The 133201-nt window shown below is 40.7% G+C and overlaps 6 protein-coding genes across 10 annotated transcripts; 3 read left to right on the plus strand and 3 right to left on the minus strand.

The window, feature by feature from the left end:
* Nucleotides 1–11291: 11291 nt before the first annotated feature.
* On the plus strand, nucleotides 11292–53295 carry tmem131 (transmembrane protein 131). 2 transcript variants are annotated; one of them, XM_079245107.1, is made up of 41 exons: nucleotides 11292–11604; nucleotides 14381–14442; nucleotides 14556–14596; nucleotides 16658–16726; nucleotides 19073–19193; nucleotides 24904–25020; nucleotides 25104–25226; nucleotides 25302–25382; nucleotides 25489–25639; nucleotides 25724–25780; nucleotides 25875–25936; nucleotides 26027–26135; nucleotides 28596–28704; nucleotides 28786–28939; nucleotides 29024–29194; nucleotides 31201–31311; nucleotides 31644–31778; nucleotides 33168–33272; nucleotides 33355–33441; nucleotides 33544–33696; nucleotides 33783–33858; nucleotides 34592–34706; nucleotides 34817–34955; nucleotides 35033–35142; nucleotides 35217–35289; nucleotides 35403–35554; nucleotides 35657–35799; nucleotides 37569–37755; nucleotides 41781–41966; nucleotides 42056–42211; nucleotides 44559–44986; nucleotides 45066–45250; nucleotides 46463–46593; nucleotides 46672–46790; nucleotides 46920–47072; nucleotides 47168–47315; nucleotides 49678–49793; nucleotides 49877–49958; nucleotides 50053–50153; nucleotides 52319–52455; nucleotides 52544–53295. In XM_079245107.1, exons 1-41 carry the CDS (start codon nucleotides 11433–11435, stop codon nucleotides 52808–52810), a joined length of 5394 nt encoding a protein of 1797 aa, XP_079101233.1. In that variant the 5' UTR covers nucleotides 11292–11432; the 3' UTR covers nucleotides 52811–53295. The 2 variants fall into 2 exon arrangements, with proteins under 2 accessions (XP_079101233.1, XP_079101234.1); XM_079245108.1 differs by having other exon boundaries at nucleotides 46923–47072.
* Nucleotides 53296–58476: 5181 nt separating this feature from the next.
* On the minus strand, nucleotides 58477–64071 carry LOC306759454 (inosine-uridine preferring nucleoside hydrolase). The gene is made up of 7 exons (XM_079245119.1): nucleotides 64041–64071; nucleotides 62190–62379; nucleotides 61912–62094; nucleotides 61734–61845; nucleotides 61530–61666; nucleotides 58988–59345; nucleotides 58477–58911 (listed from the first exon to the last, which is right to left on the minus strand). The coding sequence occupies exons 2-7, from the start codon at nucleotides 62370–62372 to the stop codon at nucleotides 58883–58885; spliced, it is 1002 nt and encodes a 333-aa protein (XP_079101245.1). The 5' UTR covers nucleotides 62373–62379; nucleotides 64041–64071; the 3' UTR covers nucleotides 58477–58882.
* Nucleotides 64072–65206: 1135 nt separating this feature from the next.
* Nucleotides 65207–72993, plus strand: LOC306759450 (basic immunoglobulin-like variable motif-containing protein; the record flags this gene model as incomplete). The annotated part of the gene is made up of 9 exons (XM_079245112.1): nucleotides 65207–65681; nucleotides 65972–66101; nucleotides 67832–67927; nucleotides 69575–69679; nucleotides 69754–69848; nucleotides 69921–70053; nucleotides 71836–71919; nucleotides 71989–72085; nucleotides 72164–72993. 9 exons carry the CDS (start codon nucleotides 65207–65209, stop codon nucleotides 72461–72463), a joined length of 1515 nt encoding a protein of 504 aa, XP_079101238.1. The 3' UTR covers nucleotides 72464–72993.
* On the minus strand, nucleotides 68312–82089 carry LOC306759453. 2 transcript variants are annotated; one of them, XM_079245118.1, is made up of 8 exons: nucleotides 81892–82089; nucleotides 81410–81477; nucleotides 80107–80264; nucleotides 79926–80029; nucleotides 79656–79817; nucleotides 79340–79545; nucleotides 77313–77392; nucleotides 76624–77230 (listed from the first exon to the last, which is right to left on the minus strand). In XM_079245118.1, the coding sequence occupies exons 1-8, from the start codon at nucleotides 81994–81996 to the stop codon at nucleotides 77148–77150; spliced, it is 966 nt and encodes a 321-aa protein (XP_079101244.1). In that variant the 5' UTR covers nucleotides 81997–82089; the 3' UTR covers nucleotides 76624–77147. The 2 variants fall into 2 exon arrangements, with proteins under 2 accessions (XP_079101243.1, XP_079101244.1); XM_079245117.1 differs by lacking the exons at nucleotides 76624–77230; nucleotides 77313–77392 and adding an exon at nucleotides 68312–68684.
* Nucleotides 82090–82463: 374 nt separating this feature from the next.
* nme7 (NME/NM23 family member 7) lies at nucleotides 82464–105626 on the plus strand. 3 transcript variants are annotated; one of them, XM_079245115.1, is made up of 12 exons: nucleotides 82464–82768; nucleotides 84706–84807; nucleotides 84990–85156; nucleotides 86905–87015; nucleotides 89921–89971; nucleotides 90146–90353; nucleotides 90484–90589; nucleotides 93055–93119; nucleotides 97068–97136; nucleotides 97283–97384; nucleotides 104890–104997; nucleotides 105516–105626. In XM_079245115.1, the coding sequence occupies exons 1-12, from the start codon at nucleotides 82766–82768 to the stop codon at nucleotides 105546–105548; spliced, it is 1125 nt and encodes a 374-aa protein (XP_079101241.1). In that variant the 5' UTR covers nucleotides 82464–82765; the 3' UTR covers nucleotides 105549–105626. The 3 variants fall into 3 exon arrangements, with proteins under 3 accessions (XP_079101241.1, XP_079101240.1, XP_079101239.1); XM_079245114.1 differs by lacking the exon at nucleotides 105516–105626 and having other exon boundaries at nucleotides 82464–82606; nucleotides 82684–82768; nucleotides 104890–105445; XM_079245113.1 differs by lacking the exon at nucleotides 105516–105626 and having other exon boundaries at nucleotides 104890–105445.
* On the minus strand, nucleotides 105626–114401 carry atp1b1a (ATPase Na+/K+ transporting subunit beta 1a). Its single transcript, XM_079245120.1, has 6 exons — nucleotides 114155–114401; nucleotides 110617–110745; nucleotides 109282–109437; nucleotides 108876–109060; nucleotides 107071–107154; nucleotides 105626–106960 (listed from the first exon to the last, which is right to left on the minus strand). The coding sequence occupies exons 1-6, from the start codon at nucleotides 114246–114248 to the stop codon at nucleotides 106703–106705; spliced, it is 906 nt and encodes a 301-aa protein (XP_079101246.1). The 5' UTR covers nucleotides 114249–114401; the 3' UTR covers nucleotides 105626–106702.
* Between the last annotated feature and the right edge of the window lie 18800 nt (nucleotides 114402–133201).

The following is a 133201-nucleotide window of genomic DNA, read 5'->3' on the forward strand; positions in this document are numbered from 1 at the left end:
TTTATTCAACATCATTTTAAATTTTAACTTTTAAGTGAATTTAAGTTGATTGTCAACTGACCATTCATACTAATCCATACATCATCATGTTTACCTTCCTTATCCTTAATTCCAACGAGTTATTTTTATTTTTATACGTTTCCCTTAACTACTGCCAGATTTAAGCTTTAAGTTTATAATAACAATACATTCAAGAAAATACCACAGCTGTTGCAATTCTTTCCTAAATGCAACTGTACAGATACATTATACTTGCTCTACATACTCTTTGGCAACTAAAAGCTGGAAACTGATGTTGTACAAAGATCTGATCAATCAGATATTAATGAATATGAACAGAATAATTTCTTTTCCTCATTGAGAATGCCTCGTGTGTTGACAAACATCCAGAAATCAGGGTTCAATTTGCCCGTTGATCTGCAGCAGCTGCATAGCGCCAACAAGGCAAAGCTTCCCTGAGGGATGAGGCCAAAACATGGCTTTAATTAAGAGCAGGTGAACAAAGCCAGTGGACAGCAGGAGAGGCTCTCACGCTGAACAAGCACAACAAAATTAACCTCACAATCAACTTCAAGTGCCAGTTTGCTTGTTTGGTTTTTCTTAATAACCTTGTTTGAATTACTATTTAATTTACTATCACTGATAAATAGCTAAATAAAAAAATCTGAGATCTCTACAAGGAAACAAGATTGTATGAATACAATAAATTAAAAAAAAAAGCTTTATACTCTTGATTTTATGTTTTTGATTTCATCTTATTATCGACTACAAATCACTTAAAAAATTCTAAGAATAAGCGCTCAGCTTCTTTTCATGAAAAGGTTATGAAATCCAATTTTCATGGCATCTGAACCTGCGATTGCTGATTCTTTGCCATTTGAGATCACCAGAATCACTGTTGTGCAAACACATCACTGACTGGGAGTTGTCAGTGCAGACCAAAATGACTGCAGGTGAGTCAGAGTAACAGATGAGATTGTCTAACAACATGCCAACATGCCTGTAATGTAAATTAGATCAGGAGTGGACCCTCAGATGTGTCCTAGCAGCTCGTATCAGCTCGAGTGTCTGTGACATTGCTGTGAGTCCTCTTATGCTGATGAGTTGGACGGTGTTGGTCAGATGCAGGGATAATCACATGTACCTTAGCTATTGCTCTAATTGAAACAGAATAGATGATTCATCCTCTGCCAAACATCCAAAGACAGTTGCTATGACAACCACCAGAACAAATCTGTGGGCTTCTACAAAAAGAAAAAACAATGTCAATGATAACCATTTAATTTGTGCCCTTTATCATCATAATTTTTGTTTTTGTTTGTTTCATTGTTCTCTAATAATGAAGCAGTTTTTACCGTTCTCACATGTTTACTGACCCATAAATACACACAGGCTGCTGGAATTTAACAAATGTTTTGCTCATGTGTGGCACATCTCTGATTAAAACAAACTTCAAGGGTGAGAGACAGATGGGATGAGAATCTCCCGTTCCACCTCATCATGAGGAGAATCTCCCGTTCCACCTCATCATGATGAGAATCTCGCGTTCCACCTCATCATGATGAGAATCTCCCGTTCCACCTCATCATGATGAGAATCTCCCGTTCCACCTCATCACGATGAGAATCTCCCGTTCCACCTCATCATGAGGAGAATCTCCCGTTCCACCTCATCATGATGAGAATCTCGCGTTCCACCTCATCATGATGAGAATCTCCCGTTCCACCTCATCATGATGAGAATCTCCCGTTCCACCTCATCACGATGAGAATCTCCCGTTCCACCTCATCACGATGAGAATCTCCCGTTCCACCTCATCACGATGAGAATCTCCCGTTCCACCTCATCACGATGAGAATCTCCCGTTCCACCTCATCACGATGAGAATCTCCCGTTCCACCTCATCATGATGAGAATCTCCCGTTCCACCACATCATGATGAGAATCTCCCGTTCCACCACATCATGATGAGAATCTCCCGTTCCACCACATCATGATGAGAATCTCCCGTTCCACCACATCATGATGAGAATCTCCCGTTCCACCACATCATGATGAGAATCTCCCGTTCCACCACATCATGATGAGAATCTCCCGTTCCACCACATCATGATGAGAATCTCCCGTTCCACCACATCACGATGAGAATCTCCCGTTCCACCTCATCACGATGAGAATCTCCCGTTCCACCACATCACCATGAGAATCTCCCGTTCCACCTCATCATGATGAGAATCTCCTGTTCCACCTCATCATGATGAGAATCTCCCGTTCCACCACATCACCATGAGAATCTCCCGTTCCACCTCATCCCAAAGCTGCTCTGCTGGATGTAGATCTGGTGACTGTGGAGCCGTTGGAGGACAGTGAACTCATCGTCATGGTGGAGATGATGTGAGCTTTGTGACATGGTGCATCATCCTGCTGGAAGTTTCCATCAGAAGATGCTACACTGTGCTCAGAAAGGGATGGACATGGTCAGCAGCAGGACTCAGGTAGGCTGTGCTGGTTAAACCAGGTCATGTTGGTACTAAGGGGACCAAAGTGGGACCAGAAAACCTCCCCCCACCATTCCACCAGCAGCAGCCTGAAGCGTTGATCCTGACGGCAGGATGGATCCATGTTGTCATGATGTTTCCAGCAGATTCTGATCCTACCATGTGAATGTGGAGCTGAACTGGAGACTCATCAGACCAGCAAAGTTTCTCCATCTTCTATTGTCCAGTTCTGGTGAGTCTGTGTGAATTGTAGCCTCAGTTTCCTGTTCTTACTGACAGGAGGAACCCGCTGTGGTCTTCTGCTGCTGGAGACCATCTGCTTCCAGGCTGGACGTGTTGTGTGTTCAGAGATGATGTTCTGCAGATCTTGGTTGGAACCAGTTCTTACTGGACTTCCTGTTGTCTTTCCATCATCTCCAACCAGTCTGTCCATTCTCCTCTGACCTCTGACACCAAGCAGACATTCTGGTCCAGACAACTGCTGCTCGCTGGATATTTTCTCTTCTTCAGACCTTCTCTGGAAACACTAGAGATGGTTGTGTGTGAAAATCCCAGTAAACACTCAGACCAACAACCATGCTGCGTTCAAAGTCACTTAATTATCTCTTCTTCCTCATCCTGATGCTCAGTTTGAACTTCAACAAGTCGTCTTCATCATGTCTACATGACTAGATGTGTTGAGTTGCTGCCGTGTGATTGGCTGGTTAGATATCAGTGTTGACGAGAAGTTGAATCGTAGAGCTTGTAAAGTAAAGTAAGTTACTGAACTTATTGACTGACTGGTGATCTGTCCAGGGTGAATCATGTCTCTTGCTCAGTGATTGCTGGGATAGGCTCCAGCTTCCCCATGACCCTTACTTGGACCCTTAAAAAGCCCAAGTACAATAAGTTTGCCACTTGTTTTTCTTTTGTAGGAAGAAAAAACATTAATAAGTTTGTCAAATGACAGAAATGTGCCAAAGATCATTGATATAATGTTCGATTTTCTTATCTTTAGTTTTGTATTTTTCACAAAGGATAGATGTGTTAAAATATCATAAAGCAGATTTTTATGACTCCTGTTTATTCACTTTGGTGTCTGGTTTAAACTATTTTGGGTTTTCAGGATCCCATAACGTCATTTCCGTGACAACAAAACGTCCAGATGATTTGAAACAAACTCGAACAGACACACTTCACCTCGTCTCTGTGGACATGGCTCTGAGTGACCACAGCCCTGGGGACCATCTTTGAGGAGGTAGGGAGGGAGGAGGCCCCAGGGACAGGCGTTTGAGGTGAGGTGGACCCCAGGTTTTGACTGCTGTAGCTTGCTATCAGCTTTCAGAAGCTTTTAGAAGATGCAGCTTTTACATGTCTGCCCTCTGCAGGAAGCTTTTGAAATTACAGCTGTGAATCAAATCAGGTTTTCCCAAAAGTTATTAAAGTATACTCATGTTTTTTGGTATTTATGGCAAGAAAAAACATTAAACAGCATCCTAATCACAATGTGTGTTTGAGCTTCTTTACAAACACAAGTGTCTTATAAAAAGCATATGGTGCCATGTGTGTAATGCAATGCTTAACATTAGAAATACTGTTGTGGCAATGGAACTTAAGTTTAATTATAATATGTACAAAAACATACTAAATAAACATAACTTTTGAATGTTTGCACGTTTGAATGTTTCTATAACGATTTACCCTGAGATGTATTTCATTTCCAGCTTTAGGAAACATTGCAAATGTGGATTTTATGCAGAGAAAGCACACGTTTATCTTAACTGAGAACAATATGATGGGATTTAAACACTCCAGAAGCCGTGGCTAAATCTGCATAAATGCATTCTTAAGATAACTGCTGTGAGTTTGCTGCTTTGCATTTGCACAAAAATACCTTTAGTGTGTGCTGCGTGTAGCGTGCCTGTTAAAGATTAAAAGTACAACAACTGCATATTCTGTTTATGAGAGCAGAACATTTTATTCCTGAACTGACAGAGTGATAAATCAGCGCTGAAAGGAGCACATGTTGCCTCTGGATTTGCTTCGCTGAAACCTGAAAGGGAACATTCCTGAACAGTTTCTCTCTGGGTTTTGACCTCTGGCGAAGAGCTCCTGCCCTCCATAGCCCCCTATGCTTCCCTGTGAAGGCCACAAATCTCCTTCCTGCTGCACATGGATCATGTTGTCAGAAAAACAGGCTGCTGAGTGCTTTAGACTGAATGATTACTCCTGTAATGTTTCATATGACGCACTTGTTTTGTTAATAAGTCTCAAAATTTAATGTGAATACTTTCTAATCTCATAAATCTTTCCCACCCGCTTGTAATTTTTGATAACTTGAGGGGATGCATGTGTTCAGTCTACCATGCTGACATTCTTAAAGCTTAGCTGCAAAAGGTGGAGAAATAACTTATCATACATTGTTTTTACAGCACTGAAAGGTCTTTCAGAAACTCTCAAGGAAGAATATTGTCCCATTCTGGTTTGATGCAGGATTCTGGCTGCTCTACAGTCCTGGACCTTGTTACTGATTGTGCTTTTATGATGCTCCAGATGTTTTGTACTGGGAAAGGTCTGGTCTGCAGGAAGACCAGCACAGCAGTCGGACTTTTCCCTCCTGTGACGCCGGTGGTGAAAAAATTGTAACTAACTATAAAATAATATATACAAATAAATATAATGCATAAAAATACTAACTAAAATAACTGTAAAGTAGAACTTGCATGGTTAGAAATTTTCCGCAACACCCCATACCGCTTTGTTTGCACGGGAAAATAAAAAAGTCTTACGTCAAGGACATTTAGTGACACAGGAACTCTTATTTTTAGCTTGCTGTTTGCTCACACTTAACCAACTAGTAATTATGTCCTCAGAGAGAGGGAATGACCTAGAACCATACTGTTCCTCTAACAGAAATGCTGAGTTAGAAAGATTATCTGGTCTGATGAGTCAAGCATTTGACTATTTAGGAAGAATTTCATGGCAGATGCTGCTCATCGTAAATAGTGTTCCTAACAAAGCATGGTGACCAAAGTATTATGCTTGGAAGTATTTCTGACCAGAATAACTGCAGGAAAATACAGAGAAACCCTTATGAGTACAGGCACCGGAGACTTTAGTCATTATGGCTGACTCTGCACCAAAAAGCCTCACTAAAGAAATGTAAAGATGTTATTTGTGGCTATAGAGGCTGCTTCATTGAGTCTGCAAAGTATTTAGCAGGAAAATGCTGAAGTCCAGTAAACATGGATGAGCATTGCATCATTTGTGCCATAAAACTCACCCAGCATCGTAAAAAGTCCATTTTCTGTGGGTAGCCCGCCGCTACATCAGCTGCAGCTACTATAACCTCATTACAAATGTCAGTTTACGCTGACTAAATGCTACGCGTATCTTATCAAGTGACTCATACAGTATTCCTGCTATGCAGTTTAGCCAAGAACAAACAGAAAGTTTTCTCATCATTTGTTCATTTAAATTCATTTAACCCACAAATGCAACTCTGTAGGATTGTGGTGATGAAAGTTCAGGTTATGATGTTGTCAGGATGGCTGACTCGGGTTTAAACGAAGCCATTTTTTTGTGTGAGGCAGACCATTACCATTCTCTGTCCACCTCTTTCTCATCTCACAGAGTAAACACTGCACCATGTTTCCACATTTTTACTCTACGTTTACATCTGTGACCTTGACTTATGCAGGGAAAACAGCAGAAAGTCTCAAGCAGAGTCTGCTGATCTTCTGGGTAGAAATATTTAGTGTTGCACTGATAATGAGAAGAGTCGAAGCAGGCAGCAAAGAAAATAGCTGACCTTTGTCACCGTTATCAAATAAGCAACATGTTTATTAGTGCTATCTCAGTGAGTGCTCTGTGGTGTTTTGTCCTGGTTTAAAATCAGCCAAACTGCTGGTTCGCTTTTACTGAGCACACAAAAATGAAACTCACACCTCTCTGAAATGTACCATTTTTAGACTAAAGGGTGAACCACAACCGACACAGCAGCCGCACAAAGCTGCTGGTTTTATCATCTTATACATTTTCTATTAATTTCAGTTTGGTTTTGTCTGGATGGTTAAACATTAACAATCCTTCTACTCATGTTTTGTGTTGATTTATTTAGAAGTTCATCAAACGATAAAGGAATCTAAGCCATTGGCCAATTAGAAAACAGAGCAATATAACCGCACTGACTTTCATAAGATCACCTGTTAAACTGCTTGTCAACTAAAATATCTAACCAGCCAATCACACGGCTGCAACTCAACACATCCAGCCATGTAGACATGATGAAGACGACTTGTTTAAGGTCAAACTGAGCATCAGAATGAGGAAGAAAAGAGATTTAAGTGTCTTTGAACGCAGCATGGTTGTTGGTCTGAGTGTTTACTGGGATTTTCACACACAACCATCTCTAGTGTTTCCAGAGAAGGTCTGAAGAAGAGAAAATATCCAGCGAGCAGCAGTTTGTCTGGACCAGAATGTCTTGTTGATGTCAGAGGTCAGAGGAGAATGGATGGAAAGACAACAGGAGGTCAAATCAGTAATTTGCTAATCTAAGCTGTGCTGCCATGTTGTTTATTTTAAAAAGAGGCTTTCTCTTGCAAGCCAAGCCACATTTATTCATTTATTCATTTCATAATCAAGTTAAAGGTAGCAGGGAAACTGGAGTCTATCGCTGCAATCATCAGGTGAGAGGTGGGGTTCACCCCAGACAAGTCGCCAGTCCATCACAGCACATTTTTCTGATTTTATTCTCATGAACGTTAACATTTAACATGCTAACAGAAGCCAGAACATCTGAGATGTACCCCTTTAGTCTGACTTTTTTTTTTTTACAGTTCCTTTCAACAATACCTGCCTTAGATTGAACTTTCCTGGTTAAGTTTCCATCCATTCCTGGGAAGATTGTCTTTATCTTTTCATTTATGAACAATCTTTCTCGCTGTAGAGCAGTACATAGTTTGAAGGAGACCTAATTGATTGATTGATTGCTGATGTCTTTCCTCCTTGGCATTGTGTTAACACAGCTGAATACTGCAGAGCTGCAAACTGTAAAAAAACATGCACTGATCGGTTTAAACTGCAAGTTTGATTAGCAGCACCTGGCTGCTGTTTAGGGGTCAGACTACTTCAGTCTTTAAACTCAGTTATTGTTAGATTATTTATAATATGATGTAATATTTCATGCCTCATTAGACCTGATGACATTTAATTTTATCTGGATAAGTAAATCCTCAGAACTTGAGTGCGTAATAAAATGACACTAAGTAAAGAAATGTTATGTATATAGCACCTTTTAAAATAAAAATTCACAAAGTGCTTCACAATAAAACCCAAAAAACAGATAACATAAAAGCCTGTGTTGAGGTCTTGTATCTGTGGACCTGAGGAAATCTGGGGATCTAAGTTTTAGGGGGTTGGGGTGGAAATGTTGGGATTGTTTTTCTATTATATGTATATGATACACTATTAGGTCTTGGGTCCTATTTATAAGCTAGGGAGTCCAAATTTTTACAAGCATACAATGTATCTATTAGTGTGTCACTGTATTTTAATTTGATTTGTAAAAATGAAATGAAATGAAATGAAATGAGAATAAAACTATGCAAAAGCAAGTTTAAAGGAGATGACAGAGTCTGCAGGGAATATAAGGCTGAAAAAGGTCTGGAGCTTGGTCATGTAGGGCACAACATGACAATACCAGAGTTTTAGAGAGCACTCTGAAATAAATAGGAAACCAATGCAGCTGGGTTAGTATTGGATTAGTTCAGTGGTGTTGTCCAGGGTAGACGTGGGTATACGGAGTATACGCACTTCTTTTTCAGTCAGCATTGACTATACTTCTAAAGCATCTGTGATGCTGCTTTTACAATTACAAACATTCCCATTAATGTACGTCTAGTTCGCCAGCAGCTGCATTAATTTGAACATAGACATAATAAAGATGTTTATTCGTCTAACAGCCAGACGCCCGCTGCCTCTCTTTTTTTAAGGGCAAAAAAATTAGAGTATACCCACTTCTTGATTACACCACTGGATTAGCTTTGCAGCGGCGTTCTGGACACCTGGATATGAACAAGAAATTGTTTACGTAAGTCCTAATAAAGACTGTCCTAATTATCATCATTTGCATATTACGTTTAGGAAGCATTTTCTACTTCTCCTGTATCTTAGCCAGAGAACAATGTCCTGGCAGGTGCACCAAACAAGGCTCAGTGGATATGATGTTTTGCTGATATAAGGCTCTTCTGAGGCTTGAAATTGGTTCTTAATTTTTTTCCATCTGCTGACTACTGAATTACAAATAAAAGGTGGACCTGCCAAGAGGAATAAATATCGGACAGAAATGAAAAGTAAAAAAGTAAAGTGAAAAAAATACAAAACAAAACAAAAGTAATGGTACAAATAAAACCTGTACAAAACACATTCAACCTGCTGATGTATCTGTAAAGAAACTTAGCAGGAAACAGCCTATGGCCTTAAAAGTAAACAAAGTAGACAATCATCAGGAGCACCAGTAAGAAAACAAGCTGAAAAACATTAACATTAGAGACAAGTGTGAATGTATAAGTCTACACATACAATTTCATTGAAATAATTTGCTTATTTTATTCTATTTCAAGTGTTTGGATTATTTACACTCACTAGACAGTTCATTTAATTAATTTAAGTTAATTAACTCTGAGCAACCCAGATGTTTCCTAACAACAAATTGGATACAAAACAAGAATGACAGACTAGAAAACTTTCAGATTTTTTTGCATAGATTTTAGTAGACTGATGTCCAACTTTAGACATACCTTCAGAATAACTGGATTAAACATTACCATCTAACAAAATGGTCAGATTTACCCTGAAAACACCTTTAAAATTCCAATAGAAATCATTATACAATGATCTCAGAGAAAAAATTAATCTTGTTAATTACTCTAAATTTGGTTCCTTGAAGCCGATGCTTTAGGTCATTTAGGTTGCATGTTGGTCCCTTGTGATTAAACAAAATGTGGCAATATGTTTCAGTAGGACAGAAGCATATTGCCAGTTAAATGCAACTAAAACAAATGTGACAGAGCACAAAAGGAAAAAAAATGTAAAAACCACTGTATAGCACAACAGCTTACTAAAAATAGGTTTTAAAAAATCTGCTAAAAATTGAGTATTGTACTTTATTTTTTCTACTTGACTATTGCTTTATAACATTAAAATACCAGATGTGACAGGAGGGACACAACACTGAGAACAGCAACAACCATACAATCAAAACCAAAAGAGAAAAACGACGAGCAGCATCGTAAAATCTCTGTAAGAAAACCAAGTAGATAATCACTGGGAGCACCTGTAAGAAAACAAACCCACAAAAGCACCAACAACAGCAGCAAGAACATCATAATTGTAGTTTTAACTTTAGTCTCTGCATATTTTTTAACTGAAATGTGTGCATAGCTGTGATGGACTGGCGACCTGTCCAGGTACTGCATTTATTACTGACTCTTGTAATTAATTCACAACGTGTGAAAAGTCTACATGTTCACTGAAAACACACTAGATGTTAACACATTGGAAAACATTAAGAATAACTGTATAGCTTTTACTAGACTGACATTTGATTTGACGTACTACAGACATGGCCGGATTATCCAATGGGCATCAAGGGCACAGGTCCAGGGGCCCACACCCACTTGGGGCCCATGTGGGGCCCACATAGGGTTAACACCAGCAGTTTCGACATGAAACAAAATGTATATAAATGTAATAGTTACACAGTGTCTAGTGTGTCGCTATTAATATCATTGGCTGAGAGATGTTAGAAATATTGTTTCACAGTGTATCATTCACAATTTTCACAATGTTGCGCTGGGGTAGGGGTCCACCAGGACACTCTGGGCCCAGGGCCTGTGCACTTTTAGTCCGGCCCTGGCTACAAACACAGCCCTTTAACTAAAGCAAATGCTCTGGAACACACACACACACAGGCGCCATATGGGGGGGAGCTAGGAAGATTCTAAGGGCCCCATGACTTGATAGGGGCCCAAAAAGATGTACAAACTATATAAGGAAATCATTAAACCTTCACTTCACCTTTACAGGGCACTCAATAAAATTCCTTCAAATTAGACATTTTAACCTAAAAATGTCCTTCTGGTATGAACCAAGATCTCCATTCTGTTGTTGGATTAACAAAAAAAAAAAAAAAAAAAAATTTTTTTTTAACGCTTTCACTTGCCCCATAAAGAGTTAAACACAGCCCTAGATCTTTATTATTCACGTGAAAAGCTTTTCTTTTGATCAGCTTAAAGCAAAAACAAAAATCTAAGATTTGTGATCAAGTGGTGGGGTCTATGCCATTCTTTCATAGGGCCCAAAATTCCTGGTGGCGCCCCTGCACACACACACACACACACACACACACACAGAGGACAGAGAGAGAGAGCGAGAGAGAGAGAGAGAGAGAGAGAGAGAGAGAGGACAGAACATGGTGTCCAGAACAACAGCAATATAAAAAAAAAAACAAAGAAAAAAACAAAGTTAAAAATACACAAATTCAATATTAAACACATTTTTTTAATAGCAAAACATAAAATCATGGTTTATTTCCAGAATTGTACGTGTTTGTGTTGTTATTCAGAAGCGGCATTACAGCCGGTAAAGCGCCGCCGCGTGCGGCAACCGGTGACGCGGCATCGAGCGGAAGAGCCACCGCATGCGGCAACCGGTGACGCGGCGTCGAGAGGAAGAGCTGCCGCGTGCGGCAACCGGTGACGCGGCGTCGAACGGAAGAGGAAGAAGACGCAGAAGAAAAAGCAGAGAAGAAGAAGCAGAGAGGCCAACGTCCTGTTCAGCGGTTTAGCTGCTGCTCGGTTTGGACTTTTTCCACTTCGCAGCTATGATTGAGTTGACTTGGACTTTTCCACTCTGCGGCTATGATTGACAGAGCCAGCAGAGGTCTACACGGGCATGTCCACACACTCGCTGGGTTGTTTTCCTAACAGACAGATCTGCAGCATGGCGAGTGGAGAAAACCCCCAGAGCTGCTGCCAGCCAAACACCAGAGCCAGAACACCGTGTTTCGGCTTCTTCAGGATCTTATTTATTGCTTTTATTCACACCACGCGGGCAAATAAACAAGGTTAGTAACTTAGCATTAGCTCGAGCTAACTTCCGCAGGCTTTTCAGTGAAATGCAGCTAGCCTGTTCACCCCACAAACACTCCTTAAACTGCTTTTTTCCCTTTTTACTGTTAAAAAATATTCAATTGCAAACAGTAATGCAGCGACTCCTGTATGTGTTTAAATAGTTGAGAATGAAAGAACTGCTGTTACGGTAAGCTATATGTGTTTATGGCCCTTTAACACACAGATAACCATGTTAGCTTTGTTTATTGCTTGTTTTGTTGTCATTCCTTCCACATCTTACCTAGAAATGCTCCAACTACATGGAAGAACTTGTTAGTATTAGGCTGTATTAATTTTTGCTTAAGAAGTTGCTGTTTTGACTGAGTCAGCTGGAATGAAGATATGTCAGATTGGCAGCATTGCTGGCAACATGTCTTCCTCGACATGCCTTCACTTCCTCATAAGAGGATCATAAACGAAACTTTTTCAGATGAATCAGGCAGATAAGAGTTATTTGTAAACGTGGCTCAGCGTATAGATGTTGAATCTTGGCTGTCTTTAAATTGGCACAGCTCAGTCCACAGGCCAAATGAGAGCTGGTTGTCAGATTTCCTCATCATATCAGCTCAGAGACCAGCACACAGCTGTCATCCAGGTCCAGGATCAGCTGGGGTTGACGTTGAGACCCCTCCTCAAGATGTTTACAATGCCTTCACAAACTTTGGAAAAACATTCCCAAGATAAGGGCTGGGCGATATGACCTTTTAGTAATATCCAAATATTTTTATGGCATGTCACGATTTACAATATATATCTCAATACCTACCTCAGCCTTGAATTAATGCTTTGGTGCTTACAATCACATCAGTAAGATGGTTTTGTGTCTACGTTAAAACATAATTGTTCATACTGCATTAAGATATGCTGATTTTAAACATCCATGCCAAAAGGATGAAATTGTAACTAAGCAAATTGATCAAAACCGTATTTATTGAACAGTTAAAGCAGTGGCAGAAACGTAAATTTAAAACAAAATAAAGTGCTTTTGCATGATGTACTAAATGCAACGTATGAAAATAATAGTGCACATTTTGTGCAGTGCTTAACAGCAGGATAAAATAAAATGATAAATAAACTAAAGTTCTTTCTTGGATAATTGAGCTTCTGTAATAACACTAAAAAAATGCAGAGATTTTCAAAAAACAGTTAAATGAAAATTAGCTGCCTGATAAAGTGAAAATGAAAAGTTCACAACATTTTTGAGCAGGTTAATTTTTGTGGCATAAATCAAAACTTGAAAAAAATAGCCTAATAATTTTGTGCATGGTGTGTTGTACCTTTGTGCCAACCACCAGCGCATACGACAATTGTTTGATCAACATCCTCTCTCCGGCATCCAAACCACCGCCAGAAGATGGATCCTGTACGATTTTCTTCAGAACAAATTCTTCCTCCTTCATTTTTTGCAACTCACGCTGCTACTGCTACTGGAGTTCTCTCCGAAAAGCTGCTACACGCTGCCTCTCACAATGTAGCACGTAGCTCACGTTTGTAACTAGGTGTGCTTGCTTTAACTCTCAGTGCAAAGCGGTGCAGAGAGTCGGGAGAAAACCACACTCACAGCTAAAAACAACTGCGTGACAACAGGCTACTCGAATATAGACATTTTCTGTGTCCCACAGGGGACTAGTCCCGATATCTCGAGTATATTTGGTATCTCTGGAGTATATTGTGTTGTTTTATGGATTTGCCAGTATATTATGGAAAAGAAAAGAGAATAAAAAATGTTGAAATGAAATGAAATATCACTTAACCAGGTATTGATTAACTTGCGTATCAGCTATACAAGTCATTGGAGTGTATTTATATATATTTTATTTGATCATCTTTTTATAGCTTCTACCAAAAAGCTGAATCACATCTTAAATAAATCATTGCTGGAAAACCCTTCAGCTTTATCTGCATTTGCTGTCAAATCCAGTCTAATTATCACTATTTGTCCTTTTTAATCCTGCAACGTCCATGTTCAGTAAAACATATCATTTCTCTCCTCAATAAGCACACCTTAACTCTTAAAAAAGAGAATTTGCAACATGTAATACATATGTTATAGGCTCTATAAACTCCATTTAATTCTACAGGTATTTGTTGGTATCCATGCAGAAAGTCTGCTTTGAACACGATCAGCAAAAAGTTGATCTTGAAGCACAAGCTGCTGGATTTTCATGGTGTCGGGTGGAAAGCTGTTCGGGGCAGGCGAAGCGTCCTAAACACAGGGTCGGGTTTCAGGCTGTTCACACTTGTGAGGCAGTCGGTGCAAAGGATGTCCGCCTCTCAAAATCCTGTTGATAACTGTGTGATTGCAGAGGATTTACTACCGTTTTCACACCCTGACACCTTATAACCTCCTGAAATAGATGCAGACTTTATGCGCTTCACACACACACTGGTCGTAGAAATGGCTTTCCCCAAAGATCTCTGAGTGCAGCAGATGAAACTTCAAGCTTTGCTTATGATGATACTTTGTGCCTCACTGAATTTCTTTTTAATCACAGCTGAGTCGGTTGCCGTTGCCCAACTCGGATCAGATAGCATCACATTTAAAGTCACTTTTCTGGTGTCTTAAACAGTCTTTTGCCTCGTAAATCACTTGCGATGCATCAGCTCTGTTTGCTCAATCAGGGCACAGGAACGCCGCCGTGTTTAGTGGGATTTTTATTAGTTTCTGCTGTATCATCTCAGCTTTTATAAGTGGTAGATCCTCACATTGTCTTTCTGGTGTTTTTACAGCATTCATTCAGTCAGACACGATTCTGGAGGTTCTGCATTTTGGTGAGGGAAGCCTTTTACAGGTAAGGTCTTTTTCATTTCATCTGTGTTGCTTTCATGGAAAATAAAAAGTGTCATCGTTGGAAACTAACACATTCCTCATGAATAAATGCTTTCTGTTGTGATCTTTTTGCAGGCAGAGTCTGACATCGATTTTAGTTTATATCATCAACAAAGGTAAGAAGTCTGCTTTCTTTTGCACTCAAGTGTGTTTGTATGTCTTTTTACGACGAGGTCCCACATTTTATCTGCATTGCCTGCTGTTGCAATCTATTACAAAGTAAACATAAAGGTAGAGGAGGGAGGGGGGTATTTTTATGCAGGAAACTTTAGTATCTTCCCAGCTCTAACAGTAGAAATTGTGTGGTCGCGATTTCGTCATCTGCAACTGTATTCAAGCGAACAATCACAGAGGAAGGTTATTTGTTAATGTTAACAGACTCTAGTTGAAATTTTATCACATCATTCGGCTACAAAGTGTCCCTGGGAGGCAAAAATTAAAAGTCTGAGCATCTTAGTAGAAGCTAACAGTCTAAAAGAAGAAAAGGGCGCATTTAAAGTTCTACTGATGCAGTTTTGTTTGATATCATGAGGACCCCACCCAGATTCCCCTTCACTGTGAACCACGTGCTGTTAGCTGTCCTGAGCTGGAATAAAGCAGGCCACATGGCAGTTTTATGTCCTGGACCCGGGCTCAGGATATCCAGGCTTGAGTTTGCACACAAACATGTCTGAATCCTTAAGGAAGTGTGCTTTCTAGTGTCCATTACAGACAAGCATCACACACTGTGAATTTTGGTGTTTCAGTGGCTTTTCTGTGCCGTGTATCTTCAGTGTGTGTGTGTGTGTGTGTGTGTGTGTGTGTGTGTGTGTGTGTGTGTGTGTGTGTGTGTGTGTGTGTGTGTGTGTGTGTGTGTGTGATGGGCTGAATGTGAAAACGTCGCGTCGTGGGCTGTTGTCATAACAGCTACTCTGTATTTTTCCGCGTGTGTTTAGTCTGGGTGTAGCTTCCCTGTTTGTACGCTGTGTTCAGATCTATTAAAGGTTATCTTTCAGGGTCATGACATGACGGCTGCTCTGTGGCAGAATCCTAACGGAGGCCATTGAACTGAGTCGTTTCAGGTTTTCACGATGAAACTTCCTCTTTTCCTTCACCGCGTGTGTGTTCTGCCCAGAGTTGTCATTTCCTGGGGAATTAAGACACTTTTTACCGAAGCATTTGTCATGTTAATATCTTCCTGACATGGATCTGAGACCAAGCGACACAGTCTTCTCCGTGATCCATCTGCGCTCCTGCAGTTACCCACCGACATTCAACACATTAGCTCTGCAGCGACGAGCCAAAGTTGGCACAGAGTTCGCAGCCAGGAACCTTTTGAATTTTGTCAGTAGTTGTTATATTAATGGGAGACGCGATGGCGGGCTGTGGATGACGGATTATCCAGAAGGAACAGAGCGTTGTGGGTCGCTGTCGGTGTCCAGGGATGGAAATCCATCCCATCTCTCACTCGCCTGGCTGTTGGAGCGATACGCTGTGGCTATTGTCTGCTCCTGTACGCACAGGATGAGCAGTAAATGGGTGAAACTGATCTCCTGCAAATTGTGACTCCAGGGTGTAGTTAGAGTAATGAGGCATCTACTATGCAATGGTGGGTTTTTATTTTATACATATATAAGGATATAATCAGAATAAAACAGTTAAGTGTGTTTCCCTGCCTGGGGAACTCTCTGCACACGCGGTTATGTATACACATCAGATAAACCGGGCATGTTGAGTTAATATTAAACAAGTCAAAGCTCTGCAGAGTGCCACGTTGGCATCTCTGATCAACTTGTCTTTGCATGAGATTTACATAAAGGCTCATATTACATGTCTGAAGCATCGCCTCAGAGGGCGGCCTTGTCTATTGTTAAGATCCACCTGTTGTTCAACAGGTTTGGTGAGGTATTAGACCAGGCAGGTGGTAACCAAGCCATAAAACTATAAGAGAAGCGCCGCAGTCTGAGAACGACGTGAAGTCGTGTTCTTTTCTCTAAGTGTGTATTTTCATATGGAAATAGCATGCAGCGGACGGGAGGGGTCCTACTGCCGGCTTAAAGCTCTGATAAAAATGTCAGGAGTCGGGAGTGTGGCATCAGAGAAGAGCTCTTTGCCTCTGTGTTTGAAATGCTCATAAAAATGGACTGTGTTTTTCCCAGCCTGCTGTTTCTGCTGTCACACCTCCGTGTCTTTCACAGCACGTCCCCACACCGTGGGAACTGCAGACCTATACGATTTGAACCTCCAATGTTGGACTTTCATGAACAGTAAGTGTCCAGTTTGTCTTCCAGTCTTCCCTTACATCACGTTGTGTTTAGGTTTGTCCTGATTTAACCATAAATTACAGCGTGATTAGCTTTCAGAAACACGCAGTAATGACTTGTGAAGGAAAAAGGTGCTCCGAGGCAACAGCCTGTCAACAATAAATGTATGAGTGAAGCTTTTAAGCCATCTGTGGAGCGCACTTAACAAAAACCACAAGCTGCTTTGCTGCGGTGCCCACACCTAGCTTTACCTCTCTCACACTTCATAGATGGCATTCCACCCTGAACGTGGGCGCATTCCCACTTAGTGTGACCTAGTTTAAGCTCCATTTCCAGGGGTCATACTCAGCTGTCTCGGCCTGTCCTCCTCCTGTCCCACTTCTTCTATGTGCCAGCTCTGAATGTTTTAAAGAGTCTGACGACGAAGCTTTGCAAAGGAAAGATGTAACCCTGCGTCCAGCGTGCAGGAAACAACGGCAGGATTTAAATGAACATATCAGCGTATAAAAGATCAGAATTACTTGGCGAGGTTTATGCCGCAGGAAGGTTGTAAAAACTCACCGGCTTTCATATCTCGGTGACGTGATTTTGACACCAGAGTATTTTCATAACAACTGGGAGGTAGGAAATCAAAGAGTTTGTGGTGTGGTTTGAATGTTGGATTAACAAAGTGAGGATAAGAACTTTTACTATTGTCAGATCTAGTCTCCAGGAGAACAATACGTCCCTTATTTTATATTAAAGAGATTCCTGTGGAGGCCTTTTTTCCTCCTTTTCTTACAGTTAAGCCTTAAAACTGTCAGGCTGGATTGCTGGCATGCCTGAACACCGTTGCTCATGTTATCAACATTTTCTCAGAAGCAGTAATGTGTAACTCTGTGGAGTAAATTGTGATTGACAGCTTACTCCTTACAATGTTTGCTCCAGGTTCACAGCCTTGTGGGGGTCGATGGCACTAACCCAACACCCATCCCTCCATCAGGCTATCTGGATAGATAAAAGGAACAAAGCACACGAATAATAATTAGTCTGTTTTGACTCTTTATTTTCTAATTTGTAACTTCCATACAGGCTTAATAAACAGGGTGTAAATCTCAACAAGCTTAAAATCAGCTGCGCTAAATCATGTATTCATCAAATCTGTCACTGTGACAGCCAGCCTACTCATTACAGTGTAAATATGACATGTGGAAAGATAATGTAAACATCGTGTGACAGTCAGCTGGAAAGTCTCGTTGCATTTCCAAACTTCATCACACACCGATAGAATAAAGTTTTAATAAAACCTTTTAAATGTCCTGATAAAGTCCATTTCACTCGCTTAAGTTGCTCTAAATGTCGTTGTTCAAACCTCAGACCACTTTTCGATGCTAATAAAGATTATTTGGTCCAGTGAAAGTTGTAATCCAGCTGTAAAAGTCCTACAGTGACTGCTGCTGGTTCAGCCGTGTGCAGGAGAAGCTGCTCCTTGCAGCACCAGGACAGATTCTGTCTGCACCTCCCTGATAAAAAAAAAAAAAAGCTGATATTTTTCTCTAATTTTCAGCTGCTTGACATGTTTTCCAACGTGCACTCTGTCTGGTGACAGAAATGTGCTCACCTGTGTATGTGTGCACATATCTATGTGTGTGTTTGCATGTTTATCCCACCCAGGAGGTTTACGATCCAGCCGTAAATCCAGTGTTTATTCAGACTCTTTACGGTAAATCCACATTGAGTGATCCATTACGACGTCATTATTTGTCACGTTTTCATCATAAAAAGATACGGCTGTCGCCGCTGTGTTGCTAAGAGACCTCGGTGAAACTTTCCACCAATCAGAGAGCTTAAGATGCTGTAACATCCAATCAGGAGCAGCTAAAGAGCAGAAAGTTTTTTGTCTGTATAGAAGAAAAGCGATGGTCCTCTATGGCTGGAATAAAGCTGAGATGGCGTTTTTGAGTCAAAATATTTGTTGTATTTTTTGTTTTAATGCCAATATTTTTCCTCCTGAAAGCCATGACACGAGACAGCGACGTGCAGATGAGAAACGACTTTTACATGCCTGATCTGTGTGTTATTTCTACAACGTTCTGTTAGTAATAAAGCCTGCTGTGTCGGCCATTATGATGCTCTATTTGTCTGTTAAGTTTATGTAATTTTATATAATGTCTGCCTGCTGACTGGGATTAAAATGATTCAGCTAATTCATGCAGTTTTACATTAAAAAAAAAAACAAACAGACCAAATAAATAATTCGCCATCCGTTGAATGTCATGTCTGTTCAAAGCTTCTGTTCTTTTCACTGTTAAATGTCCAGTTTTTGTGGCATTATGTGCTTTTTTAAAGCGTTTCTTTCTTCCTTCGCAGGCCTGTTGGAATGCCAAAAATGGAGAAAGTTTATTTACATAATCCTAGCTCAGAAGAAATTAGTTTGATATCAATATCAGCAACAACAGCACATTTTCACGCCTCCTTTTTCCAGAATAGGGTAAGTAGTCCTCACCGCCGTTTTTATTTATGTTTGATGAAGAAGATGTGTGGAAATCAGATGAATCTGTTGTTGCACTCGATGGGAAGTCACGTGGCCCTATTTTTGTCATTCTGTTAATAAACATCTACAATCTAAATGGGATCATTTAGAGCCTGATAGAGATGTTGATGCGAGTCACACACGTAGTGTGATGACACGACCAGGTCTGTGAGGACGTTAGCTGCTTAGAGGCAGCGTGAAGAAGAAGCGACACCATCTGTAAAGGGATGAAAAGATGTAAAGCGAGTCATGTGACTTGTTTTATCTCACCACAGTTTCAGGAAATGGTTTGGTTTCAGGTTTTCATCCAGAAAATGCTAGAATAGATTAGGAGGATATGTTGTGCCAAGAGGGTGGGTTCAAACTCTGTCACAGCAGCAAGATGAATTCCTCACACAGCTCCAGTCAGGCGTTGTCTCATACACACACACACACATCCCACGGTTTATTTACACTCCTGTTTCTTAATATTTGTGTTCAGAAAGCCACTAAAGGGATTTAAGGTTTGACATGATGAGTGGAAATGTGAAGGTTTGGTGCTTGCAGAGCCTGCAGGTGTGTTTTTAGTTGCTTTGTTGTCGGACAAACACGCAGAAAGTGCAAACCCTTTGTCAGGGGAGTCAAACTCCAGTCCTCCAGCGGGTTTTAGCTGTTTCTCTCCACCAACACAGCTGATTGTAATGAAATTGATCCAGCAGCTTCTTGTCAGCCTGTTTATGGAGTTCAGTCAGGCGTGTTGGAGCATGGAGACGACATAAACCTGCAGGATGCTGGAGTTTGACTACTGTGCCGTATGTGATGAAGTGTCTCTGCAGGATGTTGAGTTGCTTCGAACGTCCCTGTTGGTGCTGATTTCGGCTCCGTTTCGCCTGCTTCTGAGCTGGTGTTGAAGCGGCTTCTTGTCTGAGATGATGAGTTATTTCTGGGGTTTTTAACTGGACTGGACTCGTTCACTGCAGCCGAAGCAACGTCCTCAGCATGAGGGCTTCATGAGAACCTGTGTTTATCTGACTTTTCTTTCTTTTTATTGCAAGAAGTCCATAAACTCTCGGATTGTCTGACCCTCAAGTTTCTTGTCTGGGTTTTGTCTTGCATGGTTGCTGTTTTCCAGCACAGCCAGAATGACCAGAAGTATTCTCTGTCACACGTTTGCTGCAGGTTTAGTGTGTTAAGATGTGATACAGACTTTTATCGTCTCCTTTGCATTCATTGACTTGTTGTTTCCAGGTCTTTATATCTTGTTTGTAGAAGTGCTGCGAGGACTTGTTTTGGAAGAAACCCTGTTCTGTTGCCTCCCTGTAGAGACAGCGGTTGGAACAAGTTGCGCTCCAGGTGTTGAAGATGAAGATGGATTTTTTTCCTGCCTTTATTTGTATATTTTCCCAGAACAATACAAATATCCCATTCGTAACTATTTAAAGGGTGTGTAGATAAAGGTTATGAGGCGATACTGAAGTACAGGAATCCCTCTCAGCAGTGGAAGTGTGTGGTTTGTGTTTCCACAGAGCTTTGTGGGTTATTTGCTCATGTTTTTGTCATTTTGCTGGAGATTTATTGGGTAACACACCTGTGAAGGTCTGTTAAATCTCCACATTTCTCCATAGAATTGCTTCTATGCCTTCTCCATTGTCTAATGACTTGTGAACCTGAGTCTTTTTTTGTTTTTGTTTTTTTAAAATACTTTTAATTTAGCCTTTTTGTTGTAAACATGTTTGCTATTTTTTCTTTTCCAGCACAATTTTTCTCATTTTTAACCCACTTTAATAACATATTGGACCCAGAGATGCATGAAAATCATCTAATTTTAAGAATAAAAAAAAGTGTTTTATCAATAAAATCGGTAACACAAACTTTTTTTGTGTTTTAAAATGTCAAAAAATGACTGGTAAACCAAAACTAGTGCAATTCCTGCCCATCGAATCACAACCCCAACTCAAAAAAATTTATTTTTCCACAATTTCTATACAGTTTCTCTGATTGGCAAACCTAATTCCATTTTTACATGCGAGAGTCTCTACCTCTCTGAAATGCTCCTTTATACTCAGTCGTGTCATTGACCTGTTTCCAGTCAACATTAATGATTATCCAGTGCTCCCACAGTTGCTTTGATTTGAGGTAATTAACTTTTACAGGCTTTTTTCCAACTCTACAGTTGTCTTTCTGTCATCAGTTCAAAATAAGCTCAAGTTTTCTGCCCAATAGTGAACTGTCCCACTAGTTTCAGCCTCTGCTGTGGCATTTACTGGGAATACAGTATGACTTTATGAGATTCACAAATCATTGGATTCTGTTTTTTTATATACGTTTTATTCCGTTTCCCCAACGTTTTTAGGAGCTGGGCTGTAAAACAATCACATCTCTGGGTTTTATATAGTTTGGCGACGTTGAACAAAACTCCGAGACGTTTTCAGATCTGCACTTTGAGTGAAGTTGATCACAGAGCCGTGAAGGTTTAACAGAAAACTGGACCGTACAGAACTCTCCCAGGGAGTGTAAGCGTGTGTTTGTCTTAGGTTTTCATTTCTATCATTTTAACCCTTTCATGCATAGATGTCATATAGTGGACACCTATTTACAAGCTTTTTTATTGCATATATTTATGAATGAGGATGAGATTTTAGTAAATAAACCACTTCAGTGGATGTTAGTGAGTCATCCAATACATTTTCACTCACTGGACAATAAATAAATATGTGATATAATTAAACATTATGTAATTACAGAAGTTGCCATTGTGATAAATTGGAAAAGAAAATGATACAGCTGTATTTGATAGATTTACATGATATAATCGTGATTATATATTACAAGAATTTTAAAGAATACATTCAAATAAATCATGATAAATCTTAAGTATCACTAATAAACAAAAAAAGTATCATTATCTATGTCTGCATAGGTAAAATATGTATTTAAATTTTTTTTTTATATATTCATGTATGAAAGGGTTAATGTAGGCTAATCAGCTCATCAAAACTTACTTTTTTTGTTAATTTTTTTCTTCCGGAGACTTTTCATGGACGTTCATATAATGTCTAAAGCGTTTAACGTTAATGAACTTTAAAGTGGTGAATATCTTCAGGCCATGGCATCGCAGTTGGAGCGTTGTAAATGCACATCTCCAGGCAGGAATTTTAATCTGCTTTAGATTAAAAACTAGATTAAATAACTGAACAATCGCCTCCTCATTTTCTTTTTTTTTTTTCCCTCCATTGTTCTTTTTTTTTTTTTTTGATGAGAAGTTTAGTTTACATTCTGCCCAAAAAACTGCTGAATCTAAATTCCTTCCTTGCTGAATGACATGAAATCTTTGAGGTGCAGTAGCATCTAATGTTTACTGACTCAGATGCACAGTGTTAATGTGTTCGTGCTGCTGATTACTGTGGGAAATGTTATTTTATTAGACATTGGGCTCTGCGTGGTCTGTTTTGAGACAACGCTAAGAGAGCTCTGCTGTGGTCACATGATCGACCGCCTCGTTACTGTCTGCCAACAGATTGCTGGTCTTTAAATTTAATTTTTTATTGCATATTTTGTAAATAAGTTTTTTACCCTGCAGATTTTTATTAATTTTATTTTAATATTTCATTTGTCCAAAGGATTTCCTAGTTGTAGCAAGTCGGAAGGCATGGATGCGCTTTTTAAAATCCCATCTTTTAATCTCCTTACTTTTAGTGTAAAGTAGATTTTCTAGCTAAAATTAAAAGTTAAATTTCCTCTAATAAGCCTCATGAATATGGCTTTTCTGTTTGTGATTAACATTAAAAGCATTCAGCTGCATAGTGGATCAACGGGAAATAAATAAATTTGAGCTTTTTTGTATCTAAATGTGAGGATTTGAAGTTTTCTTTAGTCTGATAACTGTAAAAGTAAATATCTTTGGACTGTTGGTAAACAAATGAATTACATGATCCCATTTCTGCTCTTTTTTTCCCATCTTCAAGCAAAATGCATAACTCCTGTGTGGTTGGGCTCATTTTCTTCCCCTTTTAAACACAATTAGCAGTAGAAGTTTCTACTGCTAATTGAACTCCAAGCTTTCTGTAGCTAAGAGCTAACTGAGCTAACCCTGAGATAACAGGAGATAACCAACTAACCGCGGTTGTTCTACGTTCTTCTTATTTGAAGCGGGAGACCTGTCAATCAAAAGGACATGCCCCTAAATATGCCAAATTTCTAGATGAAATTACTTTTAAATGGGCGAGTTAGAAAAAACTTCACTCCCCCCACAGTTGTCATGAAGGTAAACCTGACCTATTAAACCTAAAATGGATTTTTGAACCAGGCTGTAAACATGTTTATTTCTGCTGTGAAGTTTGTCTTTTTAACATGGGAGTCTATGGGGATTTTTTCTGTTTTGGAGCCCCTAGTAGATGAAGAGGTAGCTGCAGTTTTACGCGCTTACACAGGCTTCACTTTTAACCGCCGGAGGTTGCCGCTTGGTCCGAACATTTGGATTGGTCAGAGTTTTTACAGGTTTACAGTAAACTAAGGGGTCTAACTATATTTCTTATTGTTCATGATTACAAAATGTAGAGACTACTATCAGGACGAGGAACCACTTCACCTAGAGTTAAAAATTATGTCTCTGAGGAGGATTACCTCCCCCAGCTTTAACCCAGCAGGATGTTATATTGTGGCCAAACTTTGGTTCCTCCTGGCAGGACCCAAATCCTCTCAATTTACCTGACAAGCTGCTTCAACTGTGTTGCAGCAGAGAAGTGGCTAAACCTGCAGGACGGTGGCCCTCGAGGACCAGAGTTGTTGTTTTTGAGTATAAAGTCTTCTTCCAAAGACTCTCGGTAGGGTTAAGATCTGCTCTCTGATTGTTTTGAGCTCCCTGAACTGCTCTGTTGCAGGGTGAGCCGAGCGAGTCCTGGGGTTGTGTTCATCTCGTCAAGGAAAAAACATAAACAGATTAATAAAAAAAAAACTTTATCGTCTTAATTTAGACAGAGGGACTTTTTAACCGCCTCTCACCTCAGTCTATAAACAGACAAGATTTTCCTGCATTTCCTTTAATACTGACTTTGTAAGGACCTCATGCTTATTGTGACGGCCCCACCGTTATATTCACTTTGTTTAATTGTTTCATTCCCGGACGAGCCCCCACTTGTTACGGCCCGGCTCAAAAGGATGCAACCAAGAAGGGAGGCAGGCACAGAAGTGGGTGTTTACAAAGAAAAACTTTAATAAAGAAACATAATCAAAATAGGAACTTAACAACACAACCTAAACAACATAAACCAAAGTAAAACAGTGCCATGCCTGCACAAACCCACTGAGTTCAGGCTGGATGGAGCTTTTAACATGTGGCAGAGCACATCGGGCCCAGGTGTGGCTCATGTCACAGATCAGGACGGCACCTGCAAATGCTCAACAGAGGAACGAGCAATTAAACAAAGTGAATACAATGGTGGGGCCGTCACACTATGAATGCATCAAGCCACATTTCAGGGGAATCTGAAGCAAAATTCCCTGAACGGTCACACACCGTCACCACCAGAACGTAGAAGTCAACATGTAGCTGCAGTGTCCAAAGGTTAGAGCTGTGAAGGAGTTTACCGGCCCTTTTTGATGAAACAAAACTCCTTTCAAAAGCAGCTTGTTGAGTTGTTGTTCATCATGTGTCTCTCATCCTTTATTTATTATTATTTCCTTTTAACAGATAATTCCACCAGGAGGGAACACGTCATTTGATGTGGTGTTTCTTGCTCGTGTAGTTGGGAATGTAGAAAACACTTTATTTATTAATACATCGCATCATGGAGTGTTTACATACCAGGTACAAACAGCCGCCTCCTCACAAGTTCTGCTTTTGGCGTCAGGAAAGTTTTACGAAAACCATTTTTTTTCTTTGCCTTTAAGGTTTTTGGGGTCGGCATCCCAAACCCCTACAGGTTGCGGCCGTTCATTGGAGCCCGAGTCCCAGTAAACAGCAGTTTCTCCCCACTAATAAACATCCACAACCCGTTCAGCGAACCACTGCAGGTAACTGACAGACAAGGACTTTCTCATCTAAGTTGGCATGTCAGTTTATCTCACGAAGGCGTGTCTCGACTGCAGGTTGTTGAGATGTACTCCAGTGGTGGGGATCTGCATCTGGAGCTCCCTACAGGCCAGCAAGGAGGAACGGGAAAATTATGGGTGAGCTCCTCTTCCTTTTTTTTTTTTCTTTCCTTTTACTCCGGTGTTTGTATGAAGTGTGAAGGTTGAACTCCTAAAGAAACACATCCACTTCCTCCTCCTCCAGGAGATTCCCCCGTTTGAGACGAAGGGGGTGATGAGAGCCAGCTTCTCCTCCAGAGACGTGGACAACCACACGGCTTTCATCAGGATCAAAACCAACGCTCCAAATGAGGACCAGTTCATCATCCTCCCTGTGGAGGTGGAGGTCACATCAGGTGTGCTGGTAAACCTTTGTCACGTTCATTTAGTTTACCTTCACCGACAGTCACCAACTCCTGCGTTTCACACCCTGTTTGCAGCTCCTGGTATCTACTCCTCCACAGAGATGCTTGACTTTGGTACGCTTCGATCACAAGGTACGAAGCCACAGAGCCGTAGAGATCCGCCTTGCTTCATCAGTGAATATTACTAACCTGTCTCGTTTCTCTCCCAACCCACAATGTGGAGCAGATCGCCCAAAGCTGCTCAATTTACATCTTTTAAACTCAGGAACAAAAGATGTTCCGATTACAGTGCGTATTCACTGAACTCTTCTTCAGGTCTTTCCTCGATTTAAGTCTCCTTTCACGCTGTAAGGCATCCATTGTTTTGTTGTTTTCCAGAGTGTGCGTACAACGCCGTCAAACGAAGCCGTCACAGTAGACTTCAAAGCCGTTACGCTGAAAGCTGGCGAGAGCAGATATACCAAAGTTGCAAGTATTAGTTTTGATGGTGAGTGACGTTTCATTTTTTCTATTTTTGACGTTGAATTATGAGGATGAGCATCTTTCCAAGAGTTGTTTGTGTCGTCGTGCATCAGCTCCATGCAGCGGGCTGTAAAGAAGGAAAGCGAGCGTGTTGTCAGTGTCCTCAGCACTGGTGGACAGAAATGTCTTCTGAAGAGGTCTGAGGGACGTGCTGCATCTTTGCTAGAAATGTCTTTTTTGTTTAAACCTCTTCCTGACGAAGCATGAGGTGTGTGCCGGATGGAAGACCTTTGTTCATGCTAGGAAACTGCAGACTGTACGAAGCCTTGGGATCCAGAAAACATGAGAACAACCAGAACTTCTGGTCATTTCTCATCTTCATGCAAGGTGTCATATGAAAGCAGAGACTCTGCTGACGACAAAGACGTCCGGCTCGTCACTGTTTCTGCAGCCAGAAACAGAAATCATGTCTTACTTTAGCTTTTTTTTTTTTTAATCAGAAAGTTAAATTCTGGCTATAAAAAAGTCATAAATGGATCCAGAAAGTTCTGATAGTTTGCAGTCGGGCTGTGACGATATGCTTTTGTATCGATTCGATTCCGATTCTGATTTTTTGGGTGCCAATTCTATTTAAATTGCGATTCTCACAATTCTTTGATATTGATGATTTTTGTAGATTAAAAACAAAATAAATGTACAAAACTTTTTTTTTTTTTTTTTTTTTTGCCCGTTCTTCTTGATTTCAAAGAGGAAAAAACAACACAGCAGTCAGATCATTCTCCTGCTATAACACCCAAGAAGAAAGTAAAAAGATCAATAAAAACAATAAAAATGACAAAAATTTTATAATGGATTATTTTTATTTGTTTGAAAGAAGAATTCATTTTTTTAACAAAAAAATCTATTTTAAAATTGTAAAGCAAAAAAATCCCGATTTTCGATTTTTTGATTCGATTTTCACTCCTAGTTTGCACAGAGAGGAAGGAGGTTTCATAGTGAAGCTATGCTACTATGTTTTCATCTTTCTGGATCCTCGTGGTGTTTCTAAGGTGGATTTAGGGTCTTTATCTCTAGATTCTCTTTGACTTTGAGTATCAGTATCTGCTGATGGCTTCCTGAGAGATTTAGCTCAGTTAAAACACCCGGAAAACGGCTCAGATTTGCTCTTTTCAGCTTCTACTTTTGCAAAGATCCCCGTTAGACATGACTCATTCCCAGCTGTGTTGGGCTTCTGTCTTCTGGTCTTCACTGACAGAAATATGGTATTCTTTTAGGAGAAAATAGCTTTTGTGTTTTCTACTGTGTTCCTGGAGAATTTACTTTTATTTATTTGTTTATTTGGCAGTGACAGTAAAAGAATACATTGCCACCTAGGTGGCCGATGCCATGTGCATAAGGCTTATAGCCGTAGGCTAATCTACGGTCCCCGTCCCCGGGTTAGGCTTTACAAGGTGTTAGCGCAGAAAAAAAAACACAAGGTTAATGTAAAAATACATCACAAAATCGTATACATACACTCTGGCACAGCGACACATATCCTGATGCTGACTCTTCTTTAGTAATCTCACATGTCTTAGTTTTCTTTTGAGGTTGATAAACGTAGCAGATCAGGCTCAAGACTCTTGTTAAGATGAAGCTCTGGGGGGGAAAAAGGTGTCTCCATCGGTTCCAAGAAGCATTGGGAGCTGGTTCGCACAGCAGGTCTGGAGTCATGAGAAGCCCATTTTAATTAAGGAGAAGCAAAGACCTCAGGCGGAGGTTTGAAGACGACAGGAACAGGATGGAAGAGGGCAGGAAGTTCACCTTCCCAGTCCAGTTTCCAGCTTTGTCCATCAGCTTGTGGTTTTCTGATTAGATGGCCAAAGAGCCACTGTGTCTACCTCTAACTGGTACATACAGAGGAGATCCGTGATGCTCCAGGGGGGCTTCAGCAAGTCTGGAACTAGGCAGGTGTGCCTTGTGAAGGATGCAGTAATAAAGCCACATACAAGATCATCCTAGAAAATCATTCACTTCCTTATGCAAATACTGCGTCCCCCCCCAACTCAGAGGACGACAGCAGGACAATCCTTCAGACCAGCAAGGTCTGGATGGAGGATCTCCACATCAGGAGCCTGGCATGGAGGACTCAGTCTCCAGATCTGAACCTGTTTTAAAGCCACTGAAATGAAAAGCAAGCTGGATGGTCACAGACCAGACAAAGCTTTACAGAGTGAGGGGTAAAAAGTTACAGAAATCTGAGCAGTTTAAGGAGCGGTCACTTCCGTATGCTTCCTTTATTTAGGTGTTATTTCAGACATTTAGGCCTCATCAGGAGAGCTTAATGCATCCTTTTGATGTGTCAGCGTCTCTTCAGTCTCGTCCTTTTTCTAGGTTTTTTTTTTTTTACTTAACTTTTTGTGATTGACTGTTGCACAACTTCCTTTTGTAAAGTTTTATGCAGAAAATTTATCTGCTTTTTCAATCTTCTGTTTTTTTTTTCCAGCCTCAAAAGCAAGAAGATCATATCAGTTCTCTGGTAAAATAACTGTGAAGGCAAAAGAGAAGAGCTACTCAAAGCTTGAAATCCCATACCAGGCCGAGGTTTTAGAAGGGTGAGTTACTTCCCTTCTGTTCATGAAGAGAAAGAGGAAAGCTGTGTGAGGTTTCACGGTTTGGGCTTTTCCCCCTGGCAGTTACCTGGGCTTCGACCACACAGCTACGTTGTTCCACATCAGGGACAGCCCTGTAGACCCCGTTGACAGATCCATCTTCCTCACAAACGCCTTCAGCTTCGCCATCCGGATACACAATGTGTCGCTGCCCGAAGAGGCCAAAATTATGTTTAACGTAAGCGCCGTCTGAGCCGCTACCGGCCGTGCAGAGAGCAGCGGGACCTGATGTTTTTTTTTTTTTCCTCTCTTTGCGTCGCAGGTGCAGAACTTCAGCACACCCATCTTCATCCCTCCACACGAGTCCCGGTACATCTTCTCCCTCCTCTTCAGAGCAGTCCGGCCATCCATTCACATAGACAGCAACATCCTGCTCATCACAAACGCCTCCAAGTTTCACCTGCCTGTTCGGGCTTACACCGGCTTCCTGGAGGTACATGAAAGACTGAAGCTGCAAAAAGACGAAACTTCTTCAACTTTTTTTTTTTTAATCTTGTACTGACTTCCTAGTTTACAGCTTGGGTAGATAATGTTGGGGAGCTAACATGGTGTGAAAGTGGCGCCCTGTCTTGGCTCCTCCCCCTTTTGGTCTTGCTCCTTGTGTGATCCAAGACTTTTTTCTTACCTCCGCCAAGGAGGTTGTGTTTTTACCGGAGTTTATCTGTTTGTGGTCAAGATAACTCAGAAAGTTCTGGACAGAGTTTAATTAAGTTTTCAGGAGTTGTTGGAAACGTGAAAAGGAAGAAATTATTTAATTTTTTAAAGGCAGTGGTGGAGGTTTAGTTTAGTTTAGTTTAGTTTAGTTTAGCTTAGCTTAGCTTAGCTTAGCTTAGCTTAGCTTAGCTTAGCTTAGCTTAGTTTAGTTTAGCTTAGTTTATCTTAGCTTAGCTTAGCTTAGTGTAGTTTATTTAGTTTAGCTTAGATTAGTTTAGCTTAGTTTATTTAGTTTAGCTTAGCTTAGCTTAGTTTAGTTTATTTAGTTTAGCTTAGTTTAGTTTAGCTTAGTTTATTTAGTTTGGCTTAGTTTATTTAGTTTAGTTTAGTTTATTTAGTTTAGCTTAGCTTAGTTTAGCTTTGTTCAGTTTAGCTTAGCTGAGCTTAGCTCAGCTTAGTTTAGCTTAGTTTATTTAGTTTAGCTTAGCTTAGTTTAGTTTAGCTAATCATAGCTTAGCTTAGCTTATCATAGCTTAGCTTAGCTTAGCTTAGTTTATTTATGATCCCGATTAGCTGTAGCAAGCTACAGCTATTCTTCCTGTCCGGCACAGTTATAACATCAAAAAACAAAAACTCATAAAAGTTACACAGCATATCAACACTTCTGTTCAATCCTAGAAATACAAGCTATTTACATACTCAAATCCATCTATTTACATCCATTTTTACATACTAAATGCATGCATGTCATGTCCATTCATGTTATATCCAGTATAATACATCATATCATATAAACAGTTTACTGTAATACACACCCTATTCATTCACAAAAATATGCTTACTCATAATTGAAATCAACCTATATATTATCTATAATACAAATCTTCTAGAATACCTCTATCCACATTATCAAATGTGTAATACATTATCAATGTATTACACATTTGTATTTATTTTACTTTTATCACGAAACCCTTATAATTATGATTAGATAAATAGATACCTTACTTTTAAGAAATAGACTTTTAATAATATTTTAAAGTTTTTTAGATCAGAGGTTTATGTTCTACAAGTAAACTGAGGGGTCTAACTATATTTCTTATTTTTCATGATTACTAAATATATAGACTACTATCAGGACGAGGAACCACTTCACCCAAAGAAAAATAAAAAAATGTCTCTGAGGAAGATTACCTACCCCAGCTTTAATAAAGGTAAAAATAAAAAAAAAACTGAGGACTTTATTGAAAAGGTTTAGGCTCATAAAAGTGACATATATTACATTTCTAAAGCTTTACATGAAGAAATGTTCTCACAGCTGTGATTTAAAGAGAATTACTCCACCATTAAAACATCATGTCAGTGTTGTCTGCTCTGAAACCGCCGGCCGTAATTCAGTCAAGAGCAAAGTTGTGTGACTCAAAAGGTTTAGTTTCCTTATGAGGCCGTAGCTGCAAAAAAGGAAGAGGTGTGTCTCGCACAGAGTTTTGGTCTGGCCCTCGGCAGGCCTCCGCAACATTATCAGAAGCAAAGCAAATACTCTGGTTTTTATAGCAGCTGATGTGACAAGCTGCATTATAGGATTCACTGAACTGTTCTCTTTTCCCTGGAAAACAAGACAATATGTCCTGTTTTATTTGCATCTATGGAAACACTCTGTTTATGTTCGGCAATGCTGTGAATCACTCTGCCAATGGCTACTCCTGTTTTCTTTTAATCATGTTGGTTCATCATGTCTGTTTGGCCTCTAAAATCTGCCATTTTCCTGTGTCCTGGTGCGAACAGCCGCTTGTCCTGCCCCCGAGTCTGAAAGAAAACCTCCTGGACTTCGGCGTCCGCAGTGCAACAGACACCAGCAGCATCATCTTTGTCGTGGTCAACAGCAACCCCATAGAGGTGAGCTGGTGACGTGATGATCGCATTGTGCAGGCGTTTCTCACAGAGTGGACGATAGGAGGACTCTGATAGTCACAGACGCAGATTTGGTGTTTGCATTTGTTGCCCAATCTGTTGAGAGCTCTAAGGTGCACTTACACAATCTTGTTGGCGTAAGACGCAGCTTAGAAATGTGGCAACATGGGCACTTCCTCAAACTCCTTAGTTCCACAGCGGTTTCTGATAAACTGTGAGCAATGCAGCATACAGTCAGTCACACACGGTTTAACCGAAAGACAAATGGACCTCTTGTCTAGAAAGAATGACACGCTTCTGTCATTTCTGTCCTCCAGCTGGAGATTAAGTCCTGGCTGGTGACGGGAGACAGCCTGTCCATGGAGCTGCTGAGGACGGAGAAAGGAAACACAACGGTGGCTCTGAGTCGCCTCCACGAGCTGCAGAATTCTTCAGCTTCACATCACAAAACAGTAAGAGCTCCATGATCCCAAAACAGAAAGAGCTTCAACATCACAAAACAGTAAGAGCTTCACATCGCAGGACTCCTGCTGGCCAGTCGGCTCTGCCGGCCTCGCTGACACGTTCTGTCAATGTCAGAATATGGAGTTTAGTTTGTGTGTTTTTATACGACGTCATATAAAGAAACTTTCTGTTTCATGAGTTTATTGATCCCACTCAGGAGAGATTAAAGGCAGGGTAGGAGACTCCTCCCCCACCCCCCAAAGCCACGCCTCCACAGCGCAAGAACGCTTCTTCCAAACCGGTGTTTCGTATTCTGATGTAGCATGTTAGCTGACATAGATAGGCAGGCTCTGGCTCGCTGCCTTTACAAGTGCTCTGAGCCTCTGACAGAGTGATTCGTGCTCGAAGAGGGGCACATGCAGAGGGGTTGGGGGGGGGGGGGGGGGGGGGGGGGGGGCGGGACAAATGGCAGTTGAGTTTGATTGACATGTCACCGTTCAGTCTTTCAGAGGAGGCGGTTAAAACGATTGGATGGCGTTTTTTTCAGAGCCGTCGTTCCACAGGGGACGAAATGTTTTTCGGTTTGTTGGAGCATTTGTTTACTTGGCTGCTATGGAGGTGTGATGGGGTCTGAGCAATGAGTTAAAGGTACTGCTGCAACCTGTTAAAGTTAGGAGATGTTTTCCAGGAGCATTTATAGTAGGCTGTGCTGGTTAAACCATGTCATGTTGGTACTAAGGGGACCAAAGTGGGACAAGAAAATCTCCCAAAATCTTGATCCTGACGGCAGGATGGATCCATGTTGTCATGATGTTTCCAGCAGATTCTGATCCTACCATGTGAATGTGGAGCTGAACTGGAAACTCATCAGACCTTCTCTGGAAACTCTACAGATGGTTGTGTGTGAAAATCCCGGTAAACACTCAGACCAACAACCATGCTGTGTTCAAAGTCACCTAAATTAAACTTTTTTCCTCAATCTGATTGATAAATCTGAGTTTTATAGAAGTGCGATGCATCGTCTGATCAACAGATTAGTCCTCATAAATAAAAAGCACCGTGTCGCGTTAATGAGGATGTCGGCAAAGTCAACCTTGTGGTGCAGAGATTTTTTTTCCCCAGCAAACCTTCAGCTGAAAACCAGCAGCCTGTGTTTTGGTGGATCCATCGTACAGCTTCAGAGAAAAGCAACGACTGGTTTGAGTTTCGCTCCTGAGTCTTTATGTCTTCATCCTTGTGCTACTTATGCAAATCTAGACCGTGAATTTTATTATGAAGCTTAAAAGAAGCTAATTTTGTCCTTTGTGTCATGCAAATAAAGAGCTGAGACAGGAAAACTCCTGCTTTCAGTTAAAGTCAAGAAAACTTCCCGTCTCCTTGTGTTTTTGTCTCCTCAGGTGATATTAGCATCCGGTTACTATGCAGCGTTCAGGGTGACACTCGTGGCCCAGGCGCTGGAAGGCTCGTATGATGGAGCTATACACATTACAACAGATTATGAAGTAAAATGAGATTTCTGGTTAACAGGAAGAAAAGTCCAACTTGCTTTGAAAATGCCTCACCGTGTCGTCTCTTTCCTCTCAGATATTAACCATCCCAGTAAAAGCTCTCATCGCAGTGGGAACTTTAAACAGCTCCCCTAAACACATCCTTCTGCCGCCTTCCTTCCCAGTAAGTACAGATCTCCCGCCTGGGGGAGTTTACAGGACGTGTTGGGGGGTAAAACCTACCTGCCTCAGGTGCTGAATGTTGGCTCGTATGTTGCTCTTTTAGGGGAAGGTTGTTCACCAGAGCTTCAGCATACAGAGCTCTTTCACACAGAAAGTGAGGCTGCAGCAGATCCGCTCGCTGACGGAGGACATCCGCTTCTACTACAAGCGGCTCCGCAACAACAAAGACGAGCTGGAGCCCAGGCGGAAATCAAAGGTAAAGGATCTTGTTAAAGCTGAATGGAGTGGGGGGGGGGGGTACTGATAGACATAAACTTATTTTCATTTCTTCGTGTTTTCCAGGTGGCAAATATTTATTTTGATGCCGGCTTGCAGTGTGGTGATCACTGTTATGTGGGCCTGCCATTTGTGCTTAAATGTAAGTTTTTTCTTTCTTTCTTTAGTTGCATTTATTTAGATTTATTTATTTTAATATGCGTGTCAGACAGAAATCTCTGACGCTGAAGCTGCTTCACTCTGAGCAGGAAAGCAGGGTTTTTTAACATCATCTACGCTTGGAGTTTTCTGTCTAAAGATAAACATGAGTTGTTTCCACTCCAACCACGTTTACCGCTGTTAGTGTGACCTGTGTGTGTTATAAATACCACCTGCAGCTACGTCTTATATCGATGTATAGACACACTGTCAGTGTGAAAACGCTGGAAATTTTGACAGTTTTAATGATAGTAGTAGAATTTAATACGACTTGGTTGTAATGAAACCTTCTCCTGTCTCTACTCTTTGATTTTGTTTTTAGTTTTTTTGTTACAACTTTTTATCTGTTCAGTCTGAACCTTGAAAGAATCCTGGAAACTTGTTTAATAATAATAACTGCATCACTTCGTCTGGTTTCATGAAGGTTAATAAAACATCTGGTTGCGGGAAGACGGCGCTTTGTTGACATTTAAAAGGTTTTTTTTTCCCCAAACTGTTTGCAGTTTCAGCTGAAAACCTACAGCTGAGCATCTCTGGAGCTGTTTGGTGCTAATTCTTCATTTTCTGTCATTTATTTTCTTTTGTATCTCATTTTTCCACTGTTTTCTCTTTTACCGTCTAAACTGAACATCTAATATGTAATTTGTTTTGTCGTTTTGTTGTTTTTCCCTCCGCAGCGGAGTCCAAGCCCCACGGGCCGGCACTGCAGGAGGATATTTGGGACGCTGACGTCGACCTCCACCAGAAGCTCCTCAGACGATGGAAGGAGCTGAAAGAACGCTCAGGAAACAAGTACGCGTCTGAATGCTTCAGCGGTGCTCGACAAACCGTTAAACTGGTTATCTGTCTGTGGTTTGCTGCTCAGAGAACGTCTTTAACATTTTATTTTTCCTTCACCAAAGGATCGAAGCTGTCTTCGAAGTCAACACGGACCTTCAGAAGAACATCCAGGCGAAAATAACGGCACACCTGACCTGGCCTTCGCTGGTCAACTCCTCACAACAGATCACATTCCCCCTCACCAACACAAACAGCTCCTCTGTGAGTACACACGCAGGGATGTTTAAAATGTTTCAGCGCTGAGACTTGAGGTGGGATGTGCTTCTGTTTCTCTGCAGGATGAGGAGGTAATCCTGCAGAACCCCGCAGACGTTCCAGTCTACGTCCAGGTTCTCCCGTTGGCGCTGCTGCCTAACCCATCTGTGTTTTCGGGGAAGCTGGCAGACAGGTCAGAAATGCTCCAGAAAAACATCCTTTACATCTCCATCGAACTCTGACGCTCACTTTGGTTTCATTTCCCAGACTGCCGTTTGGAAATTTGTCCAACATCAACATAGATACAAACACGTTGGAGTTCCAGGTTCACAGAAATCAAGTGAGTGCATCATTAATCTGCGACTTGTCTGTCGTTAATCGCCGCCGTCTTCGTCCACGGCGGAGCGTGCATGTGAAAGCTGTTAGCCTCTAAAAAAGCTCTCTGTTTGGCAGACATCCCTAATGAGGAGCAGTACAGGGTTTGTTGAAGGCTCAAGCAAACCCTTTGTGTTCAACCTCCTCCTGCTGCCCGGCGAAGTCAAGTCGTTCAGCGTGAGGTTCACTCCCGTCAGAAACCACAGCGTCTCCTCCCTCCTCGTCGTCAGGTAACCTCCTTATGTAACGCCACCAAGAGAGCAGCGTCTGTAATCGATGTGACGCACATCCATGTGCTGAAAGTCACGCGTGTGTTTTGGGAATCTGTTCAGGAACAACCTGACCGTCATCGACACTATCGTACTTCACGGACGGGGAACGACTGAGAGCCTGAGAGTTGCCGGGAAGCCTCCCGGTCAGGGCAGCTCGCTGAGGTTTAAGATGACCGAGGCGCTGCTGAAAGACTGCACAGAAAGTGAGTGTTGAGGGTGTAAAATCACTCAGACATGACCCACTAACTAGCCACACTGCAGCTGCAGGTCCTCGCCTGGCATCACAGCACATAAGATATGATGAGAGTTAAAGATTAGTTAGTTAAGTTAACAGTAGTTTAAATTTATTTTAAATAAAAATAGAAAAAAATTGGTTTTTATTTTTAAACGGCAATAAAGGGAGGAAAGTGTGCTAAAGTGAACCGTTGGCTGTAACAGCCAGAGTGCAATAGTGATATAAGATATAGTGTAGCTTTTAGCCAGGACTGACTTCATCATCATTTTGCACACAGTTTGTTTACTTAAACAGGAAAAAAAAAAAGTCCAAAATCACTGACTTTGAATTTGTCCCAAGTCCAAGGTCATGCTGCACGGTTTTCTCTGCACTGTGGTTTTAGTGAGCTTGGCAGAAAATACATTTGCTTTTGTGCACGTTTGTGTGTTTGCGGCGCGTGCCTCCTTTTTCCCATGCTGGTTGCTGGTTCCCATGCTGCTCCACCTGTTGCAAATCATCTGAAGTTGTGCTGCGCATGCATACGATGAGCTCTGGAGAGGCAGATAAAACCAAATATCCTGTTTTCTGTCCCCCTTTTCCCCCTCAGGAACCTTTCAATTCAGCTTTATTTGTACAGCGCCACTTCACAACAATGTTGTCACAGGGAACTTTACATACACTCATTTCAAGCCAATTCATACATATCCTATAATAGAAACCAACTGATTGCATCGAGTCATGACTTTGATCCAATCCCCCATCCTGAGCTGCACACGGCGACAGTGGGAAGGAAAAAACTCCCCTTTAACAGGAAGAAAACCTCCGGCAGAACCCGGCTCAGGGAGGGCAGCCATCTGCCTCCACTGGTTGGGGTGGAGAGGACAGGACAGACAGAACAACATGTACAACTGCACTTATTCAGGAAGACCTGCGGAGAAAAGGAGAAATAAGTTAGAGACGGCAATATTGGCATATATTTATACATTAATATATTAGAGAAATGGAGCGAGGTACTTCTCAGTGCATCAGGTAACATCCCCATTGCTACATAAGTAATGGTTGGCTAGACTACCCATAACTATAAGAGCAATGAGCATAACCTGGACAGGTGGGTCCCGTACATGCAGACTCCAACTCAGGAGATGCTCATATCCTAACTATAAGAATCATGGAAAAGGAAGGTTTTCAGCTCGATCTTAAAGGTGTGGAGGGAGTCTGCCTCCTGAACCCACGGTGGGAGCTGGTTCCATCAGAGAGGAGCCTGATAGCTAAAGGCTCTTCCTCCCATAGTACTCTGAGACTCTGTCATCAACTTCGTGCCAGCTTCTTTACCGTCTCCATGTTTATAGTTCACATCCTGCACTGGGTTTGTTTCCTCAGGAAAATCAAACTGATATGTAAGAAGTGTGAAAGAGAAGTACATATGCCTTTTAATCCAGTTTTTAGACAGTCTGATATGTAAACAAACACCAACAACAACAGATGCTGTTTCCTTTGTTTGTGTGAAGTTAAAGCAGGTGTAATGTGTTTCTGGCTTTTATTATTTAACTGTAGCTGGACAGCTTGTTAGTAGTCCAGGCTTTCATCTGTTACACAACAATATCACCATTAAACACGTGTTTAACACCTGCATGTGGCTCATTTAGCATGTCTCAGATAAAAGATTAGCATCTCACCGTAGCATGTTTGACCTGACTGAGTCTGAGAGACACAAGATGAAAATCATTTGCCTGTTTTTATGGTTTTTTTTTCCCCCAGAAACAAAAGTCAAAGAGCCAAACTTCACCCTGAAAAGGACCTTCCGAGTGGAGAACACAGGGTTGCTGCCGATCACCATCAGATCAGCAGAAATCAACGGTCAATCCTGTGAAGGATATGGGTTCAAAGTCCTCAACTGTCAAGAATTTACACTGAAACCGAACGCCTCGAAAGACCTCATCATACTGTAAGTGGTGAAAGCAAGTCTTTGTCCAGGTGCTGTTTCAGGATGAGTCTTCAGTGAAAGCTGGCGGCACGGTGGCGTAGTGGTTAGCACTGTGGCCTTCCAGCAGGACGGTCGCTGGTTTTGATCCTCAGCTGGGAACAGATAAAAGTGACTGACTGTAGAATAAAATGGATTAAGTTGAAGTTGCTTCGTTTCAGAGGCTTAAAATAAAACGCTGACCTTCAAACTACAATCATTTCCTCAAGTTAGTATTTTTCTGTTTTCCAAGTCGGCACATTTTATTCCAGGTAGAATAAAGGATTAATGTTATTCCAGGTAGAATAAAGGATTTATGTTATTCCAGGTAGAATAAAGGATTAATGTTATTCCAGGTAGAATAAAGGATTTATGTTATTCCAGGTAGAATAAAAGATTAATGCTATTCCAGGTAAAATAAAGGATTTATGTTATTTCAGGTAGAATAAAAGATTAATGCTATTCCAGGTAAAATAAAGGATTTATGTTATTTCAGGTAGAAAAAAGCGTTTAGGTTATACCAGGTAGAATAAAGGATTGTTATTTCAGGTAGAATAAAATATTGTTATTTCAGGTAGAATAAAAGATTTGTGTTATTTCAGGTAGAATAAAGGATTGTTATTTCAGGTAGAATAAAGGATTTATGTTATTCCAGGTAGAATAAAAGATTAATGCTATTCCAGGTCAAATAAAGGATTTATGTTATTTCAGGTAGAAAAAAGCGTTTAGGTTATACCAGGTAGAATAAAGGATTGTTATTTCAGGTAGAATAAAATGTTATTTCAGGTAGAATAAAATGTTATTTCAGGTAGAATAAAGGATTGTTATTTCAGGTAGAATAAAGGATTTATGTTATTTCAGGTAGAATAAAGGATTTATGTTATTTCAGGTAGAATAAAGGATTTATGTTATTTCAGGTAGAATAAAGGATTTATGTTATTTCAGGTAGAATAAATTATGTTATTTCAGGTAGAATAAATTATGTTATTTCAGGTAGAATAAAGGGTTTAGGTTATTTCAGGTAGAATAAAGGGTTTATGGTATTCCAGGTAGAATAAATGTTATGTCAGGTAGAATAAAGGATTTAGGTTATTCCAGGTAGAATAAATTATTTATGTGCTGCAGGAGGTTGAGAAGAAACCGTTACTGAAGCTGTCGGCGTTGGCATAATTTCACTTCCTGTTTATCTTTATGTGAAATGAAGCGAAACATATTGACTTCCTGTTGCAGATTGACTCATCTTTCTCACTTTACTGATCAAATCAACAGACGAGCACCAAGTCTGTTTGATGAGGGGGGTTGCTGTCTTATCTGAGCACACAGGGAGCAGCTGTATGACGGACCTGCTTCTGTTTTAACAGCTGCTGTAGCTGTGCTTCCTGTTCTGTGTCCACGTTGTTTGTGATTTTACTGGCTGCAGATTCTGCATCGAGATCAGACATAACTGGGACTAAAAACTGTTTAGATGTTATCATGGGCAAAGAACAGGTGCTGCTGTCGTTATTTAAAATATTTATACCTGATCCACTAATAGATAGTGGTTAACAATGTTTTCTTGTCCTGCACACCGTACTCTGGACGCTCTCTGACTCTGGACGCTCTCTGACTCTGGACGCTCTCTGACTCTGGACACTCTCTGACTCTGGATACGCTCTCTGACTCTGGATACGCTCTCTGACTCTGGACGCTCTCTGACTCTGGATACGCTCTGTGACTCTGGACGCTCTCTGACTCTGGACACTCTCTGACTCTGGATACGCTCTCTGACTCTGGATACGCTCTCTGACTCTGGACGCTCTCTGACTCTGGATACGCTCTGTGACTCTGGACGCTCTCTGACTCTGGACACTCTCTGACTCTGGATACGCTCTCTGACTCTGGATACGCTCTCTGACTCTGGACGCTCTCTGACTCTGGACACACTCTGTGACTCTGGATACGCTCTCTGACTCTGGACGCTCTCTGACTCTGGATACGCTCTGTGACTCTGGACACTCTCTGACTCTGGATACGCTCTGTGACTCTGGACACTCTCTGACTCTGGATACGCTCTCTGACTCTGGACGCTCTCTGACTCTGGACACACTCTGTGACTCTGGATACGCTCTCTGACTCTGGACGCTCTCTGACTCTGGACGCTCTCTGACTCTGGATACGCTCTCTGACTCTGGATACGCTCTCTGACTCTGGACGCTCTCTGACTCTGGATACGCTCTCTGACTCTGGATACGCTCTCTGACTCTGGATACGCTCTGTGACTCTGGACACTCTCTGACTCTGGATACGCTCTCTGACTCTGGACGCTCTCTGACTCTGGATACGCTCTCTGACTCTGGATACGCTCTCTGACTCTGGACGCTCTCTGACTCTGGACGCTCTCTGTGACTCTGGACACACTCTGTGACTCTGGACACACTCTGTGACTCTGGACACACTCTCTGACTCTGGACACGCTCTCTGACTCTGGACGCTCTCTGACTCTGGACGCTCTCTGTGACTCTGGACGCTCTCTGTGACTCTGGACACACTCTGTGACTCTGGACACACTCTCTGACTCTGGACACACTCTCTGACTCTGGACGCTCTCTGACTCTGGACACGCTCTCTGACTCTGGACACACTCTCTGACTCTGGACGCTCTCTGACTCTGGACACACTCTCTGACTCTGGACGCTCTCTGACTCTGGACCCTCTCTGACTCTGGACGCTCTCTGTGACTCTGGACACACTCTGTGACTCTGGACACACTCTCTGACTCTGGACGCTCTCTGACTCTGGACACACTCTCTGACTCTGGACGCTCTCTGACTCTGGACCCTCTCTGACTCTGGACGCTCTCTGTGACTCTGGACACACTCTCTGACTCTGGACGCTCTCTGTGACTCTGGACGCTCTCTGTGACTCTGGACGCTCTCTGTGACTCTGGACGCTCTCTGTGACTCTGGACGCTCTCTGTGACTCTGGACACTCTCTGTGACTCTGGACACTCTCTGTGACTCTGGACACACTCTCTGACTCTGGACGCTCTCTGACTCTGGACGCTCTCTGTGACTCTGGACGCTCTCTGTGACTCTGGACGCTCTCTGTGACTCTGGACTTGAAGCTTTTAGTATTGATTAGATTCTAAGACACAACAAGTGAAGGTTCAGCAGTTAAATGAGTGAAACTTCCTGAGAAAGGTTTCACTTTTAGGTACGACCAGAAAGTTTGTGTAATCTGCCACGACTATTGAATTCAGATTTCTGTGTTGGGATAATAAGATGTGAGGAATATCCAGTCGTTGCCTCATTTTCTCGGATATTGTCCCACAAGTTTCCTTTTTCCAGTTTTCTTATGTCATCAGTTGAGTTTTTCCTGGATAAATCCTTCATATAGTTAATAAATTATTCCTTTTTATATTTCTCAGGTTCAAGAGATCCATAAATATCTATTATTTTACAGAGTTGGGTTTTATCATCAGTCTTTATTTACTCGCGTAGCCGAAGTGTTTTTGTCGTGAGATTTCCACCTGCAATGATTCTGCGGAACCGAAGTGATCCCCGCCACAATTTAAAGTCTGCATCTGTGATCTAATGATTTTAACTAGTACTTTATTTTGTTTTTTAATTAAATATGTTTTAGTTTAACATCTTGGATTTTATCTTTTACTTTCATCTGCCTCATCTGTACTTCGTGTCTCGTTTCCTCCCAACCACAGCTCATCAACCTGACAGAGACACATTTAGGCTTTTTTTCTGATATTTCTGTGTAACTTTGTGTTACAAACTTGAAAGGTGCAGCATAAAAATGTCTGGATGTGAAGCTGGAGGGGAACTACTTCGACCTGGCACTGATTGCTTCGTTACATCCATCAAGGAAAACTCGCTGTACTTTTATTTGGCGACACAGGTTGACTCACACCATCATAGAAGACGCGTTAATCATGTTTGAGGAGTTGTAGCTTGTTGGACACGGTAGATTCATCGCAGGTGCAGATCAGTGACGACGTGTTCTGTCTGCTTTCTCTTCAGGTTTACACCCGACTTCACTTGTTCCCGAGTGATCCGGGAGCTCAAGTTGGTGACAAACGGGGGCTCAGAGTTCGTGTTCATCCTGAACGCCTCGCTGCCGTATCACATGCTGGCTTCGTGTGCAGAAACTCTGCCCAGACCCAGCTGGGAGCTGGAGCTCTACATCATAGTGGCCGTCATAATGAGGTGACCGTGGCTCAGCACGAAGAAAAAAGAATGGATTTTTAACCCAACAAACGCATCACATTTGCTTGGTTTGTGTCTGTCTCGGGCAGTTCCATGTTTCTGTTGGTGATCGCCACCGCCTACCTGGAGGCTCAGAGCATATGGGAGCCGTTCAAAAGACGAGTCTCCGTTGAGTCCAACTCCAGCTTGGAGACTGGGAAACCCTTCAACCTCAGGGAAATTGTGCAAATTCACAGCGATTCAAAGTAAGCATGTAGTTGGAAAAGAAACTCATCGAGTCTTATTTCTGGTTTTATGTTTTCCTGCAGAAAACACTTTTCCACCCGCTGAAGTTTCTCTCTGCTGCCTGCAAAGAGGTTTTACACATTTACAGCTCTCAAGTCAGACGACTTTCGTCTTTCATTCAGATTTCAGCTTGATTTTCAGAATATAATAAGCTTTAATGCTGTTACACAACCATGTGCAACAAACTAGCTTAACCAATCTAGGTCTCAGGAGACAGAAATAAGAAGCATAGAAAAACACATTAAAAAGACAAAACACTATAAAAAGGAAGTTCCTGTGAGCTGAATGTGGTGTAGGATGTTGTTAGTTATTTTGTCACAGAGAATAGAAGCTGTTTGTGAATCTGGTGGTGAATAACTTCATGGATCTGCAGCGCTGACTTGACAGCATCAGGATGTGAGAGGTCGGTAGTGATGGTTTCGATCCTCTTAGGCAGCAGGATCTGGGAAATTCCTAAAGAGAGGGCAGCGGGCATCCAGCGATGACTCTCCGCAGTGTTTTCTGGTCCTCTACCGGGCAGCTAGCGGACCACACACACTCTCCATCGAGCCAGGTTGCCCAGTGTTCGGAGGAAATGCATATTTTGCGTTTGTTTCCCACTAGACGTCAGCCGAGGTGTGATTGGCCAGGAAGGTTTAACTTCGTTACATCCTCCACGAGAAACTTTGTTCCGTTCTGGAGGTTGAGAGGAGAAAATGACGTCATTTTGGTCTCACGGACGCGATTGAAGACATTTCTTGACACATCAGGCTGGCGGAAGTTTTTTCTTGTGTGACTTTGAGGAGTGTCATGTGATTGGTTGGGCAGTTTAGGTGGGCGTGGTTGGCACGGAAAGTTGCTGCTTCTGCGTTTTTGCTGTTGCAGGTAAAACGGATTGTTTTGATAAAACAGCTGATCCAGGTGGTGAGAAAGTAGGAACACGTTTACAACCTATGGCATTAAAACACACGTGCACAGCTGCGTGCACAACCCACCCTGCCGCACGAAGTTTCTAATTAAATATGAAACAACCGGGTTTATTGCACGTAACGCCGACATCGCCGCCTGCAGTGACCCCTCCCCGCTGCAGGTGAAGCTTCTCATGGAGGATGGATGGACCAGATGAAAAAGTTTTATTTTTCCTTGTTCTTGCGGTTTCGAGAGCAGGAACACAGTCGTTGCTTCTCGTGGAGGACGTAACAAGCTTTAGGCCGCAGATTCAGAGAGGGGTGTGGCCCCTCCAGTCCTGCTGCCATGGTGACTTCTTTTGTTTTTTTTAGCCTCAAGTTTCAGGTTGTTTGCAGGAAGCTGAAAAGAGAGACTGATGTTCACTGAAAGCTGATTTATTCCCAGCAGAGATGAGACCAACTCCGGCGGTGTTGGTTTTACTGGAATGGGAGAAGCCGTGGGTCTGTGGTGCATACTGGGTCCAGCACGCAGCCCTGTGACGAGTGTGACAGAAGACAAGAAGTGACGGCCAGCTTGGACACGCTGCGGACGGTTTACCCAGCTGTTAGTGGGAGGGAGAATCAGGAGATCAGACAGTTTGGAAAGGAGACCGGAGGACAATGACCTCCTGATGGATTTAAAGGTCATTCTGACTCTGACGTCTGACATTTCTGTCTGTTTTTGGCTCTAAGCTGGAAGTTTGAGCTGAGGCTATTGCACGTCTCCAGCACTGATCTAAAACTGCTCGTGCGGTTAAAAAAAAAAAAAAAAAAAATCCGGGTTCATTAACTAATGGAAAAAAAAATGTAAATACAAAAAGTTTTCTAGAATTTGAAGAATTGCTTTTTTTTTTTTTGGCACGTTAAAGTGAAGGTTGCAGGTTGTTTTTCAGGCTGATCTGCTGAAATCGGCTTCGTTCAGTGATGCGAAATGTCCACATGATGGCTATATGTTCATTCAGAGGGCTTCCGGTGTGTTCAGAGACATACTACACATAGAGGAGACTGCAGATGGCTCTGGGTTTATACCTCTGCATCAGTGCCAATGCACTGACCATATCTGGCGGTGTAGCCACTCGTTCGCTGGTATCAGCAGCCATTCAGGTCATTTGCATACTTAGACTGTTGAAGAGAGAGCTGAAAGAAAAGCTTTATTGGGATAATTTGATTATTTTATCAAACAGGTCCCAGTCTGATAGTGATATGAATAAAAATCTTGTTTAATTTGATAAACCACTGTTTCATGTTGAGCAGTTCTGCCAGCCGGTCTACAGTCAAACATACTGGGATGAATGGGATTCAAGTCCTCACAGTTGCACCCAGACAGTTTCATAGTGTCACCTGCTCGGTGTAACTGAATGACCCGTCTGTCGCCACCCAGGTTGAACGACTACGACTCAGCCCAGAACTCCAGAGGCTTGTACACGTCCAGCAACGGCACCACGCGCGTCGGAGGTCGACAGGGCGGCAGCCGCAGTTTACCAGACTCAGACAGCCAAGACAAGAAGTCCAGGATCACAAACAGCCGCCCATCTATGCAAGCCGCTTCATCCCAGTTTGTTAAAGGAAATTCATCCCAAGACGGCGCTCCAGCTGCCTGCCAGCTAACCAACCGGAAAGCTCGCACCACCAAACAGCTGGAACCCCAGAGTCAAACTTTAGCGGGGTCTTCATTACCTCACAGAGACCTCTGCACTGACGATGCAGATTTCGCCAGCCTGATAGGAGCCATGGACAACGACCTCGACCGTCCAGATTCGCTGAGTGGCGAAGCGCTACCGGAGCAGAGCCAGCCCACACAAAACAAAGGTACCCGAGTCCGTTTACATCTCTGCACAGATCCAACGACATTCCCAGGTTCTGACGCCTTGTGTTGGTTTGTTCACAGTTTTGGATTCCAAAGGGAAGCTGAGGATGAAAACAAAAGCCCAGAGGAAGAAGGAGGAAAAAGAAAGAAAGTCAACGGTAAAGACTCAGGGAGATGAGCTCAAGGACAATCTGGCCGACAACGACGACAGCTCCTCCACGACCACAGAGACCTCCAATCCAGACGTAGAGGCGAATATGAAAGAGGTAGAGAGAAATGTTCGTACAGTTTCAGCTGGTATGCTCCGTTCCAGTGGTTCCCAGCCTGACCCGCTTCACGCAGCGACCAGTAAGCCATGGTGAAACCATCGTTAGCTTCATGCTAAAACCCGCTTCTCACCACGGATGTGTCTGAATGTCCACACTATCCCCCTACGTAGGGCTACACTATTAGCACACCACATAGTCGACTCATTCTGCTGGCGATTCGGATGTGAAGCTGGCTATTTTCCCCTAGTCGCAGATCACATGGCTACCGACTGTCACCACGGCAACCACCATGCGTCTTTCCAAATCCAATTTAAACTCGTAAAAAAATATTTGTTTTCATACATTCTATTTTATTCTTTCTTTGTTGCATATTTATTCAACTAAAAATATATCTAAAATGGATGATATATAAGTTTTTCAAAACCTGCTTTGATGTTTTCACGCCACTTCGAGCTCCTGCTTGCAATGCATTGTGGTCCAAATAGACCCGTCTAGTGACCACCGATGCTCACTACTTTTCAAGATGCATTGTGGGTAATTTTGAGAGCTCTGAACATTCGGACAGTACTAGAAAAGGGCGTGTGCACTAGATAGGGCACTATGTGGGGAATAGAGTGGACATTTGAACACAGCCGTTGCGTTCTGCTTCCATAAAACCTTAACGGTAACTATCAGCTTTGTTGTGTTTTTCATTTGTTTCATTCATCAAACTGTGTGGTAAATAAAGGTTGCTAGGATACAGGACCGCTACAATCAGCAAAGTCCAAGTAGATCTTTTAACCTCCTGATCCAGGTATCAGACCTGCAGAGTTTTACACATCCACTCCTTCAGTCATAATTCCTTCAGTCTTATCTGAGCAGCAGTTTAATCATCATGGGACACAAGGTGTCCAGGTCTTAGTAGCCTACTAAGTAGCTTTTATTTGTGACTTAAAATATTGTTGTATAGTAGATTTTTTTTACCTCTAGTTAAATATTTTGGGAGCTGATTTTAAAAGTTTGTGTTTTCCGGCTCACAAAGTGCTGCATCCATGTGAAGGAAGCCTTCAAATGATTGAAAAAAGTGAAGCAGATGCCCCTATTAGTGTCTCCGCGTTGACGTGGGATTTATTTTATCAATCAGCCGGGCTGTGTAGCCCTGCAGGAGCCCGGGTTGGGAACCACTGCTCTGTTTCCACCGCGTACCTAAACATGCGTCGCTTCTTCCAGGAGCCAGTAAAAAAGAAAGGCAGGACTTTGATTCCTGGGAAGGCAAAAGAAGAAGATTCAAATTTCCCTAGCAAACCCAAAATAAAGAAACAAGGAGCAACAAAGAAAGAGAATCAAGTCGAAAAATCCAGGTTTGTTTGATGTTTTTGGTTAAAAGTGGCAGCTGCTGTTTTCTCGTCTTTGTGACGTATTTTTTTCCGTCTCGTCAGTTCACTGGAGCTGCCGTACGTAACGCCGCTGGAGACCAAGCAGCGCAAGAGCTTCACACCCAAAGCTCTCCACCCGCTCACCACCATCCCAAAGATGAGACCCCTGCCCAAACAGAGATGTGAGTTTCTACATGTAACCATCATCGCCTCGCTGTCCGCTGCAGCACCAGTTCCATATGTGTGTGTGTGTGTGTGTGTGTGTGTGTGTGTGTGTGTGTGTGTGTGTGTGACGTGTTTGTATTCGGCAGTAGATGGGAAGCCGGAGGACGGGCACCCCTCTTTTCTGGCAAAGCTCTTGCCCAGCTCCTCTGTGCCGGAGCTGGGCCACAGCAGCAGCTCAGAGGGCGAGAAGGAGTTTGCTTCTCCAGAGTGGGACGTCCCTCTTTCCAAAAACAGCATCCGTAAGTCTGGACCTGAAACGGCCCCAGTACTCCCAGTTCAAATCACGCACTGGCGAAGTAACCGGAAGTTCTTTTCTCCTGCGCTCTGCTTGCAGAAGCAGATCTCCAGCAGTACTCCTTGCAGACGATGAACGCAGATCCTTTCCTGAAGAGATCCGCCACAGCGGGGACCTGCTCCCCCCCACCCACCTCCCCCAGCTTACTGTCTCGAGGCACCTACAGCAGCGTGCTCAACAGTATCAGGTACTCAGACCAGGACGCCGTCCTTTCCAAAGCTTTCCAGACCTCGCCTTCAATGTGAAGGAGGCAACCAGGAAGGAAAAGGGCTTTAATTTAATATGAGAGCCTTAATTAGATCGACATGAAGTAACAAGTCAGTTAAACAGCCACGCTGACGCCATAATTACCAAGCAAACAAGCAGGGAAATTAGTTTAACGCTTCAATAACCCATCATTAATAACCAAAAATTATCCTGCATATCAATAAGCCTTTTCATTTTTTTTTTAATTACATTTCTTTCTATTTTATTTTTTATTATTGTTTTTATTTATTTTTTTTTTTCTTCTTCTTTTTTTTTTTTTTAAAAAAAAAGAGCCTTTTCATGCTGGTTGTTATGCATCCTGGACGGCTTTAAATACACATGTTAACATGTGGCTTTACTGGAGAGCGTGCACTGCAGCGCGTGCACTGCAGCGCGTGCACTGCAGCGCGTGCACTGCAGCGCGTGCACTGCAGCGCGTGCACTGCAGCGCGTGCACTGCAGTGCGTGCACTGCAGTGCGTGCACGGTCCTCTTCTGTTCCACTGTAGAAGCAACTTGGGAGCTCGTGGGACTGAAAGGACACATCAGCAGGTTTGGAGCTCGTTTAGTTTACTGTTGCTCCAGACATGAAACCTGCAGAAGGTTTGTTCCTCCGGATCTGATGTAGTTTTCCAGAAACTGAGAGGAAAGACGTGTCGGATCAGAAGGTTTTAGTTCAGTTTGTCTCAGGACACATTTCCATCAAACTACTAAACATGTAAAACAAAGAAACAGGACCGTCACATCTGGAATTACCAGCGCTTTCTTCTCCACGTCATTAAACACTGGGGGTGGGAAAATCGAATCGAAAATCGGGATTTTTATTGCTTCACAATTTTAATTTTTTTTTTTTCTTTCAGACAAAAAAAAAAGATCCATTATAAAATTTTTGCCATTTTTATTGATCTTTTTATTTGTCTTCTTGGGCGTTATAGCAGCAGAATGATGGTCTGGCTACTGGGTTGTTTTTTCCCTGATTGAAATCAAGAAAAATAACTTGTAAAAAAATAAGTTTTATGCATTTATTTTGCTTTTAATTTACAAAAATCATCAATATAGAAGAATTATGAGAATCGCAATTTAAATTGAATCGGCACCCAAAAAATCGGAATCAAATCGGGACAAAAGCGTATCGTCACAGCCCTATTAAACACGCCGACTCAGAGGCATCAACCTCACGCCACGTTGGTTATATTAGAACAGGGAAACTTTAAAAGACGTTTTCTGGTTTTTCTTGTTAGTTTAACGTTCGGTGATGCTGCTGAAGTCGTCACGCTGCTGTAAACCCAACGTATACGTACAGGATACGTAACATTTCATTTCAGTGTTAAGCTGCATAAACATCATTTAACAAAATATTTAGCTTTAGCATAAAATCTGCAGGTTGTCCTGCAGGCGATGTAACATACCGGATGTATTTCCTTCTTCGTATTGTTACAACCCCAACTCCTCCAGGCGAGAGCAGCAGCAACATTCAAACCAAATCAAACTTTATTTGCAAATTGCTTTACATATTAAAACAATAAGGACAACAAATAGACACATATTCATCCACACACACACACACACACACACCCTGAACACACCCCCAATCCCATGTTGCATGGCAAGCAAAACTACCTTCTGTCTCTTTAAAGGGTCATCACCTGGAAATTGCACTTTTAAAGTTAAAACCTGAGTATTGGTGTTGGATGGAGGTGTTAACATCCCCGAAGCTTTTCTATTGAAGACGGTGGAGTTTTTCCATCTAAAACTGTTCGCAGCTAAACTTTCCACAAGGCTGAAGCCTCGCAAACACGTTTTGTTTTTATGTCGTCTTCCCGGGGAGCTAATTGCATGAACACACCCCTCTTCTTAATTGTGCCATCACTAGTTCCCTCCCAACCCAGTTGTGATCAGATCCTCCTGCACGTATGTCTGCATCAGGCCTGAACTGGACCGGATCATCCATCGTCGTCCGTCTGATTTAGTCACTTTAAAGCCTCTGGTTTTCTTTTCTTTGTCTTTAAACCCTCCTCTTTTTAAGCTTCTTTGTACTTTCTCAGTTTAAGTGGCTCAAGCTGAAGAGAGGGAATCATGTTGAGGATTCTTAGGAAAGGTGTCTGTAGCGTTTCGTTTTTGTTGCTGGTAGTTTGTGGCGTTCCCCAAGGTTTTACCCTCGCTGCTGTTTTCTTACTTAAACTGAACATTGATCTTTATTTTTGGCTTCTTGCTGATTCTGTTTGCATGTTTCTAAACCATTAAAGCCCCTGGTAGTCTGACTGAACGAGTTGGGTAAACTGGTAAACTGTTTTGTTCTCACAGTGACGTAAACCAGAAAAAAGCCCCAGGAAATAAAGCGTCTGCAGGCACTCCGCTCCCGGGGAAAAACGGAAACCCCACCTTTGCTGCTGTGGCTGCAGGTTATGATAAAAGCCCAGGTGAGTGTGTGACACGGAGGTTCTTCTTGTCTGACATGGTCTGTGCAGCGGCGTGTTTACAGCAGGCTGTCTGCTGTCCTCAGGCGGTTCCGGTCCCGGTAAAACCGACAGCCAAGGCAAGACTCTGGCTCACATGACATCGGTGGAAAGCGATAGTTCTGACAGGTGACATGATGAAATAAAGTTTATATGGAGACAAGTCTGCAGGAAACCAATCCTGACATAATCATGATGTTTTCTTTCCTTTTGTTTCTTAAAGCTCCGGATTGTGGAGTCCGATCGACCCAGCCATCGGTCCAAACTATTCTGCCAACTCCTTCTCAGCTTTTGGGTCCAATAACCCCTTCAACCTGACGGGAGGTAACTCCTTTTTAACCAGTTATTCACCATGTTAAGCAGAACCCAAAGCAGACCTAGACCACCGCAGCTCCACCAGTTAAGTTTTACTGGTGCTTCATCATTTTCTTCGCTGTAGATATAAAACATTTATTTGCATGATTTACAGTTGTCTTACATCAGACTGGTGTCACTACGGTAAAATATTAACCTCAGAGGAAGAACGAGTCAGAAAAGCTGTTACATATGCAGTGGGATGTACTATATGTGTGTGTTTTTAAGAAAAATATCAGCAGACAACTTGGGCTGAACAAGTTAACCAGTTTCTGTGTGAAGCAAGTTAAACAATCACTTAAAACTGCAGCCAGCTCGTTCTGATGTTAGTGAAGAAAAAAATATTCAAATACACTATTCACAAAAAGTTAGGGATATTCAGCTTTTGGGTGAAATTTCACAACAAGCCTAAAATGCATTCAAACCTGTACAGGTGAACTTAATGTGATCTTCTCTAAGCTTTTAAATGCACATGTCCAACTGTTAAATGTTTCAATAAATTTTGCACAAGTTGCTGTTCTCTAACAAGGAGCTTAATGGCAAAAATCACGGCAGGTGTGTGATCCTTGAATTGACCAATAAATGTCCTGGTTCAATTAGAGCTGGTGTTTAAACAGTTGTCCTCATCATGCTGTTCACATTTTGACATCATGAGACCAAGACGACACCTAACGATGGAACAACAGTCCCTTGCCATTGTGATGCTTCAAACAGGACGTTCTCAGACAGAAGTGGCCACTGAGCTTGGAGTGTCACAGAGTGTCATCAGCAGGTTGCAACAGAGATATGGAGAGACTGGAAGAGTCACAGAAAGGCCTAGAAGTGGACGTCCTTTGGCCACATCCCGTGCTGATGACCGCTACATTGTGAACACTGCCCTGAGAAACCGGATGATGAATGCCACTCAACTCCAGGCACGTTTAAGAGAGGTGAGAGGCACCCAAGTGTCACGTCAGACCATTCCAAACCGTTTCCATCAGCGTGGTCTGCGTGCTAGACGACCTGCACGGGTACCTGACCACACCACCAGGCACAGGCATCATCGTCTTGCATGGACCAGGGAGCTGGACGAGGAACCAGTGGGCCTCAGTGCTGTTCTCTGATGAAAGTCGATTCACACTGAGCAGAAATGACGGCCGGCAACGATGTTGGAGACGTCAGGGAGAGCGCTATGCATCAGCCACTGTTGTCACCAGGCAAGCTTTTGGTGGTGGCGGTGTTACAGTGTGGGCAGGGGTGTCCACTTGGTACAGAACCGCCCTACACTTTGTGAATGGTACAGTGACAAGCCCATACTACCTGAATAACATCATTAATCCAGTGATTGTGCCCCTACATGAACAGCACAGGCCTAATTTCATCTTCATGGACGACAATGCTCCTGCTCATCGAGGCCGCATCATCAGGGAACGGCTGTTGGAGACTGGTGTACCTCAAATGGAATGGCCTGCACTCTCTCCAGACCTGAATCCCATTGAAAACCTGTGGGATCAGCTGAGCCGTCGTGTAGAGGCTCGAAACCCTGCACTCCAGAACCTCAATGACCTGAGGGCTGCCCTTCAAGAAGAGTGGGATGCCATGCCTCAGCAGGCAATAAGTTGCCTTGTGAACAGCATGAGACGTCGTTGTCAAGCTGTAATTGATGCTCAAGGGCACATGACGAGATATTGAGACGTTCAAATTTTTTGTTGTGGTATAACTACCATTGTTGTTACCTTTTGTGTTGAATGAATTTTTTGAGATGAGGAAATCAGTAGTGCATCCTTCTACTTAAATGTCTTACTTTTATGATATTATATCACTGTAGCATGAACATATTGCATTTTCCATAAATTTCACCTGAAAGCCAAATATCCCTAACTTTTTGTGAGTAGTGTATCTGCAAAGATTGTTTGATTATTTGTGAGTCAACCACATTTCCATGGTTTAAAAGTGTGTGTATTACTATTTATATTGGTTAATAAAGGTATCTTGACATTTGAGGCACTCTTGCGCAGCAGGAATGCTGAAACTTAGCCGGAGGGACAGAAGAACTGGGGAGGATTCGGACTGGGATGAAGAGAATGAATCCACCAGTGGGGGGGTGTGTGTTCTGTTCTCTGCGTTGGCTTTGAGTTTGTGTGTGCTGTGTTCAGTTTTCAGCGGGATGAACATCCCAAAGTCGTCTGAGCCTCAGTCGAGCTGGCCAGAGTTCCCCACCGCCCCTCCCCCCATCTGGGACTCTCTGCCTTCCTGGCCCAGCAGCTCCAGTTCGCCCACTGCTCCCACTGCAGTAAGCTCCACTTCGTAGTGTGGATGTGCTTCCCAGTGTTAAGTATACTGTGTGTGACATGCTGTTGTGTGTTTTTCTGTGTGTGTAGTCACTCCTGGGAAGCGGCCGTAACCCCTGGTCTGCCACCACGCCCTACAGCAGCTCCATCTGGTCGACCAGCACAGACTCAGCCTTACACCCGTTCTCCCCGACGACCAACTCCACAGCTCTGCCCGACCTGGTGAGCAGCCCCGCCCCGTCGCCGCCGGCAACCACCGAGATGAGCCGCACCTACAACCCCTGGAGCATATGGGGGCCGACCCTGAGCAGGCGCAGCTCCGAGCCCTGGCCCAGCTCGTCCGACGCCGGCAGTTAGAGAGCAAACGACAGCACTTAACGACCGTATGCAGAATGGTTTTACTGTCAGAGAATCCCACTGAAACTGGGATATGCCCCTTTTTCTCCCCTGCATTTAGCTGTCTGCAGCTTTTCTTTTCGCCTTCCTGGGGGCAGAAACGCTGTCTTTTATTTGGATTTGTTTTAACAGGAGCCCCCAGGTGTATGCTGTCCGTCCCAGGGCGGACGTTCCCCCTCAGCCTCTCTAAGGTCCGGTCCGGCGTCTCACTTCAGTTTTACCGTGGTCCTTTCTGGTTTATTCTGTTCATTTCACTTGGTTTTTATTTGACAGCAAGTTGATTTTCTCAAATGAAATTCTATTTATTTTTCTCACCAACGTCCCATCAAGAATATTTAAGTTCCCTTTTCATAAAGTGGGCAGAGTCCCGCTGATATCAAAGCCTTCTTTGGGAATAAATGGGTCAAATGATCAAAGAGCTCCTAAGTTTGAGGTTTCAGCTGTTTGCCTCACCTGTTTGTCAGTAAATTTAAATAAAGGATTTCAGCAGAAAATGTTTTGTGTGTTTTTTTTTTACAGGTTGAATTTCAGTTCTTGGAAGCAGCAGATGCAGACAGATGTTCATGTTTCTGCTCCAGCTTTCAGCCGTTCACGTCAAATGGGATTATTGTGTTTTAAACATTGAACTTATTTCTGATTTCATGATTTTGATGGATTTTTTTTATTCAAGCCGGTCTAAATGGCTTCATCAGGTTTAATCTGCTTGTGTTGTGTGTTCAGAGATGATGTTCTGCAGATCTTGGTTAGAACCAGTTCTTACTGGACTTCCTGTTGTCTTTCTATCATTTCCAACCAGTCTGTCCATTCTCCTCTGACCTCTGACACCAAGCAGACATTCTGGTCCAGACAACTGCTGCTCGCTGGATATTTTCTCTTCTTCAGACCTTCTCTGGAAACACTAGAGATGGTTGTGTGTGAAAATCCCAGTAAACACTCAGACCAACAACCATGCTGCGTTCAAAGTCACGTAAATCTAATTTCTTCCTCATTCTTTTTTTTTTTAATATTTTATTTTCATTTTCAAATTTTAATTTTACAAATGAAGAAATAGCCCAATGGGTCAAAAAAATTGCAACAAAAAATATTGCCTCCCTCCCTCCCTCCCATGCTCACTCAAAAAAAAAAAAAAAAAAATTGCTCCTGTTATAATTGCATATTGTTCAAAGGAACAAAATATATATGTATATATATACCACAATAAGACCGATTAAAGTGCGATTGCACCTACATAGTCTAAGTAAGCTTGCCAAATTTTAACAAAAGTTTTATATGATTGTCTTAGGCTGTATCTAATCTTTTCTAAAGGAACACAACTGTTCATTTCTGCGTACCATTTGGTAAGAAGAAGGGGGGAATCAGACTTCCATGTAACAGCAATAATCTTTCTAGCCACTGCCAGGGCAATTTCTAGGAATTTTGTTTGGTATTTCTTTAATGGTTCATTAATTTTTATAAAATTTCCGATTAGAAAAATTTCGGGATCCAAGGGTATAGAGATCTTTATAATTTTGGATAAAGTGTCACACAAGTCCAGCCAAAAATCTCTGAGTTTTACACATGACCAAGTACAATGTACAAATGAGCCAACTTCTATTGAACATCGAAAACATACATCAGAGAGTTCTGGCTTAGATCTATGGATTTTTTCTGGAGTCAGATACAACTGATGTAGAAAATTATAATGGATAAGTCTGTATCGTGAGTTTATAGTGGCAGATATGCTGTCATTTCTTCCTCATTCTGATGCTCAGTTTGACCTTCATCAAGTCGTCTTCATCATGTCTACATGACTAGATGTTCCAACTTGTGATGTGATTGGCTGATTATTTACTTGTTAATGCAAATAACTAAACAGGTGGATATGAATAATAACCATCTTTTCATATCATTTATTCATGTCTCATCTGTGAAGTGCTTTCTTTGCTGCAGCAGCTTTTTTAGTTGCATTGAGTTATTTTGGCTAAATCCACTGATGCAATCAGAGTGTGTGGCGTGTTTCTGAAGAGTTTACAGACAAAGATCCGTCTTTTTGTCCTGTTGTTCAGAAAATCTGACTCCCATTTTCAAGTTAAACTGATGAAAGCTTGTATATATGATCTGTTTCCTCCTCCAGAGGACGTTGTCCTCAGACACTAACCAGCTCTCCACATGCAGGAGTTTTGATGTGATGAGACACTGATTTCCATTTTCAGGTTTCCTGTATTCCACCGCTTCCTACAGGACAAAGTGTCCAGAATATTTACTATCTCTAGTTTAAAAATATTCCACCAGAGAAGATGATCTGTCAGCTCATGAAAGACTGGTTCCCATTTCAGAGTCTGGATGGACTGATGTTCAGGTCTCTGCTGCTCTCTGCTGGAAAAGTCTTTGGCTTTAACCTCCTGACTACCAGTAGTTAAATTTGTCCTCTGTGGGACCTTTGTAAATATCTAAATATTTTCATCTCCCTGAATGCTACTGAACTAACACCTTTTGGTTTTTAAAGAGGACATTTAGTGCTTTTAAATGGTACCTCATTTGTGGGGGTTAAAAATGGCCTCCATTGCAACAAGCATGTTTTATGGGAAGAGCAAAAGTGCAGAATACTTTTCTTTGTGCTGATTTTTACTCGAAATTTTGTAGTTATATTTTAATTGAATATCTTATAAACACATTAAATTGTTTCTGAGATAAATATAACTATATTTTACCACAATATTTAAAAGTAGATAGATAGATGGATGGATAGAAAAATAGATGGACAGATGGGATGGATAAATAGATGGCAAGATAGATGGATGGATGGATAAATGGATGATAGCTGGATGGCTGAATAGATGAAAGATGGATAAATGGATAGATTGATTGATGGAAAGATGGACAGATAGATTGATGGATGGAAAAATAGATGGAAGGATGGACAGGTGAATGGATAGATGGATAGATTGATGGATGGAAATTTAGATGGATGAATAAATGTAAAGAGATAGATAAATGGATAGATGGATGAATGAATGGGGTGATGGATAGATGGATAATTGATGGACAGATGAATGGATAAATGGATGATAGCCGGATGGCTGAATAGATGAAAGATAAATGGATAGATTGATGGATGGAAAGATAGATGGAAGGATAGATTGATGGATGGAAATTTAGATGGATGAATAAATAGAAAGATAGATAAATGGATAGATGGATAAATGATGGACAGATGGATAGATAGATGGATGGATGGCTGAATAGATGGAAAGATAGATAGATAAATGGATAGATGGATGGATTGATAGATGGATGAATGAATGGGGTGATGGATAAATGGATGGAAAGATTGGTGGACAGATGGATGGAAAGAGATGGATGGATGGATAGATGGATGGATAGATGAATGTGAAGATGGATGGATGGACAGATGGATGACAGACAATTGGATGGATAGATTGATGGATAGAAAGATGGATGGATAAATGGATTGAAAGGTAGATGAATGGACAGATGAATGGATCATAGATAGAATAAATGTTATTCCTTTACTCAAGTCATCCTGTTTTTCTGTCATTATGTAGATGAAATGACTGACATGCAGCGGACTTAGCCACCAAGTTGTTGGTCCTTTCACATCGTGTGCTGTGTACTGAAGTCTTACTGACAAAGTTACTGACTCTGGAAAAATGGGCAATGCTCTGCCTTGCCTAGTAAGAAAAGCATGGTAAGGACCTTTTTTAGGGGAAGAAACTAAACCAGTTTGGCATCTGGTTGTTCTACAGAATTTTTGCATGACAATAGAGACAGTTAACAAGGTGAGAGTGAATACACAAAGTTGTAGAGGGGAGGGGGGACTTGCAGGAAAACCTGAAATTCTTGGGCCTTGCAGTGTTAAGCAATGTCCTCTGTAGTGGACATTTGTAGCGACACATTTTTTTTCCTGGTAGTCAGGAGGTTAATGGGAACCCAAAGTAATTTATAGACCGACATGAAAAGAGGAAACAAGTGCAACGATTTATTAAAGCATGGGTAAGATACGAATAGATTAAGGGAAAACATCTGTAATTGGTGTGTATATGAGCTGAAAAGCCGAGTAGTCGTCTTCCAGCTGGAAAGTTGGGAGATAGATTCCAGGTTTCCCCTGCTATAAGTGTCCTTAGGCAAGACACTAAACCCCAAGTTGCCCCCCGATGTGCCTATCAGGCTAATGAACTGCAGTGCTAAGTGACTGTGGAGGAGAATAAATTTGATTGGAGTTGTGTAATTAGTCTTCGGGATTATTTCTCCAGGCTTATGGAAGGACTTTCCAAAGGTCTTCGGATGTTTCTGCCTTTTCTTCCGGTCTGTCCAGATGATCCCACACTGCCTCAGTAATGTTCAGGTCCAGGTTCTTGACCTCCATCAGACCTGTTACCAAGGCCGGATTATCCAATGGGCATTATGGGCGCACGTAGGGTTAACACCAGCAGTTTGGACATGAAACTAAATGTACATAAAAGCCAGATAGTTACACCACAGTGTCTAGTGTATTGCTTTTATTTGCACTGGCTGAGCGATGTTAGAAATATTGTTTCACAGTGAATCATTCACAATTTTCACAACGTTGCGGTGGGGAAGGGGGCCCTGGAACACTCTGGGCCCGGAGGCCTCTGCCCTTTTAATCCGGCCCTGCCTGTTACCACTGATTTTCAGTCCAGTTCTTGTGTCATGTGACAAACCTCAGCCTGTTCCTCCGTTTCCCTTGCTTGAGAGTGGCTTTTGAGCAGTGCTTTAAGTGGGCCGGTAATAGTACTTTTAATTCTACCCCTTTGCATACTGGGACTACTTTTTACAGCGTATGGTGCACACCAGTACTTTTATCGGCTTTCTTCAGCAATCAGTATACACTCCTACGACTTCACCGCATATTACAGCTTATATTTGTTGATTTTTATTTTTAAAAAAAAAAAGTCGCCTCAAAAAAATGCATTGTTAAGACCAGTTTAGACGCACAACGCTTCCTGTAACGACGTCACGCCTCACGTCACGTTGTTCTCGCTTCTGTGTTTACATTGAGGTGGACGTGCTTCGGATGAGAGGAAAGCTGGAGAAAATAAACTATGGTGGCTGTAATGTTACAAACTGGAGCAGAGCTGAGTGATGACAGTAGTACTGCTTAACAGTCATTTACTACAGTAGTACTACTAACAGTCCTTTACTAGAGTAGTACTGCTTAACAGTCATTTACTAGAGTAGTACTGCTTAACAGTCATTTACTACAGTAGTACTACTAACAGTCCTTTACTAGAGAAGTACTGCTTAACAGTCATTTACTACAGTAGTACTACTAAGTTAGTAGTACTACTGTAGTAAATGACTGTTAGTCTAACAATCATTTACTACGGTAGTATTACTTACCAGTCATTTACTACAGTAGTACTGCTTAACAGTCATTTACTACAGTAGTACTACTAACAGTCCTTTACTAGAGAAGTACTGCTTAACAGTCATTTACTACAGTAGTACTACTAAGTTAGTAGTACTACTGTAGTAAATGACTGTTAGTCTAACAGTCCTTTACTACAGTAGTACTACTAAACAGTCATTTACTACAGTAGTACTACTAAACAGTCATTTACTACAGTAGTACTACTAACAGTCATACAAAAATGTGAAAAATGTTGCATTGTTTTATTCTTAATTCATGCATGAAAGGGTTAATGAACTTTAAGTTTATGTATTTACATTTCAGTGTTATTATTAATGTCCAGCAATGAGGCCTGAAGTCCATAAAAGTGTCTCCATGGCACTTTGAATTTGGCAAATGTGGATTTGATTTAGAACTTGTCATTTTTGTGCTATAAATCTATTAATCTATAGATCAATTTATAGATCTACATGTATGTATCAGCCATGTTTTTGTCCCATATTTGCACAACAACCTGACAGTGAGTCATTAAGGGAGTACCACCACTTATTTTGTTCCACTTAAAGCACTGCTTTTGAGCCATGTTTCCATGGCGACAGTTTCTGATGAGACTTCAGTGAAGAGTAGATGGATCGGCTGAAGGTCCAGGTTCATGTCGGGTCCTAGATTAGATCTTTGCTGGATTGTTTTCCTGATAGGACATGATTAGAAGACGTCGTTCATGACGCTGTAGATGTTTTCTTTGACGTGCGTCTGACTTTACTTACTGCAGGGTTGTCTGACTGACTCCATCAGAAGACGTCCAAACTTGGCCGCATCACATTTAGTCAGAACAGACACGCTGTGGCGTTTCTCCAGCGCATGGATGCGGTCCAGCACCATCATGCCGCGAGCAACAGAGCCCTGCATTTCCACGCGAACGGGGCACTCAATGCTCTCCATCACCACGCTGCTGTCGATGCAGGCCGCCATCGCATAGGCGTCATAAGAGACGAAGCCAGGTCCGAAGTACACATCTCTCTTCGTCACCATAGCCTGTTTGGAGTAGGCCCAGCATCTGGATGTTATCTTCTTCATGAAGCGAGCAGCTGGAGCATCCTGATTGATTAGTTCTTCAAAGAACTCCTGCACAAGTGAAATCAGGGTGACATATACACATTATCGTACAAACCTTTAAACCCCAGTCAGCGTGCAGACGGGATGTTTTCAGCCTCAACTGACAGATTATGAGGCTAAAATGATATAAAATGAATGTATGAATAGAAACAGCAGCATAAGGAGCTGCCAGAAGAAGAAATCAGGGTTTATTACGAATAGAAGTGTGTAGAAATAACACACAGATGAACAGTGAGAAGACTTTTCTCATCTGCATCATTCTAAAAAAAAAAAACCAAAAAAAAAAAACCAACAACACAAACTATTTACAGTTGTGCTCATATTTATTCATCCCCTTTCATTAAAGAAGGAAAAAAACAGCTGCATGTAAAATAAGCTGAAATTGACTTAAGTAATAATAAATAAAAATTCTATGAAAATCATCACATTATTTTCTAATTCTGGTTCAGTAGAAATATTTTTATTTAAAAAAGCAAACAAATATGAGAATTTATTACATATTCCATCACTCATAAACTAATATTTAGTTGAACAATCTTTTAATGTTTCCGCTCCAGTCAGGTGTTTTCTGTTCCTCTCAGTCAGACTTCTGCACCTGTTGACAGGTATTTTGTCCCTCTGTTCAACAGAAAAGTGCTCTAATTTGTCCAGGACCTTTTTTTTTGTGTGTTTTTTTCTTTCTTCAACTCAATTAAATAAAAAAAAAACAGTGTCTTATATTGCTAAATTATATTTTTGCAAATTTTTAGTTATTGTTCCTTTTTTAAGTCTCCAGTTATTTGAGTGACTGTTGTAAATTCAACCTTTACTTTAATGAAAGGGGATGAAGACATATGAGCACAACTGTACATGTTTACACACTTCTTCCTGCTCCTATTTACCTGCTGTCCTCACTAAAGCACCTCAGCTGGATCAGAAACGTCTTCTTGGCTTTATTCCAGCCACAGAGCAGCGTTTTTCAAACACCAGTGAGAGAAATTGTCCAATTTCACCTGATTGGTTTAAAAGCAACTTTGTGTTCGTCCAAAGAGACCCAGGTGAAAGATAATAAAATTCCTTTTTATCTTATTTCTATCAGAGACACTTTGGCAAGATGGACTTTGTATTGATAAATTGGTCTTTAAAAAACATTTTGCTTTGTGGCGTGTCTTGTGAGTTTTCAGTGAAAAAAAGCCTTGGCTCAAAAAGGTTGAAAAACATGACCATAGAGGATTATTCGTCTGCTTATCTCATCACTTGTGACAATGCATGGTCAACTATTGATCTTTGACTAGATATTAGCATTAATACAGCTGTCTGAATCAACATAGAGGTCTCTTAGTAACATAAAACTAATTATTTTCTTTTTATAACATAAAAATGTGATGAATATTGATTTTTTGGAAACACTTATTGTACTCATAAAGAACAGGGGTGTCCAGCTCCGGCCCTCGAGCGTCACAATTCTGCAGGTTTTCAATGTTTCCCTGCTTCAACACATCTGACTAAAATTAATGAGTCATTGTGCAGAACTTCATAGGCTGTTGGATCCATTTAATTTGAGTCAGGTGTGTTGGAGCAGGAGGACATGGAAAACCTGCAGCCCTCGAGGACCGACTTTGGACACCTCTGATAAAAAGTCTCTAAATAAACTCCACATGTTTTGGTTGGATTGTAAACCTACTGGATGGGATGTAAATGTCTGGTTGAGGAGTTTTAACCCTTTCATGCATGAATTAATAAAAACAATGCAACATTTTTATCTATATACAGTACTTTACCTCTACAGACATATGCAATGATACTTTATTTTATTAGTAATATTTAGAATTTATCATCATTTATAATTTATTTGACTGTATTCAATAAAATATTTATAAAATAATATATAATCATAATCATATTATGTAAATCTTCTATAAAATATGGAATCTATATCTGCGTCATTTTACTTTCCTATTTATCACAAAGACAAACTTGCATAATTACATCATGTTTGATTTTATCAGATATTTATTTATTCTCCAGTGAGTGGAAACGTATTGGATGACTCACAAACATCCACTGAAGTTGTTTATTTACAGAAATACCATCCTCATTCATGGATATGCAGGACAAAAAGCTTGTAAATAGGCGTCCACTATGTGGCCACTGTGCATGAAAGGGTTAAAGGTTAAACTGGGTGATGTGGTTCTTCTCGAGCACACGTCTTACCCATGTCAGAGCATTTCTGCAGCAGTATTCCCATGAAGCGACGTAAGTAGGGCAGAGGAATTCTTCCAGAACAACGTAAGCAGACTCTGGATCCACGGCAAAGTTAAACTCTGCACACAGCGTCACGTTCCCTTTTCCTGCAAAAGTAAATCATTAAAACCTTCTTTTCCACAAACACAGACATGAGGAATGATGGTCTGTTACCCTCCATGTTGCCACCCATTATGTACAAGTCTTTGAGCTTTTCTGGAAAGTATGGGTCCAGTTTGACCGCCAGTGCCAGATTTGTGAGCGGGCCGAGGGCAACCAAAGAGACCTGCAGAGAACACGGCGTCAGATCATGGACGCAGAGCTGGACCTTGTCGCTGGGACGGCGTCTCACCTGCTTCTGGTTTCCAGACACCAGTCTGATCATGGCATTGACTGCATGTTCTTGCTGGATTTTTTCCTCCCAGTGAAGGTCTTTGTCCTCTAGCACATCTCCAAGTCCATCCCCTCCAAAGTGGTCGCTCACTGGATTACTGACCCCAACCAAAGGACCGCTGGACCCTCGAAACACTGGAATCTGCAGAGAGAAAATGGCTTTGGAGTACTTTTCTTTTAACATTTTCAGTGGAAGGTTGTTCCTCATGTCATGTAGATACAGTTTCAGTGACATACCCCCTCTCGCTCGCAGACAGAGAGGACCCTCAAAACATTCTGACAAACGTCCTCAACTGCTGCATTCCCAAACACGCAGGTCACGGCCAGGATCTCCAGGTCAGGAGCTGCCAAGGCCATCAGTATAGCCTGAGCATCGTCGATGCCGCAGTCTGTGTCAATGATCACCTGCTTCTTTGTCATTTTCCCTCTAAAAGATGAAGGAAGGAGAATAATGGATTACCATTATTTCTTTGTTTAGAAAGACCATTCTCCATCCTTTACATTGGATAGTTTCAGATAACAAAAAAAAAAAAACTAAACGAAATATAACATAAATTAAGATGGATACAGAAACTTCCAATAACTTCGTCCACATCGTCTTCCTCAGATTTTCCTCATGGACTTCTTCTTGTTCCGGTTATGAATAAGAACAGAACATAGAGGGAGCGCACCGTTGATCAATATACATTTTTAAAAGAAAAAAAGAGAATAAAACATCAATGTAATCAAATGTTAATAAATGTATTTTAAGAATTCTTTTCACGTTATCTCACTATGAACTTCATACGACCTGAGAATTACCATCCTTTCCATAAAATACATGATTCTAAAGGTTTTATTATCACTGTTACCTGCAGTCTTTCTGATATCTGCTGCTCAGGACTTCTGACTGAAACTATAAAGGACTTCTATCTTCGATCCATGGAGGAAAGTATGCTTCTTTAAGTATCAAAGCTGGCAGCGGATTTCCAGCTGGTTTAGCAGATCTGATAAATAAGTCCATTTGAATCAAAAGAATGTTTATGTTTTCCTCCCAGAGAGCCACCATGATGAGCAGCTGCTCCTTCTGGGTGCTTAGTTCCCATCAGGCTCCAGACAACAGGCAGCTTCATGTTATTTCATCTGTATGTTGGTTCCAGAGACGTTCAGTCAAAGATTAAACTGCAGTTTAATGCGCAACCTGACCTTGGTGGCCTGTCAGGGTCTTCCAGTCCGTTGATTAACTGACTGTTGACATTTATTCTCAGTCAGGTTTTCAGCTGTATCACAGCAGTGAGACTGCTGTAGTTAAGATCTTTAAAATGACATTTGTTTGAGCTCAGATAGCAACAACTTTTCATTTTCATTTCTTTTTTATCTACTGGATCTCAGGGCTGCATATGACACAGTCAACCACGGCATCTCACTACACCAGCTGGAAAACTGGGTAGGACCCCAATTAACTGGTTTGAGTCCTACCTAAAATACACTGACTACTTTGTGTCTTTATGTAACTCTAAATTAGAGCAAAATAAAATAACTTGTGGCGGTTTCAAAGGCTCCATCTCTTTATTATATTCCTTAACTTATATCTTATTGTATTACTTTTTTCAGTTTTTTATTTATTGATTATTCTAATGCACCTTTTCCTGCTTCCCCTACACACTGCTGTAATGCTCCCAATGCATTATATACAGCAGTTTGAGTTGTTATGGACATTATTTGTGCAATTTAAATGAACCTGCATTGTCTTACTCTCAACTAAAACACTTGCTTTTCTCCTTTTCTATTGAATAAGACATCTAACTTTTCTTTTCAGACAGAATACCTATATATTTATATGAACTATTTTATTAATAAAGGCTGGATGAGCTTAGATTAATTAAATTCTCAGGTTTTCACTGTCAAATCTGACTAAAGTTGCACAATATTGCGCTGACAGCTAAAAATAACCCCTTTCTCTGTTATAAAAAACTTCATTTCAGACTAAAAGTATAACTGGAGGAGCTCGTTCTATTTTTAACTGGTTATAAAAGCTGTCAGACTGGTTTTACTTCTTTTTCCTAAATAAAAAAACTAAAGCAGGATTTTATTAAAGTAGATCCTCACCTTCCGTCTGCCAAGTTTAAAGGTCCCAGCAGGCGCTCCTCTGATTGGTTTAAACTGCAGGACCCAACCAAGGTGAACTAAAACGAGGGGTATCCCCCAAGCCATCGACATGAACGATTAAATTCATTTTTATATGCCACTATAAAATATACACCTCTTATAAATAAAAGGTTAATTTGTTTGTTTAAGTATCTATTTTGTTTTTTATGGACGTAGGACTTTTTTTTTAGTTACATATTTTATTTCTATCTCCCCCGCTTTTTATTTATAATACTACAGTCCAAAAGCTCTCGACGAGAAGAGGATACAGGTCAGGAGGACGACGAATCAGGTTTTTTATTTCACATATATCGTTAATTTCTGACTTGATGTGGGTTAATAATCAGCGAATTTGATCAATAAGTGGTTCACTGGACGTTTTCTCGGTGTCCAGACCGCGATGGTGTTCAGAGATAAGAGCTGCACAATGAATAACGGAGCCGCAGGGCGTGTTTACATGTGCTAACTACAGCGCATCTTCACCTCATAATAAATATAATAATCATAATATAATCATATATTATTATTATATATCTTATTATACACACACACACACACACACACACACACACACACACACACACATATATATATATATATATATATATATATATGTATATACATATACATATATATATATATATATATATATATATATATATATATATATATATATATATATATATGTATATATATATATATATATATGTATATACATATATATATATATATATATATATATATATATATATATATATATATGTATATATATATATATATATATATATATATATATATATATATATATATATATATATATATATATATATATGATAATAATATAATTAATGTTTATTTAATGTCCAGTTATCATAGTGCAACTCCAAACAGCTAACCAGGTCGAGGTCGTGTTGTTTTTATTGTATCAGCTAAGCTTGGAGGTTTATAAAAAGTGTTAAAAGTCGCTGCTGTAAAATGACTGTTTTGAGTGTTGACTTTTATCAACCAAAGTGTCCCTGTTAGGCTGACGTTGCTGCTCCTCCATCCCTCCTCCATCTCTCCTCCATCTCCACATCTCCTGTCTTTTCAGTCACCTCTTCCCAGCATCCTCATCCTCATCCTGTCCGATGCCGAACACATCAGAAGGTCAGGGAGCGAGCCTCTCCGGGACGGAGGAGCCGTCAGGACTGCAGAGGCCCGCTGATGGAGAGGAGGATCAGGGTCTGCTTGGCTCCCTGGCCCGGGACGCTGCCAGAGTGAGGCGGGCTTCCAGTGCGGAGCTCCACCTGCAGTGGACCTGTCCTGTTACTCACTCCAGAGAGAAGTTCTACACGGTCTGCTCCGATTATGCCCTCCTCAACCAGGCCGCGTCTGTCTACTGCCCCCCCACTGCAGCCAGGAACAAGAAGGACGACAGTTCCCCGCTTTTGAAGCCCAAACCCTCTGCTGAGCTCGGTTCTTGTCAGACTGGAGGGCCCCACGTGGGATCAGATGGGGACTGTGACATGGAGGACATGTCCGCGGGTCACACCAAGCCTATTCTAGCCTGGGAGATCGATACAACAGACTTCAATGCTGTGTTCACCAGAAAGATGAGAACCAGTAAGCTTGGGATTGTTTTATTTCAGGGGTGTCAAACTTCAGTCCTGGAGGGCCGGTATCCAGCAGGTTTTTCTGTTTTCCTTCAACCAACACAGCTGATTCAGATCAGACCAGCTTCTTTTCAACCTGTTTAGGAACTTCAGTCAGGTGCGTTGGAGCATGGAGACAATAAAAACCTGCAGGACACCGGCCCTCGAAGACTGGAGTCTGATACCTGTGTTTTATTTATTTATTTTTTATACTTATTTAATGCTCTTGGTAGCGCATCGCTGACAGACGTTGTGTTTTAGGTAATGGTAAGAAATGCAGCACCAAGAAGATGAGATCCTCCGACAGACCCAGCAGGAATCTGCAGGACATCCCGCCTCACGCCTCGCTGGAGGAGATCAAACAGAGAAAAGTGCTGGACTTGAGACGGTGGTAATGTCGAGTTTTCTGATTGGATGAATGTCTGCATGCATACATATGCACCTCGCTAGTCGCGGGTTGGCCCTGCGATGGACTGGCGAGCTGTCCAGGGTGTACCCCGCCTTTCGCCCAAAGACTGCTGGGATAGGCTCCAGCTTTCCCACGACCCTTCATCCGACTAAGCGGTTTGGATAATGAATGGTAGCGGGTTGGTGCTGTTTTTCTGTTAGAACTCTCCTAATTCTTGGTGTGTTAGATTAAACTACACACTGGTCAGTTTAACATGTTGCAGCGGCCGCATGAAGAACTCGGTCACACAACGTCAGAGGTGATGAGGAGGAGGATTGAGTCATGATATGATGAAGTCTGAGATAAGACAGTGTTACCGCAGAGATGCAGCTGTTGAGGGCGACCAGAGGCCTCGTCATGGGGAGGCGCCGACACACAAAGCCCGAAATTACTAATAATTTTCAACCCGTTAGATTTTAACTGTTGGAACAATAAGATGTAAATTCCTCTCGAAATCTTTTGTTGTAGCTCAAAAATAGTTTGTAAAAATGAAAAAAAATGGCAAAAAAGAAACAAACTCAACCTCTACTTTAACGGGTCCATCTTGCTAGTAACAGGGTTGGGGAGACATTGTTGCTTTTGTCTTTCCATTTGGTTTTTATTCGACAAATGTGCATCCAGATGTGTAGAAGTAATGACAGTGTCCTGACTGCTGTCCTCCGTTCAGTCAGACTGGACAGACATAGTTTGGATGCCTGTATGGACCTTAGACTGTATATAAAGAGATGGGCGGAGCCTCCGTGACGTCAGCCGTAGGTTTCTGAAAAGCTGAATTGAAGCTCGGTGGGCAGTTCCTACCATCACCATCTTGGCAGGGGCATGCGTGTCGTCTCGCCCGGAAAATACAAATATGGGTAAAGAGGTGGAGCTGAGAGGGGGGCTGTGAGCGTCATGGTGGATGATTGACATCGAGCGAACTCAGAGCTTTCTGTAGCTAAGAGCTAACTGAGCTAACCCAGAGATAACAGGAGCTAACCAGCTAACGGAGGTAAGCGGGCTAAAGCTAAGTGACGTTGTTAACCGGCTAAAAACCACGGTTGTTCTACGTTCTTCTGACTTGAAGCAGGAGATCGGGTACCTGTCAATCAAAAGGACACGCCCCTAAATATGCAGAACTTCGAGATTAAATTACTTTTAAACAGATGAGTTAGAAAACAATTCACTCCCCCCACAGTTGTCATGAAGGTAAACCTGATCTATTAAACCTAAAATGGATTTTTGATCCAGGCTGTAAACATGTTTATTTCTGCTGTAAACATGTTTATTTCTGCTGTGAAGTTGGTCTTTTTAACATGGGAGTCTATGGGGATTCGCTCTGTTTTGCAGCCCCTAGTGGATGAAGGGGGAACTGCAGTTTTATACACTTCCACATAGGCTTCACTTTTAACCGCCGGAGGCTCCGTCCATCTTTCATGTACGGTCTATGGTTTGAACAGGTGGGAGTCCAGATGCAAACTCTCCAAGCAAATGAAGCTTCATCTCTCCGACTTCCACCAGCCTAGAGATCATACCTGAGTTATTAAGACCTGCGAGGCCGAAACGAATCTAAAGTGTCAGCAGTACACCTCCCCAATCAGGACGTTTTATTGGCCCACACACATCTGTTCCCTGTAAAGACGTCTCTTTTCTGTAGTGGAGCCCTTAAACGTGTGTTTCTTTAATATCTGCTGCAGGTACTGCGTCAGTCGGCCGCAGTACAAGACGTCTTGTGGAATCTCCTCTTTGGTGTCTTGCTGGAACTTCTTATACAGCACTCTGGGTGCAGGAAGGTGAGCAGCATGTATTCACTTTTTTCTCATGCACTGAAAGCCCGAACCTTTCCAGGCATCACCCATAGGGACTGTTTATGTGACTGCAAGAAGTTCAGACAATGTGGCATTAAAGAGTCTATGTTATGCTCATCTATAGACTTTCTACAGATAGAGCTGGTAGTAGGAACTAGTTCTCTGTGTCACAAAAGACCATGTGAAAAGACAGTAACTCGCACTCAGAGCTTATTTATTAGACACAGAAAAGTTTCCACAGTTTCTGATCAGGTTCGACTCGCAACCGGATTATTTAACTAATTACATAGTCAAAATAAAACATTTATAGAGCACTTTTCATGTGCTTTACATAATTAAAACATCCAATTTGGTCTTAAAACACAAGCCTTTACACACACACACACATGCAAGTATAATACATATCAATAATTCAATTCAATTTTCAATTCAACTTTATTTATATAGCGTCAAATCACGGCAATGCCATCTCAGGACGCTTTACAGACAGAGAAAAAAACATAATGAAAGCCAATTCATAACAGCCTATATAAGGAAACCAACAGACTGAGTTGAGTCCAACTCAATCTCCCATCCTGAGAAGCACACGGCGACAGTGGGAAGGAAAAAACTCCCTTTTAACAGGAAGGAAACCTCCGGCAGAACCCGGCTCAGGACAGGCAGCCATCTGCCTCTGCTGTGTGGGGGGAAGAGGACAGAAAGACAACAGACAACAGGAACTGCTACTCCCGGCCAGGAAGACCTGCTGAGACAGGAGACATACATGTTAATGATGCAACACTGTTATTGGGGGGGAAATAAGATAAAAAGAAAGAAGCTCAGTGTATCAGGAAATGTCCCTCAGCAGTCTAAACCTATAGCAGCATAACTAAGGGATGCTAACCATCCCTAGCTATAGGACTTATCAAAAAGATAAGTCTTCAGCCTAGTCTTAAAGGTGGGGAGGGTGTCTGCTTCCCTAACACTAACTGGGAGCTTATTCCATAAGAGAGGGGCCTGATAACCAAAGGCTCTGCCTCCTGCTCGGCTCTTTGAGACTCTAGGAACCACAAGTAAGCCTGCAGTCTGCGAACGAAGTACTCTGCTTGGTATATAAGGAACAATGAGGTCTTTGATATATAGTGGTGCCCGGCTGTGGAGGGCTTTATATGTAAGAAAGATTAGACCTTTTAAACCAGAAGAGATCATCATCTAAAAGCAGGTGACATAAAAAAAATTAAAAAAAAACCTACTGAAAGAACCTTAAAATCAATAGATGTGGAAGCAATGCAGCATTTGTCCGGTCATCGCCACATTCAGCTCAGATCTGTTGAGTTGCAGGTTTGAAATGGTGTTTTTGACCAGAGAGCTTTACATGCTGGAGCACAATTAAAACACTCAGTAACGTTACGCCCCACTGGGCGTGCAGGTTGCTAACACCAGCGATGTTTCTGCGGGTGACATTTCTATTAAAAGACCAGTAATCCACCACATCTTCAGTTTGACAGGCGAGAACACGTGCAGACCGCCGTGTCGCTCTGGCATCCAGCGACAAAACGGGATTTTACAGCTTCAGGAGCTCCTCGTCTGGACTTCATCTGGGAAAATGCTCAATGCTGTTTTACTTTAATAAGTGTGTATTTGTACCTTCAGTCTTCCACCCATCTCTCAGGAGGAGGCTCTGCATATTCTGGGGTTTCAGCCACCTTTTGAAGAGATAAAGTTCGGCCCGTTCACCGGCAACGCCACACTGATGCGGTACACAACCTGCTCCGTCAGTTTATCAGGAGGCGGAGCGACTAGCTTTTCTCATTAACGTTTTCTTTTTCCAGATGGTTCAGACAAATCAACGACAATTTCCGAGTGCGAGGTTGCTCCTATATTCTGTACAAACCGCACGGAAAACACAAGACGGCAGGAGAAACAGGTGGGTTTCATCGGTCCACTGCATCCACGTAGCCCGAAACAGGACTGTAATGGCGTCTTGTCATTTGTTCAGCTGAAGGAGCGCTGATGAAACTGACACAAGGGCTGAGGGACGAGTCCATGGCCTACATTTACCACTGTCAGAACCACTACTTCTGCCCTCTGGGCTTCGAAGCCACGCCGCTCAAAGCAGCCAAGGCCTACAGGTGCGTCACATGACACCACTAAAGCTTAGTGACTCGTCTGTTTAGACAGGTGTTTTTCAACCACTGTGCCGTGAGAGATGATCAGGTGTGAGAAATTACCCAATTTCACCTGATTGGTCTAAAAAGCAGCTCTGTGTTCATCCAAACAGGTTGTTATTGCAGTGCAAGCGAACTGCATTAAAAAAAAAAAAAAAAGGGATGAGACGAGACTCTGGCCTGCGGGTGAACGTTTGTTTAGTGAACTCTTAGAGCTCAGGTACAGAGAAAAACCTTCGACTCCACTTTACCTTGTTATATTCATCACTACTTCCTGTTTGCACCAAAAGGAAACCATAGAAACCAAAGTGTTCCTGATCCATATGCTTTGTGGGTAATGAAGTTCTTATAAGCAAATCTGGGCGCACTAACCTATGTCCAAGCTCTGGAACAGATTAATTTTTTCTAACTATTAAATCATCAAATTATTTCAGATAAACATTTAACTTAAACCTCTATTAATTAACCCATGAATTAAGAATGGTCATTAACACTTATATCATTCTTCAAATAAGTTACAACACAGGTCCTCGTGAAAGATAATAAAATTCCATCTTCTTGTGTTTCTATCTAAGAGGCTTTGACAAGATGGACTTTATATTAATAATATAGACTTTTAAAAAAATAAAAAAAATTGGTTTGTAGTGTGCCTTCTGATTTTTCAGTGAGAAATAGTGTGCTTTGGCTCCAAAAAGGTTAAACTACACTGGTTTAGAAGAACTGAATAATAATGCAACAAATCTGTGAGAAAGTTGGAATTGGGGGGGGGGGGGGGGGGGGGTCTGTAACGTGACTGAGTCTCTCAGATGGAAAGGTGGTGGAGTTTCACCAGTCTGAGACAAACTGGGTCTAAAAGTTGCTCCAGAGTTTTCTATTGATAGACTGATTTAGGAATCACATATCCTGGTATCGCTCGTTTTATATCCCCACAACGATATAAAACTGTGTGGGGATGTGTCAGTCATTAGTTATGTGTCAGATGTGCTTGGGTCTGGAGTTTATTATGAGCTTTCCCCTCCATTTGACGCTGCTTTTGCTCGTTGACTCTATTCTTTATTCTGTATTCTTTATCCTGATTCCTCTGCAGGTGATAAAATGAGTTAGTTGTGTCGGAGTCCGTTGTTGGGACTGTGAGCTAGTCTGTTGTCGGTTCCACGTCGATCTTTTTATATCCAAACTGCATCCATGCGACAGAAATTTCCCCTCTTTTATGAACAAGCTAATCTGTCTGGGTTGTCTGGTCATCTTTTAGTGAATTATCCTGCTCTGAAACACGTCTGCTACCGTCTTCCTCCATGTTTGGTTATATATATTACAGCCTGCATGTAAAACAGTAAAGCAGCTTATTGTGGTGTAAATGATAGAGCCTCATAAGAAAGGATAGCCATTTTTTATCGTCCAGAGGATATGTATCGTCATATTGCCCAGCTCTAGATGATGGTGATGGCCTGGGTGGGGGTTGCCCTTTGTGTAGATGCACCCTGAGGATATCGTTTCCTTATCTGGTGCACATGTACCTGGCCATATGTCTTCTTTTAACTGTTATAGGGGCTAATAGGGCACGGGTGAGGGTGGGTGTAAGGGTACTGTGGATGTGTGTGTGTGTGTTTTATCTATTTGATGTAAAGTGTTTTATTATGTGAAGCACTTTGTATTGTTTTTAAGCATGAAAAGTGCTATAGAAATAAAGTTTGATTTGATTTATGAATCAACAAACAGTTAAAGTCTTGGTCTCTGTGTGTGAAGGGGATCTTTACCCACAAATGAAATGGAGTACTGGATCTTAATCGGGGAACCCAGTAGAAAACATCCGGCTATTCACTGTAAAAAGTAAGTCACCCTCCAGATCATTCCATGGTTCGTGCCGTTGAGCCGTTTAGCAGGAACTTCTCTGTCCAGGTGGTTGGATATCGTGACTGACCTCAACACCCAGAACCCAGAGTACCTGGACATCCGCCACACAGAGAGGGGGATTCAGCGCCGCAAAACCAAGAAGGTTCCCACCCTCAAATGTCTTCTGTCCAACACATCTGTCCACCACGGTGGCTCTAACGGCTGTTTCCGCTCCCCGCAGGTGGGCGGTAACCTTCACTGCATCATGGCCTTCCAGAGGGTGAACTGGCAAAAGCTCGGCCCCTGGGCGTTGAATTTAGAGAACCTGCGGCACGACTTCCACCACGCAGGCTCAGAGCGGGCGCGCGGGAGCGTGGCAGAGGACACGGAGGAGCGGACGTCGTCCAAGCGGCTGGCCCACCTGGGACGCTCGCACAGTATGGGAAGTCAGAAAGACAGCTGGAAATGTCTGTCCAACACTTCAGAGTACCGACAGAGGAGCTCTCCTGACAGCGACCTCGAGGAAGACGTCACAGACTGACAAGGTTCAGGGGACATTTCTAAACACGCTGCTACACTGTGCCGAGGGTGCATTTTAACGGACAAGTCTACTCAGAAACTTAGAATAAATCTGGAATTTATTTGGGAGATTTAGCTGTTGGTTATCATTCATTTTGTGCTCTAAAATGCCTAAAAATCCCCAGATTTCTTCCTGAATATTTCTATATGTACGATTATAAAACTGTCACGTGGATTCAACTCATTGTCAGACTATGAAGCAAATATGTTAGGTGTCTGGTCATGTGTCACGCTGCAGTGTCCACACATATTTCACCAGCAGCTTCTGGAAATCATTCCCTAGGCTCTCTACTAATGTCAACAAGCTTCCTCTGACTTCTTCTGCAAGTTTATCATCAAGCCGAGCACAAAGGTTTGCTAGTTTCCACCACAAGTTACAGTCTGACAGAAAGCAACAAGCCTGCATCCACCTGTGTGTGGAAACATGGCGAGTCGACGTTAAAATGGACTAAATACGTTTTAAAATGTGGTTTTAACTACTGCCGCAGGAAATACTGAAGGGAACTGATGTTTTATTCAATCCTGCCATCATGATTAGGAAAGCTTTATAGGATCAAACAAGCTCCCGTTATCTTCATTTGTTTGCTTCACGCTGTAAAAAACTATTTACAGTAAAATCCAGAACAAAAACACAGTTTATACGTTTACTTTTATCTGGGATAGTTTATTTTTATTTATTTATTTTTAAGTTTTACTCCGTAATTTCTAAATTTCTTTACAATTAAATTAAAAAAAGGAGACGCAGGAGCAAATTAGGCTCAAGGTTAAAAGATTGCAATAAAATGCAGTAAAATATTTAAATTAATTAAAAAATAACAAAGATATCATAATAACTCATTTAAAAATGCATAAAAACATATAAAGGAAAAAAAAAACAAATAAAATAACATTTATTTTAAATGGATAAACAAAGGCCAGAAGTGGTTTTATATCAGCAGGCTTTTATAAGTTAATGAAAGACGTCCAGGGACTCGAACCTGCGCTCTGCCGTACCGCGTCCACCGCTTTAACCTACAGGTCAGCACAGATACACACACGTACTGTATAACTACTACACACTTGCACTACAATAACAGAGTATTGACAATATTTCATTCTTAGCAGCTTAAGTACTTTTCTTTAAAAAATTACATCTGAAATGAAATTCTAATTAATCTGAAAGTGTGTTTTGTGAAAGTAAATAGTATCTCCTTTCAAAAAGTTGGTTATTTGTTGTTCGACATGTAAATCTGTTTCCATAATCTCACAGGTGTTGGAAAAAAATATCCAAAACCCCTGAAATAAAAACTGTACAGATGTTTTTACAGCGCAGCTGCTTCATGTTAGAAACTTAGACTGACATGAAAACGTGAGAAGAGGAGGAAACAACGTCCTCCAACAGGATCAATGAGTTGTATCAACAGCTGCTAGTTTTGTAAGCTGATAGGTAAGATTGATACGTCTGTATATGAACACAAAGAGCAGAATTTCAGACGCCGACAGTCTCATCGCTTCACCTCAACTCACGCAGTCGTATCCGCCGGCTCTACCTGGAAACGCACAATAACCCCACCTTCACTTCACCCTCAGCTCCACGCCGACACACGGTTCACTGTACGGTTACAGCGCCGTTACATGAGCAGAAACTGCCGTCCAGGCGCTTGTCGAAGCAGCCGACATGTGCTGCCAATCCTCCAGTAACAGTCATGAAGTTGATCCTGGTGTTTCGAAGAGATGGGAGAAACTTTGAAATGTGAAGCGAAGGAAGTTTAAGTCCATGTTCACGTTCAGACATCAGCTCCTCTCCTCTCTTTAGCAGCACCATGTTGTCTTTGACCCACCACAGATGTGAGGGCAGGCCTCGTCACTGTGGTTTGCTGTAGTTGTTTATTTATTTTACAATAAAACAAGATTGTTTTTATAAGCCTGTCTCATTGTAGTATTTCTTTACTGCAGTAATGGTGCTGCTTTCAGCCCAGTTACCGATCCCAGACCACCGGGGTCCCTAAAAAGTTTGGTTTGCACCTCGCGATCCTGATCTGAACCATTTAACTGTATTAAATGTCAACGCGTCCTGGTCTTGTAGAGAGATGTCAACATTTGCAGATCAAATCTAATCCTAATACACAACCAACAGTCTACCTCCACATGATCAAGTAGGACAGGAAACCGACCCCGCCGCACCGTCACCATTACTCCACCAGCAGCCTGAAAGCTCAGCCAAGGCAGGATGGATCCATGTTCTCATGTCGTCTATATACCTAAATCCTGCCTCGTGATTGGTTAATCATCCATCTGTGGTTACAAATAATGAGTTTATAAATGTATTTAATAACAAACTAAACATGTTCATTTATTACTATGTAATAAATGTCACTCTGAGGCGAGAGGAGTCACCTACTCCGGTCCTTCACAGCTGCCATCCTGCAGATTTTAGTGTTTCCCTGCTGCAACGCACCTGACACAAACCAATGGCTCATTAACAGGCAGGTTCAGAAGATGACAACCATTCATTCATTCATTCATTCATTCACCCTCTCCGCAACACAGTGATGAAACAACAAAGTGTGTTCAGTGAGAGGCTTCTTCAGGTCCGATGTAAGACTGAAAGATACAGAAGATCATTCCTGCCAGCAGCCATCAGCCTCCAGAACAAGACCTCCTCAAATTAATGATTATCTACTACAATATGGAATTTCCCTTTGGGGATTAATAAAGTATTTTTCATTTTCATTTCATTTCATTCATTCATTCATCATCCAAACCGCTTGGTCCGACTAAGGGTCGCGGGGAAGCTGGAGCCTATCCCAGCAGTCTTTGGGCCGAAAGGCAGGGTACACCCTGGACAGCTTGCCAGTCCATCGCTGAGCAAGATGACAACCAGTTACTGGAAGACCTTTTCATTTGTAACCGAGGTCTACCTCTACTGATGACGTAAAGATACAATAAAGTGCACCAGCCTGAATCACCACCAGTCAAAACCTGGAACAGATTACGTGATCAGGTCAGTGTGGCAACTGTCAATAGTATCTAGTAAAATAATAATGTTTTATTTAAAAAAAACAAAAAAAACAAAACATCTTTTAAAAAGACTTTTTAAGAATAAAACAATTCTTTAAAATAGCTGGGAACCCCAAAAAAAGAGATAATAAAAAACACAACAAACCAAAATTAGTAACAAAACCAACCAAAACCCAAATATTAGTAAAGAAATTAAGTAGTCGACTCAACCTAACCAAAGTCTTTAAGTGAAATTATCACCAAAACACAATAATTAAGATTTACTGAGAGCTGTGCGCACGCAGCACTGACAGATCATGTTTTTACAGCATCAACCAAACAGCAGAGACCGCTGCAAAGAGAAAATGCACATATTAATCTCATCCCAGCATTAACAGTCTCACACTGCAATATGAGTTTAGCTACTGATCAGCACCGACCCTCATCTCTGTCCGACACCTCGTTCATTCCAGCAGCCAGAAAACCACGTCACCTTTGGCGTGCACACCTTTAATCCATTTATAATCACGGGAGGTCGGAAGTACCGGGGAAGATACATCCACTCACACCACCACGGTGGGAAACCCGGCACGGTTACACATTTGAACCAAGTGTGTTGTAGCAGAGAAACACTAAAACCTGCAGGATGGCAGCGCTCGAGGACCAGAGTTGGTGACCCCTGCTTTAAAGCATCATCCGAACAAGATGTGGCGTCTCCAGGTCTCCACACATCCTCCTTCATGCAGCCATTTATGGACTCAGGATTCTTCCCGATCCGACGGCGTTCAGTGATAAGAGACTATTTAAGGCAGCTGCTGAGACACGGAGAGAAGCAACACCAATATGGATGTTTCTGATGATCCACAGCCACATGCGTGTGTGATCACACAGCACTTTAAACGGATGTTGAAAACGACCGATATTTAGGCCTGACCTTCTAAGATAATGTTCCAAAATCTAGGACAGGGGTGAAACAGAGATGCTTGTCCTTTGGGGGTTCAACTGTGGAATAAACTCAGTAATGAGGTAAAAAAAAAAAAATTGTAATTCTTTTTATATTTAAAAAGATTATTTATCAGTTTATTTTTGAGAGATATGCAACTTAATAAATGATTTTTCTTTATAAAAGTCACACATGGTGTAGGTAATGCATCTGCTTTTGTTATTTGTATAATTTAAGGTAACTCTACTTGTAAGCGTACATTATTAGGCATACAAGCTTTGCTTCTGCCTATTTTGTTTTTGTTTTACTTGATTGGTTTCTTTTTTTGTTGGAAATTGACAAACTGATTGTGACTGATACAAACAAAACAAAATAAACTAACTATATAAACCTACACAAATTAGAGCTCATGTTTTCAACCACAAGTCAGTTTTTTTTATTAATCTGTTTCAATCTTTTTCTGTTTGTCTGATCGTGTCTTTGAATCATAAATTATAAAAATATCTTTTTATGCAAAAAATGAATTACATGAAAGTGTTCTGATGCCATCATGGCAAAGATGGGTCTCAATGTTAAGCATTTATGTCTAATTACAAGGTGATTAATAATCATTAAGGGGGAAAAAAGAAGGTATGTAGACTTTACTGCTTTTATATTCAAACTATTAACACAGTCTTATGCATATGGCCCCATGTCTCCCACAGAACTATGCAACAGTCTCATTTTAGGCCTGTCCCGCAGGAGACGCTCCTTTTAACTGCTGCTTTAACTCTGCGATGTGAGCAGGACCGATCCGGCAACATCCACCTAGCGGACGGAAAGATATTCATCAAGGAGAATACTGTAACACAGGAGATACATGAATGCAAGAGAAAGTAGCTGACAGTACCTATCAGAGCAGCACCCTGGTTCAACCATCTTTTGCTTAGGTCTGAACTCCAACCTGAGGTTTTCCCTGATGTTTGCCACCTTATGCAAAGAAAACATTAACAGTGGAGAAAACACAACTTATTTATAGGAAAGTATCAGAATATTTAGAATATATATAGTATAAAGTATATTTGTAGAATATTTAAAGTATATTTATAGTATTAATATAGTATAAAGTACAGTATCTACTATATAATGAACCTTTTTTTTAGTTTATTAATTTAACTAACTTAGAAAGTTTGTCACACCAAATGAATAAGATGCTAGTCAAACTCTGAAATGGCTGCTAAGCTAAGCTACGCTGTAGGCTAGTCCTTATTAGCAACAATAATTAAACAATAAGGAAATTCTGTTGCAGTCTCATTAAATCATTTGTAATAATTTTGTTTTATGTTAATTATTTGTCTATAAATATGGCAGTAAAATGTACTGAAATTAAGTTTTGATAACATAACTTAGGCTAAATTACTAGCTAGCTAACTAGCTTGATTAAAAAAAAAAATCTAATTTGTAGTATTCTGGCACAAAAATATTAATATTTATGCACATACAGATCTATAATCTTTATGTATGTTTATAATATCTATTGACTAATTGTTTAATTTATCATGTTTTATCATAATTTCCCTCAAGTATTTTTCATTTATTCATATATTCATTTGATTTTATTTTCTTTGACTGTAAGTGACTGGTTTTTATGAGTTATTTCACTGTCTTTGTAAGGAACAGACAAGCAGAAACAAGATGTTATTTCTCATCAGCTCCTGACAGGTTAAAAAAAAACCCCAAGCAAACGTTGTGGAAAAAAAAAGCAGCAAAAAAATATAAATAATGAGGCATAAAAGTTACTATAGCATAAAAATAACATCAAAACTGAAGTAACATAAAACACATTCAGCTGGGTCCTTTTTACTGGTCAACATACAACCGTTCACACTGTGGCTGTTTGATCTGCCACTGAGAGTGGCTGAATATGATGGTGTGCCATCAATCCATCCCTCTTCTGGTGCTTATCCGGGGTCTTCAGTGATTAGGCAGCAGCCTAAGCAGGGAAGCCCAGACTTCCCTTTCCCCAGCCACATCTGCCAGCTCTGCGGGGGGGATCCCAAGGCGTTAGGCCAGCCAAGAGATGTAATCCTTCCAGCGTGTCCTGGGTCTTCCCCGGGGTCTCCTCCTAGAGGGACATTCCTGGAACACCTCACCAGGGAGGTCCAGGAGGCATCCTGACCAGATGCCCTAGCTACCTCAACTGGCTCCTCTTGATGCGGAGGAGCAGCGGCTCTACTCTGAGCCCCTCCCGGATGACCGTGCTCCTCACCCTATCTCTAAGGGAGAGCCCGGCCACCCTGTGGAGGAAACTCATTCAGCCTCCTGTATACGAGATCTCCTTCTTTTGGTCACGACCCACAGCTCATGACCATAGGTGAGGGTAGGAACGTAGATCAACTGGTAAATTGAGACCTTCACCTTCTGGCTCAGCTCCTTCTTCACCACGACAGACCGGCGCAGAGTCCGCATTACTGCAGACGCCGCACCGATCCGTCTGTCGATCTCACGCTCCATCCTTCCCTCACTCGTGAACAAGACCTCGAGATATTTAAACTCCTCCACTTGAGGCAGGACCTGACTCCCGACCCGGAGAGGGCAATCCACCCTATTCCGGCTGAGGACCATGGTCTCAGATTTGGAGGTGCTGATTCCCATCCCAGCCGCTTCACACTTGACTGCGAATCACTCAAGTGAGAGCTGGAGATCACGACCAGATGAACCCAACAGGATCACGTCATCTGCAAAAAGCAGACACCCAATCCTGAGGCCACCAAGCCGGATCCCCTCAGCACCTTGGCCGCACCTAGAAATTCTGTCCATATAAGTAATGAAATGTGATGAGTGGAGCAGTGGTATATTCTGTGTACGTTTCAGTGTATTTGAATTCTAACTTCTGCACACTGTTGTCCAGTTTTGTCCTCCTGGCTGCAGACTCACCCCCGCGCAGTGTCCCACTCCTCTCCACTGTTAGGATACACCACCCAGCTCATGTCTGGCCTCAGCTGCGACCTCGCAGAGTCCAGAAGCGGCTCCACCACAGCTGGAGAACAGCAGTTAACTCCTACAGCCAACAGCTGTGAACATCTGCAGGCAATCTGCACAGCGGCCACAAACGAGCTGCCGTCTGAAATGTGCTTTTCATCCTGATGACAATTGCAGCAAAAACACAAGGGAGTTGCTTTGTGACTTTAGGGAAATTAAAGATGAACTGACATTTCAGGTTTTTTTTTTTTTATTAATCAGCAGTGGTTACCTTACAGGAGAAGGAGAGCCAGGCGGTCGAGTCTGGGAACTCCCTCAGCAGCTCCACCACAGCCTCTGCTTCTTTAATACTTGGGATTGTTTCAAAAGCAAAGAGGTCAGCTCCTGCTGCTGCTAAACAGCTGACCTGTGGCCGATGCCACTCTTTGAGCTCCTTAGGAAGATAAAACATGTCAGGAACAAGTGGTTGTCACAGTAATTCAGCCTCAGCATGAAGACATTCTGTACTGACACCGTAACCAACATCAGAGGAACCGCTCACTTCAACACTCATCTGCTCTGCGTAAGCACCAGTGTACTCTGAACCATCGTGTAGAAAGGCCCCATACGGTCCTACTGAACCCGCTACCAAGGGACATGTCCGCCCTTTGAGACAGAAACAAAGCATCATGATTTCCTCTCAGCTGCTACCAGAAAATGTCAAAATGTTTATTATTTGTTACCAGAGTCAAATGTCTTGATCGTGTCTTTGGCGAGATGAACTCCGGACATCACCAGTTCTCTGGCGTGTTCAGAGTCAACGCCCAGGTGGCTGATGAATCCTGAGACACTCGCCTGGTATGTGGCCGTTGTGATAACATCAGCACCACTGAGGAGAAACCTGTTCATGTAAAGAAGCACTTGTTTGAAAGAGGGATTACAAAACTGTGGCTTGGTGGGAAAAATCAGTAGTTCCACTTTCTTCCATCATGTATAACTCTAGCTAGCTTCAGAGAACGAAATTTTATATATATGTGAGTGTATGTATATAAATATATATATATACATACATACACACACACACACACACACACACACACTATAAATAACTAAGGTTATCAGCAACAATAAAAGAATATTTAAACAAATGATAAAAGATGAGATAATTAAAAGTTATGAGGCAAATAGGGTTATTTTTTTTAAAGCAATGTATGTTGAATTCTATGATGTATTTTTCATGTAGTGAAAATTTTATGGTGTCATTGATAAGGCGGTTTTGGATTCGATAAGTACCCAACTTCTACCAAAACCTTTTTTTCAAACTTAAAAAGCTTATTTTATTTGTTGTTTGTTGTAACCAATATTTGTTCTTTTAAAAGTCATTTTTTGAATTAAATAATAAAAAAATAAAATATAAAAAAAATATATACAAAAAAATATCTGTGGGGTGAATTTATGGAACACTATCAATTATGAATTATAAAGATGCGCAACTATAAATGAGTTTTAATTTTTAAAAAAAAAAAAAAACAACACAATAAAATGAAAAAATATTCTAATTAATCCTTGAGGGAAATTACATCTAAATAAAATAACATAATGTGGTATATGAGTGGTTGTTCACTATTTATAATAGTACATGATTAAAAAGACATAATTTTTATTCAGCATAAATAACTGCAGATACGTCTACAGGAAAAGAACACAATACTGAATAGTGAACAAGTATTTGTAAAGATATATTTAGTGTTTTTGCATGTGGAATAAACGAGTGGATTGTAATGTATATTATATGAAGGTAGGATTAGATTGGCATTAAGGTCCTCCTACTCCCTTTAGAACATAAAATGACCAATTACCTTTTATGCGAACACAGCACATGGCTTTTAAAGTGAGCTGTTAAAAATGTCACTTAACACCTCCACTGTTATTAATATTTTCATGACTTTTTTGTTTTTAAGTTTTGAATAAATATAAAAACACTACTAAGTAATACATAAGTGAACGGATTAATCTTTGCAGGTCCAATGTTTTGCACAAACCTACCTGTAATGAGCATCTATTATGGCCTGGGGATTAGTGTGCAGAAGCCTGGCACTCCACAAGGGATCTCCCTATGAACACACACACACGTAGGAGGCCACTAACTCCCATTTAATTATACTTTAAACATACAACATATTAATATACATTTGTTTGACTATACTTTACTTAATTAGTTTAACCCCTGCAAATGTATTATTACATATTACATGTACATATTATTACTACTGCCCTTGTCTGTTGCATGAATGTGTTTAAACACACACAAAACATAGTATATGAGAATAAAATAAAATAAAATACAAAACCATCCAACATGCAAATTCTTCTGAAATATTAATATTTTAGTCCATGAGCTGGAGTTCAGCACAGTTCTTTAATGAGCTGTGCAGTGTGTTGTTTGTATTTACTTTAAAGGAAAATGAAATAAATAAGTCCATGGTTTCTGGCAGAAGATAAAGTAACATCAGTGATTGTTGTTTCACCTGCAGATCTGCTCCATGCGCCTCTAGTTCAGTTGCGAGTCCACCGTCCAGGATCAGCGGCCCATTTTCATGCATGACATGTCTTACACCAGCAGCCGAATCCATAAGGAAGAGCCGTACTGTTAAATATTTTTGTTCATATTAAATAATACGTAGTATAGAAGATGCGACTTCTACTATTTAAAAGTAGGAGATTCTAAACACTGTTGTTGTTCCGGGTAATAAGAGATGGGTCAAAGGTTGCATTTACAACCATCCGAATTTAGGAAAATTACAAGATGATTTCAAGCTCGACGATACCGTCAAACCACCGCTAGATGGTATAATGTACCATCAGTGCATGTGACACATACATCAGACATATATGTATATACATACGTAAACACATTTCTTTCAGCACCGTGCTTACTGTTCAAGCTCTAACTATAGTTAGCATCAGCAAACGATATTCAAACTAGCATTTTATTGGTTTACAGCAGATGTCTTTGAACAAACAGGACGGTGTTCGGTTTTTCCAACTTCAAGTGAACGCACCTCAATTTGGTTACTATAGAGACGAAGCATGCGCGGACTAGCTAGATTAGACTAATGCTAACACTAACACTGGCAGTGGGTTATTAAGATTTTATTTATTTGCTTGTATGGTAATGCAAGATTCCACTTTTGCCCAACTGTTGTGTGAAAACGATATACAGTTTAGAACGTCGGCTATAACGTAATCGAACCAAATAAGAGGTTGTTTGCTAACTGTACGTTAGCAGCCTAAACCTAACACGACTTCCGTTTCCATAGAAACGGGTAACCCGGAATACCTGACGATTGATTTATCAGCTGTACTAAATATAAGAGTTGCAGCGAAAGTTCATTTGTTTGAATGGTAAGTTAAGCTAACAGTTTTCAACAAGGGTTGGTTTCTCTGTGGAGTATTGGACTAGTAAAAACGTAAACAAACTAAGCTGTTGCTAATGCTAGCTTAGCTACATCAACATAGCATAACATGCTGTTTTAGACTGAACAATATCCTGTCAATCATATTAATGTGGAGGTATACCTCCACATTAATTTTGACATTTTTAAATATATATAAATAAAGTTCTATTCTGGACATAGTAAGAACTATCTGTTTTCCCAACCTTATATGCAAAGCATTAAGTAAGTTACCTGTTTGCTAAAGCTGTAGCCAAATACTACCTAAAATAATCACCACGTGTTTTAGTTAAGTTTATTTAGTTTAGTTTAGCAAGCTACAGCTTTCTTCCTGGGGTTAGTCAGGGTGTGTGGGGGAACTGGGAAATTAAACTGGAAATTCATTTTGATTTATTCTTTGTTGCTTTAACACTAACGTTTTCATATGGTTAGCAATGAAATGAGTATGATTTAGTTGGTTAAATGTATACGAGCTGTTTAGTTTAGTTAGCTGTAGCAAACTACAGCTATTCTTCCTGGGGTGCGGCACAATTATAACATAAAAAAAAAAAAACTTGTAAAAGTTACGCAGCACATCAGCACTTCTGTTCAATCCTGGAAATACAAGCTATTTACATACTCAAATCCATCTCTTTACATCCATTTTTACACACTATCTGCATGCATGTCATGTCCATTCATGTTTTTTCCAGTACTTTAACCATAATACATATCATATAAACAGTTTACTGTAATACACACCCTATTCATGCACAAAAATATGCTTACTCATAATTGAAATCAACCTATATATTTAATTATCTATAATACAAATCTTCTAGAACACCTCTATCCACATTATCAATTAGTTTACTCTATTACACATAGATTTGTATTTATTTTACTTTTATTACCAAACCATGATAATTATGATTTATATAGATACCTGTACTTTTGAGAAATAGTCTTTTAATAATATTTTAAAGTTTTTTAGATCAGTGGTTAACTTAATGTTCTTCGGTAGTGAATTCCATGTTTTCATGCCTCTTTAAAGTGTCACCTATTTCATGCCTCAATAAGTGACACTTTTGTTATTAAAAGTGGCACTTATTGAGGGGATTATTTAAATATGGTTATTATTCAGTTTATCTTACTATAACAGTTTAGTCCATGTAAATTTCAAGTATTTTGTATTCAACTGTTCAAGTATTTTGTGAAGGTCAGCAGATACACTGTGTACACTTGGGCTGTCATCCAGTTTTGAGTTGTGACACATAATTGCTCCATATCTGCTCATTTTACAAACTAACTTTGTAAAATGTTAAGCTTGTAAGCATTTATAGTAAAATTTATACAAGTGACACACCTGCCCTGAAGTCACATCCAAGAAGAGACTGAATCAAGGTCACAGAGCTGTTTCATCCCAGCGGTGGAGTTAAAACCAAACAAAACCAAAAGTAGAGCTTTAACTGTAATGTGTTACATGCAGAGATGACTGTACAATAAGGCCACAATAGATTATTTATTATGATTAAACAAAGACTGAATTTGTAAAATGTGTAATAAAGTTAGACTCAGTCAGAGAGTAATTGATTAGATTTGAGATATCTTTCTCTTCTGAAGCTTTAAAATCATCTTTTCTTTTATCAGTAAACCATTTTTTTTCTTGTAATGTGAAGGATAAAGGAGTTTTATTTGGCTTTACTTTACAGTCTTGTGACAAGACAATTCAAAGTACTTTACATAAAAGAAAACTGATTTAACTAAATAAACAAAAAAAAGCCAGTTCGTTCCAGTCACAATTTTTTCTTTTGTTCCCATTTACAGTATCTGTAAAACTCTTCTTCACTAATTTTTTATTTCAAGCCCAGCATTGTTTTAAATTCTGACATTTATTTATTTATTTAGGAGGAACGCTACGTTTTTCTTGCTGAGTGGTATGATCCTGCTGCACAACTTGTGCGGCCCTACCATCTCTTTTACTACCCGAAGGATGGCTCGGTGGAAATGGTAAACATTTACTTATTTGCTTAGTACCCAAGTGTGCTTCATCTCAGAGCCATGAATGTTTTCATTGCGCAAAAGATTACAACATATTACAAAATTGATATATCTGATTTTCAAGTATCTTAACTTTACATGAGTGTCTGATACTTTTAGAAAAATGACAGAGTTTTGTTTTGTCTTTGCAGTTTGACGTGAAGAAACAACAGCGGTTTTTAAAAAGGATAAAATATGATGGCGTCCGTCAAGAGGACTTGTTTGTGGGGAATCGTGTCACTGTGTTCTCGCGGCAGCTAAATCTGATAGATTATGGAAATATGTACACGGCAAACAAACTCGGCAGCAAAGAAGAAAGGTAGGATTGGTTGGAGTTGTGCTGTAATTCCCTCTTATCCTCTCAAGTTACAGCACATGCCTCACAGCTTTGAGCTCCATTACATGCAAAGTAATGACGTGCTCCATATTAGTTCTGCTCCTTTGTTTTGTAGAGATTACTGGAGTTTACGTCATTTTTATATTTTGTCAGTATGATACTTAGACCTTACACTTTTTTTAATCACAGTGGAGAAATTCACTAGTTACAGCAGCTCACGGTATGAAATAAAGTGCAAGAAGAAAAAAAAATTGATATATCAGATATTGAAATTGAGACATTTTACCATTTCAGGCTATTTTTTCTTCTTCTAACATCTGTCTGTAAACATCTGGGAAGTGAGGAGAGCAGCTGCTGAAATTTTAGGAAAGTAATGTTGTCCCGTTCTGGTCTGATGCAGGATTTTAGCTGCTCTCCAGTCCTGGAAATTGTTGCTGGATTTTTGGTGGCCGGCTGTGATTTAACATTGTCTTGCTGAAATCTGCAAACCTTCATGTACTTCTCAGCATTGATGGAGCTTCACAGATGTAGAAGCTGCCCACGCCATCAGCACTAATGCAACCCCATCCCACTGGAAACTCCCTCTCCTTTTGAGTGTGCAGCACATGGTGTCTGTGCTTTCCAGAAATGATTTCACATTTTCATCCATCTGATCACAGAACTTTGCCTCAGATCATTTCAACAGCGCATTGGTCCAGAGAAAACCATGGTGGTTCTGGATCCTGTTCACATATTGTCTCTTCTCTGCACGATACAGCTATGCTACATAAAACACCACTTTTCCATTTCTACTAAAACATGAACACATCTGTGAAAGTACCAATGGCAACTGTTGATAAATCAACAACATCAGCGACAGCAAAAAAGTTTAAGAACCACTGGTATAGCACAAGTAAAAGCAAAGTACTTCTCAAAATAAAAACATCTATTAAACACTATCAAACCATCTGTAGTGAATTAAATAAACTCCCAAGTATTCATATAAAGTTCCACAATTTCCACAAGTCTAAGAATTCTTACTTGAACTCTTTAAGATAAAATTTTGGATAAGCAAAGATAAAATTATTTATTAAGTCTAAATGTATTCTACGAGCAAGGTGGCCTCAGTATTTGAGGAATAAAAGAAGTTTACAACCACCTGACCAAATATAGGAGAAGAACCAGAAAGAGTTTAGGTGAGAGAGTTAAACTAATTGACCATCAGAGATCTTCTGCAAGTAGAACGAACATCTCTGCAGCTGGACAGAAGCCTGTATTTTAGTGAAAGCACCACTGCTAAAATAAGACATATAAAATAATCCTGGACTGGCGTCAAGACCAGGCTCACACCATTATCTGTTGTCCCTGCAAAAGCCCAGATTTAAGCTACAGAATGATGCAAAGTGACCAAAACCAGATGGCGAGACTCACTCATAAGACCTCCAAGTTCATTCCTTTTCCATACCACTCAGTCCCAGCCGTCATCAAGCCAGAGGCAGGGTACACCCTGGACAGGACACCAGACACAGATGGACAAACAACATTCATTAAATTGATTCATAGGAAGAATGTAGAATGATCAATTGACCTAACGTGTATATCTTTGGACGGTGGGAAAATCTGCAGGGAAAGGTCACTTTTCAAACCTCCCCCAGCCGAGGCTTGAAGCAGCGACCACCATGCCACCATGCAGCCGAATACACCAAGTTGTGAAATTCTGACCTTTACTTTTTTCATCTCTGCCTCTCCAGAACGCTTGCTTTCATAAAGCCCGATGTCGGGGCCAAGATTGGAGACATCTTTGAGCTGATACATTCCTCCAACCTTATTGTGACCAAAGCAAAAATGGCAAAGCTTACATGGTAAGTTTGAGTGTCTAACGATAGCACTGTAATAACAATGTGGTGTATCAGAGAAACTCTTCTCAAAGAGGGAGACATAGGCTGTTTCGCTGCCAATATAGAACAGATGGATAGCTGTGCTTTCTCACACTCTGGGAACATATGGTGTGATAAGGGGCAGGAAAACATAGGTATTTAATTAACTCTCTTATCAGGTGCTTAGTCACGGTGTAATTATATTATCAAGCCAATTCTTGCCTCAACTGTTCTGTCTGGTGTAAAATATGTTTGATTATGAAACAAAGAAAGAAAAAATACTAAAGAACATAAGTATACATTTGTATGTACTTCATCCAACATCAGTGGTTTTCTGTGACTTTACTTTTAGTGCATGTTGTTGTAAATTTATCTACTTGTCCTATAAGTTAGAACCGCTGTGACTTCTTCAGGCTGGGTATTTTTTTGTGGTGTGTGACAATCTTGACATCATATGAGATTCCTCAGTTTCAGGTGTGAGCTTAGACTCAGCTGGAACAAAACCTTCGTATTCGCCCCTTGCAGAAACCTTATTTCAAGTTTTGATTGTCTGGAAGACTGAAAGTGTTACATATAGCAGCATCCATCGATTCTGACTAATTCCTCAGGCGCTGTTGATGAAAAACATCAGCACAGCATGGTGTTACCACCACCGTGCTTCACATTGGGAACAGGGTTTCCCAGAAGTTTTAAAGTGATGTGTTTTAAAGGCCTAAACATTAAATTTTAGCCTCATCTGAACAGAGTAGCTTCTTCCACATGAGTGAGGAGTCTCCCTGATGTCTTCTGGCAAACGCCAAACATTCCAGGACATCTTGTTTTATCAGGCGCAGCATGAAATAAAAGCAAAGATCATGATTATAAATCATTAAAAACTGTCTCTATTGGTATCTAATCTCTTTACTAAATTAACTGTTATGTGTTTATTCTATTAGAATGAGGCATTTTTATCTACTTGCTGTGGTTCTACATACATGAGGCTGCCACCGTTTTTACTACGGTGTCTCTGAATGGACAAACAACTCTGTGTGTGAAGTGAGAACCCTCTCAGCCTTCCAGCTTTCTCTGAGAGGAGCTACAGCACTGTTTGGGTTAAATACTGCCTTAAAGGGACCATATAAGAAGACAGTAGACATGTACACAAAGTACCTGAGGACACTGGGTCCACTTACGGATGAAAACATGTTTATGTTGTCATGATGTGTGTTTTCTGAAGTCTTTTTCCTGTTTCACGTTGGAGTGTGTTCCTGTTTTGCCTTTGTATATGTTCATTAGTTCACATGGGTTCATTTAGTTAATTGTTTCCGCGGTGTCTTGTTGTGTTCTGTGTATTTATAACCTCACTTCTTGTCTTGACTTTGCCTGTTCATTTCGTTAGTCTTGCTGGGTTCATGTAGTTTTGTCTTGCCACCTGCATTTACCCGCCTTCAATTTTTTGGTTTTCTTGGAATTAAACATCCTTACTCTGCATCCATGGCTCCCGTCTCCACTCTTGGGTCACCACCTCCACCCCCAATCATGCATCATTGCATTCACAACTCTGCTTGATTCATGAAATCATGACTTATGGCCATTTCTACCACTAGATGTCAGTATTTTTTACACACTGGATAAAGTTGCATTCACAAACACTCCAGTTTGTGCTGATTCAGGGTTACCTTTAGCTTCCTTGTTGCCTTTCTTGGGCGGTTTGCTATGTTTGTATTCTTCATTTGATATACATACAATATAGATACAGTATGCCCCTGCATGCTGAGACACTAAATCATAGAACCACACTGAGATCTCCACACCGACCATCAAAGATCTCTTTGATGGAACTTTTTAATGGAACTGGAAGTAATGGAACTTACTTCACTGAGATCAATCTTCAGCATGAAAAATTACATCCAAGTATTGAAACATCCACCAGTATTTTGATTACACTCTTTTCTGTGGTTGAAAAATAAAACATCCTGCTATTTCACTGAGTGCCTGATAAAGACTTGATGCCCTTTTTTTTTTATCTGATCTGAGGTTTGGCCCTCTTCCCTTTTATTATGGTTTATTGTGGGAATATCAACTCCACGTTTTAATAACAGATTTGATGGTGTTTAAACGGAAATGAAGAGTTTGTTTATATAACCCTGCCCTAATTTTTACGTCTGCACTTTGTCCCTGATCCGTTTGTTGCTTTCTTAGTGGCGATGCAAATTCTGAGACCCTTTTCTACGAGTGTATCTTTACTAAAATCATGTGACAACTGGATTGCACACAGCTTGAAAAGAAACATAAATACAATGTCAGGTTGTTACGCAACCAAAGGGGTGAATATTTTAGCAAAACTGTGAGGTCTCAGAGTGATGTGCTGTAATTTCTCACATTTAGCTGTACCGCTCCTTTTTCTTCACATTCATAAAATTGAGTTTTACTGTTTTTTTTTGACTAATTTACTAAGAAAAGGGATGAATTTTTATTTTCACTTGGACATAGATAAGATTCAGCCAACAAGTGGTTGAGGTTACTGTTCATAATATAGTAATATATAGTAGTAAAATGGTCAGAAGTTGGAATGGTAATGGAATAAGTCTTATTTTGTACACCAAGTACCAAGATGGCTCAGGTAGGCTCATTTCCACAACTTTGTGACTAAATTGATTGTAATCACTGAAAAATTTGCTCTACCAAATGATGATATAGAGCAGGCTGTTAAAGGGACCCGATGCAGAGAAAATATGGGATTCTGGTAAGAAAAACCACAATCACAGACTGTGATTAGATGGAAGTAGTGATCGTGTTTGCTGAAACAAAATGATCACAGACCACATTCAGTCTGTACAGAGTTTGCTTTGAAATCACAAGATCCTTTGGTGCCGGATTAATGCTGGTTTACGGTTTTGTTCCATTACAGGAGCCAAGCTGAAGACTTTTATCGGGAACATCAGTCAAAGCCGTTCTTCAGGTGAGTGCCTGTGTAAATGATTCGCCAGATCTGTGTAGAGGAGGTTTCTGATATCAGTCCTGATTACCAGAAGCTCTGATAAGGATCCTAATGACACTGATGGGACATTCGAGCACATTCAGAGTTGCTGATTCCAATCAGACCAGTTCTTTACTCCTGTATCTGTTTTTGCAGTAACCTGGTGCAGTTTTTGTCCTCGGGTCCTGTTGTTGCCATGGAGCTGATGGGTGACGAGGCCATATCAGTCTGGAGGAAGCTCCTGGGACCTGTCGACTCTGCTGCGGCACAGAGGGAGGCGCCACTGAGTCTCCGTGCCCAGTTTGGAACAGATGGCATCCAAAATGTTGGCCACGGGTCTGACTCACTTGCAGCAGCAGCCAGAGTGAGGACGTTCCCCTAACTTTTGAGTTTATTCATGTTCGTGGACACTTTTGTAGCCCGAATTGTATTGGCATTCCCAGACATGATGATACCTGCTGACGTGTTTTTGTTTTTAACTCTTGTACTGTCAGGAGCTTGAATTCTTTTTCCCATCCACTATTGGTCATGGTCCTTCCAACACAGCCGTCTGCACAGACTGCACATGTTGCATCATCAAACCTCATGCCATATCAGAGGGTAAGGACATGATTAGCATCTATTTAGCATCTGTTTATGTATTTATGAGTCTTTTGTCTCTTCTTTTTTCTTTTTTTTTGTTACATCTATCCTTTTTTCATGCAGCTATACTGGCTTGTGCTACTTCTTATGGCCGTTCATGTCTTTGCGGCACATTTGGCCTTGGAGTTTTCCAAATCCCTGCCTTGATCCCCGTTCACAGGACATGCCACCAGAGCTCTGACCTGTGAAATGTGAAACTGTCTGGACAGAGCTGAAGTAAGCACACAGAAGGCTGTTGACAGAGGACAGGCCTGTGTTTTTTGTCCTGGACCCAGCACAGTGCATTGGTGTAATTATCTCAACAAGGTCCCCACATAAACTGATTTAATCTATATTAATCTATATTTGATCTCGAGTGCATGTCCTTACTGGTCATTTGTTTAGCTTTGATATGATCCAGTCTGTCTTTAATGCCCTTCCTGTTTTTAGAGATGGAAGCTCCATTATTTCCTTGGTGATGTTTTGCCTTACGACTTCATCTGGCATGACTTCCACTTTGTTCAATCCTTTCCTTCGTTTTTAATTTAGCATAGCATCCATGTACAAAGCTAAACTGAGAACTTTTTGTTGCCGTTTAACTTTAGATAATCTCATATGGGGCCGTTAGCTTGGCGTTAGACTCTTGTGTTCATCAGAAACAGTCCTTTGTATCGTATTAAAGCCATTCTTCTTAACTTGCAGTGTTTATTTATTAGGTTCAGGGTTTGCCACTCTCACAGAGAATCGTGTGAAGCTGTGGCAGTAACATAACAGATAAGTTTGTGTGCCAGCACCCTGGTATTATGGCCTGACTTCTTGCCAAGCCTAAATGGAAAGGAGCCATCGTTTTTTGTTTTTTTTTATAGTTTCTGTTTCTACACCTGTGATTTTCCTGCCAGGACACATTCACATATTTGGTGTGAGAGAAGTTTATTAGAGACCAAGTAAGTGTCAAACTTGCCTTCAGCTGCAGTGAAAATGACCTCAGACATGCTTGATGTATTTGTAGGCCTGCATTGGTAAATATTACTACCTGAGCCACCATATGAAGTTTCTCAAAAGGTAGAACTGAACTATTTTCCCTGTTTGTGTGTGAAAAGGAGTTTGACTTTCTGCAGTCTTACACAGTTAAACCAGTCACTTCTCTGTGCTCATTGTGGTCTGGCAGCTTGGGAGGTATTTGCTGACATAATGACGTGTAAACTCTGCTATTTACTGTAGCAGAGGCTGTTTTATTGCTCACCGACACAAACGTTTTCTCTTTTACAGTCTCAACAAGTAACACAACTTGATTCTGTGATCTTGAATAACTCGACACAGATATATTTCTCCTAATTCCCCAACATCTGCCTGACGTCTTTTCTCTGTCAGCTTTTGACACACACTGCTTTTATACATCCACTAGTTGCAATTTTCCGTCTGCTGATGTGATCGCGCTGTTTACTGTCAGACGGGTCGTGATGTATTTGGTCTGGTCCAGGAATAGGAGCCCAGACTGAACGGCGTGCCCACCTCCGGACAAATCGTACCCGAGCACTCGCTCTGATTTCCCTCGAGGATCACTTAAGTAGCTAATTTACGTGACAGCTACGTCTACAAAACACAGCCTATCAGAGCGCTGATAAAGGAAGTTGTGTCTGAAAATTCATTCAGACATGACCGGAATAGAGAAGCTTCTGTTGCCAGGCACCCAGAATAGGATCTCCTAGCAACAGCACCTACTGCTTTGGGGAGCTGTGTTGTGTGTGTGTGTGTGTGTGTGTGTGTGTGTGTGTGTGTGTGTGTGTGTGTGTGTGTGTGTCTGTGCTAGGCAGGCTGTTGGCTGCCGCCTGGGGAGGGCAGGGAGGACTCAGGAGGTGGTTTATTACCTAATATACAAAACTGACTGTGACGGAGCCAGAGACAGATCCATCAAGGCTCTCTGCCTTACCTGGCAAATGAAAACGATGCCGCCACACTGCAGCGTTTAGACATGGCGGAAAGCATCTTGTCCTGTGGAGAACACGAGCTACTTTTTATCTGGATGTCAGACTGAGATTATGAGACTGGCGCCGTCATTCAATTATGTGTCTGCAGCTGTGTGACCTTCAAAGTCAGCGATGCACGTTTGTCATTGCAGCTGCACCATTTTTAAAAAGAAAAACCGGTGCATTGCCACGGTAACATGATGTACAGCTCCGTATTTCAGCTTCTGAAAGGTTGACTGGACAGAAATAACATGTCCTCTGCAGACAGAAGGAGTTGCTGAGGTCGCTGTAGTGAAAGCTAAAGCTGATGTTTAATAATATCTCTTAACTTGGATATGAATGTATTTTCCTCCAGAGGCTTATCAGATCTGGATCTCACTCAGCAGTTTATTGCAGCTTTAAAACACTCCACTGGATAAACTTAGGAAAAAAACTCATAAATGCTGGCAGATATGAACATCTCTGATGTGTTTACAGGCCTGACCGGGAAGATCCTCAACTCCATATCTGCGGCCGGGTTTGAAATCTCAGCTCTTCAGATGGTAAAACTCTGACAAAACAGTTCTTCTTTCTCTTCCTGTGGAAAAAAAAGCTTCACACAATGTATCAGAACCAAAAATTTAAACACATAGTCTAACAAACACAAACTTTTTTCCTCACTGTCTGAAGTTATATCGGACTAATCTCCCATTTCAGCTCAGATAGGATTAACATGATTATTTCTCCTTGCTAAATACCACAATAATGTTTTTTACTTTCTTTAAAGTCAGAAGTTGACATACATGAAGGTTACTGTGTCTTTAAACAACGTGGGACAGCTCTGATGATGACGTCAAGCCTTTGGAGGCTTCTGATAGGTTAACTTAGAACATCTGAGGTAATTGGAGGCACGCTCGTGGATGTATTTTAAGGTTACACCTCATAGATGCTGCTTTGTTGTTTGACATCATGAGAAAATCCAGAGAAATCAGCCCAGACATGAAGTCCAAAGCAAAAACTAAAGACCTTCTGAAGCTGCTGGCTGAAGCTGGTAAGAGAGAGTCATATCCACAGTGAAACCAGTACAGTAGACTCAGGAAGAAGCCACTACTGCAAAAGCATCATAAAAACTATAGTTTGTGCGACAGTCAGTGAACGCCTCTTAACGCACCCTGTTGCACTTAAAGGCCAGCCTGAGTTGCACACAATATAAACCTGCAAAGGATATGCTAACATTTCATTTAGGTGTTAAATTTTAATATTATTATTTAATTTTAATTCTTCCAACATGGCAGAGAAACGCCGTGGTGCATGCTCCCGACGCTGTGCACACACAGTCAACACCAATAAAAACAACACAGGATCTAAACTACAAAGATATTATAAATATAAACAGTACTTACAGTGTACACAATGTGCAATGTATAAACCTTTCATTAGAACGACGTGATTAAATGACACATGATGAAATGATTAGATGGTTTACAGGCTGATAAGCCATCCCAGACAATGACACCCTTTTCTTTTTTATTAACCACAAAAAAATCCAACAAGGATGACTTCACCTGTTTGTTTGGAGGGAATAACTCTTCCTGAGCCGTGCTTTACTACCGCAGCACACCTGTTTCACTGACATGTCACGAAAACAAAGCAACACAAGCAGCAACATGCTGATGTTGTGCAACTTGGTCTTCCTTCCAAGCTGCAAAGATCTCATGGTGTAATTTAGATAATTCTTTATGTAAAGTGATGATAGTTAATAGGGGTAGGAAAATTGAAGAAAAATGTTTTGCTTCACGATTTTAAAATGGATTTTTTTGTTTAAAAAAATTGATCTTTTTTAAATAAATAAAAATAATCCATAATAATATCATTGTCAATTTTATTGTTTTTATTTATCCTTTTACTTGTCTTCTTGGGCATTATAGCAACAGAATGATGATCTGACCACTGTGTTGTTTTCCTCATTGAAATTAAGGAAAATGACGTGCAAAAAAACAAAAAAAGTTTTTACATTTATTTTGTGTTTAGTCTACAAAAGTCGCAATTTAAATCGAATTGGCACCCAAAAAATCTGAATCGAATCGAATTGGGACAAAACATGCTGTCACAGCCCTAATAGTTCATGGTTCATTAATTAGGGTGTTTAATAGTGTGAATAATGGTGAAATCCAGTTGTGTGACATTCCTACACAGTGTTCGAAATTATTATACAAATAAGATTTTTCTCTGATTTCCCTTAATAGTTGATGCAAAAGACAGTAAATCTTTTTAAGTCCTTAGCCATCAGATTATAGTAAAAATGTTATTGAACAAACCTCCTAAACTTAAAACTACTGTTTAAGTTATTACACACAACAAAGTATTTTATAGAGTGTAAGAAGTGAAAATAGCCATTTGTTAGATTTACAGAATTAGAGATTCATATTTACTGAAACTAAAAGCTACTTAAATAAAAAAATCATCCTAACAGGTCATGTTACATTTAACATAGAACCACTTATTCGATAGCAACTTTACAATTCTTGTATCCGTTAAATTTGTGCGTTTTTGAAAATTTTCTGTGTGGATTTCTTTGCAGGATGTTAGAATTGCCTCCTAGATCTGCTGTTTGGATGTGAACTGCCTCCCACATTCATACATCTTCTGCTTGATGATGCTCTCAGTAGGGCTGAGGGTCGGGGGAGGATGGGCGCCACACCATGAGTTTGTCTCCTTTTATGCACATAGCAGCCAGTGATGCAGAGGTTTTCCGTGCAGCATGACATTGTGCATCATCATGCACGAAGATGGTTCTGTTTTGTTTTTTCTTCTTGTACGGTGGAGGAAAGTGATCAGTCAGAAACGCCACATACCTTTCAGAAGGTCATTTTCACACTTTCAGGGAGCATACGGGGGCTGACCAACTCTTTCCAGCCCAGAGCATGACTCCCCCACCTCCTTGCTGACGTCGCTGCCTTGTCGGCCTTCCACCAACCATCCAGTTCTCCTTTCATTTGGACCATCTAGGGTTGCACGGCACTCATCAGTGAACTGTTTGAAAATTAGTCTTCATGTATTTTTGTGCCACTGCAGCCGTTTCTGCTTGTGAACGTTGTTCAGGGGGGGCCGAAGAGAACTGCAAACCTCTGGAGAACCCCGCTCCTTGGAGTTTGCGGGAATCCAGAGGCACCAGCTTCAAATACCTGTTTGCTGCTTTCTAATGTCATTTTAGCAGCTGCTCTCCTAACCCGATGTGTTTGTCTGGCAGAAATCTTCCTCATCAGGCCTTAATCTGCTTCAACCTGTGTGTTTTCTGAATCAGCCACAAATCTCTTAATGGTATGATGATCACGCTCAAGCTTTAGTGAAACATCCAAGGCTTTCATTCCTTCTCCAAGGTTTTCAACTATTTCACGCTTTTCTGCCGCAGAGATCATTTTTCTTTCCCATGTTGCTTGAAAATGATGGTCTGCTCAATAATGTAGAACGTCCTTTTTAAGTAGTTTTTCCTTTAATTGAGCTCACCTGAGCACCTTGGCCTCATAGCAAGAAGGTTGCGAGTTCGATCCTCGGCTGGGGACGAGGCTCAAACAGTGGCCTCTAACCTAACAAGCCTGTCAGGTTAACTGGCTACTCTAAATGTCCCTAGGAGTGTGTGTTTGGTTGTTTGTCTCTTTGTGATGGTCCTGTGAGGGACCGGCAACCTGTCCAGGGTGTACCTGCCCATCGCTCAACGACTGCTGGGACAGACTCCAGCTTCCTGCAACCCTGAATTGGATGGAGCAGTTATGAAAATGGATGGATGAGCTCACCTGGCAAACTAATTATCAAAAGTGTCTGAGATTGATTTCAATGATCCAAAGAGCCCTTGGACACGATGCTCTCCATGGGTTTAATCGGGACTACAAAAGTCTTTATGACACTTAAATACAATTCACATTATATTTAATAGACAAATAGAAGCTTTTGGAGGAAAACCCAAAATGTTTGACCCAAGTCAAGCAGTTTAAAGTAAATTTTACCCAAAATTGCAGATTTTAGAGACAATCTCTTTGTCGTACTTTATTGAGCAAACAGAAATAATTTAGGAAGTCCCAACTGACCTAAAACAGCAGAAGTTTAGTCCACACAGAGAAAAGGGTTTATTTACTTTTACTTCGTTTCCCATATTCCCATGCAATCTGTGCTTTGTATTGGCTCCTCTTATCTGCCAAGCCTCTTAATTGAACTTTGAGCGTCAGTGATGCAAACAGTGACCCTTCACAGTTCATTCATGTTGTCCCCATCAGATGTGAGTCTGTAGGACAAAATAAATCAATCAGCTCCATTACTGTGGCAGCTTTATTGGGCTTTACTGGAAATACAATAAATTCATATTTACAATCCGAGCAAGGCTCAGCTTCTTTCCTATATTTGGAGGAGGGGGTTTGTTTAGCTTATAAATAAAGGTATTGTTATCCTATTTTTTTGTTTACATTCATAACTTGTTACAGTTTCCTTGTTGCATTTTTTTGTTTTTGTTTTGACAGTTCAACGTTGACCGGGCCAATGCAGAAGAGTTCTATGAAATCTACAAAGGTGTTACTGCAGACTATCCTGTGAGTGTAAACACAACACATAATAAACTTTGCAAGAAAGCAAAGTTTACATGAGATGTTACTGAAATAGTTTGTTTCTTATCTGTTCTGTTCGCTCTCTGCTCTTATGCATGATAATTTAATTCACATTTAAATGAAATTTGCAGAATATGGTGACTGAGTTGTGCTCTGGACGCTGCATGGCCTTAGAGATCCATGGCACAGACACACCCAAGACCTTCAGGGAATTCTGCGGGCCTGCAGATCCGGTGGGTAATTACTTATCATGCTGCACAGATACAACATAAAAAAGTACAAAACTTGATTTGATGTTGTGGGATTTTAAATTTTATATCTGTAGGAGACATTTATATGAGGAGGAGGTGCACAGTGCATTAGAGTGTGGGGCGGTGTTTTGCAGAGGTGGTGGTTCATGCGTGACTCGGCATGTGTATGCAGGGAAGCATATAAAGGAAAGGTACATAAAACTGCAGTTCCCCCTTCATCCACTAGGGGCTCCAAAACAGAGCGAATCCCCATAGACTCCATGTTAACTTCACAGCAGGAATAAACATGTTTACAGCCTGGTTCAGAAATCCATTTTAGGTTTAAAAGGTCAGGTTTACCTTCAACTGTGGGGAGAGTGAATTTTTTCTAACTCGCTTGTTTAAAAGTAATTTAATCTCATAGTTCGACATATTTAGGGGCGTGTCCTTTTGATTGACAAGTACCCGATCTCCTGCTTCAAGTAAGAAGAACGTAGGAGAACTGCGGTTTTTAGCTGGTTAACAACGTGACTTAGCTTCTCGACTCTGCTGCTCATCCCACAAATGCATTCTGCTTACGAATGTGGCTCCATTTAAAGGGAACGACTTTGTAGTTTATTACTAAGAAAAAATGTTTCAACAAAGAAAGTTCATATGTGATGGATGTAACTATGTAGGTTTCAGCTATTTCTGCTGTCATGAAGCTTTGTGTGTTTTTCATTCGAAACCAGCTGCAGAGTTTAGTTTTCACTGTCCTCAGTGGACATTTTATGTGGCTCTTTTTGTTCGCGTTTTTATACATGCTTCTGTGCCTTGGCTAAATGCTCAAAGCAACTATTTTCCTCTGAAATTTAGGCCACATGTGCAGACAAGTGATTAAAGTTGGCAGCTAGGAACCATTCAGGCAGCTTCGTGTTTGTCGTTTGACCCGAGCTCGTTTACCTGCTGATGACAGGAGACGTAACTAAATTAACTTAGGAGGAATTTTCATTTAGATTTGTAGATTAAATTGTAGATTTTACAGCTGAAACAGTCTGAAAGAAAACAATGACAGAAGTGAAGCACATAACTGTGTGTGTGTGTGTGTGTGCATGTGTGTGTGCATGTGTGTGTGTGTGTGTGTGTGTGTGTGTGTGTGTGTGTGTGTGTGTGTGTGTGTGTGTGTGTGTGTTTGGGAGCACCTGTATGTTCGTGTGAACAGTGGGACCAGAGCTGCAGGTCTGTGCTGGTGCGTGATGTGGAAACTAATGATAAGATGCTGTGTTTGCTTCCCACAATATTGAGGAACTAGATGCTCGTGCTGCTTCTCTGACCAGCGCAGCAGCTGCTGTGATTCAGATGTAAAAATGATCAAAGACTCGGCTTGTTTCTCGTCACTTTGTTTCCTTTTACTGTTTCCACATTAACATTCTGTCTTTAACCAGCAGCCCCACCCGCCCGCCCTCGCCACGGACAGAAATGTTCCTGCTGCCACAAAGCAGGAAAAGGCTTTCATAATTAGCTAATGATTTCCAGGTCACATGATACAACAACGCAGCTCAATGATGCCAAACCAATTAAGTCTCATCATCTTCCTGTAGTTTGATTTCATACCAGAAAGGCACTAAAGAAACTGTGCAGATTTAATTGGGATGTTTCTGTTTTTAAGAGAAAATGACAGTAAAAGTTGATCAGGATTAAATCGATCTGTGTAAAGCACCTAAAAACCATGATAATAAAAAACAAGAAGTGAATCATACCATGAAGTATGAAGGTGAAAAGTTTCCAGTAATTTTTATTTACATATTTAACAGATTTCGACTTGACATTCAAGTCGACTGCGACTACTTCTTGTCCTCTCGTATCCCCCCCCCCCCCCCCCCCTCAGAGTCTCTGTTACCTCTTTGATTGCTTCAGACTTTACTCACCAACCAGGAGGTCAAACAGTTTCTTCACTCCGTGACCTCTGACTCACCTCTGTGTCATCTGATAAAACACATAAGCATTAACACTCCTCCTCAGTGAACGTCAGCTGGTTGTTACCTAACAGCAGCGCTGGGATCTCTGGGAGGAAAGCGTTGATTTGAGCTGATGAAGTTGTTTTAGTGTCTGAGCAGGTGTCAAAGTACAGTATATTTTCCTGCTGATGGATTAGCCGACTCCAACTCCTCTGCATGGAAAGGTCAGAGCGCCTGTTAGCAGTTAAGGTTCAGCTGTTTTTGGTAAGAATAGGCTATTGATCAGTTCAGACTGACTGATTTGTAAACAGTGCAGGTCTAATGTGAATTAGCACGACTGTAGAGTTGAATTGATGGATTCGCTGACCTCAAACACATTTTATCATGGAAGTGCCGACACCAGATCGATTGAACCCAGTGTTTCCTTACTGGAGAGAACAAATACAATTATATGTACGATGCAGAACATTCGTTTTACTCTGCAGGACATGTATTCACACCTCCACAAGCTCAGCTGCCTTCCACTTCACTCACTCAGTCATGAGATTGTACTATGTCTTGTGATGTGTCCTGATATCGGGGCGGACGGACACAGCGCTCCTCTGTTAGCCAAGCCAAACTCCGCCTCTACTCCCTTCCTCACATCTTAACTTTCTGAGACTTAACTCCCACCCTGCTCCTTCAACTGAGACATTTCTGCCCTCTCCTACACAAAAGCACTGCAGTGTGGTCACCACGATCAAAAAGATCCCAATTTCCTGTTGGAACTGGATAAGATTCTCTCCGATTGATGAATTCTCTGCTCTTACAATTTCTTTTTTTAAACCCATAATGGCTTATTATGGGGTGGGCGGGGCAGGGGGGCAAGATATCAGCGGTCTCTGGTGGCGGCTGTACTGATCTTAATGTACAACAGTACTCACAAAGAAGAGATCATTTTTATAAGAAAAATACTATTACTATTGTTATGATTATTATTACTATATAATGAAATTGAGTGTGAGTGTGTGTGCGTGCGTGTGTGCTTACCTCAACCAGCTAAACAGCCTTCACCTTCAAGGAGTTTTCAAAATCAGTTTGATTAGCATGTCCAACTCTTTAGTTTGTTTTATTAAAACCTCCTACTACTACCATTACTACAACTAATGATAATATAATATATATGAATTATAATTATTATTATTAGTAGCAGTATTAATATTATTATTAATAATAATAATAATAATATATAATATAATATAATAATAATGATGATAATAATAGTAATAATAATATATAAATTTTATTATTAATAATAATAATAATAATAATAATAATAATGATGATTATTATTATTATCATCATTATTATTATTATCATGCGTGGCACTGGTTTTGATATTAAAAACATTAAAACTTAAATGTTTGCCCTCTTAAATTACATCCAACTTTAATTATAATAATAACTATTATTGACATCAACAACAGCTATTATTATTATTTTATTATTTTATTTTTTTATTTTAATTATTATTATTATTATTATTATTATTATTATTATTATTATTATTATTATTATGGAGGACTTGGCCGGGGACCACACCCAAGCCATGTTTCTGGGGTTTGTACTTGATCAGGGACCCAACAGCAACATTCAAGACCCTCAACTCAAAGGCTGAGATAATTAAGAGGCAGTTAAAGTGGATTTATTTACCTCTGGTGACGGGGAGTGGGGGGGGGGGCTTTGCTTGGAAGCTCTGTGCCTGAATTGTCGTTGCTATGGTAAGCAACGTTAATAAAAGAGGTTATTTGAGCTCCTCTGTTTGAGTAAGTCAGAAAAGTCTGTTCCACCAGCACACTGTTGCAGTCGTCTCACCCTGAACAGACAAAAGCATGAATTACCATCTGTAGTTCACTCGTTGATACCATCGATCTAATGATTTTAGATGTTCCCCAGATGGAAACATCTGCCTCTTATTGGTTGTTCTAAGTGATGTTTCTGAGGTAAAACTACAGCAAGGATGATTTGGCAACAGATCAGTAACAATAGATATAAAAGGAGCATTTTTAGAGAGGCAGTCTCACACCAGTCACACACCAGTCTGACAAACTACATCAAAAAATCTATCTAACAATTTCAGAAAAATTTTCATAGGTGCAAAATTGGAAAGACGTTGAAGAGCCTGCATTATACAGTGTTTTAATATCTCGCAATGACTGATAGAATTAGGAAGAAATCTCTGTATGCATGGCACTGGTTTTGATGTTAAAAACATTTAAACTTCAATATTCGCCCTCTTAAACTACATCCAACTTTATTCTCCCATGTTAGAATAAAAAGCTCTGAGGAGCGTTTCAACAGCTTTCCACCTTTTATTGTACCTCTGCATATCACGGCCATCTGTCACCAACACGTATAGAACATGGTGGTGATAATGGATCCGTTCAATGTCTCCTTCACCTCAGCAGGGTGGGACAGCCAGCAGTGCGTGAAGAATCCGACATCTCTGGGGAGTCATGTGACCACCAGGTCACTCTGCTCTGGCCATTACTGTCCACAAAAGCCAGCAGTCATTACAGGAACATTGGTCCTGTACGCTCTGAGACTCATTAAAATCAAATTAAACACTGACAGCAAGTCACTCTTGGGTTACTGAAGCCATTACAGGGAGCTGTGCATCGCAAAGAGCTCTCTTATTCCTGAGTAAATTCCTACTGTAGTTTCTTCTGCTTGCAGACATGTCAAACCGACACTGAACCGTCATCTAACAGGTCATGACATGGATTAATCTTGTTCCTCTTCCTTCTTACTGATACAGTTTAGCTGTAGGGATCTATTCTGTTTGTCTGAGCCAATAAAGCGTCAAACTCAGGAAACTGTGAGATGGAGAACAGGACAGGACTGATGCTTATCATAAGCCTGACTGAGATGGACAGAGAGCCAACGTTGTGGCTTTAACCCCGACATTGGAGTTCCTCTGCAGCCGAGTGTTCACCTCCTCAGAAATGTAATTACACATCGTGAGGAAGCAGATCACAGAAGCTGGAATTGCTTTTCTTGCTGTATTTACAGAACTGGAATAATGTGCTCATCTGGAACAAGAATTTTAAAAGCACTGGGCTGTAATGATATGAGTCTGTTTAACCTCCATGATCTTCTCCAAAATCCTCTTTCTTCAGTGATTTATGTTAAAGGAGCTCTCTCTTATAAAAGTGAAGTTCAACACAGTAACTCTTGTTTTCAGATTCCTTTGTTAGATAAAAAATACTGTTGTTGGTATGAAGATTAACAAAGAGAGTCCCTTAAGTATGATTAATTTAGTTTTAAAATCAAGCTGGCATTTTCATATGTGCATATGCTTTTAGCTAGATGCTAAAGTTAGTTTGCTAATATGCTTATAACAGCATGCTAACATTCTTTGCAGGTATTATGTTTACTTCTATTGTAACGATTTATTGTAATGTTTTTTTTTTTTTAACTTTGGCAAAACACAATGTTTAGATGAAAGACTAGAAGGAAAAGTAAACAGTTACCCCGAAAGGTAACAAATTAACATGGCAGTGCTTTAGATAAAAAATGTTCAAGAATAACTTTGCATCTAAAGCAACAACCAACTCTGTTGGTTGTTAAATAAAATAAAATAAAAATGAATAAAAAAACCAGCAACCAACTCCGTTGGTTGTTAGATAAAATAAAATAAAAATAAACAAATAGATAAATAAATAAAAAACCACTAGGGGAGCGCATTAGAGCGTTCAGACCAGATAGAGGAGCTAAATTTGTGGAGTGTAACTACAAGCTCAGCAACTATGTTATAAATATTCAACATGATGACCATGGTGGAGGTTAGCATTTGGTTAAATTAGTCTTGGTAGACTGGTAGATGAACACCCCTTTGGCATCGTCCTCACTCCGTTTCTCCATCATCTTCCTTTGCGCATGGACTAAACAGTCTCCCACTTGTTTACAGTTACCGTTGCATTTCTCCACACCAACTTCTAAAACAGTTCTCATCTCCAGTGAGTGTGTTTCTCACTGTGCAGCAGAAATGAAGCAATATAAAGATGTTGTGAAGACTGGACTATGTTGAAACTTTATGGGATGTTTTGTAGCTTCTGCATAAAGGTATCTAAAGCATCTCTCCACCTTATTATTTATATGTGATGACTTCTGGCTGTGATGGACACTACAAACCAAACCTGAAGCCCCTAAATCGCTGTTTATAAACCAGCGGATGGTGTCACAGCACTTCCTTACGGCTTCTCTTTTAACCAGGCTTGATTAGGATGTAAGTAGTTGATCAGGTAGCAGAAAAAGGTCAAACATTTCAGGTTGTATAATAATTTCTTCCTTATACATTATACAATATGTCCCAATTTACAGTCCCATTTCATTCAAAATGGGACAGTAAAAGCAGCTAAATGCTAATAGGTTGGTGCGTGGTCCTTAGGTGATGTAGAGTTCCTGTAGTTTTAAACCTTCAACCTTTTCATTGTTGTGAATTGTAAAGTTTAAACTTTATATGCCATTTTAAATTAAATGGGACATTAAATTGAGACATCTTGTATAATATATCATGTATTAGGAGGAAATTATTATACAACCTGAAATGTTTGATTTTTTTTCTGATACCTGATCAACTACTTACATTCTGATCTATGATTGCTATCTACGATCACATAGAAGTGGGCAAAATAAGAACATACTCTGCAGACTTTGGAGTGATTGGAAGCGGAGGCTCGGATTATTACAACCTCATACATTTCTTTGATTAGTTTTACAGTTTTTTAAAAGTTTTTTGTTTGTTTTAAGACAATAAATGGCTTTGAGGAGAGGGCTAGGTTGATTTATGTCCTTGAGTCTTGTTCCTGCCTTTTGTGTTTGCTGTCATGTACCAGCAGAATACAGGAAGTGTTGCTTTGCCACAGGACAGACGACATCTGACATATGTTGTTCCTGTCACAATCACACCATTCTCGTTTCCCAACATACATTACCACCACATTACCCAACATTTCCATGCCTTCACACTCAAACTGTTTCTGTGAATGAATTATTCACATGTTGCCCCTCCCCTGATGACAGACCCTATGGGAGGGTTGCATTTCCTGTAGGCTTACAGGGCAACAGAGCCCAGCGTTGACCTTGGGAGTGTCTGATGTTGGGAGGAAATAGTTGCTCAAAATGAATGCCTGGAAAAAGAAGTGCTGGCTACTTATGAGCTATAAACAAGACAGAACACAAGAGCTACAAGTGTGCTTTGTTTACAATCTGTAGAAATGATCAGAGAAATGTATGAGGTTGTAATAATCTGCGTCTCCGCTTACAATCACTCCAAAGTCTGCTGAGTACGTTCTTATTTTGCCCACTTCTACACGATCACATGTTCAAGCGCTGAGTAATCAGTCTGCTTTAGTAACACCAGGGTACAGGATGTTCAAACCTTTGCTGTATCATCCACGCAGCAGCTTTGACTTTTGGACAGAAATGTACCTCTTTCAGTTCCCCTCCGTTTAAACTTCAGGGCTGTAAAATATGTCCTTGTTTTATCTGCAAAGATATCACAATCAAACTGTTTTTTCATTTCAACAGGAAATTGCACGGCAGCTCCGTCCAAACACACTGCGTGCCCTTTACGGCACAGATGTTGTGAGAAACGCCGTCCACTGCACAGACCTCCCTGAAGACGGTGCTCAAGAGGTGGGTCCTCCACTCTCGCCCATGCTGTTATTCATTTGCATCGCCCCTCTCACGCTACAAATAACTTTCCTCTTTGTCTTAAGCTCCACGCATAAACAAGTACCTCGCGTTTGGGCCAAGAACAAACCGCCTCGACTGTGTGAAAAAGCGTGCCTTTAGACGAGTCCCATGACTCTGATCTGTGGGTCGGGGCAAGCTTAGATCACACTGGTTTTGAGGAGAACAAGAATGGCAGAGGAATTTGAAACAAAGCCATTGTTTAGCAGGGAGTGGGTCTGACCCATCGAACGTCATTGTTCAGGAAAACTCCTGATCTGTAGCCTGGACAAATGCCTCCTTGTTAAACATTAGCCTGACTGAGCTGCCATTTTCCCAAGACTGGAACGTACAGTAATGACCAAGAAAGGTCTTGTGCAGAGGAGAGCGCACTCCCAATATTTATTTTAACATCAGACGGCAGGGTGCGGGCCGATAAAAAGCAATTAAAGTAATAAATTTCCTTTAAACCCTTCTTGCAGGTGGAGTATTTCTTCAAGATTTTGGATGGATGAAAGCAAAGGAAGAAATGTCTCAATGCACATTCAAAGACTTCACAAGTGTCTCTTTTTGTTCAGTTTATTGTTTCAGCCTTATGCAGATTAAATAAAGTGACAAGAGCATACTCCTGACATGTGTTTTGATCTTTGACATTGAATTAAGTATTTTCACACCAACTAAACATCTTATTACACGGGATACTGCATCGCCTCTGATATTCTCTAATGTTTTGACCAGCGACTTTGGTATTGGATTCATACATTACACTTTGAAAAAAAAAATGTACAACTGCATAAATATAAAATTCTTCCACCATGAAAATGGCTAAAACATTCAATAGTAAGTTGCATCACGTAACGTGACGTCTCCAGCAAAACAGATTTCAAAGCACTAAGTTGCCACTGTTTCCGTGGAGGTGACAGTCTTCTAGGCTGGACCCACAAAGCTCGACACTACCAATTAAGAATGAACAGATGAACGAGAGCATCAAACAGAAATGTCATAAACCATCTGTAACAGCTAAGATGAACAAAAAGTGTACAAATGTGTCCTTCGACAGCTAATTCCAATAAAGAAACACAGCAAAATAAAAATAAAGGAAAAAAGAAGCTATTCCACAGAGCGAAATCATTTACTCATTCATGGGCCTTAAAGGTTCAGAGTACCATGCTAGTATTTCAGTTAGTGAGCACATTGACAAAAGACCACACGCTCACATGAACTAACACACCTGCACACAGACACGAGCGTGCGCACGCACACACACCTTGGACCACTAAAGCTGACATAAGACAAAAAAGAGATTACAACAGGACTACAGCTCTGGACACTCCAAAAATATATAGAAAGCACGTGAGAATGAAATACCTTGGGGACAGAAACACAACTCGCTACACATCAGTAGTGGAATTGCAGCTTTACAGTAATTGATGAACACCCCATGGCTCAAGGAATATTTTCATTTACAGTAGAATAAATATCCTCTATTGCTACTCTTGTATTTTACATTCTAACTTGACAAAAACACAGAAAAGCTAATGTAAAGCACACGGATTAAGTGTAGGTCCTGTATATTATGAATGTTCAAAGACTAGTGGTGTTTATCTGAACTCTTGAATCCTCTCTACATTTAGTTTGTTTTCAGACAGAGTGCTCGTCGCGGCTGAGGTCACGAGTTTATGGTGATTTTAACGTCAAAGCGTCCCTGATAACGGTCTTTCTCACTGTAGTTAATGTTTTCTCCGAATGCTTTGCACTCAATGCGGAGCTCCTGACCGATGGTGAGGTTGGTGAACTGAATGGCCACCAGAGGCTGCAGGTAGTGGGGATGCAGAAGTTTGCCGTAGTATGGGTAGTACTGGAGAGGAAAGCCCCCTCCAAAGCCAAAGTACTTAATCTCTCCGATCTTACCCTCATCTTCCTCTCTCTGCAGGCACAAGTAAACGTGGGTTAGCACCGTTAATACAGAAAAACAGTTCATCTCCACACGTGCACGGCCTCTACAGCCTGTACAAGGCGCAGCTGAATCCAACTTACCTTATTTTTGCAGTGAATAGGGATCAGGTGATCAAGGGGTTTTGTCTGCAAAGCCTCTGGGAGCGAGTTGTTCTTGGAGGGAGGCTGAAGACAAAAGAAACTAGTTAAACATCCATAACTTAAACTGTAAAACAGTGCAGTGACTTCCAAAGCAGCAGAAGCAAAACGCTATCCTCCGTGTTTATCCAAACCACGTGACTGTAGCTCCGGACAGTTTGGTAGGAATGTGGGTGTGTCAATCAAGTTGTGGCAAATGTAGCCTGAAGCGAGCACTGATCATTCTCTTCACTCTGAGACCATTTAGCAACAAGCTTCCTTATTAAAACTTCCCCTGCATTTAAGTTGACGTGTGTTTGCTGAAGGAAATATCCGAATCATAGGCAAACACTTGAAATCACCACGTTAATTACGTATTACAAGTCTAGAACTAAAGCCAACAGCTTGCAGTCTTCACATTGGGCTGGTTTGCTTCACCATTTTTTGAGGATACACTGGGATACATGGTGTTTTTTAGTTTGGAATTAATAATTCTGAATTAACGTATTCTCGTACGAGTTTACATGAAAATAATAATTCCAAAAGAAAGTTTACATGAAACACGTCCTTAATTCCTCTTTAAAGCGGCGGGTTGGGAAGGGTTCTAATTGGACAGAGGGTGCACGTGACGTACGGCGTATACCGGAAATAAACAAAGTTGGCTCCCTGCTTCTCGTCTTTTCTGTTGTAACTTGTAAAAACTACATAAAAACCAGTTTCACTGCTATTTTTATGATAAATGTGAAGTAGCAGCTCAACACAAGCATACTACTTCACTTTCTGCAGCAACTGAGAAGGAGAAGAAAGATAGACCACCGAACACGGGAGGTAAAACAAGGCGCGTCATCGGGACAGGACAAGGTAACGAGCATGCTCAGAACGCTCATTAACTTAGAGCGGTATGAAGGTTTACATGACAGAGGAATTAAATAGTTCAGAATTAAAATGCGAATAAACCAGACACTTACGTAGGAATTAAGTTTAATTCCGAAAAGAAATTTGCGTTAGGAATTAAGTGTTCACATGGTCCTTTTTCATCAGTTTAAAGCAGAATTAACTTTTATTTGGAATTAAACAGGAATTAAAACTCCCATGTAAACGCACAAACAGGTCTGGATGAGGTCTTCTCACTCAACCAGGCAGTTTTGTCACAATGGGAGCCCATAAAGTCGTGCAAAAAGGTTCATTATATGTATGTATTCTGTATGTTGCTATAGCAACTCTCATGCCCCATATCAGACGTGTTGTTCTTGTCGCTTCCTGAAAAGTTTGTTCTCTTCCAGTTCTTACTGAGCAGAAATCTGGTTACAGCGTCGGTTCAGACATTTCCAAGTTGGAAATGGAAACGTCTCTTATCACGTTTAACCCCTTAACTTCCAGTGTGATTTGTGACAAATTAGTCTGTTTATTTTATTTCTGTCATTTATTTAAATTGACTTTCCAACTTATGTATGATTGTATTTATTTATTTAAATTTAATTGTATTTATTTTGTTCATTGTTTTCTTTATTTTTCTTTTACTGTTTTTTTTTTTATACTGGTGTTGTATAAAAATAAATAACCACAAATGTTTAGAAACAAATTTTGGTGGAAAACCATTGCTACGGTTTCTACGTAGCGATGGTTTCCGGGCAAACATCACATTTAAATGGTAATATAAGCTACATTGTGTATAGTGTAGGATCTGCCAAGTGGTGTGGCAACGTTACCATCTAAAAGGACATTAATTTGCACATGCACATGTCATGGATGTGTGTAAAAAAACCCACCCTTGGTCTGAAGTTGACAATCCTGTTTAGCTTGACGATGAGGCACGGTTTTCCCTCCTTGAAGCCGTAACTGGGGTCACTGTGACCGGAGCAGCTCTGAAGCCAAGATCTCTTGAAGGTGCAAGATTTCCTCTGACCTTCTTTGTTTTCCAGAGAGCCGCGCTCCCTGTACGACGAAGGACTCTCTGCAAACAGTCAACACGACACGTTACATCTCAAAAACTAAGCAAGTACTGTTCCCAGAATAACCACAAGCACATTATATTTACACAAAAAGAACAATTTAAATATATTCTTCCTTGGAAGAAACTAATTCTACTGGTTCCATGATAGCCAGCACACATCTCCACTGACGACTGAAACAAAGTTATGAAGCATTCTCCACATATGATTGGCTCGTACTTGCCTCCACAGTCCTCGTATTTCATATCCACGGACTGTTTCTCATCGTCATAATATTTCAGAAAGTCATTCACGCTGTCGATGTACTTCCTATATGTAGATTCATCAGAAATTTTGAAAGCAATTTCGGATTTGTCTGAGCGGGGTGTGTGTGAAAGACCTGAAAAACACAGAAAAATAAAACAAATGAGACAATTTAATGCTACTTTTTTTGTTGTTTTCATTTTAAATAAAACTCGAGTTGTGACAAAAACAACATGTCGCAGGAGTTATTGTTTCTCTGCTCTATTATCTGAAGACAATGTCGGTTCTTGGGGATTTCCTGCTGTCATCCCTGCCAGCTCTTTGCAGTGGTAATTTTCCACAGCCATTGTGCAGAATGCTTCAGCGAGGCGCAGCATGTGGAGACAAACACGTCGTTTAAGAGCAATAAAAAAAAAACGTGAACGTGACGTTTATGAACGTTTTACTATCAGATGTGTTCTGTGTTTATCTGAGCAGGACTTGAATTACAGGAGCAGCAGAGGCTGAAAGCGAACGCATGAATTTCACTGAAGACTTGTGAAAGTTCACCAGTCCCCTGCCCCCACCCGTCCACACTCACGTGTGTCTCTCTCTCACAATGGAAACTTTTAGCCTCAGAGTGGGAGGCGGGCCTGTAAGCTGAAAAATAAAAAAACAAAAGAAAAACACTTCTCCGCTTTCTCAATTGTGCTTCTACTGAAAAGTTAAAAACTCTCCACACTTTCTGAGTTTAATCTCACGTCTCAATCTCAATGTCAACGCTCAGCGGACGGCGCGTGAAGCCAGTCGTCTACAATGGCTGCTAAAAATACCGCCAAGGCTCCGACATGTGCTGTGCAAACAAGTGCTGGCTCTACATGAGGAGGCTTGGCAGCTACAAGTCCTTCTCAGGGCATTTTGAAACTCTTGTATTGTGTCTGGATCAGAGTTTCAGGATGGTGCCGCTTGCAGGTATTTCACATGGAGGGGCGGGAAAAAAAGAAAGATGAGCTTTGAGGCGTTTGGATCAGAAAAAGCTGAATCATCTGACTCCAAACAACTCAGACAGAACATACACATGTAAACATATCAGCTGTGAGGCATAATCATAGCACACATGAAGTGATTTAGTTCCAGTGTAGCCTGGAGAGGGAGGGTGGGGGGGGGGGAACATTGACTGGCTGAGAGGAGTGAAGGACAAAATGGCTGAACCGATTTGAGGTCAGAAAGACTCCTGATAGAGTTGCTGCTTAAAGGCACACCCCAACGGTCATTTTTACCCACTCGCGATCTGATCACACAGCCAGGAGGGGAAGCCAGGTGGGCCAGACTGTACCTGGGGGAGCGACTCTGTCCTGATACGTGGGTTTGTAGTCGCTTAGTGTGAGCAGCATGGCCTGAATGGTCCCGATGAAAATCCCAGCCAAGCATCCGTAAAAGATGACGTAGAACAGGAAGATTTTAACTGAAAGAGGGGAAAAGGAAACTCTGAAAAGTTGATCAGACAGTTAAAACATTTCATAACCATAACGCCACATGTTGTGAAAACTGATCATTTGCAAGAAAAAAAACACTCATTTCCTCCATTTTCTCAGATAACACCTGCTTATCGGCATGGTGGAAACTGTTTCACGTGAATGTTTGCTTTCGTTCCTCCTCCGTCTTCCCACCGATTCAGAATTTACCCTAATTATGCAACAGCATGAAGGCTGCGCTTCCAGTACAACAGGATGAGTCACTCCTGTCAGGCGCCACAGCACCTCTCACGCCAGCCCACCTCCCCATCCCCGCCGAGTCGTTCCAACAGGTTCCCGGCTACTTAAACAAAGAGCTCCTTATTCGTCTTCTCCTGGTAGACGGAAACTTATTAGCATTCCCAGTTTGACCAGTTCCACTGAGGTTGAGTGGAGAGGACATTTCTCACTGTTTCAGCTTGTTTTCACGCCGAGCTGTGTTTTGGATGAAAGTGTGAATTTCATCATGTATGAAACCAACTCTACAGCTCTCCTTTACTGTTAATGAGCTCAAACATCTGAGAATCTCCTGCAAGACGGCAGACGGAATAAAAAAAAAAAAAGAAGCTTTGTTGTTTCTGCAATGGGGAAAAAAAGACCTGTTTTCACCCATTAAAGCAGAACCAGTGACATTTTGCTCTTTTGTGCACCAACATGTGCTGATGTGATTTGAACTAAAACCAGCGAGACCAGTCACCCCTTTCCTCCACGTGTTTGCTGTGGTTGTTGCACCTTCCTAAAATATGTCTCCACAGCAATGCTCATGTCCATATCAGTCTGAAACCTGTTTGTTGAGTTAGTGGGTTCAACCCTTCTGCAGTATCTCTCACTAACAGACTGCAACTTCTGCAGGAGGTTCAACAGCTACCCTGCCCATACATCCATGTGACTGATAATGTTAAACATGTACACGGCGACTCCAACACTTAATATATTTCCAGTTCACACACTTATATATTCATGTAATATCATTAGCATTGCATATGAAGAAGGAAATGTAACGTTTATTTTTTTTAAATAAAAATCAAAGAAAACAGAAGTAAAGAGGCCAGCAGCCTGGATGATGGACTCCCTAAATGTTCCACCACGTTGCCCCAACACCTGCTACCAGTGTAAACCTGTAGTGAGTCATTTTCCTCCCAACATGTCAGCAGCCACAGTAGGACGCAACTGTGATGCACCTGTCATTATGAAACTGAATACACACTGCCATATCAGGCACTGGCACATGTGGGCTTACAGTATGTGCAGCAGTTTAAGTGTGCTAACATTGGAAGAGAAATGTAGCAGTCTGAATTAGCATAAGTAAAATGTTTGTTTTTTTTACGAGCTCATGTGGCATTCAGGCAAACACGCAGGTCAAAACTCATGGGAAGTTAGAGCTTCCTTTGTAAACACTTGTTTTAATGGTCACGTGACTTCTCAGCAGGCTAAAATGAGAGTGGGGGGGGGGGGGTTGAAAGCATTAAGAGTAAATTAACAGAGCAAAACTTTTGTGTTTGCGCACGTGAGTACTAAACATTTTTCTACAGAAAGAAAAGCAACAGGCCAGAGGTGTAAAGAGCACAGAAAGGTGGTGGTGGCAGAGTTTGAATGGAGAGCACCTCCCCCACCAGACTGCTGCAGCGGCGCGTGGGGAAGGGACCGTCCCCTAACTGGCATGTATCACTCCACTTTTGCGGAGGGTTTTTCTTTTTTAAAGTAAAACGCATCAACATTATTTCCCCATTAAAATCGAGGGTTTTTCTTTTTTAAAGTAAAACGCATCAACATTATTTCCCCATTAAAATCTCAAAAAAGAACACACAAAGATGTGACCAATAAGTTATATTTGTTGACGTGTTGAAAACATCAGAAAAGCTCATTTGAAACTGGCGTGAAACATGAAACCGTAACCGTTTTTTCAGCGTGTTGTCGTCACGTTGTCGTAGTTTTTAACTACCCAAACGTACCTGTTGCTGTTAAAATGGACTTTTTTTTATTTTTAGTTAGTGCGACATAACTCGACTTCACAACAAAGGGCTAGATGCTCACTAAGTATAACCACAAGCTTGGTAACACTAGAGCCATAAAGACAAGCGGCGATTAAAATTCTCTACAGGAAAGTATTTCCTGTTAAGTTCGCCATTAAGCAGCACGCGCCAGCTGTTACAGCAGCCCAACGTCTAAACGGCTGTGATTTTTTTCCTTCTTCGTCGGAGAATTAGCCATTCTGGGAAATAAAATAGTTTTATTTAAAGCTTTCGCTAATCTTTGAGGAACAAGTGCATTACACTGGCAAAAAAAAACCCAAAAAACGTCTCATGTCTTTCAGTGGTTAAAAAAAAAGTGGGAGATGGAGAGAGAGAGAGAGAGAGAGAGAGAGAGGCGGCCCCTGAGACGTGAGTCGTGATCCGCTTCATCACAACACCGTGTTCCCGAGCGATGTTCGCGGAACACGGCTGCGTCTCTCCCTAAATGCGAAATATGAGAAGAGGGACAGAAATGTTGTTTCTAATTGGTAAAACGGTTTAGTGAGCTTAATTGGCGCTGTGTAATTCTTGGTGGGTTTTTATCCTATTAAATCAACACCCGCTGCTGACCGTATTAGGTGAGCAAAGCATTAAAAACCAACAGTAAAACCGTGATTAGAGTTGCATACGTTAAATCCCGGGTTTTAGTGAAGGGAGGGGGACACATAACCGGGCCTTCATATTGTCGCTGAAAATAAGCCGTCAATTTATTAGGAAAGGGAAATAAAAATGTCTCGTTGTACTATTCTCCTTAAAAAACTAAAAATAAAAAAGTGGCGCATAGATGGACTCAACTTTCACCATCTGATATAGTTCGGTCCTGGCCCACCACAGACTGTCCTTCAAAATGACCTTTTCATAAAGGGCAATAATTAATGACTGGCACGACATGGGCTACGCCATAGTTATCATCGCCTTTTACAATGTGTATCGATGCCACCTATTTTAATCAAGCCAACATTAAACAGTTACAGGAAACATGAAAGGCACACGTCCATTCATTTACAGCGAGACTTGATCGCTTTATTAGTCTCATTAATTAGCTTTATTGTGTCTCTTATCAGACCTGTGGTTAATCTACTGGGAACAACTTTGTGGAAATTTAACTGTTTCGTGTTTTACAGTTAAGAGTTTATTCTGACTTCTATGCACAGCCTCCATTGAAAAGCGAAGTCACGACTCAGCATGTCAAAGCCACTGCCGGTGAGCTCTAACAGGTGCCGTCTGTCTCTACAACGAGGAAATCTTCCGTTACAAAACAAACCAACGGTTTTACTAACGGTTAATAACGCCCGTTAGTCACATCGCTCGTTAGTTTAGCTAAGTAAAGAAAATGGGGCGTACTTACACCAGCTGCCCCCAGTTCGTCCCAGAAACTCTCTTTTCTCTGAATTCCAAAGAAACGTCCTCCATCCTCCATCACTGTCTTTTTTCCCGGACATGTTATATTAATCCCCCCCGTATCGATTGGTGTGGCTTAACGGTTTGGATGTGGTTTTGGTTTAGGGGGAAAAAAGCTGAGACTGTTGACTGTCCCTGACAGGAAACGCCAAAGGACACTTTCGTACCCGACTCCGCCAATTGTAGCTCTACAATTTATCTCACAGGAGAGCAGCTCCGCCTGCAAACTCCTGCAATAAGTTACCGACAGAGAGGGAGGGCTCAGGCCAGCAAATCACAATCTTCCGCTGCTTTTTGCGTAGCAAGGCAGACGGAGGGGGGTTTGTTTCAGCACACTTATCAACGATCAGAGGTGTTACAGAGGACCTGTGGTCTATGGAAAATGCCCACTGTGTGAACATGTTTATGATGAGTAACGGCAACAGAAGTGTAAACCTTGATGTAGCTTTGATCAGGACTAAACGTTTTTCTAACATATTTAATGCGCAAAATGGACTTATTTCAGTTCAAACATATTACTCAACACATAAGTCACCCGTAAAGAAGTTTACTGGAATTGTTGATTACGATCTTGGACATTTTTGTATGAAAATTGCTTTGTAAATAATGTTTTTATTTGATATATTTGTGTTCAACTGAATAGTGCAACCGGTTCCTTAGCAACCAGCTTACTGCAACGACTTTTTAAAATGGTGGGCATTGCTGCTTATCTACATAGATGGTTACAAACCACAAACCAGTGGAAAACTACAAAATGTTACTCTACAGACGCAAATATGAAAGAAAAAGCCTTGAACACTGTGCTGCTGACAAAGAGGAACAACATTCACATGATGTAAAACAAGCAAATAAGGATCCAAAAGACACCATATTGAAGCTCACCTCCCTAAATCCAAACTTAACTTGTTTAAAAAAGACATTTCAGTTATCAGTATTACAATAATAAACACAAGAATAAGTTTGTATTAAAGAGATATCAATGATTTTTGTTGGCACTCAGTGCGCAAGTCATGGTGCACTCAGTGCGCAAGTCATGGTTTGGTAATAACAGGCTGTTTAGTTAAATGCTAATATAATACAGAGTTAAAAATTAAAGGTGCAGCATGTAAAACAACTGAAGGTCAATGAGAAAGTACTAACACAGCAAAAGGCAAGACAAGTTTATTTGTACAGCACATTTCATGTTCAAATAAACTCGGTGCCTTATATTAAACAGTGAAAACATTACAGCAAGGTGTAAAAAACATTAAAATGATACTTAAAATAAACTAAAGAAAAAAGATGAAAACTAAAAGAATTTAAATCAAATTAACAAATAAAAGCATACATACTACGAGGAAAACAGACATCAACAGGAAATGCATCATCATCATAACCATGATGGTCTCATCATCAAAACATTATCTTCAACATCACCGTCAATGTACATATGCAATATATTCAGAAAGAAAAACAATTTTAATTAGAAGCAACAGTACATATAAAGTTTTAATTACTGTTAAAACCTGTGTTTGTATTGCTAGCTAATCAGTTCTCTAAAATAAATTAAGTTTTTGATATCCTAGAATGAAACTTTTATACTTATCATGGCTCTACATACATGACAGCTTACTACGGTAGATGCCCATTTTTACAACTTAATGTCAGTAATGCTTGCACATAGTACCTTTAAAAAGTGTTCAGATGAGCATACATATTAGTACCAGTTTCCAAAGAGTTGGGACACTGTCTAAAATGTAAATAAAAACAGGACTTGCAAATTACATTAGCTCATATTTTATTTCCAACAGAACTCAAACAGCGAAGCAACACATCTGTAAAAAGTACTTCCAGTGTGTGTACCGTCAGCCCCTTTTCTAATGTTGTCCCATTCTGGTCTGATGCAGGATTCCAGCTGCTCTACTGGACCTTGTTGCTGGATTTTGTGCTTCCATGATGCTCCAGATGTTTTGTACTGGTGAAACTGGACTGCAGCAGACCAGTTCTCCTGTTCCACCATGCTGCTGTGATGATGCAGGATGTGGTCCAGCATGGTGGAACCTGCAAGATCTTCCCTGAAAGAGACGTTGTCTGGATGGGAGCAGATGTTTCAGCATTGATGGAGCTTCCCAGATGTGGAAGCTGCCCACGCCATCGGCACTAATGCAACCCCATCCCATCAGAGATGCAGGCTGATAACAAGCTGGATGCTCCCTCTCCTCTTTAGTCTGCAGGAGTAACTATGCTTTCCAGATATAACTCTAAAATTTTCAATCCTTTATTCCTGAGATTATTTCAGTGGATCATGTGTAAAATTCAGGGTGAAGTGAGTTACAGACAATGATTTCTGGAAGTTTTCTCTGTCCAAGCAGTGACCTCCAGTGTAGAATCATGTCTGCTTTTAATGCAGTGCTTCTTGAGGACCCCAAGATCACCAGCATCCAGTGTGACCTTCAGCCTTGTCCCATGCCCACAGAAATTCCTCCCTTTTCTTCAAATCTTTTGATGATATTATACACTGTAGATGTGGGATCTTCAAAGTCTTTGCAATTTGCTAGAAACTTCTGTAACAACTTCAAACAGTGAACTTCAGCTAGTTTGTATCTTGGTTAAAATTCAGCAACAAAGTGGTTTAAATTGTGCTTGTTTTACTTAAAAAACATAATTGTCATGCTGGTTGTGTTACAACACTGGTAGCAGATGCAAGTATCTACATGCTAAAGCACAAATCATTTTATTTGAGTCAAAATTTCAAGGTGCTTAGTCTAATCTGTTAACTACACCTGAAGCCAAAAGCTTATCAGGAGATGAATGAAAATGAAAAGAGATAAATGACTGCAGCTGTCACACAACCTGCATGTTAAACTATACCAGGTTTTCCATTGTTCTTACAATAGTCAGGAAAGAGATCGTGGGTTGGCTTTACTCGGCGACTCCAACATTTGGTGATCTGCTATCATCAGCACAGTTACTCAGAATCACTGGGTCATGAGTCACAAAAGGATGACACCATACTGGGAAGTCAGCCAGTTACTCCATGACTGCACACAAAAGTATCTCACCCTTGTGGAACTCATTGGTAAATACTTGGATTTTGCATGAGAAAGACATTCCATAAGAAACCAAGTAGCAAAGAAAAACAGGACCATTTTCTTCCTTTCCTTTATGTGACAGACCACGCTGAACATCCTATAACTTTATTCATGTGAAAATACAAAGACAGTAAGCACAGCAAATTAGTAAAGTACAATCTCTTTTAATTCTGAGGCTTCATATTAATCCTGGTTTTAGCCCCTTCTGGGACCTCTGGCTTCCTCCCACAGCCCAACATGTACATTTTGTTGAAATGATGTTTCTATAGTTCCTAGTGGGTGTGGTTATGAGTGGTTGTTTGTAATGCACTGGCCGCCTATCTGTGGCGTGAGCTGCCTCTCTTCTGATAGCAGCTTGGATAGCTTCCTCCCCAGGTCTAGATACAGATGCAGGCAGATGCAGGTCTAGATAATAGTCAGATGGATGGTTTCACATAACATGACATGATAAAAGATAATCTGCTAAAAAAAAAAGAGAAGTAAATACCACCTTAGATGAACAACAAATGCAAAGGACTTTAGGTCCACTCTGTATGTTTTATTCTGTTAACTGACAGCTAATAAAAGTACAACAATTAACAACTGCAATGGGCATCTTCTCCTAAAAAAAAACACCCACACAATGCATTCAATTCAATTCAATTCAATTCAATTCAATTCAATTCAATTGAAATTTTATTTATATAGCACATTTAACACAACCTCCATTGACCAAAGTAAACAAAATTAAAATCAAGTTGAAAATATGCAATGATATGCATACTTTTATCTTGGCAAAGCTGCATCTCAGTAAACTACCAGACCAGTGTTACCAATTCCAGTCCTCTGGTATCACTGCCCTGTATATTTTAGCTGTTTCCACACTTTGTTGCCACACATTCACAAACCTGGCTGTAATAAATGGATGATTAATGACTTGCAAAGAGTCTGAAGAGAAGTTCTATTAATCTGAATTGAATCTGATGTGTTGGGGGCAGGAAACATCTAAAACATGCAGAAAAGTAGAGAGTTATATGAACTCTTTATTACCTAAATGATATGTGAGTATGATTATAGTGTAATCCTGCTTCCTGGTATCTATTAGGTGGCAGAAGACAAATATCAGATTGTGTTCAACAGGATTTTACCATAAAGTGATGCAAAATGTCTCTGAAACTTTGTTTTATCAAATATGATACGTTTAGCTTTATACTGTTTAAAACATCCTCTGAGTCAAAGTGGAGATGTTTGACCATAATGAATAAGACATTTGTGAAAACACTTATCTGTCAAGCGTGGTGGTGGAGGAGGATGATCTGGGCTTGTTCTACAGCCACAGGGCTCCTTGCAGTCATTGAGTGAACCCTGAACACCTTTGGATATCACAGTATTCTTGAGTAAAATATCAGGCCTGGAACTGGGTAATAAAACTGGACAAGGATCCCAAACACAACAGAAAATCTACAACAGAAAAGCTAAAAACACAAAAGAAGGTGTTGCAATGACCAAGTCAAAGTCCAGATGTCAACCTGATTGAAAGGCTGTGGTGGGACCTTAGGAGAGCGGTGAGTAAACAAATCCTGGAAACCTCAATGATCTGAAACAACATTATACTTCAGTAAGCTTAAATTCCTCCACTATGATGTAAGAGGCTGATAACATCATACGGAAATCAGTACTCTTGGTAATGACTGCTAAAGGTGTCCTACAACTTGTTAAATGACATGGTCAACTTAGCATTTTTATACATTATTTTGTCATTTTCACGTAGTTTTTTTTTTTTTTTTTTTGCTGTTAGACAATACAGTGTAACTTGTCCTGTTGTCCCTCTGAGGTTGTATTTTCCTCATTTTTGGACCAAAATATTTTTATTCATTTAATATAAACCTCTCTTCAAAAGGTCTGTATGTGTCTGTGTGCTTTAGAGACATCAGCAAGCCATGATCACCCATTACAGCTGTGATACAGCACAAAAATACATCCAGCAGAGGAGTCATGAGGTGTGACCATACTGACGTTGTCCGTTTGTAGAAGCAGATTACATGGCATCACAGAAATATAAGCCATAGCAATTGCTCGAAAAGAGTGTTTCATAAGAGAACATGGGTCTGTGAATATACCTGGGAAATGGAAAGTTATGTAAAGAAGAAATTGATAAGTCTGGAATACCTGTTGCCTGAGCTGAGTGATCAGTTAATTCTGTCTGAAAAACAGAAATAGTCAGTATTATGTGCCCTTCTATTTTTATGCCATGAAAAGTAAACAAAGTAATACACTCCTTTGTGGGACTATTGATTCTGTAGTGATAACATAGCAGCTCACTGTTTACTTAGATCAAGGGTTTGCCAAGATTACCAGGAGGTGCAGCATTCTGAGACAGGTTGTGGATGGAATCTGGTATGCAGCCTGCAAGTTGGATTTGAGCTCATCAACAATAGCGTGTCTATGCTGCTGGCCGGAAGACTGATGGCCTCCTGGTCCGCCTCTTTGACAGCGCAGTGGATGCAAACTGACGGAGCAAAAACACCTCAGTTTAACATAGTCCTCCATGTTTGGATCAGATATGATGAAAGAATCACATCAAAAACCGATAGTCAGTTGGGTAAAGGTAACTTGAGGTGAGTCTTTGTTGCTAGGCTAAAAATAAATTTCTAAAAAAATTGGTGTCTCTAAGTACAACAAAATTATCCTCATTTGTGACGTATGAAATGATTTTAAATCTTTTTACTGGAGTTTATTTGAATTCAGTGCTGAATGTACCAGTCTACTACTGCTGTACCATTTAATTTGCAGCTGAAATGCTCAGTTTCATCCTGTTTAGATGACTTTTGATAGAAACTACAGTGCCAAGCTATGATAGGAAACTGTATGATGGGCTAATGCCTTGCTGGTTTCAGTCTTTTATATCAATTTTCAATTAAAATAATATTCAATTTTACCTAAATACTGGTACTAAATTTAAGGACACTGTAAAAATAGCTGCTTTGTAGGAAAAATGCAAATCTTTAAGTCACAAAGATGATCCAATTTGCAAGAAAACTGGATTGTTTTCTGACCAAAGTCAAGACTTAATTTACCATTTATGATTTCACTCATCCATCCATCCATCCATCCATCCATCTATGGGTCACTCTTAGCTTAAAGTGGAACTATTATGTGCATTTTGGGCTAATTTAATTTTATTTCTGAGCCCAGAAGGGCTGGGATTGATCGAGTTATTGTACAAATTGCTTTATTTACTTCAGACCGACCCTCTCCGTAGGCTGTCAGATCAGCCTGCGGGCAAAACGAGTGGATTGAGACTCTTCCACATTAAGCCCCGCCTCCCGCCACTGCACTACATCAGGAGCGCGCACCGCACCTGCTTTCACCGTCATTGTAACATCTCATAAACAGAAGGATTAGGCTAATATGAACTCAATAAAAAAAACAAAATACAATGTCAACACATTAGCATACAGCCCTACATGTTTGAACCTGAATCAGACCCTGAAAACGAAGTGGAAAACAGCAACCCACAGCTACGAATGCAGCAGGATGTCTCTCTTTGGTAAACTCACCAGCCATCGTTGGAAATAACTTTATCCCACGTTTTCCACCCGCCTGATGTATTTGTACATGCCCTTGTTAACCAGTAGAAGGTAACAAATCACCGAACCTTATCCCCGGGGACGTCACAAGCATTTCCAAGTAGAAAAAACTCTCTAAAACGCCACGTTTTTCGTCTCCATGGAAACCGAACGGAGAGAGTGCTGGAACTCAAACCCAAACTCAAACATGCGTTTAGGTGATAAAAAACAGTGCCGTTCACATGTCTGATGAGGATTCAACACTGCAACACTGTAGAAGGCTCAGAAAACTCGAAATACCATGATAGCACCCCTTTAAGCAGAAACGTTCAGACTTTACTCTTCCCTTGCTAATTTTTGCTGTTCATCTGGGGGATCCTGATATGTTCCCAGGTAATGCTGCATCATCCCACCCAGATGCTCAGCCCCTTCTTATCTGGCTCCAGTGGTAGAGATAGACTTAAGGGGGACCATAGAGTGGGGAAGACTTCATCAGGAGCGACATATTATGAAAGGAAATTAACTGTCTGTCATTTTGAAACCTGATCTGTGCCATCCTCTTTACAGAAAAGTCAGAAATATCTCCCTTTTTTTAATTTTTTTTTTTTATCCTTATTCAAAACTAGACTGGTTATAGGGAATATTTGTTCACATTTTCATGCTGTGCTCATTTAAAAATGCTAGCTTGTACTGCTAGCTTCCTGTTTAAATTAAACTGGATCGTGTAGCATTAGCTTATTCAGCACTAAGTAATGGGGATACTGAAGTATTCTTTTAGCATCTTTGAAGTTTATTTAAAGCTCCAGTGTGGATATCTTGATTAATTGAGTTGATATATAGTTTTGAAATACACTCACTGTAAACTAAATGTGACGTGGTTTCCTCTCATCCTTAAAACTAATGTAGTACGATGTAGCATTATCACTGCTACGTAGCGTCATGCTAGCATCAGGTTAGTAGTCTAACATAACACCAGTTGTTGTACTTGAACAGACTTAATCTCTTCTAGAAGTTTGTAGACAAATATCAGCAGGATGACTCATCAGAGCACCAGTGTAAAATTTACTGCAAACTGGTGTAGTGATACTGGTGATCCATGAAAAGATGTTTTAAGGTTTTCTTAAGAACAATAAGACAGTCTAAAAAGTCTTAACTTTGTTATGAAAAATATTTAAACCCACCAACATCAGGAACTTGACTGCAATGAAAAAGTGTTTAATTGGCAATAGGTTTTCCATTAAGAGTGCATTCACATCGGGATAGTCTGCCAGATTCAGTCCAACTGGGGACTTTGCTCACTTGTATCCATGCCAACCGAGATCATGTTCGCGTCGTTTGGTCAAACGAGCCATTAGGGTAATGTATCCCAATTCTCACCAAAAGTAGCGCTGCACTAGTTTTTAGAAAAGACAGGAAAAGAAACAAAACTATTGCTGTTTTGGGTTTTGTATACTGCAGAAATACACTGCAACAATGGACGCAGTATGAACAACAGACGAGGCTAACCCTTACCCACAATGCAATGCTGTACCAAATGCAGAAAGTGACTTTTTTTTATTTTTTTATTGTCCACCTCATAGATCGTATAAAAAGATGAAGAGAGCCTCCGGCAGTTAAAAATGAAGCCTATGCGGAAGTGCATAAAACTGCAGTTCCCTCCTCATCCGCTAGGGGCTGCAAAACAGAGCAAATCCCCATAGACTCCCATGTTAAAAAGACCAACTTCACAGCAGAAATAAACATGTTTACAGCCTGGGTCAAAAAATCCATTTTCAGTTTAATAAGTCAGGTTTACCTTCATGACAACTGTGGGGGGAGTGAATTTTTTTCTAACTCACCTGTTTAAAAGTAATTTAATCTCGAAATTTGGCATATTTAGGGGCGTATCCTTTTGATTGACAGGTACCCAATCTCCCACTTCAAGTAAGAAGAACGTACAACAGCCGCGGTTCTTAGCCGGTTAACAACGTGACTTTAGCCCGTTTACCTCTGTTAGCTGGTTAGCTCCTGTTGTCTCCCGGTTAGCTCGGTTAGCTCTTAGCTACAGAAAGCTCGGAGTTCACTCGATGTCAATCATCCACCATGACGCTCACAGCCCCCCTCTCAGCTCCACCCCTTAGCCCATATTTGTATTTTCCGGGTAAGTCGACACGCATGCCCCTGCCAAGATGGCGATGGTAGGAACCATCCACCAAGCTTCAATTCAGCCCTTCAGAAACCTACGGATGATGTCACGGAGACTCCGTCCATCTTTTTAATACAGTCTATAGTTCACTTCCTATTTCCCCAAACAAAGTGGACTTTCTGAGCAAATGAACAAGGGTTCGGATCAATAAGGCTGATGTGACTGTGTCCTAAATGACCCAGGTTTAGTTTCAATGGGATTAATGGGAATATAACACTTGGGTGTTTACCCTAATTTCTACTGAGATCTTAGCGATAAGGGCTACAAAAACATGGGTACAGCTCACTTTTTCCGACAGAAACTCAGGTCCACCAACTTTAACTTCTCTGGAAGTGGTTGTAACAGTTCAGAGAGAAAAAGACACAAGATTAATTGACTTTAGGTCTGAAACTGGTGGTCACTGAGACTATTTTAAAGCCCGTTACATACTCTGGAAGAACTTTTTTCTTGTTCTCAAGTCCTTAAGAACACATGACGTCATTTTGTTTTTGTGGCGGTAATGGGGCACAACGTGCAGCTTGTTCTTGACGCATGAGCCGAGCCGAAATGTCTTCTTGTGGGATTCCAGGAAGTATTGTGTGATTGGTTGGACGTTTGAGGTGGGTGCAGTTAACACAGAAAAGCATGAAGCAGATAGTTGCATCTTCGGAATTCCGTTCAGGTTGAATGAATTGTTTTCATAAAACAACTAATGGAGGTGGTGAGAAAGTCCGAAAGTTTTTACAGCACGTGGCCTTTAAAGGTGGAGTATGTAAGATTTTCAATATTTTCAAAACAAATTAACTAAAAAAATAACTACAATCATAATTAAATAGTTTTGTTTTTTTTTTAAACATGTAGGTTTGTCATTAATTAAACTTGTAATTTAATAATGCATCAAATATGGACAGACTGGAACCTACATGTTCAAAAAACTTTCTAATTATGTTTGTAGTTATTTTATTAGTTAATTTATTCTGAAAATATTGAAAATCTTACATACTCCACCTTTAAAGACATGGACCCAACCACCTGCACAACCCACTCTGCCTCGGACAAAGTGTCTCAAATATAAAATTACCGTGTTCATTGCACAGAAAAGCACAGACATCCCCCTGCAGTGATGCCCCCTGTTGTAGACAAGGCTTCTTGTGGAGTATGACTTGACCAAACAAAAAAATAAACTTTTTTTTTTATTCTCGCAACCTTGAGAGCAAGAACAAAGGTCTTGCTTCTCTCGGAGTACGTGACAAGTTAAGGGATCTGCAGGAACTATAAATGCAATCCCAGATGTTGCTACAGTTTCTGTTCCCTTGGAAATAGAGATATAGATAATGTCAGCTTGATGTGTTATTTTCTTTTTAAAAATTGATTTCTTGATTGCTTGTTTTGTAGGATTAAGTTTCACATCAGCCTTTACAATCACGTCACAGTTTTCTAATCGTTACAACCAAATGTAAACATCTGAGTGTATTTGAAAAAATAATTTGTTTTTGGATGATCAGGTTTCAGCACGTACCAGCTTGCCTATAAGCTAATTCGCTGGTGTGACTGGATTGCCCCCAGTAAGGTCCATCTTCTGTCTGTTTTTATTTCTCTCTCATTTTTTCTGCTTTTGATTTGAAAGTTTTAAGCCAAACAAAGTTTAGTGAAATGAGGCAACGATTGTAAACTTAGGCACATTCTACACATGATGGTGCTCCAATCCTAAGGCAAAACATAACATGACAAACCGTCACATTCTGTATACTGGACCAGCAAGTTTCAGCCCTCAGGGCACTGATGATTAATATGTTACTGCAAACAATGGCAGAGACTTTACATAGCTTGTTTTTAAAAGAAGTATTATTTACTTCTTTATAAAAACCAAACAATCAGTAAATTTCAGTCAACTTGATTGAAATGGAGCAGAAACAAGTATTTCATATAATCTGCACTGCTCACACAAATAATTAAACCAACAATAAAACATGCTGCTGATTTCTGACACGCTTCCCATTTATTATCTACAAAATGCCACAGAGCAAAACAGAGCAACATGAATGAACCTCTTTCATTATGTGTTTTCATAGTGTCTTTAACAATCTTTTCAAAAACAATAATTAATTTTGCTTCTTTTGTTTCCTTACCACACCAAAAATTAACTTCTGAATCTTGCTTTTAAAATAATTCATATTTTAAATTATAATAACGTTATTATAATGTTAAATAACTTTTAAACTATAATAACCATAGTAACTGTTTTTTATTTCTCAGGAAGTTTTATACATCAGTTTCAAATACTCTAATTGTTCATGGAAAACTGCATTAATGTATGTTTTACATGTATTTCCCTTTATTTCAATGCAATAAGTCAGATATTGAACAATGAATGAATTACATAAACAATATAGAGAATTGTTTAATTAATCTTTTACTTTCTGTAACATGGAAATTGTTTTTGCAATTTTTGTTTTTATACTATTAATATGACACTTACATTAAGTGTCATAACAATAACAGCAAAAAATTGACACAACTCCTATATCTGTGTCTCATCTGGGTCACATGCTATACATTGTCACTGGCATTAAAAATAGTTGTGTCATCTGCAAATAAAACATATTTTAACAGTTCAGATTAATTCACTGCGGGTTCCACTCAATGATCCAGAATAGTTATAGTCAGGGAAGCAGCTAATTTCCCACATTAACCATGTCATTAATATACAAGATAAACAGTTTAGGACCTAAGACTGATACTAAAGGCCCTCCACGTTATGTTACATCTTTATTTTATTATCAATTTATATTATCTATTTGAACATACCTCCATTTGTATAAATGCTTTAAATAATGTGTAATCCAATGAAGTGCCTTCACTTCGATATCGTATTTACTTTTCAGGAAGAATAATCTCTGGAGAGCACATCTGGAGAGCACATCACACAACACATAATTTTTCTGATATTTTTTAAATTTGTGACACCAAACATCCTTGTTTTTATGTGGAGAAGATGTTTGTTCCAATCAAGAGGGATTACTTTAGCTTTTTTCATGTTTTCAGGAAATATCCCTATTGACCATGATAAATAACAGACTATAACATAATCTATCATGTTCTTCACCAGAATAAGGTCCAAATCAATCTCTGACAATAACGCCAGTCTTTTGTGGTACCACTCTACTGGTGTTTTTATCTTTCTGGCATCCTTGGTGGTGTGTGTGTATGGGGTCTCTCCATATGTGTAATGCATAGATATTGTTTCACTTTGAATGGTTGTGTTCTTTCTGTGCCAAAAATTCATCATTTGTTTTTCCGGGGTGACCAGTTTGTCGCGTGGGGGTAAGGTTTAGCGGTGTGTTAAGACCTAACACGTTTTGAGCGTTTGGTCTTAACACAAACGTGAATATTAAGTCAGATCTGCTCTTCTGCTCAATTTTGATGCAAATATTTTCCATTCCTCCTCCTGCAACATTGCTTTCGGTGCTTCCACGTCCGAAATCAACCCAATCATTCGCTCCTCTTGAGACTTTAGCGTAGCCAGCTCACCTGACATGAAGTCGAGAGATCTTTTGGTCTTCTCCAGGTTGTTTGTTGTTGCCTTGTTCCATCCACCAGCCCTGCTGCTCGGCATCCCCCCACGGTGTGGGCATACCGATACTCTGGAGTCAATGCTTCAATATCTACCAGTCAAAATATCGGATTCAATACTGTTTTGATGTTGGAGAAACCACTCTGTTGATAGAAAGGATGCCATTTTCGAATGGCTTACATGCGAGAATATGGGATCCACAGGAGTATTTGTAAGGGTTTTAACATGTGATTTAATGGTTTTCACATGGGAATTTACATGAATATCACATGATTATATGAGTCTACATGTAACTATATTTGACTATATGTGTTTCACATGTTATAATATGGGTACATGTCCATGTGGGTTTAATGGTTGACATAGGTTTCACATATTAACACTAAAACCATGCTTCCACATGCAGCATGTGTTTCACATATTTGTAACAGCATGTGGTCACAAGCACATGTTTTTGTTTTTCCTTTTCCAATTCAGCATCACGACTCCATGTGTAAGCTTGACAAACTCAACAACCTTGGGCTCTGCTGATAAGAGTCTGATCTGCACTTTTGTCCCCATCACCGAGCATGAGTCAGATTTGGTGTAAATAAATCCACAAGTTGACCTTTTTACTTCCATCTTATCAAAAACTCTAATCAGGACTGAAATAACAGCTTTATTATAACGGTTAGACACGCATGATAATGAATCATTTTTCAGCTGTAGTTTTCATATGTAGAGTTTGTGTTGTCTGTTTAGTTCTGGTTTCTTGTTTTATTTTGAAGTTTTCCTTGTTTACCTCCATTGTTTTTGTTCCCTGTTTTGTCTGCTGTGTGTTAGTTCACATGGCTTCATTTAGTTCATTCAATACACCCGTGTCTTGTTCTGTTTCTTTGTATTTATATGACTTAGTTTCATTCCCATTTGCCAGTGTGCTTGTAGTTCTTGTCTGTTGTACCTCTGTTGATGGAATAAGATTCCCTGCGATTCCTCTGCCTGCTGCATCTTCATCCTGCATTTGTGTCCACATCACGACCATCGCTCCACAGCAGCAGTAGCTCATGGCAGCTTCTTCAGTCAGGCTGTTTAGACTTCTTTAGTGTAAAATAAGTTGTATTTTTAAGAACTAGTGCAGCAAGAGCATGTTCCACAGAGAAAGAGGTCAGATTTGTGGTATATTTTGTGCACGGCTTTGTTGAAAATCCCCAGACTTTGCACGATATGGTTCTGTTATTGTCTTGGGAAGCGGACAGGATCTTCTCTTTTTGAGGATTATTCCAGGAAAAGCCTGCCCCGCACATTATTTTTTTCTTTACTTCCTTAACAACAAGCGTGCTCTTTGGGGCCACATGGTTGACCTTTATCAGAGGAAGCCTCTCTCTGTGTGCTGACCTCTCTGTTATCCAGCATTACAGGTGAAAAAGCAGGCCTTTGCACGCAATCACAATGTGCACAAAGTGATCAGCAACAGGCCTGGTTCCCATAGATCTGACAGGGAAACTCGGAAACTTGCCACAGTTGCACATTTGCTGCACAGCTGCTTCTAAAAATCAATTATTTATTCATTCTTTTAATGCTGCAGATTAAATCAAAATAGGTCTGTAAAGCAATTTTCATGCACAGAATAACACAAAGTGTTTTACATTATCAAAACAATGCATATTAATAAAAAGCCTTCACACACACAATCACACAAACATAACACATGTTCATTACCGTCACCTCCACCTAATTCTGCATAGTTATGAACTTCCTTCTTTACTGTCTCTTAACTGAATTCAGGTATGAAAGTATCGATAGGATCAAAACTTCTAGCTTTATGCTGCTGTGAGGAAGCGGTACTTTGGGGATCTATTCACACCAGAAGTCACCTAGGGGCACCACCACAGAAACCGCACAGGCCAGGGCAGCCCAGAGTCCACAGCACAGCCACAGGGCTGCAGTGCAGGATCCCCACAAAAGTCTATCTATCTATCTATCTATCTATCTATCTATCTATCTATCTATCTATCTATCTATCTATCTATCTATCTATCTATCTATCTATCTATCTATCTATCTAAAATAAAATATCTATACAACCTATAAAACTATAAAATTGAGGATGAAGGAAAAAAGAGTACGACCAAATCAAATAAGCATTCAGCTCCAAGCTTAGCTGGTAGGTCTTGAACCTTTTTGTCATGCTGTGGAGTTTTTTTTGGATGGAAAAATATAAAAACAAAAAAATATAAAAATATAAAAACATTTGAGCCTTTATCATAGACTAACACATTATTATGCATTCTGACATTAAATTAGGTCAGGATCAAGCAGCAACTTCCAGCAGGTAAAAGTGAAGCCCATGTGGAAGTGACAAAGTTGCAGTTCCCCCTTCATCCAGTAGGGGCTCCAAAACAGAGCAAATCTCCATAGACTCCCATGTTAAAAAGACCAACTTCAAAGCAGAAATAAACATGTTTACAGCCTGGTTCAAAAATCCATTTTAGGTTCAAAAGGTCAGGTTTACCTTCAACTGTGGGGAGAGTGAAGATTTACTTTCATAATAATTGTGAGGGAAGTGATTTTTTTTATATAACTTATCCAGTTGTAACCAATTTCATCTCAAAATTTGGCATATTTAGACACATATCCTTTTGACTGATAAGAACCCGATAACCCACTTCAAGAAGGCAGAGTGTAGTACAACCGTGGATTTTAACTGGCTAACAACGTGAGCAAGCTTTAGCCTGTCAAACTCCATTAGCTGGTTAGCTCCTGTTTGCGCCAGGTTAGCTTGGTTAGCTCTTAGCTACAGAGAGGTCGCAGTTAGTATTTTCCAGGAGAGATGACATGACACTGTCAAGATGGCGACGGTTTTGCTCAATGAGCTTCAGTTCAGCTCTTCAGAAACCTAGGGTGACGTCACGGAGGCTCCGCCCATCTTTCATATACAGTCTATGGTCAGGACACAGCGGAAACTTTTTTGAAACTAACGCTAAGAAAAAAGAGAGGGAGAAAAAAAACCTGAAAGCACACAATCAAAATTCCAGCGCTGTCTGATTTCAGAAGTACCCCCCAGCCCGAGGGTTCGAGTCCGTCCAGTCCTAATAGGGCGGGATCTTTAAATACATTTCCTATGGGCAAACTAACTGGAAGACTTTGGCCAGTTAGACGCACATTTCCCTCCACTCTTACAGCTGGATTAGACATACAATTAACACAGAGCGGCAATATCTTTTCCAAATTGTTGTTTACTGTAAATCAGCTGCTGACTTTTGTGCAAATAGAGAAATGAAATATGACAAGTTTCTGGTTTGAAAGTCATCTTTGGGATAGTCTTTACCTCTCAATGGGGCATTTTTTGTGTTTAAGTGCAAAAATCCTCCCTGGGAATATTAGGTGAGTGTTTTGTTGGTTTATCTGGCCAGCGTCTCAGGCCACTGGATTCTTTGTAAACGGATGTCGTTCATCTTGAAATGTCCTGGAAATGATTTATTTTTCTTTCTGTGCAGATTTCCCTCAACATTTCTAATGCGTGCGCACTTGCCCGCCCAGTCATTACATTTCCTGTTATCGCTGTCAGCACTTCTGCTTTGAAAGCGACGGGTTTTCAGGAGAAGATGGTGTCTTAGGGCTTCCATCCAAGGTGTGGACGGCAATGTTGTTGTCAAATGCTGCGCTTACAGTTTAGTCACAGATATTAAACCATTAATTTACTGTTTACGGGTAGCTGGTCAGTGGGCCAGTTTAAACTGAGTGATGGACCAGTTCTGACCCATGGGTCTGCATTTAAATAGACTTGTTATACAGGCTGGAAAGAACCATAAAAACCTACTATAACACTATAATAAAACAGCAGACTGTCTACTTTAACTGCTGCTCAAAATTTAGACCCATAATGTTCACAATAAAAGAACAAAGTTGGATTTTAGAGCAAAAAATGAATATTTATAAATGATTTAGTTGCTGAACGTGATCAAAACAGGCATTTCTTTAATCATTGTTACAGTTACTGGTGTTATTCTCTGTCAGATAATTGGAATTGAACCAGGCGAGGATAGAAATGTCATATTTCTCCTCTGATTTATTGCAGTTTACTCAGGGATACTAGCAGACACAACATATTTGACATGGGGGATATGTTCTCTGAGGTATCTAGAAGCTCACTAACAACAAGAATATGAAACTTCTACAAAGAGGAATTCTTCATTTAGTTCTGTTACAACCTTTTAGGTTTTTTTTTTTTCTAAAAATATGACCAGGTCATGTTTTACTTGTGTCTGATGTCATGATGATATGAGCCTGAGCTCAGGGCAAAATAAAACCTCTGCAGCCAAAAATATGTTTAGCAAACATCAGGTATTAGATGGCAGCAGCTGGAAGGGAAAACTGATAGGTTGTCTGTGCATTTGCAGAATCGTCAGTAAAACCACAGCTCCTGATAGGCGTCGTACATCCACCAGTGTCCAGATTCCAGTCAACGCTACATCAAAAGCACTGGTGGATCTTTGTAAACCAGTCATATTATAACAGCAGAAATCTGGTTGTCATGTTGGCGTCAAATCATCAGCTGAAAAAGATCTGCTGCAGACAGATGTTGTATGCTGACACACTGATGTGGTAACAATGCCGTCCTGCTGACGATTAGAGCTGCACTCGGCTCATTATGGGGTGTTTCAACACTGAACGGCGAGCGCCAGTTTGAGGTTTGTTCACTGCAGTTGTGTGTATTTGTTTCTCTGCTCCTGCAGGCAGAGCAGCAGCCCTGAGGTGTGTCAGCACACCCGCATTCATCATCGTCATCATCACCTTCAGTATTTAAGGACCGGCGTCACATTCATTCAGCGCCAGATGGTTGCAAACTGTTTATGGTCATCTGGAGGTCTGACTGCCCAGAACTGCTGCCTGCCTGAGCTTTGTTTTCCTCTAAAGACCTTCCTATTGTCTGAGCAATAAAATGACTATTTTAATTCCCTTCAAGGTCATCTGGGTCATCATGTCGGGGCCTTTGAAAGAAACTCTCTCTTCGTTTACCATGTACAGATCCTTTTGTGTGTCTCTGAGCCAAGCTGGAGGTTTTTTCCTCCTTTTGTTTTGCTGTGTCACTATTTGCATACTAGGATTTGGTTACTGTGGCTTTTCCCTGATCACCTGACTCGTATGCAAAATATCTCTCCATGGCTCTGGATGTTTGTTTTGTTGTTTTGTTGTTGTTTTTTTAACCCAGTTTGTTGTTAAAGTACAGAATTTCAACCATCTAAAACCCCTAAATGGAAATATTGTTGATGTTTTCAGGACTTTAGCACAAAATCTGCACTCAGGCATTACTTCTGGTGGTGTGATATCACAGCTTATCAGGCTACTTTAATTTCCCTTTCAATAGATGACAATTGTTTTTGTGTGTGTTTGTGCTACCAGTGTTATATTTAGACGTTTCAAACAGGCCTCGTTTGAAAATAGAGGGCTTTGCACACATTTAGAAAAAACAGGTGCAACCCAGTTCAGCTGCTTATTGGTTATTGATTGGCAAACACTGGGCTGAGAGACACAGTTTAAAGGGTATAAAAGTTCCTGAATAGCTATTAACAGCACAGTGAACAAAAGACCAAACTGGTATTTGATAATCAGGATTTTGAAAACCTTCTACTGAGGCTGCCAGCATGTAATAAGAGACAGAGAGGCAGAATAGAAAGGGATTGTTTGCTGTCGAGCATACTGATGGTGAGCGTGCCCTGCAGGCAGCGTTGTCTGAGTTACACAGCAAAATCAATACACTGCACGTCACATTATTTTCCATAGTGATCACAGCAGCGGATGATCCTCTAAACAACACATCTAAACACTTACTATGTATAATCAGTAAATGTTGTATCATTATGGTGTTCGGAGTTGGGTTCTGTGAGGCTTCAGCTTTGCAAAATCTATATGATCCGATTTAAGTTAGATGAAACAGCTGCTGGATTACTGGATTAATTAGATTTTTATTTACCTGGAGGTCTTTAAAGGCACAGCTTGCTTTAAAGGAAAGTTGAAAAACACCAGCAGCTGAGGTTATTAGATATGAAATCCAGACCTTGTGTTAGATGTAGGCACTAATTCTGGTTATGTGGGACAACAGGCTCCACATGAGGTCATCGTTTATCTGCCACTAAACAGCGTTGTCACGTTGTGTTGTCACTAAAAGGAGATGGTACAGGAAGCATTAGGAACAACTTTTAAAAAGAAATTAAATAAAAAGAGAAAAAGCTCAAATAAAGTGGGTATAACTGCATGGAATAAGAATTAGTGTGAGGAATGAACAGTTGTTTAATAGAAGACAAATTATGTTATTAAATCTTTTTTTTTTTTTTTTTACCCCCGTTGTTGGTCTTACCAGCTTAAGCCCAAATGTATTTACATTTGTGTAAAAAAAAAAAAAAAAAAAAAACGGCAACAAAAAGGAAAGAAAAAGATCAGAAAAAGACTGGAATAAAATTAAATTCAATTTAATATTAACTTAAATATGTAAAATGAATAAAGAAAAATAAAAAATAAATACAAATAAAAATTACATGAGTAAATAAAAACAGCTACATGATATAAAAATTAAGATAATAAATACAATTTATAATGAAAGGTTTAATCAGCGAGGACATCCAGCGGTGTGAGTGGGGGAGGGGGGGGGGGGGGGGGT

The sequence above is a fragment of the Telmatherina bonti genome (assembly GCF_933228915.1).
Source record: "Telmatherina bonti genome assembly, chromosome: 8".
NCBI lineage: Eukaryota > Metazoa > Chordata > Actinopteri > Atheriniformes > Telmatherinidae > Telmatherina > Telmatherina bonti.

Coding starts and splice junctions, on each gene's coding strand:
- tmem131 (XM_079245107.1), top strand. CDS start 11,433: ATGTCCACACACTCGCTGGGTTGTTTTCCTAACAGACAGATCTGCAGC. Junction 28,940..29,023: donor AGGCCAAAATTATGTTTAAC/GTAAGCGCCGTC, acceptor TTTGCGTCGCAG/GTGCAGAACTTCAGCACACC. Junction 31,312..31,643: donor TCAACAGCAACCCCATAGAG/GTGAGCTGGTGA, acceptor TCTGTCCTCCAG/CTGGAGATTAAGTCCTGGCT.
- nme7 (XM_079245113.1), top strand. Junction 87,016..89,920: donor AAAATGGCAAAGCTTACATG/GTAAGTTTGAGT, acceptor GTTCCATTACAG/GAGCCAAGCTGAAGACTTTT. Junction 90,590..93,054: donor ACCTCATGCCATATCAGAGG/GTAAGGACATGA, acceptor ATGTGTTTACAG/GCCTGACCGGGAAGATCCTC.
- LOC306759453 (XM_079245117.1), bottom strand. CDS start 81,996: ATGGATTCGGCTGCTGGTGTAAGACATGTCATGCATGAAAATGGGCCG. Junction 80,265..81,409: donor ATAATAGATGCTCATTACAG/GTAGGTTTGTGC, acceptor TTACATGAACAG/GTTTCTCCTCAGTGGTGCTG. Junction 80,030..80,106: donor GATCAAGACATTTGACTCTG/GTAACAAATAAT, acceptor TCTGTCTCAAAG/GGCGGACATGTCCCTTGGTA.
- LOC306759454 (XM_079245119.1), bottom strand. CDS start 62,372: ATGACAAAGAAGCAGGTGATCATTGACACAGACTGCGGCATCGACGAT. Junction 61,667..61,733: donor AATGGGTGGCAACATGGAGG/GTAACAGACCAT, acceptor TTACTTTTGCAG/GAAAAGGGAACGTGACGCTG. Junction 58,912..58,987: donor GTCAGTCAGACAACCCTGCA/GTAAGTAAAGTC, acceptor ATGTCCTATCAG/GAAAACAATCCAGCAAAGAT.
- atp1b1a (XM_079245120.1), bottom strand. CDS start 114,248: ATGTCCGGGAAAAAAGACAGTGATGGAGGATGGAGGACGTTTCTTTGG. Junction 109,061..109,281: donor GAAATACGAGGACTGTGGAG/GCAAGTACGAGC, acceptor GACTGTTTGCAG/AGAGTCCTTCGTCGTACAGG. Junction 106,961..107,070: donor CTATTCACTGCAAAAATAAG/GTAAGTTGGATT, acceptor TTGTGCCTGCAG/AGAGAGGAAGATGAGGGTAA.